The 144,179-nt window shown below is 32.8% G+C and overlaps 6 protein-coding genes across 22 annotated transcripts; 3 read left to right on the top strand and 3 right to left on the bottom strand.

The window, feature by feature from the left end:
• Positions 1-16,351: 16,351 nt before the first annotated feature.
• LOC139526584 (uncharacterized) lies at positions 16,352-24,858 on the bottom strand. Of its 3 annotated transcripts, none has more exons than XM_071321746.1 (3): positions 24,551-24,858; positions 23,802-24,127; positions 19,818-20,375 (listed from the first exon to the last, which is right to left on the bottom strand). In XM_071321746.1, the coding sequence occupies exons 2-3, from the start codon at positions 24,124-24,126 to the stop codon at positions 20,176-20,178; spliced, it is 525 nt and encodes a 174-aa protein (XP_071177847.1). In that variant the 5' UTR covers position 24,127; positions 24,551-24,858; the 3' UTR covers positions 19,818-20,175. The 3 variants fall into 3 exon arrangements, with proteins under 3 accessions (XP_071177857.1, XP_071177847.1, XP_071177852.1); XM_071321751.1 differs by having other exon boundaries at positions 24,594-24,858; XM_071321756.1 differs by lacking the exons at positions 19,818-20,375; positions 24,551-24,858 and adding an exon at positions 16,352-17,402 and having other exon boundaries at positions 23,802-24,490.
• A 2,886-nt stretch (positions 24,859-27,744) lies between these two features.
• On the top strand, positions 27,745-57,330 carry LOC139527097 (sulfoquinovosidase-like). Of its 4 annotated transcripts, none has more exons than XM_071322384.1 (11): positions 27,745-27,789; positions 33,837-33,949; positions 43,522-43,704; positions 44,257-44,503; positions 46,068-46,414; positions 46,924-47,065; positions 47,391-47,609; positions 48,062-48,280; positions 49,518-49,760; positions 52,741-53,217; positions 56,958-57,152. In XM_071322384.1, the coding sequence occupies exons 1-11, from the start codon at positions 27,783-27,785 to the stop codon at positions 57,023-57,025; spliced, it is 2,265 nt and encodes a 754-aa protein (XP_071178485.1). In that variant the 5' UTR covers positions 27,745-27,782; the 3' UTR covers positions 57,026-57,152. The 4 variants fall into 4 exon arrangements, with proteins under 4 accessions (XP_071178485.1, XP_071178472.1, XP_071178481.1 ...); XM_071322391.1 differs by lacking the exon at positions 27,745-27,789 and adding an exon at positions 32,997-33,148 and having other exon boundaries at positions 56,958-57,330; XM_071322371.1 differs by lacking the exon at positions 56,958-57,152 and having other exon boundaries at positions 52,741-53,662.
• Positions 57,331-58,162: 832 nt separating this feature from the next.
• On the bottom strand, positions 58,163-121,249 carry LOC139526951 (uncharacterized). Of its 12 annotated transcripts, XM_071322135.1 has the most exons (40): positions 121,034-121,249; positions 119,089-119,441; positions 118,181-118,267; positions 117,339-117,448; positions 116,388-116,507; positions 114,017-114,093; positions 113,282-113,422; positions 110,443-110,522; positions 109,530-109,728; positions 108,565-108,771; positions 107,833-108,000; positions 107,189-107,272; positions 106,599-106,779; positions 106,038-106,112; positions 104,992-105,144; positions 104,630-104,720; positions 103,451-103,556; positions 102,771-102,934; positions 102,062-102,109; positions 101,642-101,724; positions 100,783-100,860; positions 99,201-99,369; positions 98,508-98,588; positions 93,571-93,764; positions 92,125-92,197; positions 90,980-91,300; positions 89,232-89,506; positions 88,020-88,205; positions 86,688-87,029; positions 83,874-83,919; positions 83,472-83,693; positions 80,427-80,645; positions 74,032-74,084; positions 68,059-68,094; positions 64,496-64,548; positions 64,083-64,172; positions 63,316-63,443; positions 62,055-62,235; positions 61,160-61,306; positions 58,163-60,612 (listed from the first exon to the last, which is right to left on the bottom strand). In XM_071322135.1, coding segments are annotated over exons 1-40 (5,610 nt in total). In that variant the 5' UTR covers positions 121,036-121,249; the 3' UTR covers positions 58,163-60,425. The 12 variants fall into 12 exon arrangements, with proteins under 12 accessions (XP_071178236.1, XP_071178269.1, XP_071178244.1 ...); XM_071322168.1 differs by lacking the exon at positions 90,980-91,300; XM_071322143.1 differs by lacking the exon at positions 68,059-68,094 and having other exon boundaries at positions 121,034-121,172.
• A 2,700-nt stretch (positions 121,250-123,949) lies between these two features.
• Positions 123,950-129,325, top strand: LOC139527164 (fibrinogen C domain-containing protein 1-like). Its single transcript, XM_071322474.1, has 5 exons — positions 123,950-124,190; positions 124,835-124,968; positions 126,276-126,372; positions 127,158-127,322; positions 128,908-129,325. Exons 1-5 carry the CDS (start codon positions 124,016-124,018, stop codon positions 129,159-129,161), a joined length of 825 nt encoding a protein of 274 aa, XP_071178575.1. The 5' UTR covers positions 123,950-124,015; the 3' UTR covers positions 129,162-129,325.
• Positions 129,326-130,788: 1,463 nt separating this feature from the next.
• Positions 130,789-131,457, bottom strand: LOC139521154 (uncharacterized). Its single transcript, XM_071314839.1, has one exon. It carries the CDS (start codon positions 131,455-131,457, stop codon positions 130,789-130,791), a length of 669 nt encoding a protein of 222 aa, XP_071170940.1.
• A 1,011-nt stretch (positions 131,458-132,468) lies between these two features.
• On the top strand, positions 132,469-135,626 carry LOC139527172 (dynein light chain Tctex-type 5-like). Its single transcript, XM_071322486.1, has 2 exons — positions 132,469-132,583; positions 134,739-135,626. The coding sequence occupies exon 2, from the start codon at positions 134,741-134,743 to the stop codon at positions 135,539-135,541; it is 801 nt and encodes a 266-aa protein (XP_071178587.1). The 5' UTR covers positions 132,469-132,583; positions 134,739-134,740; the 3' UTR covers positions 135,542-135,626.
• The last annotated feature ends 8,553 nt before the right edge of the window (positions 135,627-144,179 follow it).

The following is a 144,179-nucleotide window of genomic DNA, read 5'->3' as shown; positions in this document are numbered from 1 at the left end:
GTGTAACGGTTATTCCATAATGGTCAACCAAGTCGTTATTGCGTTTGTAAAAATTACGAAGGGATGATTTCAACTTCACTGTTTGGAACTCTTGATTTAGTAGCTACCTTGTGAGCAGCAACCTTCTATCAAGGAAATCAGAATAGGAAATACAAGCCCGGGAATATTGTATCAACTGTGAGATATAAAAAAAGAAGATGTGGTAAGATTGCCAATGAGACAACTGTCCACAGGAGACCAAAATGACACAGACATTAACAAACTACTCCGTTTGCAGGTGCTGGGACACCCTTGCAAATGTATACCTTATATCTATAGCTGATCATTTTTCTCTATATATTATAGTTTTATAGGAATAATAAAATGCATATCATAAATGAATAACAATTTTCATCTATAGATTGTACAGTTTACTTCTATCTCTTATACTTTTTAAGTAAACGGTAAGACCCTCAAAACATTGGCAAAATTTGTAGTTCAAGACCGGGCAAAGACCTACTCCTTTAATGAATCAATTTATTAACAATTTCAGTCATTTGACTTATTTTGTTAGATCTAATCATACTTATAATTTTTAATGTTCACAGTTGTTTGTCTATCTATGATAGGTTTTTTTTAAATAATATTTGAATTACAAAAGGGCAAATATTGTAAGTTAAGGGTAATAACTGAGAAGTCCAATCGATTGACAATTTCGGTTGTGTTGACATATATGTAGATCATATCACGCTGATTGTTCGCTCTTTTAACAGATTTTATCTACAGTGATTGGTTTTTTTTTGGTAGATAATCGCCAAAAGATAAAGAAATGGGAAAAGCTCCCAGATTTGCTCAAGATCCTCAAATTCATAAAGGGTAATACTCTTGCTTTCGACTGTTGATTTTCAAAAATAAATAAATAATAATTTAAAAGTTTACAAATACCTCAAAGTTCCATACTATAATTTAAGTACATCTGTATAAATACTTCAATAAGATGGGGAAATTCATAAATTATGCAACAATATTAAACTTTTATCAGAAATGGATTCAAATAATTCAAATCTACTAACTTTACATGTTTACATTCTATAATAAAGAGATCCATTTCTTTTGTTTAATTTAAATTGAATGTTGAAGACGCCGACGACACGACGGGGACAGTGGAATGTAACTTGTCGCTATATGTCTCGTCTTTTACGGGACAAAAGTTACAGGCGAGAATAAAATGATAACATTGCTAAAATATTATTAAATTATTAATAAACCCAAAGTTGTATAACATCTGTCCTTTCGCTTTCTGTGTTATGATTAAGCATTGTCTTTTTGTTGTTGCTAATATACAGGTACCAAAAACTACTCCCGTGAGATTCTTCTTTGTATTCAGAAAAAAATAAGTGTAAATAAGTTTTATACCATAAAATATTTAACCTAAGCCTGTTTGTTATGTTGTTAGAAAAGTGCAAATGTTGAATTAAAAAAAGCAATACTTTGAAATTCAAAATATGCAAAATATGCAAAATTTTAAGGAAATAAACCTCGACTTAAGGTATTGGGACAACTGCATACATAGTACTAGTATCATTGACTTATCTAATTAAAAGTGTTTCCGCTTAAACTAGCATTCACCTTAAAAAAAGATCGATCGCGATTGATCTTAGCGTTTACACCAAAAAAAATCGATTTAAATAAGATCGATCTTTTTAAAACCACCTCTATAGAGGTAGACTTTTTAAGTCCGATTGAAAATCAATCTTACCCGTTTACACTGGACTAAAGATCGATCTTTTTTGTCAGTGTAAACGTTTACACTGGCAACGAATGTGAATCGATCTTAAAAAGACCAGTTCGCGTTTACATTGCACAAGCAAGATCGATCGAGATCGATCTTATTTAATCCAGTGCGTTTACACTACAACATAAAAAGAACCGGTCTGACCTTTATTTACCTATCTAAATATAACAAACACCTGAAAAAAGATCGATCGCGGTCGATCTAAGTGTTTACACCAAAAAAAAAAGATCGATTCAAATAAGATCGATCTTTTTAAAACCACCTCTAGAGGTAGACTTTAAGTCCGATTGAAGATCGATCTTACCCGTTTACACTGGACTACGGATCGATCTTTTTTGTCAGTGTAAACGGGGTCTAACTCAAAAAAGGATTTCTAGTATTAAAATATCATGAGTAGATCTTGTTCAGGTGTAATTTTTACAGATTATTCTTTTAATCTATATCTCATCACGACTGGTAATCTACACACGCAGAACATTTGGTTCTGCAATGAAAATCGTGAGAGGATTTTCCGGTTGTGCTTGAGTGGAGCAATTGTCACCGCTTCAAAATGTATGTACATTTCTAAATCGCAATTTTCTAATTCAACTGATCAAAATATTTAAAATCGGAGAATGCTATGCTGTGGTGAATACGTTAACAAAGAGATACACGTATCATTTACTGTTGTACATGGTGTTAAACTCCTACAAAATCAGTTGTCCCACGAGAAATTGCCTAAAAAAGTGACATTTGAATTTTGAAATGGTTCTATTAACAGACCTACACGTTTAAATTTACCCTTTTTTCGGTCAATGGGTATGAATGTCGTTTTGGGCGGCATGTACGCTGTCCGGTGTCAATGGACGTCTTAAGAAATCTAAAAACCTCATATTTTCATTATTTCATGCGTGAGGGGATCGGTTCTGATTGGGGACATCGTGAATGCGTGAGGGGACGTGAAATCATATCTGTATATTCAAGCTATGAGTCGTTGAAAGTTGGCTAAATTTGGCTAAATTGTTCTTTAAAAATTACATTTGTGTGTATAAAAATTGTGTGATAGAATTTTGAAACATCAATAAATTATCAAACGTTTGTTACATGAACAAACAATCTAACCAAATAAGTTCCAAATATGTCCCCGCGGATTTTAGCACATAATCGGCCTAGTTTGGAGACTTATTTGCAATTTATTGGTTAGACTGTTTATTCATATACAGAAAATTGGTGATATTTTTGTATAAATCAAACTGTTCCATATCAATAAAATTTTAGTTGGTCTCTATATGAATGGGATTTTGAATAAATAAGCATATTCACTTGCGGTAAAAGTATTTTCACGGCGCAAAACGTCGCGTGCTTTTAACGTGCATAATTTTGATAAAAAAATGTTTGATGTACAATTTGTTTTGGTAAATAATTGCCATTACATACATTTCTCTCTGAGTATGGAATAAAAGAACTACTGTCTTTTGTTTCGGTAAATCATGTGGTTTAATTGACTTTTGTAAAACTGATATTCACTTCGGCCGTTGGCCTCAGTGAAAATCAGTTATTCAAATGTCAATAAAACTATTTACCTAAAAAGAAACCAGCAATAGTAGAATATTTAAACAAATATCAAAACTTGTGTTTTAACAATAATTTGTTTGTCAAATAAGAAATTCAAGGGGAGAAAACTCTTTTCGTAAAAAATACATACTGAGATGATAGGGAAAAATTATTTGTGACAAGAAACAAAAACGTGAACACTATTTTTCTTTTTATTCTTCGTAAAACATATTATAAAACCTAGCTTCCCTCAATTTATTTCAAAGTTCTATTTCATAATTTGTTTGTATGAAATTGAGAATGGAAACGGGGAATGTGTCAAAGAGTGACATGTGTCAAAGAGTGACAACAACCCGATCATACGGCAGACAACAGCAACAGGTCTTCAATGTAGCGATAAATTCCCGCACCCGGAAGCGTCCTTCAGCTGGCCCCTAAACAAATATATATATTAGTTCAGTGATCATAAACGCCATACTAAACACGAGTATACCTACAATTTGTACACAAGAAACTAAAAGTTTAAATAATACAAGACTAACAAAGGCCAGAGGCTCCGGACTTGGGACAGGCGCAAAAATGCGACGGGGTTAAACATGTGTAACAGTATGAGATCTCAACCCTCCCCCTATACCTCTAGCCAATGCAGAAAAGTAAACGCACAACAATACGCACATTAAATTTCAGTTCAAGATAAGTCCAAGTCTGAAGTTATAATATATAGAAGATGCACACAAATGTGTTTTTTCATGAAGAATTAAACCAAATTTAGGCAACTTTCAACGACTCATAGCTTGAATATACAGATATGATTTCACGTACCCTCACGCATTCACGATGTCCTCAATCAGAACCGATCCCCTCACGCATGGAATAATGAAAAAATGAGGTTTCAAGATTTATTAAGACGTCTATCAACACCGGACAGCGTACACGTCGCCCAAAACGGCATTCATACCCATTGACAAAAAAAAAGTAAATTTAAACTTGTAGGTCAGTTAATAGAAACCATTTCAAAATTCAAATGTCACTTTTTTAGGCAATTTCTCGTGGGACAACTGATTTTGTAGGAGTTTAACACCATGTACAACAGTAAATGATACATGTATCTCTTCGTTAACGTATTCACCACAGCATAGCATTCTCCGATTTTAAATATTTTGATCAGTTGAATTAGAAAATTGCGATTTAGAAATGTACATACCTTTTGAAGCGGTGACAATTACTCCACTCAAGCACAACCGGAAAATCCTCTCACGGTTTTCATTGCAGAACCAAATGTTCTGCGTGTGTAGATTACCAGCCGTGTCATATTGTTTTCAAAATAACAGCAAATAAATCGAAATGTGTCACAGATTATGCCCCCGCTTGCATATAATGTTATATATGGACATAGTGTATTGTTGGTGTTGGGATATATGCAAGTACCCGGCCACGTCCACTCTGTTTTTGATAGCTGTATTTCTATTTGTATCCATTTGATGAGTTAAGACTGTTACACCACTGTCCCAGGTTAGTGGGAGTGTTGGGATCCGGCTAAGATGTTTAACCAAGCCATATTCTGTATGTATGTGTCTGTCCCAAGTCAGGAGCCTGTAATTCAGTGGTTGTAGTTTGTTGATGTGTTAAATATTTGTTTTTCGTTCATTTTTTATACATGAATTATGTTATCTTGTTTGGACTATTTGCATTTGTCTTCCCAGGGCCTTTTATAGCCGACTATGCGGTATTGGCTTTGCTCATTGTTGATGGCCGTATGGTGACCTATAGTTGTTAATTTTTGTGTCATTTGGTCTCTTGTGGAGAGTTGTCTCATTGGCAATCATACCAGATTTTCTTTTTTATATAACTCAAGAACCGTAGAAGTGACTCTACTTGAGCAGAGTTGTGTGGTAATAATCATTGTATATAAGCTTCTTAATGTTTGGTTGATGCAAACCCAAAGTAGAGAACGGAAACGAAAAATTCAGCATGTTTTTCATTTGTAAGGGGCATAACTCCAGAATAAGAAAGTGACGCCACCAAATTTAAACCTTGATTTTGGTTTTGTAATAAAAAGCATTGTGTAAGTTTCATAACATTTGGTTGAGGCAAACTTATGTTATATAACAAACATGAAAAAATCATCATATTTGTTTTCATTTTTTGTAAAGGACATAACTCTAACACAACTATTAGTGATGCCACCAAAATTCAAACTTGATCTGTGATCGATGTTTATAAGCATTGTGTATAAGTTTCATAACCTTTAGTTGAGGCACACTAACAGACACCAGTTTCGGAACGAACGGACGGACGTACAGACGGACAAGAATAAACTTGAACCCCTTCTGCCACGGAGGATGTATAAAAACTCGGGAAAAATTGGAAAATGTATGTAGAGGGGTAAAACCTCAAAAATGTAGACACGTTATTTTTTCTTTAGATATTTTCAGGGTAAATAAATCGCGTCTTGCTGATATCCTAGCTCTTGTATTTGTCATAACAGCCTAATACTGCAAAAAAAATGGGGAAAGTGTCCATGGGAGACAGATGATGCCCCAACTTACAAATCTTATAATGTTATAAAGGGACATAACTGAAGACGGTAGAAGTGACGCTACCCATACTTGTATTTGATCTGAGTTTTGTGGAAATAAGTATTGTGTAGTTGTCTCATTACATTTGGTAAAGACTAACTTTTAAAAGTTAGAGAACGGAAACGAAAAATTTGGTAGTTTAAATGTTTATAAAGGAGAATAACTCAAGAACAGTAATTGTGACGCCACCAAAATTCAAACTTGATCTGTATTATGCGGTAATAAGCATTGGAATAAGTTTCATAATATTTGGTGGAGGCAAATCGGGCCTTTTATATACTTTCATACTATACGGTATGGGCTTTGCTCATTGTTGAAAGCCGTACGGTGACCTGTAGTTGTTAATTTCTGTGTCATTTTGGTCTCATATGGAGAGTTGTCTCATTGGCAATCATACCACATCTTCTTTTTTTTTTATATGTAAACGAAAAATTCAGCATTTTTTTTTTGTTAATGTTAATACAGGGGCATATGATGCCGCATATCTCAAGAACGGTAAGAGTGACGCCAACAATTTTCGAATTTAATCTGTGTTATGTGGTGATAAGCATTGTGTATAAGTTTCATAACATTTGGTTGATGCAAACTAAAGTTTCTTTTTGACGTACGTACAGACGGACAAGGGTAAAACTTAACGTCCCTTTAAATATTCAAACAAAGTCAATGAAACATGACTGAAGATGCAGAACTAGATATTCTCCATTGAAATGATACGTGTCAATTCTAATACAGCTGCATACCAAACATCTTTGACCTACCACTAGCGGTTATCCATAAACTGGCCTTATCACAAACTAAAACAAACAATGATGACGCTGGTGCCGACATCGGAAATAGCATTTTTAGGTCTGGCTTTTTTACTTCGTCGGCACAAGACAAATATCGATAATTCAAGGGCAATTACTCCAAAAAAGAAGATGGATTATTCTTCAAATTTGAGGGTGGATACATCTTTTTATGCTTTTTTTTTTTTGCTAATAAAAATTTCGCCTTTATCCCAAAATTTTTGATTTTGGAAACAATGGCCGACACTGAAATGCCATTGGACAATAACTCCAAAGCATGCAGGTATACATAATTTTCCAAAATGTTCAGGGTATAGTTAGAACTTATTGTGCCAATCCTGGTGATTGTCCTCGTCAGTTTGTTCTCGTATTGTTTAAGTTTAAGAGAAATATCAGCCAAAACAGTAGTTTAACTGCTGTCCTATTTTTAGTATTTTTAGACACGGAGGCCATGTTGGTTGGACAACCTGGACGAAAATTACAATCTACAGTTTATATCCTACTTACGAAGCAGACTTTGAATTCTTTCGCAATTTCGGAGAATTTAGTTTCAAAGAAAAGTGTAGGGATGACAGAAATGTTATTGGTGGGTCATTTTACATATAAGGAGTTGACTGACGATTCAAAAAATATTGGTCATTCAGCTGATTTAATTTTGCTGGTCAGCTCTGACCATAAAATGTTTCCCGCTATCTTCTTGTTTACCTTTTAGTTCGCTACAAAAAGGCAAAAAACCGACGAAAATCACTCTTCTTGCTGGTCATTTTTGAAATATAAAATGTCTATCTATTGTAGTGTTCCACATATTAGAAAAAAGATATAAATTCCTATAAATACTTCAAGACAATAAATCTAATTACTAGAATTTGCGGCTGTACTTTTTTGTCGAAATAAACTTTGATTTTAGCATTGAAGGGTTTATTTTATGTATTTTACCGCTATATATATTTTAGCCACTGCAGTAGCGTTCGTTTCCAGGTGACTTTCTTTGGTTGACTTTTTGTGAATTTTGTTCTAATAGCCCAGTATTTTCAAAGAAGCTTATTTTTAAGGTTAACAAATAAAGGATGTAGACAATAGCTCATATTGGTCATTTAAACATGGTGAGTGTGAACATACAGAATATTTAGGATAAAAAAAATTAATCACAACAGTTGCGAAGTTAAATTGATAATAAGTGGTTCCACGGAACCCTGTGTCTTGCCTGAGATTGCTGCTGTCGGAGTTTTAAGTGTAATGTTGAGTTCATTTATCAGTAAAATACATAATTTTTCCATTTATCAGTAAAATACATAATTTTTCTATAGATTCTATTTCTTGGTCTTAGAGAATAACTTGTTCAAGCCAAGTTACATAACAATCCACAAAGGTTTACAAGTTTCATGTCAAAGACTGCACATGTATATAAAAGTTAACTGTAAAAAAAAGTCCATCCATAAGTAAAATACTGAAAAAGAAAAATAATATACATTTATTTAAAAAATTAGCTTCAAACATTTTCTCTTAATAACAAAAAAGCTTCTGCCACCGTTTCATAAACTTATATGTGAAGTAATTTATGTGTAACAAACTTTATCCATTGTACATGTAAACAGTTTAATAAAGGCCGCACCATAGTATATCGCTGTTCAAAAGTCATATATCAATTGAGAGAAAACAAATCCGGGTAACCAACTAAAACTGAGAGATACACACCAACTATAACAGGAAAACAACGGAACAACAGAAACATTGAAGTATAACAAAAACATACGCCAACATACATAGAAACGGTCTATTTGATAACATCTGCCATATTCCTGAATTGGTACAACAACTTTTAAGAACAAATGGTTTGCTGAACCTGGTTTATGGATAGCCAAACTTTGTGAAAGTATTATTGTTAAAAATATGCATGTTCTGTGATGAATTGACTCACCGTGTGGTCAACATATCTTTGGTTCCGCTGTAGAAATTTCTGATGATTTTTTTACCATATATTTAGTAATATGAAGACATGCTATCGTGTAAAACATATCTAAAATTACCTCAATAAATGGCAACTCAAAAATGTTGGTATATTACTAGGTATGCTGTAACATAGTTACTAGTCTTACTTAATTCAGACCTAAGTTGAGTGACATAACAGATTAGTATTAATTTGAAGTGTTTAAATCATCTGCAATGAACTGTAACTGCCTCTGACAATGGTCCTGAAGTCTTTGCTTTAACTTACCTGTACTTAAGTCCTGGCGTTTTTTGACGACATTTCCTCTCTCCCTAGATGGCGACCGGGAGAACACGGTTGATATTTCCCCTCTCCATAGATGGCGACCGGGAGAACACGGTTGGTATTATAATCCGTGAATTCTACCAGTGCCATTTACAGAAAAGGAATGAAATCCTCTCAATTACCTGCATCCATAACTGTTTCCAAGAAACAAGTCTTTATTTAGCGTTGCCAATTTCTGTGCTAGCATCCGTGACTCAATGTAGTCTAACTGTGCTTGTGGTATTCTCGGACGTAAATACTAAATCCTACATACAATTCTATCAAAAGATCGTAAAATTTCAACATGTTTAAATTTCATATCCAAACTTAATCTAAACTGCCTGAAGAACAGACGATTAGGAAGAACATGATAAAACAGTAATAACATTATGTCAAATGTTTTAAAATTCATTGTTAAAAAATATGCCTCTGGTGTCAATAATGTCAAATGTATCTTTAACAGCTAAATAAAATCATAAGATCAAAAAGATGTAAAAAAAACAAATTACCTAAGAACTACATAATGCATCACAAACTAAACAAATTTCCTAAAGAACATGTTTGCCTCAAGTGCCTCTGATTTCTCTGGTAAAAATATGATTAAAACATACGATGCAAATGGTGTCGTACACCTGTCATTTACCTGTGGTCAGCGTGTGACAATGTCTATTTCAGTGGTCAATCTGCAATTAGATATACTATATATATGTATCGGTGATCAATATCCTACGCCAATTAGTCAGCCATTTACGTACGATTTCATTTAAACTGGTTTGGACAAAACAAGTGTTAAAAATACAGTAGTTATTCTGTTAAATGAACAATAGGCAGGTTTTATCCCCTGGGTATTCCTGTAGATTGACCATTGTCCGAATCTTGTCCGGACAGGTAACCTTAATGTTATTTTGAGGTATTATTGGTCATTGTTGACATAATTTTACAAATACAATCTATTGATATTTTTCAACTGAAAACCAGTTTAATACAGGATTATGTTTATTTAAATGTTCTCTTTTGAATCCCACAAACCTTTTAGCCATTGTAAAGTTGTAAAATTCCATTGAATTTTAATCTGTAATTTTCTGGCCAATCAAAAAAGAATTCCAACGGAAGCGACGCTTTTCAATCCTAATGTACCACAGCTTATGCTTCACACAAACGTGTTAAAATAAGCAATTTAAACTATTCCTTAAATAAAATACAGCTCTTTTAAGACATTAAAGAACGAAAATTAAAAAAAAATGAAAATGTTTTTTTTAACCATCTTGCACTTTTTAAATTTAAATTAAAACTGTAAAAAGAAAAACAGCAGTAACGCATTTTAATACAATATACAAAAAGCCACGTGCATGAATCTTATTAATTCTAATCTTTATTTTTAAATTAATTTAAAATTGTAAATGAAAAATTACATATAAAACAAGATTTCCTTAGATACGATTGATTATCTCAACATTGCGTTCTCAATTTTATTTTATTTTGTTCATCTCAGCGATATGTATACCTGCATGAACAAATGAATACAAAATAAACATCTTAATACATTTTGTACCACTCACTGTCTAGATGAGGCCATCAACCGGGAGAATGAACAGTTATTAGCATAATTACCAACTAAGATGGTATTTGTGTAGGCTACAGTTTCATCATTTAAAATAAGCTGGGATTGGGTCGGATAACATGGGAGCGGAACTTACAAGTCAATGTAGGTCGAGGACAAGATTGCTTCTAGTCGAGTCATTAAAAATTATAGAACTTCACTATTCAAACATGTGCCTTGTCGGTTGATTAAGAACGAAAACTTCTGTCCAAATAATGCATATATTTCCCAATTTACATTTGCTATTTATTGATTTTGCTATTTCCTTTTTTTTTATTTTTTTTAAATCTATCCATTTTTATATCTACATAGCACAAAAAAATAATAGGAAAATTAATTAAAAACAAAATGGAACTTAAGCAATATATGCATTATAGGGACAGAAGAATTCGGTCTATGAACAACACTATTCAAACATGTGTCTTATAGGTTGATTGTATACTTATTTTATTACATAAGAAGACAATAAATAGTACGGGATTTCTATAAATTATAAAATTTAAAGTGTTATTATTTTTACCTTTTGACATTCTTCCATTTTGATGCTTAGAAACGAAATCTGCATCAGTTTAACTACGTGCACTCCTCGTTTGATATAAATAAATTATGAGTAACATTATCATAATTAACACAACATGGTGCTACTGAATAATACAACGAATTACGTCAAGATGGTCAGAGCGGACATTTTGTCCCGAGAGATGTGTTATAAATCATTTCCAATATTTGCAGCTTATTCTATTGCCAATATTTGTTTTTCTAAGAATAAGATACCTTTTTTTTTATCTTCGGTCTATATCTCACAACTGGAGAAAATTGCTAAGTAACAAGTGTTAAAAAGAAAATCTGATAAAATTTAAGAAAAAAATTATATCATGAAATGTACGCAGAAGAATGATCTTTTGAACTTATGCATACATGTACAATTAGAGAAATCGATTACACGTGAAGTACTATAAAATTGTGAAAATGGTTTTCAATTTACAGTCAGATTTAAAATAAATAATGGATTAAATACAATTACCTTAATATAAAATAGAGCAAGTTTTTATATAACTGTACTTACTGCAAAATACACGCGTTCAGTGGTCAAGTCTGAAAACCATTTACAACCATAATCCTCGAAACAACAGGATCTGGGAGATTATCCCACTCACGCGGATACTCTGATGTGACTAATGATAGAACATTCTACTGATAAAACTGATCAATTTTAATCATTTAAGAAACAACTATTACTTTGCTGTCTATTCAAAATATTTTCATGTACAAGACGAAAAAATACCAACAAATGCGTTTATCCTGTTATTGCGCAACACCATGTTTCGCGCTGTAATACGTAGTAAGTCAACATTTGATAACTAAACAAATAAATAAATACTTACATTAGAACTTTCATGTAAAATTGATGAGAATTGATATAGATAAAATGGCGTCCAGCATGTCCGCACGGCTAGTTCATGTAGAAAGTGGAGCGATTACGTAACTCTAGAATGCTAATGGCAATGTGGTCATTCAATAATTTCTATGGACTGTGCGCATTCACTGTTTAGTTGCCCTGAGGTCAATTGTGTACTGACCAATCGTATAATTTGTTTTCTTATTAGTATTTATATCGGGCCAAGGACAACGGCTACTATGATTGTTTGTCATTCAAGCGTAACAGATATAGATGTTGGGTAGATTACAAACTTTTATTTCGAAAAAATTTAATTTCGAAATGAAACATAACCTTTTAACAGGAAAGTGTAAAAATTAGTCTTCAGTGTTATAATTGATTTTTATTAATCATTGTGTTTTAAATGTTGGACAAGGTGAAATTCAGCAGCCCACTCATGTTATGTACATGTACACATATATATTTCTTAAATAAAACGATTTGTTTTGGGGGGAGTTTCGAAAATATACCAAAATATTGTTTTATACAGAAACACCTCATGTTTATATAAAAATAATGCGTAAAACAAATTTATACTGAATAAATACTTGCGAATTCAAAAATATCTATTGCCTAATCTCTGCAACACAAGCTATTTCAAATTCTTTAATAGAAAACAATTTAAAAAAACGACTCTATGAATGTATTAAAATTAACATACTAACATAGGGATTTTACTTAATTAAGTTGCATAACTGAGTTTGGAGATAATTTTTGTGATTAACACTGGGTTAAATTTTTCAGGCATACATATTTCTGCTCTGTCATGAAACTGTTTTTTTGTTTGTTTTTTTTTTTTTTTTTTTTTTTTTTTTTTTTATGAAAATGAAGTCAAATAACAAGAAATAAAATACAAAATAGAGATTTTTTTCAAACAAATATTTACAATTCAACTTAATTTTGTTTAAAACCAAAAGTACACCACTAAGGAAGCCATGAAACTGACTATTGTAAAGGTTAAGCTTACGTTCCGGGTAAAATCGAATATAACGACCATGGCCATGTGAACACACAAAACAAATTTATGCGTACATGAACTCTTTTTTAACTCATGTCATATAATCTTCTATGTATCTTTTAATTTTTTCCTCATTCTTTATAGTGTACAGCTTGATCGAGGTTTGTGTTAGCCCCTCGCACCCCCTGAGGTCGATGTACTTGGAACAGATTTGAAATAGTAGCATGACAAATGAGACCAAAAATAATAAATTCTCAGGTTGCAATTTGTGTGAACAATTTTTTATTTCTCTTAAACTGTGACGGTTATACAATAAAATTAAGAATAGAAATGGTGAATGTGTCAAAGAGACAACAACCTGAACAAAAAGGACAGAAATCGGCCGAAGCCAACCAATGTGTCTTCAACACAGAAGGAAAATCGCGCAACCGGAGGCGAGCTTCAGCTGGCCCCTAAACAAAATTTGTACTGGCTCAGTGGAAATGGATGTCACACTTAACTACAAAACATATAAATAAGGAACTTAAACTTAACAAAAAATCATATAAGACTAACAAACGACAGAGGCTCCTGACTTGGGACAGCATGGCGCTTAAATACAGAGGGTTAAACATGTTTTGTGAGACTCAACCATCCACCTAAACCTCTAGCCAATATGGGATAAACAAACACACAACAATACGCACAGTAAAACTCATTTTAAAAAAGGTCCGAGTCCGATGTTAGAATAGGTAACAAAAGAAACTAAGCAACATGACAATGATATATGAATTAGCAATGGAAAATTAGCAGTTGTTGACATGCCAGACCCAGACCTCACTGAATTAAACTGATTGAAAGATTATTTCTTAATCAAGCACAATCCCTCCCGTTAGGGGTCTATTATCATATCATTATAAAATGCATGGGAAAACATAACCCCGTATCATGCCAACAACTGGTTATAAAATAAATGTGTTTTATTAATACCAAAAAATGCATACTTTGTTTACCTAACAACAATATCGTAACTACTTAGTATATCCCTTTTGAATAAGTCTGTTTAAAGGTTTAATTAGCTTTTTAGGTGTATGCCGACATTTTTGTGCTTTGTATAGAATATTCTATATAAAAGATTGGATGTGAAATATATGTATACGTATATAAGATGCCTGCATGCTGATTACATTTACGAATGATGTCCTTGTACCGATGGTAAAATTTAGTAAACGTTTTGACTAGTTTCGAAAACCCTGGTGTTATGATTTTTAAGTAATACAGAGATTTTTTTGCATTTAAATCAAATACAAGTTGAGATATATCAACAATATAAGATGGTGACAAGGGAATATCTGAATAGTTCATAAAAGGATGTGAAAAATCATCTCTTTTATTATAGATTTTGGCAATAAGCTTCTCGTTAAAGATATAGATTTGATCCTGATGAACCGACTTTAAATTAAATTAAAATACTAACAATATATCATCTAAATATCTAAAAGTGTATTGTAATTTTTAAAAAGGTAGGACAAGGATTGTTTGCGGATTGATGATATTCATTTAAATCTGTTGTTTGTCGCATTCAAATGTATTTATTGCCGCAGAAATGATTTTGTACCCAACTGTTACCTGCATTTTTTTGTGCTGCAATTATCATAGGCGGATCCAAGGGGGGGGGGGGGGGGGGCGGCGGGGGGCGCCCCCCCCCCCCACTTTTGTTGGAAAAATTTGGTTGATTATATAGGGAATCATTGAAGCATGACTGGAGCGCCCCCCCCCTTAGGTCAGTCAGCGGGCCCCACTTAGGAAAAGTTCTGGGTCCGCCACTGATATTCTTTTCCATTATATGTCTCATGCAAAGTTATTAATCTTCGCTCCGCTGAGGCCAGAATAATCATTTTTCAAATACTACTGCCTCTGCAACAATTTTTAGAAAGTCAAATGGTCGTCATATTCACCCCTCCCCCTTTTATTCCGTACCGAGAAACAAAACAGTTAATGTTTGAATTGGTGACAGATGCTGAATGTACATGTGTACCAGTAACTACAAACAATGGTTAGGAAATTAACACCTCTGAGGATTGTACAAGTTGTGTAGATTTTACCTTGTATATAATTCGATAAAGCTGATTGCCACCTATTAATTATCGACACGATATACTCTGGAAATAAGAAAATAAATATCCCCATAGATTTATCAATTACATGTATTTGTATTTATTTAAAATTATCTATACAATTTTATAATCGTCTATTGTCCAGCTGAGATTACGTCATAAGAAGTTAATGTGATTTCTATAATGGTAATTTAAAAATCATCTCAATTCATGTTATTTTTCATCGATCAGATTGTCGCTCACTTACGTCAAAAGTTCAAATTACAGAACACAATCAACTCTTATACATTATTTAGCAAAAGGTTTTATTTCAGGAAAATAAATAAATTAAAATGCTGGCTCAGCGAATCTATCAGAGACCTATACATGATACTATAAATGTCTCTGTCCAATAAAAAAGTAGGATTCATATATTTATATTTATAGTTTCCATGTATGTTCTTATCCTTTTTCATCTGTAATAGTTGCAACTGGACATTTTCCAAATAGGCACCAATCTATCCTGCATCTTTCGTAGACGTGTATCAAATACGGGGGATGTACATAATTTTTAGTTTGGTTTACATCGAATAATATGAAGAGCTTAACTATTTATTTTATATTTACTAACATAAGCATCAAATTAAATACATCTCTTGTAAACGAGAACAAATTGATTATGTACAAAGGTGATGTGTAATAAGACACAGTCACCAAACAACACAAAGACTATAAGTCATCTGAGCAGAAGGTCATACAGTCCTAAACATTAAACAAGTGGCTTTACAAATATGTCAAGCATTTACCCGAGACTATCTAAGATAAGCCATTAACACATAATAATGGGACCTACAGATATAGTAAAGTCTGCATCTTGTAAGGGATGATTTCAATTTTCCAATGGTGAGCTTCCCGGAAGTGCCTGGAAATGAAGTATATTTTTCACCTCTCCCAATAAAGTGATACGATATAACAGGACTTATGTTTCCTAAAATGATTTCCACGATCGAGGGTTGCTGCCTTCAATGAAATTATTGAACCAAGGGGTTCCGAATGGTCATATTGATGAAATCGAAAGTTTTGTGAACACGATCATGTTTTGGTTAACTGCTATGGAATAACAGCGTACAAAAAGACCACGAATTTGTTACTCTTGTTATGGCAGATCCTACTGTTCTATTTTCCTCTATTTTGGCAACACCGAAAGCGACCATTACCCGAATTTACGAGTGACACGATTGGTTCGGCGTTTTGCATTTGCGCCGATTTTTTTACAGGTAAATTACAGGTGAATAGATGAAAGAAGATGTGGTATGAGTGCCAATGAGGGAATTCTCCATCCAAGTCATGTTATTTTTCATTTATCATTATAGACCTCTTCCGTTAGCTACTTGTACAAATTTAATGAATTAGCAATCATAACATGTATATAACTGTTGTCCACTGCTCACCACGGGGAGGTGGAAGAAGGCCTACAAGATACATCTCCAGACTTTTTCCTTGACCGTACCCGTAGTTCTTTAGCCTGTGTCTTTCAGACAACTGCCACATGGTTATGCTCGTTCTGTGTTTTGACAATAGAATCCGTGGTGACTCTGGCTTTACACGATTTTATGGTACATTAGTAAGATACGTTGTCATGTTTAAGGACACTGACCTTCCGATATGTATGACCGTCGATGATTAAAGAATTGACTCCTCGGCTCGTTTCAGTGTGCAATATGTCCATCATGTTACAACAAAGTTCCAGAACAATATGAATCAAAATTAACATGAATAAACAACATTTATAACCAGATTTTACCACTGGTATAGTACAGTACATGTACAAGTATTAACTTACCTGTAAATCTAATTTGGAGCAAATATAAAATCGGCGCAAATGAAAAAAATGAATTCGTCGCAAATGAAAGAATGAATATTTTCAAAATCGGCGCAATTATCATACGCCCGATTGGTGCAAAACGTCTAGCGGGAACTGCCTACCCCACCAGAGTAACAAGTCATCCTCTTTTTTTTTTTTTTTTTTGTGGTACTCGTGACGCTCAAACTTCTAATTTCTTTGCAGTATTCCGTGCACTGTTGTTTGTCTTTTTGTTTCGTTGTTTTTTTTTCAATTATTTCATGGGGTTTTCTGTTTCTATTCGATTTTTGGTTTTTATTTCACATTCTGTGTCCTCTATACCTCTTTTTGGAAAGAAAAAAGTGCAAATTTTAGGTCGCAATTATTTTGCATATTTCGAGATCATTGAAATGCACGAAAATGTAGTTCTTGCAAAAAGTTAGAAATGAACTGTATTGATATATCTCTAATCTATCAATCCCAATACGTAACTAATTCAAGGGGTCCTCCATAGGGGTCCTCCATATACAGGCAACAGAAGAAATTAGTGTCTTTTAAGAACGACTCTGAAAAATTTAAATTCTATATATATATATAGCATGCAAATATTTTTTTGTTGGTTTTGGATGTATTTTCTCATTCAAAGGCTCAAATACTGTTTTAATTGCATTAAATAATATTCTCTAATAGGACATAAAAATTACTTGCTGCTTTACTAAGGCTTCTGACTATATATTATATATCGTACAATTTTTGCCTGTTGTTCTATCATGTAATGAGTAAATATAATTACTTTTTCGCTTTATTTTAATTTAGGTGCATGTTTTAAATCAACAAATTTAGATCCTGACATGAATGCTTTCTCGAAAGCGTAGTTTATCAGAATTCTCTGTCGTAGTATTGTTAAACGGTTCGTGTAACACTTATCAATTCAAATTCCTTTTAAATATCAAAATTCCAAAAATTTGCAACTTTTTAAAATTTTAAAATTTTCATCAAATAATTACAATTCAGAAAATCATAATCTCGTTTTTATTTTGGATAGTTTAGATATTTGATTAAACTTTAAAAGTACTAAACTTAACGTGCAACTTCAATTATTTCGCTTTTTGAAAGTTTGATTTTTTAATTTTTGACTAAAATTTCAAAACAAAAAAGGGGAGAAAAGAGGGGTACCTGAATTATTAGCAAAAAATAAATTGAAATTTGGAAATATTGAAAACCAATCATAGTGGAATTTCATCCTGTAATCAATCATGTATATGTTGAAATTTTTCTCCCCGAGTATCTTAGAATATTAAGTTGTGACAAGAAAGACAACTGTATTAAACATTTTTTTTCAAAACATAACGCGAATAATGCCGCAATTGTTTTGTAGTGATCGTTGGATTCGCAAAATCAACAGCCATGCGAAAGGTTAATGCATTGAAATAGAAAAATGACAACCTGCGCAATTGATTTCTGGAGAGTTCCTTAATAAACCCTTGCATAGGATTCATTTGACCAAAATCTAGTACCAATTTTTTAACAACTCATTTTTAGGACAGTTCGGATAAACTATTTTCATAATTACTCATCTTCGCTAGCCAAGGGTTACGATCCAATCCAGAACGGGAGTGGATTGTGACCCTTGGCTAGCGAAGATGATTATTACTATACATTTTGTTTATATGTTACATATTTGTTTTTCGTTCATTTTTTTACATAAATAAGGCCGTTAGTTTTCTCGTTTGAATTGTTTTACATTGTCTTATCGGGGCCTATTATAGCTGACTATGCGGTATGGGCTTTGCTCATTGTTGAAGGCCGTACGGTTACCTATAGTTGTTAATGTCTGTGTCATTTTGGTCTTTTGTGGATAGTTGTCTCATTGGCAATCATACCACATCTTCTTTTTTTATATAAACTATTAATTTTAGTGAACCACTGAATTCTCAAAATCCCTCCACGCTGTCCAAGAATAAGGAGAAATGAACAGATAATGTGAATACACAGAACCCATATCCAATCCTTTTAATGCTTAAAGATTTCATTATTACCTATATCTACTAAAAGCATGCTATTTTACTAAAATTTCATTTTTTGTCTGCAAAAATCTGCATCAAAAATAGATATAAAATTCCGTTGTTTGTGTTGAAATTTACTTTTCGGAACTGACGCATTTTTCATACTGGAACTCTAACTTCTCGTATATACATGTACCTGAAAATAAAAAGAACAAAAGAGCAGTACCCAAACAAAACTACATGGTTTAACTATATATAGTGGAGGGAGGGTGGGTATTTTCAAAATACTTCTCTCTGTAATTATACACGTCTGTTCACTTGCAGCTCAAAGTTAAAAAGACCGCTAACGTCAAATTGACGTCACCACTATACATCTTATCGCCTACATATGAATTTATAAAGGAAAGCACTGCAACGGCCGAGATTAAAACTTTCCACTAGAATAACCGAATTTATGTATATTACGTAAATTCTATTATTCGAGATGGCTTGTAAAACTAAGATTTATTGGCAGTATTGACCACAGCTTTTTATTATTAACCACAAATTTAAATATGTACACATATAGATTCAACGATATATATTGTTCAACTAGATAGATTCATAGATAACTAGATTCATAGATGTATAGATCATTTTTATGTTCTAGTTACCTCTGACAACCTACAGATAACTAGATAGATATATAGATATAGATAGATAGATGTATGATCCTGGGATACAACGATCCACAGAATGTACTTTTAATATCACTAAAATATAGACAACTGTAACTGTAGTTTATCACACACAGCGAAGTTGCCAAATTGATTAGGTACGGTATATGTCAAACTCAACCGTACCGGATCAACCGCCACTAAAGTGGGGATGAAGCTGCGATAGGACTGTGGCCAATACTGTTTTAAAATTACACATACTAGTACCAAATGTATCTGGATATGTATAGGAACCAGAACAAATAACCATTTCAAGCGCACCTTGCAAATTATTCAGAAATATCTCATTACCGAGGTCTGTCAAATGAACACCATCTTCCTTTAAAAAAGTACTATTAGGAAGAATATCTGGATACTTTATATAATGTCCCCCATTCTTTAACACGAATGATGCAATGGCACTATTTATCCTAATTCTGCATGCCATCATGCTATCCTGACTTATTGAATGACGCCAATTTGTTCTCGATAAAATTTGAGACCAGACAATCGAACTATTGGGTAGATAACTTTGTACCTTCTCCAAGGTGGTCTTGATTTCATTCCGTAAAAACCCTAGTTTTGTCTTCCCCAAATCATTTCCAGCAATATGAAGGACAAGATATTTCGGCGCTTTTTCATATTTCATCAGTCTTTTTATTGTTGATTCCAAATCTTTTAATAATGAGTTTTATACCCATGCCACCATACCCTTGCCACCAAATTTTAACTCCTATTCTATGGAGACCTAAATTAACACCACCTGTTCTACTTCTTGCATGTACAAATGCATTTCTTATCAAAGATGAGCATACTATCCATACTGACACTTCTTGGCCTACAATTTAATACATGTATGTATTGACATGAAATATTCTAAATTGACCATCAAATTCAACGAAATTTATTCAAAATTGTGGTATTCGTATATAACTTTTGAAAGTATCAGAACTCCAACGACCAATTACTTTAATTTGCTCGTCAGAAAAGCCAAGCATAGTTGCTGAAGTAGCACTACCGATTCTAAATGAGTGCGTCCCATACTTTGATCGATCAAAACCAATATACCCCAGGGCTTGTTTTAGAATTCCTGAAAACTGATATGAGTCATCGGAGAGCCATCAAAGTGGCAATATAATTGACCACTATTTCGAGGTCGAATCTTTAAATATTCTTGCAGTAATTTTACCGGACAAATTCCAACATCTGATTGTCGGGCCACAAAAATTGAAATCCCTCGACCTAGCTGGTCTGTTTTTGAAGACGCCAAGTATATTTTTATATTATGATTAGTAACCTTCACATTTTCAATTTTAATGGCATGATTAGACCCTTCCCTGCCACATGCAGTTGTCCTTTCACCAACTCGCAGAAATGCAAAAAATCCCATTGAAAAAGCACTAGAAAATAAGACAGCTTCATATCTGGAGCTACAAAATGCGGGCAAAATCTTTATAATATTTTTTAACAGATCTAAAGTAATAGGTAATCTACTGTCAGGTCTCTTTAACTTTGACCTTGCCATTCCATCAATCATTTTCCTTACAACAAATAATTGAGACATATCTTCGTAATTATTAATCTTATTATAAAAACTGATAGCTGAGATATAACATTTCACCGTAGATGGAGCCATGTCCAAGCAAGACATGTATGCAATGAACTGAGTAATGTGGTTCAATGGTATTGGAAAACTATCATCTAAATCAAAACTATCCCTAAATTTAGCCAAAGCATTTAAGGCTCGTTGATAAGCTTGAATTGTATTAGGAGCAAGCGAACAATTAATTAATCTGTTTGTTTCAGACTCAATATCAAATCTCTGAACTCTTCTGGGTTGTTTTCTGGAACCGACTCGGCCCCGGATGCTAGTTCCCGGAATCTCTTCAACTGAAAACGAGAAATCGAGTCTGCAATTTCATTTTAACAACCATCAATATGTTGTGCTTTAAACTAAATATTGTGCTGCATTGTAAAAAGCACAAGGGGACGAATAAATGCCATCACACGCTTCGACTTGGCAGTTCTTTTATTGATAATGCTAACTAATGCCATATTGTCAATTCGAAATAAAATCTTTCGATTTTGGAAATTTGATGCCCATATAAACATAGCTAAAACAATTGGAACTAACTCTAAAAAAGTATGTCCCTCATGATTGGCATATTTGACCATGCTTCCGGCCATTTATATTGTGCCCATTTACCATCAAAATATGCACCACAACCTAAATCAGAGTTACCACAGCTGTCAGTGTACAAATGCAACGTTTCATTTGTTATCCACGTGTTTTCTGATAGATAACAATCTCCGTTAAAATGTTCCAGAAAAATCAGCCAAATTTTTGCATCTTCTCTGATATCATTATTTATTCTAATTGAATAAAAAGGCTTTTTATTTTTTATAGACCCTATGACATCATAAAACCTGCGAAGGAAAGCCCTAGACGAAGTAATCGCCCTTGAACAGAAAGCCATCAAACCACTACTGATTCTAAGTCCTTGTGTGTAATCTTTTTATTCAACAAAATCGGTTCAAGTAAGGACTTTAGCTTTAACAATTTGTCTTGTGGTATTCTGACAACCATTTCAACAGTGTCAATGACCAATCCTAAAAATTTCAAAGATGTTACAGGTCCAACTGATTTTTCCGAAGCAATCGGAACACCTAGTTCCTCACAAATATCTGAAAAAGTGTCTAGCATCATTTGACATACAGGTGTATCCTCAGGGCCTCCAAATAAAAAATCATCCAAATAATGCACAAGTGATTTCACTCCACTCCGTTCAACTACTAACCAGTGTAAAAAGGTTGAAAACTTATTGAATAAATTACATGAAATTGAACATCCCATAGCCATACTTTTATTTACAAAGAACTTTTCATCAAAATAAATCCCTAATAATTCAAAATCTGATGGATGCACTGGCAGCAAACGAAAAGCGGACTTTATGTCCCGTACCCCAATCAATGCAGACTTTCCGAGTGAGCTGACCATTTGTATAACTTCATCAAAAGATGCATATTGAACGGAACATTCATCGCGATCAATAAAATCGTTGACCCCCGAACCTTCCGGATATAATAAATGAGATATTAACCTCCAACCTTTCTCTTTTGGTACTAGACTGATAGGAGAAGTCCTAAGAGTAGAAATCGGCTTTTCTAAAAAGGGACCAGCCAACCTACCCGCTTTTACCTCCTGATCTAACTTATCCAACGTTTCAACTTTATGACAATTTGCCGACTGTAAATTTTTGGAAATAAAAGAAATTCTCGGACCTGAATATTTCAAACGAAAACCACATAAAAATCCTTCATATAATTCTTTTGCTACACCTGCATGCGGATATGCCCTCAGCATATCTTTCAAAACACCAATCTTAATAGGGGTTCTACCACGTCGCCATAGTTCTGATATTTGGTCTAGATCTTGCTTGTGTGAACTGTGTGGCATTTCTTGGGGAAAATCTGACTCTTGACTCGGCGCTCCTTGGGCGAAATTGAAACTGGGGCCCTGCTCTATACTGAGCCCCGGGTGCCCGAAACTGAAACTGAGAGCCCGTGTTATATTGTGTATTACCAACATGTGGTCTCACATTTCCCAGTTGTCTTTGACAGTTTATAATTGAATGTGAACCATTACACCTTAAACACAAATGGCTATAAAAGCAAGGTCTTTTCCAACAACTTCCCTCATAGTTATAACTATAGCATTTGTTCCCATGACAACTACTGTCTTAATTATTACTATTAGATACATTTAAGGACACATTTGAGATAGTATTCACTGGTTGAATATAATATATTATAACAACCAAAGCTCATTGTCTATATTACTCCATAAACTGGATGGTTCATGAGCTTTTCTTAGTCTATATTGCTCATCATAATTTTTCCAACCCATACCTTGGTTTCTTTGAGCCCCAAGGCGTATTGTGTGCATGTATTTTAACAGTTCCTTAAATCGGTTTACGTGCACAGCACAATAAATATAAATAAAAAGGATGAAAGCATCTGTCCACTTTTATATTTGTAATTTTTGATTGTTGAGAAATGGGTTGTAAAATGAATTCCCCTTGAGCCCATGTCAACTTTTGTTTGTCAGAACCCGTGTTGACTGAATTATTTAATAGACAAGCTAAATCTATGAATTCCCCTTTCAATATTTTTCTTTAATTGACTGTTACATTTATGCCTAGATTCTCATGAACACTTTCAATTCTATTGGGAATTTGTACATAATCATTATTGGTCACATTACCTGTTTGTGACACAAACTGTGTGTTATCAACAGTTGACTGGAGGTCTATTGCTCGTCTTGGTTGCCATGGTATCATGTCCGGAATGTGGACGGAGTTGTCCTGATTGCTAGAAAATGTTGGCATCAACATTCTTGTCGTTGATACTGTTGCAGTTGTTGGTATGGCAGCGCCGTCATGTCCAGATGTATAGATAGCCTCAGGCCTTGTAACCGTCATAGATGATTGTACTGACGCCCGTGACGAAACTCCCTTCGACACCACCGGGGTCCTTCTTACTCCAGCTCTCGCTGATGCTGTACGCTTCCTGGTACCTCTTCTCAACATACTGAAACTCACAAATAGATTTATTTATTCATTTATTTTTATTATATTTATTTATTTACTTATTTCAAATTTATTCGTTTTGTTTGTGTGTGTAACCAAAAGTCTTTAATCAATGACAATATATCTTAAAGCTGTAGCCGTTCAAACGATGTATGTATCGTTTTTGTTGAATTGATAGTATGTCGTATTCTACGAAGTAATTACTTCCGCACTGGGTGAATTATTCACCAAATATAAAGTCACAACAAAAATATCATTTCTTTAACTTAAGTCGTATTGTGATTAAATAATTTTTCTTTTATTTCATATTCGGCATCACGTGGCGGCCACGCCGTTTCGAAATTCAACAATTCTAACTATTTTACAATTATTTATTTTTTATCCATATATCTCTTTGCATATTATACATATATAAAATACCAACTTTAATATCCACTATAGTAATCTACTTGATATTTTCAAAATACTTCTCTCTGTAATTATACACGTCTGTTCACTTGCAGCTCAAAGTTAAAAAGAACGCTAACGTCAAATTGACGTCACCACTATACATCTTATCGACTACATATGAATTTATAAAGGAAAGCACTGCAACGGCCGAGATTAAAACTTTCCACTAGAATAACCGAATTTATGTATATTACATAAATTTTATTATGCTAGAATAAAAAATCCGTTGATTGGATGGTCAAAATTAAAATATCACTAATTGGTAAAAAAAATAACCCTTCGAAACACATTGCGGTCTTTGGAATAAGGAAACGACCATACTCAAAAAGGGGGGGGGGGGTATTTTTTTGCAAACAAATATTTTCTGATCAACCTAATTGATGAGAAAAAAATTCTGGTCAAGCAGATACCGGTCAAGCAGATGACGACAAAAAAAATATTCTGAATCCAGATTTCTTCCTTACCTTGATACAGTGTCATATTTCGGAGAGAGAAAAATATGAATTGATAGATGTCGCGATCAGACAAAAAAAACATAACCCCCTTGAATTTAAATGGTTGCTACCTAACCTCAACTGAAGAAAAAAAACATCTCTAGAGAGAAATATGTCGGCCGTCGCTTCAAAAGTAAACCAACTTTAAAAACACTTTCGCATTGGTTAAAATCAAAATAAAAGTATTGCCTTTGTGCAAATTAAATGATTTAAAGATATATGCATGCCATAGTTGTTTTAAATTTCTGTGTCATTTGATCTATTGTGAAGAGTTGTCTTATTGGTAATCATACCACATCTTCTCATTTTTATATTCTCCGGTTAAACAAGGAAAATGACGAGACTGGATATACTTACAAAGATAACTTGTTAAAAAATAAGAGTGTTTGTTTAACAACTACTTTTTCTTTTAGGTAATCTCGATCACTGGGATAAAGGCGAGACGAAACCAACGACAAGTAACCTATATAATCAAAAGGGTCAAAACGAACACAAAAGATATGTTGGATAAACGTCATATATGGCAACCATGGGAACTATAGGACAATGTACAGCTTTCAGCAGAAGACAGGAGCCTAGACAATACATCAAACTCTAAATCTGGACTCGAAACAAATTACCCATTGTCTATGAAAATAAAAAAATATATGCATGGTGTTATGAAAATCTTTCGTCAATACTAAAGGGTCGATATGACAAAAATAAATTACATAAAACCACCATTGACGAGATTTCACAATTGCGGTGGGCACATAACTATGGTCTAACAATCCTTTTTTCAGACATCTATCCTCCTCCTCTCTATTTCAATGAAGATGTGGACTAATAAAAGACACATAATAAACATGCAATAAAAATAAGTACAGGAAAAGCACGTCACATTAAATAATAGTGTAAACGATAAAAAAAAAAACCAAAAAAACAGTACAACCATAAGACCATATCTCGCTTTTACTGAAATGAAGCTCAAAATAACATTACATGTTGATATGTAATCACGCCTTCCTACACTCTTACGTTGATTGATATCTTCTACAAAAGATTTCATATACAATAACAAAGTAAACTGTCCAGTTGGTACCGTTTATATTATTTTTCCACTGGGTCGGTGCCTCTGCTGGTAGACTGATCTAACAATCCTTTTTTCAGACATCTATCCTCCTCCTCTCTATTTCAATGAAGATGTGGACTAATAAGTACAGGAAAAGCACGTCACATTAAATAATAGTGTAAACGATAAAAAAAAAAACACCAAAAAAACAGTACAACCATAAGACCATATCTCGCTTTTACTGAAATGAAGCTCAAAATAACATTACATGTTGATATAGAATGAAATTCAAAACAGTGTAGCTGTGGCCATTGATTGACACATTAAATTCATCCATTGACTGGGGCAATTTACGTCAACGTTTGTCTGTAACGACCACTGTTCACGACGTACCTACAATAGACATTTAAACTGTGGGGTCACCAAAGGTTTCTTAACGCCTTTAATTATAAAATAATTCTAAAATGTAATCAATAATAACCTTTGTGTTTTGATTTATATAATTAATATAAATCAAAATATCTTGTTATTTCTGATTAATTTTTCAAATTACTTTATTTAGGTGTTGAGAACCTTTGGTGACCCCATAGTTTAAGTGTCTTTAAAAAGTACATAGTGAGCATTGGTCGTTACATACAAACGTTCACCTAAATTGTCCTAGTCAATGGATGATTTAAATGTGTCAATCAATGGCCACAGCTACACTGTTTTGAATTTCATTCTATAATCACGCCTTCCTACACTCTTACGTTGATTGATCAATGTCTTCTACAAAAGATTTCATATACAATAACAAAGTAAACTGTCCAGTTGGTACCGTTTATATTATTTTTCCACTGGGTCGGTGCCTCTGCTGGTAGACTGATCTAACAATCCTTTTTTCAGACATCTATCCTCCTCCTCTCTATTTCAATGAAGATGTGGACTAATAAAAGACACATGATAAACATGCAATAAAAATAAGTACAGGAAAAGCACGTCACATTAAATAATAGTGTAAACGATAAAAAAAAAACCAAAAAAACAGTACAACCATAAGACCATATCTCGCTTTTACTGAAATGAAGCTCAAAATAACATTACATGTTGATATGTAATCACGCCTTCCTACACTCTTACGTTGATTGATGTCTTCTACAAAAGATTTCATATACAATAACAAAGTAAACTGTCCAGTTGGTACCGTTTATATTATTTTTCCACTGGGTCGGTGCCTCTGCTGGTAGACTGATAGTCCCCGAGGGTATCACCAGCAGGGGCGGATCCAGCCATTTGGGGGTTCCAATTAATGTCTCCATTCAAATGCATTGATCGTCCAAAAAAAGGGGGGTTCCAACCCCCGGACCCCCCCCCCCCCCTGGATCCGCGCCTGACCAGCCAAGTATCCAGTACTTTAGGTACTGGCATGGAAAGTTTGTGGATACAATTAATTAATATACTTATTCATAACAAAATCAGGAAAGACTTTGCGTCTATCTCCATTTTAAGAAAACTCATATATTTGTAAAACCGCGTCAGTTAAGATTAATCAATTTTTATGGGGTCAAGGAATAATTTATAACACAAATATTTTGTGACTGAATGTTGTCTAATCAGATACAGAAAGAAAGATAAAGCGAACAAACACGCCGTCCTTCTAAATTATCGGAGCTCCACCTATAATGAACGGTATGTTAAGCAGTGTGTTTACTAGTTTTATAAGCTGCATGTATAAAATATCTTTGATGATTTTTTTTCTTCATGTTTTTCTCTCCCCCCCCCCCTTTGAATTCCATTAAATAATTCCACAATAGGTGTTGTAGAACTGTGTATACTTATTTGTTTTAATTTAAACCAGTAATGGTCCCATCTTAATTTAAGTGGCCATATTTTGAAATCCTTATATTTTCTTTGTGCGCTTCAATTATTCAATATATGTACAAGAAAAATTTCAAGTTAACACGAAATCATCCAATAGGCCACGCTGTGTGACATTTTGCACTTTATGGCTTGGAAAACTGATAAGTGATGGATATATAATGTATCCCAAATCCAGTAGTCAATCTAATCAAGATATAGATCTCTGATTTCGTTTTTTACTTACTTACTCTTCACTCTCGATTGATGTTTTAGCGGAAACATTGGATATATTTGGATAAAACAAACCCCCTCAAATTCTTCATTCTCGTTTGTCGTGTGATTTCAGAAGGGAGAGTTTCGTGACAAGACGTCAGGACGGTCAGGATGATTGTAGTGGATTAATGTGCTAAAATTATTGAAAACTAACTATTCTTGGCATTGCACATTGTTATGTTTTTCTCCAAATGTTTATGATGTCTTTACACTAAATCCAAATGGATGTTAGAAGTGTACTGATTGATAATTTAGTTTTAGATACATGATTAACTTATTTATATTAGTTGTTAGTTGCTTTGAACTAGCTGTCAGTAACTGAGAGTATTCTCAGATCAGTACTTAGTGTCTTTTTGTTGTTGGGATGTACAAGTACCCTGCCACGTCCACTCTGTGTTTTGTTAGATATATGTCTATGTGTATCCATCTGACGAGTTAAGTCTTTCTCAACTGATTTTTATAGTTCGTTCTTATGTTGTACTGTTTCACCACTGTCCCAGGTAAGGGAAGGGTTGGGACCCGCTAACATGTTTAACCCCGTCACATTATGTGTATACGTGCTTGTCTCAAGTGAGGAGCCTGCAATTCAGTAGTTTGTTGATGTGTTAAATATTTGTTTTTCGTTCATTTTTATTAAAATTAATTAGGCCGTTAATTTTCTCGTTTGAATTGTTTCACATTTATCATTTAATCGCCTTTTATAAGTGACTATGTGGTATGGGCTTTGCTCATTGTTAAAGGCCATACGGTGACCTATAGTTGTTAATTTCTGTTTCATTTGGTCTCTTGTGAAGAGTTGTCTCATTGTAAATCATACCATATCTTATTTTTTTTATATTTTAGTACTTCTCGTCGTTAAAGTTATATTTGATTTAGAAATGAAATATAGATATTTGATCAACTGTGGTGTAACGGTCTGTGTATTATATAACAATAATTTACGAATAACTTATCCTTGCTTCAAAAGACGAGTCTTTCTACCTGGTGCAGGTTTACTATATAATTATGGAAAGCCAACGAGGTCAAAATTCTTACTTCGTAACTTGTCATTTTGTTACTTGTAACTGTGTGATTTGTCAGTTTGTATATTGATCTTTTGTAACTTGTTGATTCGTAAATTGTCAATTTGTATATTGATGTTTTGATATTGTCGATTCGTTAAATGCCGATTTGTAAATTGTCAATTTGTATATTGATGTTTTGTAACTTGCCAATTTGTAAATTGTCAATTTGTATATTATAATTGATGTTTTGTAACTTAATTGTCGATTCGTAAATTGTCAATTTGTATATTGATGATTTGTAACTTGTCATTCGTTCAATGTCAATGTATAAAATGTCGAGGTGTGAAATGTCATCGTTGTATTATGCTAACAATCATTATGACGACAGATGGCGTTCGGTTTCTTCTTCGGTGTATAAGCCTCCTGTAAGTACATGTTAGAGCACCTCCATATGGAATATACACCTAAGTAATTTCAATCAATTACAGCAAATGCGTCTAAAAGAAAGCAAAATTGCATGTTTACAGGATCCCAGTTTTATTTTTTCGAGAACGAAAACTATATAAAAATGCATCCTGACTAGTTCAGTCCCTCGACGTAATCGATCTATCCTACATTTAATTGCGAGGTTTATGAAATAGTCGTTGGTCAGGTAAATACAAGTAGTAATAAACCGTATGATTGCCAATGAGACAACTATCCACCAAAGCGAAGTTCAAATAAAGTCGATGTTAGCAAGTATAGGCAATCTACGGCCTTCAACAATGAGAAAACCTAATACCATATAGTCGGCTATAAAAGGCTACATCATTACTGGAAAACCCAGGTACTAGTAATAAACGATTTCTATTAATCCTAAAATGCTATTATCGGACCATTTTATTCTGATAGGAGGGGAAAGGGCTGACATATATATATATATATATACATGCCTACTGAATTTTTCTGATCAAGAAGCATAAAAATTGCCGCTACCAGATTTCCATTCTATAAAAATTTACAACCAAAAAGACAAAAATATCCACGAGTCCCTCGATCTCAACAGCTGCTTAAAGCCAAGTCCTCCCGATATGAACCCCACCCGGCCCACACCTCCTTATAGCCCGGCAACCTTACCAAATCTAATATTTTGTCGATCGGATCGTTTTTAAACTCACCGAAATGATTCACGATGTTAATCAATAAAGCTATTTTTTTTTAAAATTTGCATGTCATATAAAATTAAAAAAACCATTTGCAATGAATTCGTAACAATATAATCCTAATATTCAATTCACAAACCATGTTGTATTCCGCCTTTCTCTTCTGTCGACCACCAGTCAGGATCCCAGGCTACCATTTTACTCTAAAAATGAACCAATACATACCCCTGGACCAAACCCCAAATCATGTGCAAATATTTTCATGGAGAAATAAATTAGTGTAAGCATATTGGAGATGATTGCCTCTCTCTGTCATGCAAATGGCGAGATGGCAAGATCTTTTCTCTGACAAGTCAAAGGGATAGGGCGTCACTTTTGTTAAAAGTGGGTGGATTAAGGGGGGAGGGGGGTGAGATCTCAAATTTTTTGTTTAACCCCGCCGCATTTTTGCGCATGTCCCAAGTCAGGAGCCACTGGCCTTTGTTAGTATTGTATGATTTTTATGCCCCACCTACGACAGTAGAAGGGCATTATGTTTTTTGGTCTGTGGCTCCGTCCGTCTGTTCGTTCGTTCGTCCTTCCGTTCGTCTGTTCGTCCTTCCGTTCGTCTGTTCGTCCGTTCGTCCCGCTTCAGGTTAAAGTTTTTGGTCAAGGTAGTTTTTGATGATGTTGAAGTCCAATCAACTTGAAACTTAATACGCATGTTCCCCATGATATGATCTTTCTAATTTATAGCCAAATTAAAGTTTTGATCCCAATTTCACGGTCCACTGAACATAGAAAATGATAGTGGGAGTGGGCATCCGTGTACTATGGACACATTCTTGTTAATTCTAGTTTCTTGTGTATACATGTACTAGAAATTCGGAGTTAGTATGACGTTCATTATCACTGAACTAGTATACATATTTGTTTAGGGGCCAGTTGAAGGACTCTTCCGGGTGAGTTAGTTTCTCACTGCATTGAAGACCTATTAGTAGCCTTTAGCTGTTGTCTGCTCTATGGTCAGGTTGTTGTCTCTTTGACACATTCTCCATTTCCATTCTCAATTTTATGTAGGTGACGCGTGTAGTTTTACGATCATGGTCATTAATAAAATATCCAGAGACCTCCTAGTATATTTCGATTTAGTACCATTATCATTCTAGATCTGTATCTGTAGGAAAACGTTGTGGATATAAATACTGGCTTTAATACAACGGTAGAGAGAGCGCCGTCGATGTATTGACGATACACGAGAGCAGTTTCTGAACGGCTGTCAACGCTCGGTATGCGCACTATTGTTTCTTCGAGGTGGTTCCATTCGAATACTGTTTTTACCGTCGGAAAAATGAATTAGAAAATTGTGGTATTTTGCTCGTTGAGATCTCAAAACACTTTGTGTAGTTTTTGATCTGCATGTTTTTCACAACATTTCTTGACTGATAATTGTTAAATCGGGCCCTTGGCAGCAATTCAGTGTTCTTTTTGGACGAGCTTTTTTTTTTAAATTGTCTGGTTCTATAGCACTGAGAAACCAGCCCCTCGACCACCGCGTACAGAAATGATAGCTTCTGGCTTGAGCGTCTGGTCTGTATGTCTTATAGTTTCATTTTGATGAGCGTGTTTGACATGTCACCTACAACACAAAAGACACGGAAACGGTCATCAAAAGCTAGATCTGACAGGAACAAACGCCGTCTAGAAGCTTACATAGCCAAGAAGTCCGCACAATCGACGTCCACACCAACGACAAGTGAGAATGGAGAACCCGCTCAAAATAAATGTCTAGAAAATGACCCCGATGTAGAGCTTACCAACAATACCGAAGAGAACGGAGAAAATACCGCTCAACATACAGAGGTAATGATTACACAGGAAGAACCGTTAATCACAGTACCCAATGTTGACAGAACACTATCCTGTAAACCACACGAGGATCCCGCCTGCACGACAGGTGCCGAGGGTCAACTTTCAGCAAGTTATGCAGGAATGGAAAAAACTAAAACTAAAACTGAACGAACTTCAAGATACAGGATAGGAAAGATCACTCTCGACCTCAGACAAACTGTACCCTTATAAACTAATTGAAAAAGAAAAAGATCCGACTTTCTATAGCGCCATCAAAAGAAGTCATGACCACTGGTTAGACGTACGAGACAAGAAGAATTTCTTGTACTCAGAAGAACATAAATTGAACATCGAAGAAGTGGCTAAGAAGAACAATTTGAAATTGAGAAAAATAGATAAAATAAAGGCTATATGAGCCCAAACCCGTTAAATACCCTTAACTGTTATATCTTTGTTGCCCTAAAAAAAAAACAAAAAAAAACACAAAAAAACAAAAAACAAAAAACAAAAAACAAAAAAACAAATCGACAAGTTACAAATCATCAATATACAAATTGACGATTTACGAATGACAAGTTACAAATCATCAATATACAAATTGACAATTTACGAATCGACAAGTTACAAAACATCAATATACAAATTGACAAATCACACAGTTACAAGTTACAAATTGACAAGTTACGAATTAAGAATTTTGACCCCGTTGGCTTTCCATATAATATACATAATGTTCTGTGTGAATAGTTATTCGAAATAATAAGTTTATTGATACGTTCAGTGTAATATACATAATGTTCTGTGTGAATAGTTATTCGAAATAATAAGTTTATTGATACGTTCAGTGTAATGCTAGGACTGCAATAATTTTTAAAGTGATTCTGAAGCAGTTTTAATTTACCTTTCTAATTTGGACATATTCGGAAACACATTGCATTGGTATGTTGATGAATTATACTTGATTACCCCTTTGGTACCTTAATTGAAATAATGAAATCTTTGAATGGATTTATATTATGTTTACTTACTCTTTATTGGTGTTTTATTTTTTATGGTTTGAATATGTTTTTTTTACATGGCATTAGGTGAAGCGTTTCGTCTGATGCATAAATTTCTCAGCTTCAGAACTGTATGCCATTTACAAATATGAATTATTCCCCTTGGTGTGTCACAAATTTACAACTGGTACAAAGTAATAGCATCCGCCTTCTTTGTGCATAAACAAAAAAATGGAATGTGTCTAAAAAATAAATTGTATGTTTTATACCGTTCAGTGTCCACACTAAAGACAACGAAAATCAAAGGACGATAACTGTGTCTCTGGACCATCTGTCTTCCGACTACAACCTAACCTCATGAACAGAGAGTAAAAATCAGAAATTTCACACACAATGACAATCTTACATTACAATATTGTGATTCTGTCTTTACATATAGAAAACAAAATATTCCAGGATATAATAATAACTGAACAACTGAGCAGCAAAGTATACTAATCCATTTACTAGCAATTGAAATTTATTTTCTTCTGAAAGGCCTCGGTGAATGCATAGTGTGCCCTTACAAAAAAAATACAATCAGAACTCAAATTCCAAAGAATTCATCTGAATTGTTTTTGTTCTTTCAGGGATGGAAGTGGTTGTGTATTTGATGTTATTAACTGGGTGTTTAGCTGCATCAAAGCTGCATCAAGTGATAGATAATGGTCACAGCTTCAATGTTACAGTTAATGATATTTTGGTATATATTATTTCAATATTCTTTTGTTTTTCATTGTGATGAATATTATATGAAGATTTTGCCACGTTTTGCCTTGTATGAAATAGATCGGTTTATAAAGCTATTTGGATACTATAGTCGATAGTAATCGAGACATATAAAATGCCATAACTTTAAAGAGCAGCACAATTAAAGTCTTTTTTTTTTAAATGTAGAATTCTCCAAAAACAAAATAAGTTTTTTTTTTGAGTTTGTTTATTGATGAAGTAATGTTTCGTTTATAAGATTTAGCTTGTTAAATGCATCTTTCTAAAATAAACCAATGCTCTGTCAATACTCCACTAAGCTGAAATAAGCTAATGTGCTGTCAGTATTCCACCAGGCTAATTAAAACCAATGTGCCGTCAGTATTCCACTAAGCTAAAATAAACCTATGTGCTGTCAGTATTCCACTAAGCTAAAATAAACAAATGTGCTGTCAGTATTCCACTAAGCTCAAATAAATGAATGTGCCGTCGGTATTCCACTATGCTAAAATAAACCTATGTGCTGTCAGTATTGCACTTAGCTCTAATAAACCAATGTGCTGTCAGTATTCCACTATGCTAAAATAAACCGATGTGCCGTCAGTATTCCACTATACTAAAATAAACCTATGTGCTGTCAGTATTCAACTAAGCTAAAGTGAACCACTAAGCTGTCAGTATTCCACTTAGCTCAAATAAACCTATGTGCTGTCAGTATTCCACTATGCTAAAATAAACAAATGTGCTGTCAGTATTCCACTAAGCTAAAATAAACCACTGACCTTTCAGTATTCCATTAAGCTCCAATAAACCAAGGTGCTGTCAGAATTCCACTATGTTAAAATAAACGAATGTGCCGTTAGTATTCCACTATGCTAAAATAAACCTATGTGCTGTCAGTATTGCACTTAGCTAAAATAAACCAATGTGCTGTCAGTATTCCACTATGTTAAAATAAACCAGTGTGCTGTCAGTATTCCACTAAGCTCCAATAAACCAAGGTGCTGTCAGAATTCCACTATGTTAAAATAAACGAATGTGCCGTCAGTATTCCACTATGCTAAATTAAACCTATGTGCTGTCAGTATTGCACTTAGCTCAAATAAACCAATGTGCTGTCAGTATTCCACTAAGCTCAAATAAACGAATGTGCCGTAAGTATTCCACTATGCTAAATTAAACCTATGTGCTGTCAGTATTGCACTAAGCTCAAATAAACCAATGTGCCGTCAGTATTCCACTAAGCTCAAATAAACCAATGTGGCGTCGGTATTCCACTATGCTAAAATAAAAGAATGTGCCGTCAGTATTTCACTATGCTATAATAAACAAATGTGCTGTCAGTATTCCACTAAGCTAAAATATACCACTGAGCTGTCAGTATTCCACTAAGCTCAAATAAACCAATGTGCTGTCAGAATTCCACTATGTTAAAATAAGCGAATGTGCCGTCAGTATTCCACTATGCTAAAATAAACAAATGTGCTGTCAGTATTCCACTCAGCTAAAATAAACCACTGAGCTGTCAGTATTCCACTAAGCTCAAATAAACCAAGGTGCTGTCAGAATTCCACTAAGTTAAAATAAACGAATGTGCCGCCAGTATTCCACTATGTTAAAATAAACGAATGTGCCGTCAGTATTCCATTATGCTAAAATAAACGAATGTGCCGTCAGTATTCCACTAAGCTCAAATAAACAAATGTGCTGGCATTATTCCACTAAACTAAAATAAACCTATGTGCTATGAGTATTCCACTATGTTAAAATAATCGAATGTGCAGTTAGTATTCCACTATGCAAAAATAAACCTATGTGCTGTCAGTATTCCACTATGTTTAAATAAACAAATGTGCTGTCAGTATTCCACTATGCTTAAATAAACCTATGTGCTGTCAGTATTCCACTAAGCTCAAATAAACCAATGAGCTGTCAGTATTCCACTAAGCTCAAATAAACAAATGTGCTGTCAGTATTCCACTAAGCGAAAATAAGCCTATGTGCTGTCAGTATTCCACTATGTTAAAATAAACCAATGTGCCGTCAGTATTCCACTATGCTAAAATAAACCTATGTGCTGTCAGTATTGCACTTAGCTAAAATAAACGAATGTGCCGTCAGTATTCCACTATGCTGAAATAAACCTATGTGCTGCCAGTATTCCACTATGCTAAAATAATCCAATGTGCTGTCAGAATTCCACTAAGCTAAAATAAACCATTGTGCCATCAGTATTCCACTATGCTAAAATAATCAAATGTGCTGTCAGAGCTCAACTTAGCTAAAATAAACCAATGTGCTATCATTATTCCACTATGCTTAAATAAACCTATGTGCTGTCAGTATTCCACTGTGCTAAAATAAACATATGTGCTGTCAGAATTAAAAACTGAACTGTCAGTATTCCACTAAGCTAAAATAATCCAATGTGCTGTCAGAATTGAACTAAGCTAAAATAAACCACTGAGCTGTCAGTATTCCACTAAGCTCAAATAAACCAATGTGCTGTCAGTATTCCACTATGCTAAGATAAACATATGTGCTGTCAGAATTAAAAACTGAACTGTCAGTATTCCACTAAGCTCAAATAATCCAATGTGCTGTCAGAATTGCACTAAGCTAAAATAAACCACTGAGCTGTCAGTATTCCACTAAGCTCAAATAAACCAATGTGCTGTCAGTATTCCACTAAGCTAAAATAAACTAATTTTCTGTCAATATTCCACTATGCTAAAATAAACCAATGTGCTGTCAGTATTCCACTAAGCTAAAATAAACCTATGTGCTGTCAGTATTCCACTATGCTAAAAAAAAATTATGTGCTGTCAGAATTAAAAACTGAACTGTCAGTATTCCACTAAGCTCAAATAATCCAATGTGCTGTCAGAATTGAACTAAGCTAAAATAAACCATTGAGCTGCCAGTATTCCACTAAGCTAAAATAAACCTATGTGCTGTCAGTATTCCACTAAGCAAAAATAAATCTATGTGCTGTCAGTATTCCACTATGCTAAGACAAACCTATGTGCTGTCAGAATTCAACTAAGCTAAAATAAACCAATGTGCTGTCAGTATTCCACTTAGCTAAAATAAACCAATGTTCTGTTAGTTTTCCACTATGCTCAAATAAACCTATGTGCTGTCAGTATTCCAATATGCTAAAATAAGCTTATGTGCTGTCAGTATTCCACTATGCTTAAATAAACCTATGTGCTGCCAGTATTCCACTAAGCTAAAATAAAGCTATATGCTGTCAGTATTCCACTATGCTAAGATTAACCTATGTGCTGTCAGAATTCAACTAAGCTAAAATAAAGTAATATGCTGTCAGAATTCCACTAAGCTAAAATAAACCACTGTGCTGTCAGTATTCCCCTTAGCTAAAATAAACCAATGAGCTGTCAGTATTCCACTACGCTCAAATAAACAAATGTGCTGTCAGTATTCCACTAAGCTCAAATAATCCAATGTGCTGTCAGAATTGCACTAAGCTAAAATAAACCACTGAGCTGTCAGTATTCCACTAAGCTCAAATAAACCACTGAGCTGTCAGTATTCCACTACGCTCAAATAAACAAATGTGCTGTCAGTATTCCACTAAGCGAAAATAAGCATATGTGCTGTCAGTATTCCACTATGCTAAAATAAACCTATGTGCTGCCAGTATTCCACTATGCTAAAATAATCCAATGTGCTGTCAGAATTCCACTATGTGCTGTCAGTCTTCCACTGTGCTAAAATAAACATATGTGCTGTCAGAATTAAAAACTGAACTGTCAGTATTACACTAAGCTAAAATAATCCAATGTGCTGTCAGAATTGAACTAAGCTAAAATAAACCACTGAGCTGTCAGTATTCCACTAAGCTCAAATAAACCAATGTGCTGTCAGTATTCCACTAAGCTAAAATAAACTAATTTTCTGTCAATATTCCACTATGCTAAAATAAACCTATGTGCTGTCAGTATTCCACTAAGCTAAAATAAACCTATGTGCTGTCAGTATTCCACTAAGCTCAAATAAACCTATGTGCTGTCAGTATTCCACTATGCTAAATTAAACTAATTTTCTGTCAGTATTCCACTAAGCTAAAATAAACCTATGTGCTGTCAGTATTCCACTAAGCTCAAATAAACCAATGAGCTGTCAGTATTCCACTATGCTCAAATAAACCTATGTGCTGTCAGTATTCCACTATGCTAAAATAAGCCTATGTGCTGTCAGTATTCCACTATGCTAAAATAAACCTATGTGCTGCCAGTATTATACTAAGCTAAAATAAACCTATGTGCTGTCAGTATTCCACTTAGCTAAAATAAACTAATTTTCTGTCAATATTCCACTATGCTAAAATAAACCTATGTGCTGTCAGTATTCCACTAAGCTAAAATAAACCTATGTGCTGTCAGTATTCCACTATGTTAAGACAAACCTATGTGCTGTCAGAATTCAACTAAGCTAAAATAAACCAATGTGCTGTCAGTATTCCACTTAGCTAAAATAAACCAATGTTCTGTTAGTTTTCCACTATGCTCAAATAAACCTATGTGCTGTCAGTATTCCACTATGCTAAAATAAGCCTATGTGCTGTCAGTATTCCACTATGCTTAAATAAACCTATGTGCTGCCAGTATTCCGCTAAGCTAAAATAAACCTATGTGCTGTCAGTATTCCACTATGCTAAGATTAACCTATGTGCTGTCAGAATTCAACTAAGCTAAAATAAAGTAATATGCTGTCAGAATTCCACTAAGCTAAAATAAACCAATGTGCTGTCAGTATTCCCCTTAGCTCAAATAAACCAATGAGCTGTCAGTATTCCACTACGCTCAAATAAACAAATGTGCTGTCAGTATTCCACTAAGCGAAAATAAGCCTATGTGCTGTTCGTATTCCACTAAGCTAAAATAAACCTATGTGCTGTCAGTATTCCGCTATGCTCAAATAAACTAATTTTCTGTCAATATTCCACTATGCTAAAATAAACCAATGTGCTGTCAGTATTCCACTAAGCTAAAATAAACCACTGAGCTGTCAGTATTCCACTAAGCTCAAATAAACCAATGTGCTGTCAGTATTCCACTAAGCTAAAATAAACTAATTTTCTGTCAATATTCCACTATGCTAAAATAAACCAATGTGCTGTCAGTATTCCACTAAGCTAAAATAAACCTATGTGCTGTCAGTATTCCACTATGCTAAAAAAAAAATATGTGCTGTCAGAATTAAAAACTGAACTGTCAGTATTCCACTAAGCTCAAATAATCCAATGTGCTGTCAGAATTGAACTAAGCTAAAATAAACCATTGAGCTGTCAGTATTCCACTAAGCTCAAATAAACCTATGTGCTGTCAGTATTCCACTATGCTAAAATAAACTAATTTTCTGTCAGTATTCCACTAAGCTAAAATAAACCTATGTGCTGTCAGTATTCCACTAAGCTCAAATAAACCAATGAGCTGTCAGTATTCCACTATGCTCAAATAAACCTATGTGCTGTCAGTATTCCACTATGCTAAAATAAGCCTATGTGCTGTCAGTATTCCACTATGCTAAAATAAACCTATGTGCTGCCAGTATTATACTAAGCTAAAATAAACCTATGTGCTGTCAGTATTCCACTTAGCTAAAATAAACTAATTTTCTGTCAATATTCCACTATGCTAAAATAAACCTATGTGCTGTCAGTATTCCACTAAGCTAAAATAAACCTATGTGCTGTCAGTATTCCACTATGTTAAGACAAACCTATGTGCTGTCAGAATTCAACTAAGCTAAAATAAACCAATGTGCTGTCAGTATTCCACTTAGCTAAAATAAACCAATGTTCTGTTAGTTTTCCACTATGCTCAAATAAACCTATGTGCTGTCAGTATTCCACTATGCTAAAATAAGCCTATGTGCTGTCAGTATTCCACTATGCTTAAATAAACCTATGTGCTGCCAGTATTCCACTAAGCTAAAATAAACCTATGTGCTGTCAGTATTCCACTAAGCTAAAATAAACTAATTTTCTGTCAATATTCCACTATGCTAAAATAAACCAATGTGCTGTCAGTATTCCACTAAGCTAAAATAAACCTATGTGCTGTCAGTATTCCACTATGCTAAAAAAAAAATTATGTGCTGTCAGAATTAAAAACTGAACTGTCAGTATTCCACTAAGCTCAAATAATCCAATGTGCTGTCAGAATTGAACTAAGCTAAAATAAACCATTGAGCTGTCAGTATTCCACTAAGCTCAAATAAACCTATGTGCTGTCAGTATTCCACTATGCTAAAATAAACTAATTTTCTGTCAGTATTCCACTAAGCTAAAATAAACCTATGTGCTGTCAGTATTCCACTAAGCTCAAATAAACCAATGAGCTGTCAGTATTCCACTATGCTCAAATAAACCTATGTGCTGTCAGTATTCCACTATGCTAAAATAAGCCTATGTGCTGTCAGTATTCCACTATGCTAAAATAAACCTATGTGCTGCCAGTATTCCACTAAGCTAAAATAAACCTATGTGCTGTCAGTATTCCACTTAGCTAAAATAAACTAATTTTCTGTCAATATTCCACTATGCTAAAATAAACCTATGTGCTGTCAGTATTCCACTAAGCTAAAATAAACCTATGTGCTGTCAGTATTCCACTATGTTAAGACAAACCTATGTGCTGTCAGAATTCAACTAAGCTAAAATAAACCAATGTGCTGTCAGTATTCCACTAAGCTAAAATAAACCAATGTTCTGTTAGTTTTCCACTATGCTCAAATAAACCTATGTGCTGTCAGTATTCCACTATGCTAAAATAAGCCTATGTGCTGTCAGTATTCCACTATGCTTAAATAAACCTATGTGCTGCCAGTATTCCACTAAGCTAAAATAAACCTATGTGCTGTCAGTATTCCACTATGCTAAGATTAACCTATGTGCTGTCAGAATTCAACTAAGCTAAAATAAAGTAATATGCTGTCAGAATTCCACTCAGCTAAAATAAACCAATGTGCTGTCAGTATTCCCCTTAGCTCAAATAAACCAATGAGCTGTCAGTATTCCACTACGCTCAAATAAACAAATGTGCTGTCATAATTCCACTAAGCGAAAATAAGCCTATGTGCTGTTCGTATTCCACTAAGCTAAAATAAACCTATGTGCTGTCAGTATTCCACTAAGCTCAAATAAACCAATGAGCTGTCAGTATTCCACTACGCTCAAATAAACAAATGTGCTGTCAGTATTCCACTAAGCGAAAATAAGCCTATGTGCTGTCAGTATTCCACTATGTTAAAATAAACCTATGTGCTGTCAGTATTGCACTTAGCTAAAATAAACGAATGTGCCGTCACTATTCCACTATGCTAAAATAAACCTATGTGCTGCCAGTATTCCACTATGCTAAAATAATCCAATGTGCTGTCAGAATTCCACTAAGCTAAAATAAACCATTGTGCCGTCAGTATTCCACTAAGCTAAAATAAACCTATGTGCTGCCAGTATTCCACTATGCTAAAATAATCAAATGTGCTGTCAGAGCTCAACTAAGCTAAAATAAACCAATGTGCTATCATTATTCCACTATGCTAAAATAAATCTATGTGCTGTCAGTATTCCACTGTGCTAAAATAAACATATGTGCTGTCAGAACTAAAAACTGAACTGTCAGTATTCCACTAAGCTAAAATAATCCAATATGCTGTCAGAATTGAACTAAGCTAAAATAAACCACTGAGCTGTCAGTATTCCACTAAGCTCAAATAAACCAATGTGCTGTCAGTATTCCACTAAGCTAAAATAAACTAATTTTCTGTCAATATTCCACTATGCTAAAATAAACCTATGTGCTGTCAGTATTCCACTAAGCTAAAATAAACCTATGTGCTGTCAGTATTCCACTATGCTAAGATAAACCTATGTGCTGTCAGAATTAAAAACTGAACTGTCAGTATTCCACTAAGCTCAAATAATCCAATGTGCTGTCAGAATTGCACTAAGCTAAAATAAACCACTGAGCTGTCAGTATTCCACTAAGCTCAAATAAACCAATGTGCTGTCAGTATTCCACTAAGCTAAAATAAACTAATTTTCTGTCAATATTCCACTATGCTAAAATAAACCAATGTGCTGTCAGTATTCCACTAAGCTAAAATAAACCTATGTGCTGTCAGTATTCCACTATGCTAAAAAAAATTATGTGCTGTCAGAATTAAAAACTGAACTGTCAGTATTCCACTAAGCTCAAATAATCCAATGTGCTGTCAGAATTGAACTAAGCTAAAATAAACCATTGAGCTGTCAGTATTCCACTAAGCTCAAATAAACCTATGTGTTGTCAGTATTCCACTAAGCTAAAATAAACCTATGTGCTGTCAGTATTCCACTATGCTAAGACAAACCTATGTGCTGTCAGAATTCAACTAAGGTAAAATAAACCAATGTGCTGGCAGTATTCCACTTAGCTAAAATAAACCAATGTTCAGTTAGTTTTCCACTATGCTCAAATAAACCACTGAACTGTCAGTATTCCACTAAGCTCAAATAAACCAATGTGCTGTCAGTATTCCACTAAGCTAAAATAAACTAATTTTCTGTCAATATTCCACTATGCTAAAATAAACCTATGTGCTGTCAGTATTCCACTAAGCTAAAATAAACCTATGTGCTGGCAGTATTCCACTATGCTAAGACAAACCTATGTGCTGTCAGAATTCAACTAAGCTAAAATAAACCTATGTGCTGTCAGTATTCCACTTAGCTAAAATAAACCAATGTTCTGTTAGTTTTCCACTATGCTCAAATAAACCTATGTGCTGTCAGTATTCCACTATGCTAAAATAAGCCTATGTGCTGTCAGTATTCCACTAAGCTGAAATAAACCTATGTTCTGCCAGTATTCCACTAAGCTAAAATAAACCTATGTGCTGTCAGTATTCCACTATGCTAAGATTAACCTATGTGCTGTCAGAATTCAACTAAGCTAAAATAAAGTAATATGCTGTCAGAATTCCACTAAGCTAAAATAAACCACTGTGCTGTCAGTATTCCCCTTAGCTAAAATAAACCTATATGCTGTTCGTATTCCACTAAGCTAAAATAAACCTATGTGCTGTCAGTATTCCACTTAGCTAAAATAAAGTAATATGCTGTTTGTATTCCACTAAGCTTTAAAAAAAAACAATGCGCTGTCGGTATTCCACTAAGCTAAAATAAACTAATATGCTGTTCGTATTCCACTAAGCTTAAATAAACTAATATCCTGTCTGTATAACACCAAGCTAAAATAAACCACTGTGCTATCAGTATTTCACTAAGCTAAAATAAACTAATGTGCTGTCAGTATTCCAATATATATGTAGAACTCGATGCTTGAACACTTTATTCTGATTACCTGTCAACGAGTTAGAATTCCTACTGCAAAATTAAAGAGGTAGTCGTTATACAAAAATAAGTTTTGGAATATTCAATGTGTATTGTTGAAATATTAATGAAAACATTTACGTTAAAAAATGTTTTTTGCATTTTTCAAATAATATTTATTCCAACCCACAAGCCTAAATATTGTACGTATTTTTATGTAGATATTTCAACATACCTATGACAACCCTATGCTATACATTGGAATGGGAAGAACACACTTCCTAGAATTCCGTGGGAATTTCCGTATTGACAACGACATCGACAGAAGAGTAGGACTGCGAAATTACACATATCAGAATTTTAATTGGACAGATGAGATTGACTTTTTAATGGACGATCATCAGGTATAATACATTTGTTCTATTTTGACAATTTGAAATGGATTGTATTTTCCTCATACACATTTAATGCAGCTGTATTCATTATATATCTTAAAATAATAATCATATATAATAAACCCAACTAGGTGCTATCAAACTTCTCTAGCGCCATTTTTAATGGGTGGTAGGAGTTATACAGGATTTTTTTCACCCCAACCTATAGGAACATAACTAGAATAATTTTCATAACAGCTTAAACAAGACCAATTCTTTGCGCGTTTAGATTATCAATTGACTGGGTCAGATTATGTGAACTTTCGTCTGCAACGCCCACTTGTCATATCATACGTGTAATAGACATTTAAACTGTGGGGTCGTCGAAGCTTCTAAAGTTTCTTTAAGTCGCTTTTTATATTTATTTCAATTAACTTATCCAGATTCACTTAGATTTTTGACTTTGGAGACAATTAACCTCGAATTAATGATGAAATGATATGAGATATCATATTTGATATTGGTAATTTTTTAGGGGATTGTAATGCGATATTAAATACAGTTTCTTTTTGTCTTAAATAGCTGAGATTTCGGATCACAACATACAATGAGAAATCAGTAGGGATTAATATAATTAACGATGGTATAGAATACGATTATCTTTGGTTCCGAGTGGTCGCTGAAGCCTCAGAACAAGTGTATGGTCTTGGAGAACAATTCAGTCACCTGAATCTGCGAGAATTTTCGTACACACCCGGAAAGGACCCAGAATTATTCTCGGTCAGTAGGTCACGTGACAGAATTTATCCCATTTGGACAAGAGAACAAGGTAAAGTATATACAAAATAAATGTAAAACTTTTTAGTCATAGCTACATATAATGTGATAAATGTTATGATTTAATAGAATAATATCGATAAGAAGAAATAAAAATATCTGTTTTGAGCATGTCAATGCGAATTTAGTCAGTGTTAAACATATCACTGAGAGAAAAAAAACCAATAGCTTATAAACAAGCACAAACATCATCAAGAAGCGGTAGATTTATAATGAATGGACCTTTGGCTTTCACAATTTTGCCTACAACATTTTTTTCTGCAAGATGCAATAGTACGAAAAAACAACCGATCACAACTCTTTTAATTAAGTCATTGCAAAACTAGATACCTCATTAATAGGATTAATAGCTCACATATTAGGTTGTAAGATTTTTGTTCCTATTAAAGTAAAAAAAATTAAAAAAAAAACCCATTGTGTTTCGCCTTTTACTGTACTACCTTCCGATTAGTATGTGATCACATGTAGAAGAAATCAAAGATCTGTTGTCTTTAAAATATGAAATTGTTATACTCAACTATTTTTTTTAAAGTTCGACTCAGCTCCTGAGTTTAGCTAGCAGGAACAAGCTACCCTTCAGTGCAATTAAGTACCGTACTTAGCGCTGAGTTTTGCGAGCAGGAACAAGTTACCCTTCAGTGCAATACAGTACCGTACTTAGCTCTGAGTTTTGCGAGAAGTAACAACTTAATTATCCCTCAGTGCAATAAAGTACCGTACTTAGCTCTGAGTTTTGCGACAAGTAACAACTTACTATTCAGTGTAACAAAGTACCGTAATTGGCTCTGAGTTTTGCGAGCAGGAACAAGTTACTCTTCAGTGCAATAACGTTCCGTAATTAGCGCTAAGTTTTGCAAGACGTAACAATTTACTCGTAATCTTCAGTGCAATAAAGTACCGTACTTAGCTCTGTGTTTTGCGAGAAGTAACAATTTACCATTCAGTGCAATAAAGTACCGTACTTAGCACTTGAGTTTTGCTAGAAGTAACAACTTATCCTTCAGTGCATTTAAGTACCGTACTTAGCTCTTTAGTTTTGCGAGCAGGCACAACTTACTATTATGTTAAATAAAGTACCGTACTCAGCTCTGCTAAGGGTCTTGTTGCTCAATCGTTAGTTTTCTATGAAATGTTCTTGACTGTGTTTGTCTCTTTCTCCGATGTTTTGATATTGATTATGGTATTGTTTCTTCGACGCGTTTTTTTATTGCACCTTGTCATCTTTTATCACTTTTAAGGAATGATTGCATTCAAGATCATTCAACAATAGGTTGGGTTTGTGTTATTTTTTTTCATTTTCATTTTTCTATAAAGTGATATGAGTAATACTATTGGCATCTACTGCATGATGTGTTTGTCATAAATTACATGCTAGATCTCAACAAGACTAATGTCTTTATTGCAGCATCTAATCTACCTCTTGTATCTGATATCTAATAACTTACATTTTGTTTTAACTCTATGTTGCTCTATTTTTAGTACTCCGGCTGATTCTTGAGAATACTCAATGTAAGTTTCGGAGATAAATATTTTCAGAAGATGTACTTTTATTTCAGGTGTTGGACGGGACAAACATGACCAAGTAACATTTTTCGCCGATAAAATGAGTGGCGCTGGCGGTGATTATCATACGACATACTTTCCACAAGCAACCTTTATCAGTTCTAGAAAGTACTTATTTCATTACGATGGCTATAACTATGCTGAGTTCGATTTCAGTCACAACCAATATCATGAAGTTTTCATAAAAGGAGACTTTTCAAATCTTGCAATCATCCCCCGAAATAACATGGTGGATCTCGTGAAAAGTTTTGTTACAGACACGCCTTTGGGGAAAATGGCACCTCTACCTAGCTGGTTACGAGATGGCATTATACTTGGCGTTCAAGGAGGAACAGATATTGTAAATATATTTTTCAAATATTTGTCCAAAATCATTTCTACAATGTCTATGTACAGAACACATAGACAGAATCAATCCCTAATGGCGTAGACTTAAACTATTACTTTTGATGGTCTTATTTTCTTGAAACCGTTTCTTTTACATTTCAAACAATTTGTAGGAAATCAAAATATTGGGAAAACAAATACTGATTTATCACATAACTGTTTTAATCCTCGCGTACGTTTAAATGCCTAGAGTGGTGTTATGCATCTCTATGGTCTGTTTCCGATCTGTACCAGTTTAAAGTGTTTGGTTATGGTAGTTTACCATCAATTGTTAGGATTTCTTCATTTTCAACCTTAATCCGCATGTTCCTTGTGGGCTGAACTTTTGAAGTTCCTAACTATTGTATTGAAAATTAAAAAAAAAAAAAATAACTGAACAAAATGTTCTGGTAAAGAAATATTGTAGCCTACATTTTGATTTTTATAAATTTTTAATAAGATTGATTGATGCATTTTGTACAGATGTTAAAAAGGCTAAAGACTGCCCAAGACCAAGGAGTTGCTGTAAATGGGTTGTGGATACAGGATTGGGCGGGAATTAAGAACACGACGTTTGGTCAGAGACTGTTTTGGAATTGGAAATGGAACCCAAAAAGATATCCGGGTAATTTTGTTGTATATTAATTCAATGAAGTATTGATAAAAATATTTCAAAGATCATAACTCAAAAATTCTCCATATATAGAGATCTATAGAGTATTTACACATCCGGTACAGCAAAACGGACGATCCTCTTTCGCAGGCGTTTTATTGTCAATCTAGAGATGACCAAGGAATTATCTAATCTATTAAGATGTTACTAGATTAAAAAAAGTTAGTAATTTTTTAAATCAAGGTAAATAAAAAGATTTTCGAACTCAAGGTGATTAAAGTTAACCTTTCAACTATACTTTTCGTAAATTTTATCAATTCGAAATAATGCATTGCAGGTTTGGACCAGAAAATCAAAGATCTGAAAGCTCAAGGAGTGAAGGTGCTTGCATATATAAACCCAAATTTGAATATCGAAGGTGATTTGTATAAGACGGCATCAAGCCAAGGTTTTGTGGTGAAAAACAGAACTGGAAACCCGTATCTTTTAGATTTTGGCGAATTTTTGTGTGGTATAGTTGATTTGACCAACCCAGCTGCATTTAATTGGTATAAAGGTAAGTAGGAAAGTATGTTTACAAATGCTAGGACGGAACGTGTGAAATCACAATATATCAGGTTCAGAAAATCTCTATATTTAGGGGAAACAGTAACATATATAAGCAGTGATCAACAGTGTCCATTAAATTGGTTAAAGCCACCGATGAATTTTTTTCAGAAGGATAAGCCTTAATAACATTCATTGAGTAGTATAATGATTTACATTGAAAAGGAATTTTTTTATAGCACACACTGTTTAAATGTAATCAATTATCAGAAAATAAGACACTTGTAATATACATTGGTATAGAACTCTAAGAAAAAAAAGGCATTTCAAAGGTATATCATTCTTAAAACTTCTAGTACAAAACTGCAAATGCATGACAACTTTAAAACGGCTGTTCATTTTACATTTAAACAAAATTGTAATTGGACAATACCCTTAGTTCATATTGTGTCATTGTTGTAGGTCAAATTAAAACTAACATGATAGATCTAGGTCTTAGTGGCTGGATGGCTGATTTCGGAGAGTATCTACCCGTAGATGCTGTAGTGTTTGACAAAACTTTGTCTATTGAGATGGTTCACAATCAGTGGCCAGTATTATGGGCAAGTTGTAATAGGCAAGCAGTAGAGGAGTCGGGGAAACTAGGAGAGATAGTATTCTGGATGAGAGCTGGTGCCGCACGTGAGTAATATCACAATTAGCCAAGTGATTTTATGACCTCAAAACTCACAATTCCAAAAAAGTATGTAAATAAACCTGGTGTCGGTACTATGTCACACAGGAGGGTTTGAACAGTTTTGGTGGAAGAACAATTCAAGGGATAAATGGGAATTAAATACAATATTTCAAGGTATTTTCTAAAGTATCGATGTCCATTTTATTGTAATATACTGATTAGTTTTGAGAAAATCTCTTCAAACGATCCTCATGGAAACAGTCATGGAATCATGGATTGGAACAGACATTTTTAAGATCAAATTTTTGGGCAGAACCAAGTTTAACAGCCCGAAGAACTTTCAAGGAATATATTTAACATTTTAGTAATAAAACAATTCTTTTAAAACATTTTAATCAAAGAAATCAAGTCATACATTTTTGCAAGACGTACCGGCAATAGCATATCCATAAAATTGAAACCACAAAGAATTAGAAAAATAGACTAAAAGGTGACATGCCCAGAGAAACACATCGCAATTAAAAAATAAGCACATAAAACACGTATATATGACAAGCCGTTTTGCTATTTATTCTTACTTCAAGATATCTCATAAACTTTATAAGATATCTTATATAGTTTATAAGATATCTCATATAATTTATCAGATATCTTATATATAAATCTTTATAAGATATCTCATAAACTATATAAGATATCTTATAAACTATATAAGATATCTTATAAACTATATGAGATATCTTATAAATCATATGAGATATCTTATAAATTATATAAGAAATTGTTTATAAGATATCTCATATACTTTATAAGAAATCTTATAAACTTTAGAAGATATCTTATAAATTTTAGGAGATATCTTATATAACATTAAAGATATCTTGTATAATATATAAGATATCTCATAAAAATGAAATTATATTAGATATCTTATATATTATAAGAGATATATTATATATTATAAGAGATATCTTATATATTATAGGAGATATCTTATTAAGTTTATTAGATATCTCCTAAAGTTTATAAGATATATGTAGATGCAGCAAACTAATAGCAAACTAAATTGTGTAGTGTTATTGGCTTTGACGTAGACTTATTATTTCTTGACCGTTAAAGCTTTACCCAAATGTTAAACGTGTACATATACCACTTTTTTTAAGAATGAAGAATATCTTTATCTTGCAGAGTATTAACTAGACTGTAGACACGTTATTAAACCTGTTTTTATTCTTTATATAGGTACTTCAAACTATACCACACTCATGTGGGCTGGAGACCAGAATGTGGACTTCAGTTATGGTGATGGTCTACCGTCTACCATTATAGCTGCTACGTCTATGGGTCTGTCAGGTACAGGTCTGACACATTTCGATATTGGTGGCTACACTACTTTTGGATCTTTGGGACTTAGAAGAACAGCTGAGTTGTTACTGAGATCTGCAGAAATGGCGGTATTTACACCTGTCATGAGAACTCACGAGGGTTAGTTTATCCATTTTTTTTTTAATTTTAAAAGTTTTTAATTTTGATGGCCGGATACGGCCAATCTATACTATTAAACGAGAAGACCTCATTTTGTGTGTCGCTTCTCTTCCTTCCACAATAAATTAATCATCATGCCTCTGTGTCCTATAGGGACCATGTATTGTCGTATTTGTCATCCATTCTTTTGATTATTCAGTTTGGGTTATTTTTGGGAGAAAAACGAAAAAACTGCGTCCGGATATTTTTCCGTCGTTGGACGAAATTTTAAGTCAGACTAGACATCCGGTTTGCATTTTTTCTGTACGAATAACGTATATTTGCTATCTGCTATCATTTTCAAGTTTACTATCCACGGTGGTCACTGAGTTTATGAAATAGAGAAGATCAATATGATATGTCAATGACCGCCGAGGATCGATAACTAAATTGAAAGTTGATAGTAAAAAGCAAATACACTTAATTTATAATAATGTATGTTCATTATACACGACAGATAAACGCTTACATTATTGAAATCAATAGAAAAAAAAATATAGGAATTTTGGAGGAAAAAAATTAGGAGCCGGGCTAGAAAAACAATTGTCATGTCCCAAAGTACCTATAACTTTTGATACCTTTTCTGAAATTCTTAAGTCATAAAATTTTTACAAAAATTCATCGGGTCACTAAGTATAATAAATAGAGAGGGTCTATGTAATTCATCGGGTCACAGGGTATATATAATATATCAATGACTGCCGTGGATTGATTAGTTAACTTGAGAAAAAGGAGAAGGGGTTGAGAAACAATGGCCCTGTCCCCAAGTGCCTTTAACTTTTATTACCTTTCCTGAAATTCTCCAGTCATTAATTGTTTTATAAAATTCATCCTACAACACTTTACAAACTTTCAATTACGCTCTGGATGCCCGCAATTTCGCGGGTATGTTCTGGCATTTATCATCCTTGCTTAAAGTATTTCAGTTTGGGTTATTTTGGGAGGAAAACGCAAATATAGGCGTCCATATATCCGTCTATTGTTCCCGTCATCGAGAAATAAAAAAGACTTCCGCTGCCCTTTAGGCCTGTTTTGAAATTAAACATAATTTGCACAAGTACTTGGGACAGAACAATTTTTTTTTTTTTTTTAGTTTTTCTGTATACTATGATCATACATATAGTATAGATAAAGTGAACTTTCTATTTATATATATTATCAATTCCAATAGTTTTCTATCCACGGCGGTCACTGAAATATTTTTGTATACTACATACATATACTGTTACGGTTTAGGGTATAAGCTGTAGGTTTGTACATACGACTGTTTCAGGCTACTCAGTAAACACTCTATTCTATTTTCGCGTTCGTCGTTTACTGGTAGCCAACGCGTATACAAAGACATTTGATGAACATTGTGTATACTTATATATTGTTATTGTATGTAAATATTGTTAGTAAGGTCTCTGGGAATAATAATAATAGAGTTCGTTTTCATTGTTTGACCACGGGGGTCCCCTGACTGAATGACTGTTCCCACCTTCTGTTTACCCTTATTTCACACGTTCCCGCTTTTTTACCTTGTTATTTTATTAGCGTTAGGCATATATATTGTAACCGGGGCCCATACATGCTAAGAGTATGCTTAGATAAGTCCCGTTTGTCCATTTCCCGACTCGACAGAATGTCAATATTCCGATCGCCGTCATTTGCATCACTATGTTTATTGACGTCAGTGACCTAATGACCTGAGATCAGCATCCAATCAGCATAACGTAATTTGCCCACCATCTCCATAGGGGCACGAGACGTTGGTGGGGCAGAGATATATAAGCGAGTGCACAACAGTCTTCAGACAGACTGCGGCCCGCTACCAGGGCAGTCACTGCTGATACCAAGGAAACTTACCAAAGGCAAGGTAAACCAAAAGTGCCGCAGTCGATGCAATACATGTACCTTTGCATCCCCGTTGGATAAATGGACCAAACCATAATTGACCTAGATGTTTTACTACGTTTACTACGATGTTGACAAACGATTAACGTACCGAAAAGGGGGGTCTCTGTATATTTTATTAAGTGTTCTGTTGGGTTTTCATGCAATTTATACTTGGAATAGTATTGAATGTTTTGTATATACATGTAATAAATTGTGAAGCTTTATTAATCTTGTTATCTGTTGTACATGTAGTTAGTAAGTCAATGTAAATGAGTTTCTGTGCTACCATATTTAGACCAGTGCCTTAACTGTTTTGCCTGCTACGCTACCATAGCCTTGACCATTTTGTCAGCTACGCTACCAGTATAACTTAGTCTGTAACTCGACACCAGAGTTGACAGTTCTATATCAGAATTTACCAGAAATATAGTAACCAGTGTGTTAACCTCGTAATAATACCTTTTACTTATTGGACACCCCCGTCACGTAACAATACTATGAATAAATTGTATAAATTTGCTATAAATTTCCAATAGTTTACTGAGGTTACTTTTAATATATCAGTGACCGTTTTAAATAGTAATTATAGTATTTATATATGTATGTTTATAGTATACAGAAAAACAGAAAGAATAAAAATCGGTATTTGGAAAAAAGGGGCAGGGCCAAAAAAAATGTGCCCAGTCCCCAAGTACCTTTGACTTCTGATACCTCTCCTGGAATCTCCAGTTATAATTCTTTTACAGTTTACATACGCTCTATTTCCCCGCGATTTCGCGGGTGTGTTCATGTATATATAAAAGATGTGGTAGGAATGTCAAGACAACTCTCCATTCAGGTCACAATGTGTAAAATATTAACAACTATAGTACATTTTTCAACACGTTTTCGCGACTGAGTGATTTTTGTTTTTCAAAAATGAAAAACGCGTTAATAAAAAATGTTAATACAAGACAAATGCATGCGACTCATATTCGAAGATGATCCAATCTATTTCTTTCAAAAATATATGAAAGTTGAATGAAACTTTTTAGCAGTTTTAATCTCTTTTGTTTTCCTTTAGGCAATCAACCAGACTTCAATGTACAGGCTTATTCCAATCAATATATCCTTCTACAGTTTGCCAGGCTAGTCAAGATTTATAGAATGTTAGGGAATTACACTAACTCTGTCATACAGACATGTGTTAGGGATGGAATTCCCGCACAAAGACCTCTAGTTCTTCACTATCAAAATGATCCAGTGGCCGTAAATGCTAAATATCAGTACATGTATGGATCCGATTTATTAATAGCACCAGTTATACAGGCTAATGTTACATCACAGAAGGTGTATCTTCCTCAGGGTGAATGGGTATTTTTATGGAATACTTCCACGCAAACTGCAGGAAATAAATATATAACGGTACCTGCTCCTATAGGACAACCACCGGTGTTTTACCAGAAAACATCACCATATTCAGCAACATTCAATGCTGTTTCTAAAATACCACTGGTACCGCCACCACCAACAACTAACCAACCATCTACAAAGGCCCCAGGTAGTAGTAACTCTGGTGTTCTGACTGCAACTAATAGCGTTCTTCTGTTACTAACACTTTATACACAGCTTATGTATAATTTTTCTATTTAATTTTTTTTTCTATTTTTTCATCTATGTTCATTAATTTTTTGTTTGTTTGAGGGTGTGGGGCATGTATATTTCCATTTTTCAGTTATTGATTTTATCAAAATAAATTTAAAAAAAATAGACGTTGGACAGACTGCATGTAATAAACACGTTGTAAGAGATTGTATTGAGAATAACATTCAAAATAAGTTGACAAACACACATTATATTTTTTTTGTAAATGGAGAACTTAAAAGTTGAAACATAGTACAATTAATGCAAGTTCTATTATAACTTTGAAAAATCTACCAAATGTGTCTGTATTGAATATATATGTTCATTAAAAAAAAATTGAGGAGCATTATGCTTCTTACATGTATATTTTCAATCAATATTCATGTATGCATACAAACTAATCATGGTATCATATTACTACAGCTCTATGAGGAATCTCTGAGACTGGTATTTTGGTTTTATTTTTTTAAAGGTTGTGATCCATTAGATATAAACAAAATAATTAGCATTCATTTGAAATTTTAATCAGCAAGCATCATACACGTTTAAATATTACACATCTTTAGAAAAGAGTTCTTATTTTTCAGAACAGAATTTTCATATGAGATATTTTATGATATCTGAGGATAGGAACCGGTAAATGTTAATAAAATTTTGTCACAGTAAAAAAACAAAACAAGGGTGTTAATTTACTCTATCACATGGCTGAGAGGGTGACCATTTTTTTTTAATGTCACCCTCTCGACTAGATCAATCAAAAATCCATAATTTAAAGAACAACGAATTGAATTTACATCAAGTTATTAAAGACAATGCTTAAGTTATACATTTTAGCTCAGATTCTAATATTTGACTGTCAAAATATAAAAACTATACATCTTGCTTCACTTCTGTTGATTTTTCTAATTCCCGTACTTGACGTCCCTAGAAAATACGTTTAAATAAAATTTATCTGTAAAAGACAATAAAGATAAGACATTCAGTATAATAAATTAAATAACACACAGCTGAAAGGGTGATAGAGTAGATTGGTACCTCTGGAAAAAGTATTGTCAACCGTGGCTGTCTCTTGTCTAATAAACGTTTAGAACATGTAAATTCTGTAACTTTATTCATGACCAACGTTTGGTTATCAGTCTAAAGTGCAAGGGAAGTGTGCAGAAACTTCTGCGAAAACTTAACATCGATATGAACTCTCAAGGTCGCATCCAATGTAAAAATTACTGGATTTTCCATCGATTTCTATCAAGGATTTGTATAGTCTTGATTTGTATAGTAAGACTATACAAATCCTTGTTTCTATCTATGTTTTTTATCTGTTATTATGAATATATATGCCTTCTTTACATAAAATTTACTAACTTACTAAGGCCACACCAATTTAATTTCTTGTTCTACGGATTTTTGGACTCCAAAAATTGGGGCGAGCGAGCGATTTGAAAATTTTAATAAAAAAATATTTAATTTGCAAATTTTTGAGGCGAAGCTTGAAAAGTAAAGGCGAGCGATTATAATTTTTTTTGTAAACATAAAATAGTAGGATTTGACAATATTAAAACTTGATTTATCACTTGTACTTTGACATTTCTTTAATTTATGAAGTATTTTTTTCCCTGTTTACCAAGAAATAATTGAATAATTAAATCTGGTCTTTGTATGTGTGACTGACAATGAGACAATTCTCCATCCAAGTCATAATCAGGTTGGGAACAACCCCTTAATGTTATAAATATCCCTTTTAATGAGGGGTCAATATAACTTTACAATATATTTTTTTGTAAAAAACACTTTTTAGTACAAAAGGGTTCATATTTTCCCAAAGAACTATATATCTATCTGGTATTAAATGGTCCAAGAATTTTGTAATATTTCTGGACTTTAACCATTTTGTTAACCATGTTAACACATTTACTTTAACAGTTTAATATTATTCATAATAAGTGGACCCCTCTTTTAGAAAAGTTATGAAAAATATGTTGTATTTAACCTCTTTTTGAGTAAAAAATTCTAAGTTATCAAAGGCTTTGTATAGTAGCACTTTACAAATCCTTTGTATTTCTATTTTCTTTTCTACAACAGTAAAATGACCCCTTGTCTGAAAAAAAAGGGGGGGGGGGGTATTGTTCCAAACACAGGTCAAAGTACGGCCTTTTACAAAGGGCTTTGATCAATACCAAACAGCAAGCTATAAGGGACCCTAAAATCATTAGTGTACACAATTCGAACAGGAAAACCAACGACCTAATTTATATATCCAAACGCCGAAACGGGAAAATACCAATGCACCACATCAACAAACGACAACTGCTGAACGACAGGTCCCTGAATCAATCAGGACAGGTGCATAAACATACAGCGGCTATGGATAGTTTTGTTTCGCCAGCATACAATATAATTGCAGTTGAAAGCAACTCTTTCAGAAGTTCCTTGAATTTTATTCTATAAACAACGATCATTTTGTGATAGGGAATATAAGTAAGGGGGAAAGAACCTACGTTTTGTTCTCACGGTATAGGTATTTCGGAGCACTCCACCTTGGGATTAATTGGTTTCACAGATATGTACAGTGTGGTGGGGTGCTAATAGGTTTAAAAAACTTTGATCTAAAGACAAATGTTTATGATCTTTTTTATAATATTAACAAAAAAACGGTGCGGAAAATGGACATGATTACATTTACGGATGCGGGAAGCGAGAATATAAAAAAAATAAAAAAAATATGTTTTGAAAAAAAAAGGTGCGGGCGGGTCCGTCGAACAAGGAATTAAATTGGTGTGGCCTTATGAATTTGTAATAAAATAAAATTTCACATTTTTGTTGCTAAACTTTTTTGGCTCAGTATATTTATGTATATGGTAAAGCTTAACAAAGTCAGTAAAATAGCCATTGATATATTATAGTTCGTTTCTGTGTGTGTAACATTTAATGTTGTGTCGTTGTTACCCTCAGTTTTAGTTTGTAACCCGGATTTGTTTTTTCTTTATCGATTTATGAGTTTCCAACAGCATTTATTTAACAGCTTGTCGGGAATTTTACTTTCATGGATTGTGGTTCAAAGGGACTAAATATTATTGCAAGTGCCTGAATTATGAAGTTATATACAAATTTTTACATATACTCTAATTCTCCTTTCCTCAAAATGTTTTTAATTGGTTTCCACGTTGGATTTCAATATCTTTTGGGAGTCGAAATATAGGAATTGTACTTACACAGTCAGGTAAGATTTTATCCTTCCAATCCCAAAGACAATTTCTTTATCCTTAGTCTCTCATATGGGTCACACCCATGGTATTTCACCATTTTTTTTCATTCTGTGTACTTTCATATTATTTATCGATCCATTTAATTATTCAAACTGTCGTTTCAGTATGGGGATTTTATAGTGTTTTTTTTAGAAAGATTCTGTTTAATATTAAACTACACATTTTGTTATATTTCTTACCATTAATCTTAGAGCTTTTTGATCTTTCCTTATTTTTGTATGTAATAAAAGTACATGTAATTAATTATTTAGAGATTTGACCAGCTTTACTCAAATTATAAAAATCCATGAAATAATATATAAACTTTTACTGTTCAATGTCTTTTTTCAACCTTAAAACACATCAGTACATTTTGCTTACTGTTAACATTCTTAAGGCTATTAACTTTTTGTAGGATTGTTTGATTTTATGACTGCCATGGAGTATCAAGCAGATAAGAAAACTTGTGATGCTTCACCATGAACAGTTAGTGTGGATATCATATAAATAGTTGTACATATACTAGACTATAATTTGTCACCATGAATATGTTTAGATGGCATTTAAAAGTCATTTTTGTTAAAAAAAAAATATACGATTAAATAATTTATTTCAACGAGTCTAATACAAGTAAAATAATTGGAAAAGGACATTTTATTTTACACATGAGGTAGTACTATTTGTTTGTTTTAGTAGAGATGTTTTCCCTTTCACTGGGGAAAGTGGCAACAAGGAACATTGTGTCTTTGTTCTCGTCTATAACAAATAAACGTATAATATTTGTATAATATTTGTATGGTGTGTATTATTATGCCAGTAACAAAGGATGATGCCTACAGTATATAATTTAGTTTGCTTATCCTTCATTACATACTCCAAGATGATTAATCATAGGTTTTTTATGTATTGAGGGGCCTCCGTGGCCGAGCGGTCTAGGTAATCAAACCACTGTATCCCTAGCCATGTATTGAGGGGCATCCGTGGCGTGCGGCCTAGGTAGTCAAACTACTGTATCACTAGCCAGTCAACACTGAGGTTGTCAGTTATAAATTTGCATGGGACAGGTGCACTTGACTCCAATCTAAATTGACTAGGATTGTCAGTTGTTCTTCTGAAAGTCAGTGTTTCTTTGGCACTCCGGCTTTTTTCCACAAATACAAACTGACCTCCACGAAATACATGTAAGATATAGCATTGAAAGTGAGATTAAAAACCAATCAATCTATGTATGGTTTTCTGGACTGAAGCTTGTCTTTTCATCTATTTTCTTTTCATCTGATATTGTCTGTCTTTCAAACTAAAGTAAATATTCAGAAACATTTTGCACAACAAGCCATTATAGTACAAACAATATAGTTTCAGTCGGATTAAAATGATATTGGTTTGAGCAAGTTCGTTTTTCGTTCGAATGCTATTGGGACGAAATTTGAGATGGACAGACGTTCAAGGCAGCAGCAATTTAATTTCTCCCATTTTTTCATGTCTCCTTGTTCAAGATTAATTTGTTTTTCAATCAATCAGTTATGAAAAAACAGAGAAGAATATAGTAAAAGTATATCTACCAAGCCAGATAGATCTCTGCTTGGTAGAGTAGATATCTGTAGCAAAAATAAACAAATATAAGCTTTACTTTTTTATAATTTCAACAACATATACAATAACAAAATTTAGCAAGATTCATACACTTAAAGTCGTACTGACCAATTTTTGTAGTTTTTAGGACATCTATCACAGTAATATAGCCAACAAAAAATGTATCAATTTAAAAGTTTAAAAGCTAATATAAAAGTTCATTTCTTTTTTCTTTGTCTCAAAATTTTCTGTGATCATCAAAAATGATTTCAAGCATATAAGGAATAGGAAATCCCATTATTCATCATCTTTGACCCATGCTCTACAGAGACAGCAATCTTGGATGATAAATAGGGTACTAGGATGGAATTAACATGTTCCAATGGTCAATAAATTTTAAAAGTAAACTATCTTAAGACCTACTCCTGCTAAAACTGGTATAATATTCATGTTTAGTTAGTTGAAATTCCAGTTTCTTTTCAAATTTTTATGGACGGTAGAAGTTCACATGGGTCTTTGAGTAAAACTGACAAAAATTGGTTCACAGACTTCAAAAGCATACTATCACTACCTAGATTTATGAAACACATAATAACAGAAACAAGCAACTTACTTTACTATACTATATAAATACTTGTTTTACAAATTCATCGATATATCCGACCACAAATATTACTAAGTAATTATTTTACCAAGATTCTTGATATCCTTGGCAACAACATACCATACCCATTGGCAACCAAACACCATAACCTTGGCAACAACACACCATGCAAAATGACTTTTAATTAATTTCAAATGGAACACATCAAGTACTTTGTCAAATCCTGCTGTTATGGTCTTTGATTGTAAAAATACTAAATATTCATCTCCAAAAATGTTTACAGCATAAGATGATGTGAGGTACTATTTGAAGAGAACTGGTTGAGCCATTATAATGACACGACTGTAGTTCTGTAGCTTGTATCTAACAGCAGAATATAACTATCCATCACATGTTGACCAAAATACTCAATAAATAAAATTTTCAGTCACTATCACAGTAAAAATAAAAATTGCATTTAACATACAAATTATTAAATAATTTGCTACAAGCAACACAATGTTCAGTAATCACAAAACTTACAAAAAGATGCTGACTAAGCTAAATATTGCTACAGTCATTTTGGCACTATAGTATATCACAGCAATCTACAGAGACATGAGTATGTATAAGAATACAAAGATCTGGTGTAGACTTATAATATCTAAATGTATCATTTTATCCCTACATCTATAATTTTTCTAATGGTCAGGCAATCTTATAAAAATATTTTCTTAAATAATATCTTCATTTCTAAGAGTTATCAACATCATAGAACTTTCAACCAATTGAATTTCAGTTAAAAAAAACACAGCACAGGTTGGAAGTGCAAAGACATGTTAGGCAAGAAACTAGAATGATTTCATTGCCTTAATCCCTAAATTTTCAAAAAGAATTATAGATGTCATAACAGAAAGCTACCATAAAGCAATCACTTCAAAATCACAGGACAAAAAGTCTTCACTGAATTTTAGCTGACATTTCATTATACAATGTGCTAGAAACTCTGTTGTCTTATATTTTTGGCAGTTTACAAATATATACAATATATCTTTTAATCTATCTTAAATTTCAAAATCATCCAGTCTAGAAAAAATATTATCCATCAAATGGATGCTGGAAAAAGACAACACTGATCATAGCAAACAATCAACACAAAATTGACCGTCATATAGATCTCTCTTTGGTTTGGCAAGCATGGACAAATTTTGAAAACTAAAATTAACAGAATGCAATGCATTACATGTACAGTGTAACCTGTCTTATCTGACACACTGGGGGACCAGAAAAAAATGTCGGATTAGGCAGGTTGTTGGAATACTCCGGTTTTTTTTGCAAGGATAGACATATTTTGGGACCATGAAAAATGAGTCAGTTAAAGCAGGGTGTTGGAATAATCAGGTATCGGATTAGACAGGTTACACTGTATTATCAAAAATTCAAAAAATCAAATACTCAATTTCAAGTTTTATGAAAATAAATTAAATTACGCTGTCAAAATAGATGTTAAAAACTTATAAAAATTTCACAGTAGCTGAGCTAGTCTTGTAATCTCATTCTAAAGGAAAGAACAGTTGTAACACACATCTTTTTCGTCTGCACGGTTCATCGTAATGTGGTTTTACTGTCATCCTAATCAATACATGATTACTACAATCTAATAGCAAATCTATTTCAACATAGTTCATAAGAGATCCATCAAAGTTTATACCAAGAGAGATAACTCTGCTAGTAACTAAAGGGAGTGTATTCCACACAATAAGATACTTTCTTAGCTTTGAGAGCTAGTTCAGTATGTTGTTGGTACACTTTCATCCCAATACCAGGGAATCGTTCTGCCAATAGTTGTTCCTCCAGTGGCGAGGGTAAAGGTAAGTGAGTTTTTTCCTTTGGACGAGACACCAGAATATATCGTCTGTAAATAAATACAATTCATTATACACAAGAAAAACATTTATTTGAACATTAGAGTGTTAACATGATTTAGTGGAGGCCAAGGTCTTATTGAATTTATCAGATGGTCTTATACATATAATAAAAATAGAGGCTTGTCTTTAGCTTACCTAAAACTGTTAATAAAGGCAGTGCTGTCAAAAAACTGACTGCCAAGATCACATCATAGGTACCCTAACAAACATTTGATAAAATATTGAAAAAGAGACCTAGAAAACAAAGTACAAGCTTTGTAATAAGGGGGAAAAAGGGACTAACAGCTAGAATAGGTATATAGTACATGTATATGATAAGTTTGAAAAATAGGATTATATTAGCAATTAAACCAACAGTCATAAATGCATCAGATATTTTACAAATACATTTTTACTCTCCATGCAGTAGCTTAATATTACTATAGGTCTAAATATGAGAAAAAGCATAGCTGAAGTAACTTATTTTTTTGTTGTTTTTTTTTATTTTTATCTGATAATATAAATACAAATAAATCTTCTGATTTGTGAACTTACTGGCATTTACTTGGTATAGATTTAACCGTTGTTGGACGAACTGCGTCTGGATTTCTGGGATCAAACATTCGTAGATCTGGTTGTGGTTCTGGACTTATTATTCTACTAGGCGGTCTCGATGCTTCTGGAGTTTTCTTTATTTTATATCTGGGTAAGAAATTGTTTGTAGTTTCATTCTCACAACTTATTTTATATATAGATTGCTTAATAAAAAAAATTACAAAAATCAGTAAAACAAGTATAGTGAACTCTATGAATATAAATCTGAAGATTTAAAATCTAAGGGAAATTTGTTTCTGCACTTTAAACAATGCAAATAAAAATTATGAAATTTTTCAAAAGCAAACAAGTTATTGAATGATGGAAGGATGTATAAAAGTTATTTTTATGAATTCGTGTCACAAAACCAGTGCAAATCAAAAATAATGACAGGTATTTTTTTTAAGAAAAACATCAACATCACAACAAAATAATAAATAAAATTTACAATATAAGGTCAATGTCAGAAAAATATAAACTTTTTTGTATGAGGCTGAGAAACTTGGGGAAGGCGAGGTTTTACTGAGCACTTCACAGTTTTGTGATGAATACAATTGATATTGACCTAATATTGTTTTTATACTCAACTTTTTCATTGGTAGATTTTTAAATTATAATACAAATGTTAAACTTATTTCACCCCTTAATGAACCCCTGATTGTGGAGAAAATATTTCATGATAAAATTGACATTGAACAAAATATAGCTGTGTTACTATATTTAGGAAATAAACACAACTAGTTGCAGTATAAAATCAATAACCTTATTCTACATAAACTTGGGTGAAATTTAGTTCTCAATAAAACGTTTCAAGGACTCGATAACAGTGAAACTAATAGTTTTTATATATACAAACCTAAATGGCTTCTCTGCTTTTAATTCTTTCTTATCAAATGGTTGTAAAGCTGCGTAGGCTGTTTGTGGTCTTTTTCTGACCGTTACTGTTGGTTGACCAGTGTTCAGTGACATATGTGAGGTATTGGCTCTCTGCATTTGACCCAGAATATAAGAATCTGACTTTGTACTTGTACCAGAAACTGAAAATAAAAGTTACTTATTTTATTCTAAATGCAGAAAGTAGGCTTCAAATAAACAAATAATTGCAAGGAATCTATATCTATATATTGCACAATTTTGTGAACAGATGGTGTATTTTAGTAGGTGTGTGTGTGCGCAACTCACACTATTATATTCGATGTTCAGTGGACTGTGAAATTGATGTCAAAACTCTAATTTGGCATAAAAAATATAGGTAACATGTGTTGTAAAAGAGGGATGAAACTAACAAATCAAAAATAAACTGACAACGCCATGGCTAAAAATAAAAAAGACAAACAGACAACAATAGTACACATGACAAAACATCGAAAACTAAAGAATAAGCAACACAAACCCCACCAAAAACTTTCAAGTTGATTGTTCTTCCAACTTCAGCAAAAACTACCTTAACCAAAAACTTTAATCTGAAGTGGGACATACGGACAAACTAACAGATGCACAGACTGAAAAACATAATGCCCTTAGGTTGGGCATAATAAATTCTAGAAAACCATCCATAACATGTTTTTTTTATACATGTACATAAAATTGAGAATGGAAAAAGCTGTTTGTCGTACATCCACTCTTTCCTTTTTTTTCAGGCTTTCATTACCCAAATAACTAATACATCCTTGAGAAAATAAAGTTGGCATACAATTTAATCCTGGTATCTATGTTGAGTTTATTTACAACCTCTGGTCAATGACACTGCTGATGGAGGTTTCCAGTAGTCATCAATTCTGTGCTGACATGAAATATCATTGATATGTTCCTTATTTATAAATGTATTGTTTACAAAACTTTTTTTTTTAAATACTAAGGATTTTCTACCCCAGGTATAGATTACCTTAGCTGTATTTTGCAAAACCTTTCAAAATGTACCTTGGCCTTTTGGTATCTATGATGAGTACCTATTCTATAAAAATATCTTTTTTTTCTCTCTTTATGTCCTATGTTTAACAGAATAAGGAATTATTTCTCATTGACTGAATTGTACTATAAATGATCAATCAACCATTGGCAGACATGAAATTTTTAGTAAAAAAATAACTAGATTTTTATAAAGAAATATGAAATACCTGAATAATTATCAACAGTTCTCTTTGTGAATAGTTTCCTTTTCTCATTCAGTTTATCTTCCCAGTCTTGTCTTTTCTTCAATGCACTTCTTGTTCGTAGTTCTTTCTGCATTCTTAGTAATAAATGCCTGTTTACAAAAGTCAGATATCATTTCAAAAACTTTCGAATGATTATCAGTTACATGACACATTCAAAATTCAACTATTGTCAAGCAGTATTGTGTTAAGTAATAGTCAGATAAATTTAATTTGTTTTTGATTTCTTTTTTTCATCAATTTTTACCCTTCAAGAATCTTTTGGAAATAGTAAGGGGTTATCTACTTAGTTCATTTGTGGCTGAAGTTGAGAGTTTGCTGCTCAACAGAAATCCACTTAAATTGTAGATGCAAAATATATTTGGTTTGAAAATTGATATATTAACAAAACTTTGAGATGTCAAATAAGTATTTGCAAAATAACAATGAATTGACAGAAAACATTTTACCCAGTGAAAAAAATACCATAATTAGTGATCATGCTTCCATATCATAGTGAAACAGAAGATTTATTCGGCTATCAGGGTTGTATGAGAATGGAAAGACTTCAGGATTAGACAGTACTTCTTCATTCATAAAACAGAAAGCAAGAGAAAAAAAATCTTACTGACTGAATATTCACATCATCATTTAATGACATATTCTCACTCAAACCCAATCTAATCACTACTGTAAACGCTAGCTCAATCTGATCGATTTACAAACTGTTAATTTAAAACAGCATAAATTACCTTTCAATTTCCCTGTCTGGCCAGTTCTCATCAAACATTAAACCATTGTTTCTGTGTAAAAGTTTGTCTTTAGTCGCAGTCTGTGGTGTCCTGCAATTATAACAGCAAATATGGTCATTAAATACTATAAATTAAACAATGAAAATGACTATACTGTATATGAATTTTGATCAAATTATGGTTAAAAACATACATACTGGTAGTTTTTACTTTAGGTAGTCTGACCTGAATAGCTTTTGTTAAAATCGTTATTTTTTTTACTTTGAATCACAGGTTACAAACAACTCAATACGCATGGTGGGTATGATGGCATACAATACAATACGCATGGTGGGTATGATGGAATACAATACATACAAAGTACAAATTGTTTTTTAATAAGTTTACACTAAATTCTGTACAATAAAGCATACCCAGGTATCTTCTGAAACTTGTCCATGGCTTTATCAAATGCTGTTTGTAGTTCCTGCAATTGAAGATATAATGTTCAATAAGACATGAATATGGTATTAAAAGGTTGAATTACTCTTGCAATGACCTTGAAGTATACCTAAAATGTTGAGAAAGACTTGTTTATGCTATCTTGCTTATAAGCAATTCTAAAAATACACAAAGACTCTTTGGAATCAATAGTAAATGATTTGTGTCTACAAGTTGGAAAATAAGATATCAATGATGATGTTAAAATATTTTTCAGTTTATATTCAGTTCCTAGACTTCTTGTAATGTAAATTTAAGAATTGATTTCTTGATTGAATTTGACATGCTATAGTTCTAACTGAGACATACATAAATTTACTTTCTAATATAAACTAGTGAATGAAGGCAGGCAAATCTTACAGTATATATATATATATATAGATTAAAAATTAAATACACAAAAAGAGTTTTAAAAGCAGCATTGTCTAGCGCTTTCATCCATCTTGGGACTTTTCAAGACTATGAACGTACATAGTCTTGAAAAGTCCCAAGATGGATGAAATGCGAAAGTGCTAGACAATGCTGCTTTTAAAACTCTTTTTGTGTATTTAATTTTTAATATATAATTCTGTACACTGCTTGAAAAGAAACTTTTTTTGTATATATATATATATATCAAGTAATAAATGGCATGCCATTTTTTTATTTTTCAGGAAAGCATTCATACTGTTATCATGAAGTTGAACAAACTTGAATCAATTTTCATTTTTGTTTATTACAACAATTTAATTCTAATTAACAACGCTGAACATAAGCATTTTGTCTTACCAAATTTTATAAACAATTATATGGAAAATGCCTAACTTCAGGGGAGGTAATTCAAATTAGTTTTCTATTACTCTTATTGTAGGTTACTTGGTTACATAAAAATCAATATCAAAAATTGATGCTGATTTAAAAGTTTAATAACTGGAAAGGAAATTGAATAACTTTAGAACTGTAAATATTTAAAGTTTCAAGTTTCAAGTGAAAACTCCATGTATAGCTGGTGTAAAATGAACTCTAATCAAGTAACTGTATGTTTAATATTGAATTAAAAAATCAATTAAAGTAAACTTTAAACAGTTGTGTGCTTTTAACAATTCTGACAACTAATAAGATTTGATAGAATTTCTTTAAATGTAAATATGGATATTTTCAAACTTTTGTTCTTCATAGAACTATAATTGCATATGATTTTTAAACATTGACAATTGCAATCTCATAAATGGCTACAACAGTATTATATTTTACTACATTTATATCAAATTTCAGATATTTTGGACCATCTTGTTAGACTTTTAGAAGATACAACGTGGGATTTAGCAAATAGAACTACATTATAATATTTCAAACCATCATAAAATACATCCAACTATTAATTTCTATGGATTCATTTTAACTCGTTTGGATGCCATTATTTTTTTATATCTTGGTTAAATCTGAACCACAAATTCAAGTACTTTGAAAAAAAACACGAAATCAAATGTTCTCGAAAATACACTTTTTCCTCAATCCTTGAATATTTGTACCCCCGAAATTAAATTATTCCCCGTTACAACAAGCCTGAAAATCATAAAACCAAATAATAGTAATGTGTTCTATATATTTATGGGCAGTAAGCATTTTCAATAATTATACAATTACCTTTGCCGTGCTGACTCTAATTTCCAAAGCCATGCATACTGTGCCTATCACCTGACCTGTTACCCATGTGTAAATATATACACACATATTGGCTTTCGTCAAGCATTTTACTGAGTATAGTCATACATCAGAGTAATCTCCCATTGTGTCCAAAACCAAAATACTCAAGCTAATGGCATCAATTTGTTTTGTTAAGAAAAAGGAAATGTGTAAATTGTGGGATAAATTCATAAAAAGAATCTTAACCCTTGTCATGCAGGGCCGTAATATTACGACTGTACCCAGACCACCATTATTTGGCATCAATGGCACTCCATACATTTGGAAGTCATCGTAATGCCATTTAATTCGTAGTGTGTGCATGTTTCCTCATACGATCAAGTTATTTCACTGTATGCTTTATCTTAAGATGACTTTTATCAAAGGCCAAAAGTGCTGGGAATTCCTATGTTTTAAAGCTCCTATATATTGATCAATTATGTAAGGGAGATAACTCTGAAAATTTGCTGTCTCAGTTTTTGTGATCTATAATTAGGTACAATCCACCCATAAACAACACTGCATGTTAAATATACATAGCTTATATCATTTTATATAATCAGCCTGATTCACATCCGTTAAATAATTAACCAACAAAAAGTCAAAATTTGGTAAATAAGATTTTCTTATGTGCTTAAATATAAGATCAGCCTTTTTATTAAAAATATAATTGGTCCATTGATGAAAATATAAATTCAAAACTTATATTTGACTAAAACAGGTATTAATGATTACAAATATTTCCTTTCCAATGAACATGTTTTTTTTTTTAATAGAACTCCTTTTATATTTCAGTTATTTTGAACTATTTTGCTCATGGATCAAATATCATATGGCTTTTTGAATACCATACAGTATCAACCCTTAACCAAAATAACCCCATGAGCAGAGTTTTGGAATTTCATTGGTGTCTTTGGAAAAGTTTGGATTGATACAGATGCAATATTGAAAAAGCCATATGGTATTCTCTATTTATATCCAGATTTATGGTATACATATAATATTATTTGATGATCTTTCATTTATTCACATGTTAACATATCATGACTTGTTTTGGTTAATTGAATGACAGATGTGTTATCATGCTTAGCAGACAATGATTTCACCAACATTCAATGACATATCACTCAGCAGTTTATGTATAGGCAGCCTCAAAAACCATTCAACAGCAATATAGGAACAAGTGTGTTCTTAGAACACATTACTCAATGTTCACAGATCATTACAGTGGTCATTATAGAAATAAAGTTTAGCCAATGGGAGATACTGTTGTAACATACAGACAGACCAAGACTATTACAATGTTCTGGGGCTGTGAATGGTGAGGGACAGACAAAGTAAATTGTAGGCCATTCAGGAGATACTGTTGTAACAGACAGACAGACCAAGACTATTACAATGGTCGCGGGCCGTGTATGGTGAGGAGACAATTAGAAGACAGGTGTTGGCCATTCAGGAGATACTGTTGTAACAGACAGACAGACCAAGACTATTACTATGTCCTTTAGCTGTGTATGAAGGGGGCAACAATGAGAAGTTACGAGTTGGCCATTGGGAGTTACTGTTGTAACAGACAGACCAAGACTATTACTTTGTCCCCTAGCTGTGTATGGCAGTAGAAAACAATTAGAGGTAGTGTGTAGGCCATTTCTAGGCCTGTTGTAACAGACAAACACATCATTAATATGAAAACCATTTTCAGAAACAACTTATTTATTTAACTCTTTAAGACCTTTATATTAAAAACAAAACCACAAAATTTAAATAGCAATGACCATATGACAATCAACCTAACTGTAATAATCTGAGAACATTGTACCCAATTACTTACCTCTAAGTTTTCTGGGATTTCTAATAAAATCTCCAACTGTAGCGAGAGATCACATTCAGACATTTTTAAATAGCAATTCTCTGCTTAAATAATCAATTTTTCTATAAAAAATTCTTTCAACTTCTGTTTTAAATGAACAATTCCAATATAATTTAATTTCAATGTAAAAAGTCACAATTATATACACATTTGTGCCATAGTTCTAGAAGATGTGAATTATTCCTTTTCAAACATTCCCAAACACTGGTTTCATGATGTTTTCATCAATAATCTATAAAGGAATAGTTTATGTGAACCAATAACATCAAAATTTAATTTAAATCGTCAATATCCATGTTGTAATTTTAATTTTTATCGGAGATGAAAAATCAACAGAGTCATTATAATCATACAATAAAAATTTATGATGATCAATATCAGATTCTAAGATGTATTGTCCGAACCCAGTGTTTGTCTCCTGCAAACATTCATAAACAATCAACTCAATTATATTTCCTTAACATTTTAAAATCACTTAGAAAGATCTTCACTTTCCTACGAAACAGTGAAATCAAATCTTGACCTCGAATTTGTAATTTTCATATTGGAGACATATCAAGTTATTACATTAAGTTAAAAAAAACCTATTAAGTATTTAAAAACTTTGTGCAATTTGAATACACCAAAACATAAATTAAACATAGAATAGGACATGGAAAATGTTTAAACATAGGTATAAAGTATTTTAGTAACTGTGAGAGAGAAGGGTATAGAATTTTTGTACAAACAAGTCTCATAAACTGACCTTTACAACTCTTTACAAAAATAACTGAAATGAAAGCTTAATTGGAGAATATATAAAGACATTTAAACACATTTAAGTGTTGACACTGTACATTTTGAATAATGCCCCACAGGCATTTAATGATATAAGAAAATAAATGAACCAAAAAGACATACAAATTTAACTTAATTTTAAATTTCTGTTTCAAATTTTCTCCCCTAGTTAATCTTCACAAATCTCATTTTTCCATCATATAGTTACACAGCTTTATTTTGTAATCTTGCCTTTATTTGTGACCATCTTAATTCTTCATTATATAAAATATTCTTAATAAAAGAAGCACCCTTTTCAAATGTATTCAAATCATTTATGAATGTATCCCATACAATTGGTTGTATGTGTTGTACTATATAAGTATAAAGAAAAGTGAAAGCAATGGTTATTCACTGAATAAAGCTATAGAATATGAATATATTAACTGAAGGATTTTTTAGTTAAGAATTTAAATAAGTTATGAAAAAAGTATATGAATAAAAATTAATTACAGAGACGAAAAATGTCAAACAAATAAATCTGGGACTAAACATTAGATGAAATTTTTAAGAAATCCTAAAGTACAACAAACGTAATTGAAACTCACTATTTAAAATGTATATATATATATAAACTGAAGGTTTCTAAAGTTAAGAATTTAAATAAGTTATAAGAAAGGTATATGAATAAAAATCAATCACAGAGAAGAAAAATGACAAACAAACAAATCTGGAACTAAACCAGATAAAGGAGATAAGATATTCTTTAGTACTACAAAATTAATTGAAACTTTGTTTATTTATCTGATGAAATTTTAAGAAATCCTAAAGTACGAAAAAATTAATTGAAACTCTGTTACTATTTAAAACTTCTGGTCAATATTTAATAGTTGAATGAAATGAAAGTCGTCTCCTGCAGAGCTTTATGGATTATCCCATATTAATTATAATGTAAAAATATGTGTTTTATCACTTAAAGGTCCTACTTTGTTTGTGCCCCAAGGGCTTCTATATAATAATTATAATACTTTAACAACATTTAAAAGGCACACAGTATTTTATTTGACAATTTTTTTTGTGATGTATGATAAAGTGTAAATCTTTATGTAATCTTAATAATCATTCCATGGTTGTTTTTTGTTGTTAGTATATTGATTTACAGCAATATAACATTTCCTTACTAAAAATACATTTGTATCTAAGTTCTAAGTATATTACATCATATATGACAAAAATGTGTATTTGGATTAAATTTACAACTTGGTAAATTTTGTATGTACATGTATCAAACTTCACCCCCCTTTTTTATTGGTTTTGTTTCTTTAAATTAATTCAGGAGCTTCAAAAGAAGACTGAAAGCAATGATACCATTTTCCAGGTATTGTATACCGTATTCAATTTACGGACAACTTCAGACTTATCATTAACAAACAAATGCTGAAAACTGAACATGATAGTCAAGTGAGATAGGACATACTTATTTTTGAATGTACCAACCTAGTATACAATCTTGTTATTTCTATCCTTTTATAAAAGTAGCTATTTACTATAATTCAATGGATATTCATGTTATGAAATTTCAATATTTATCTTATAGACTTATACATCAGTTGATTAAAATGAGATGTACCTGACACATAGGGTAGGTATACAGAAGTACCCCCTAACAATTTATATATGGCAAATGTTATAAAAATTCGCCGTTTCAAAGGCGAATGCATTCTGGGTAATATTTTCAAAAGGGTACATCAAAATCTTATGATTGGTTTAAAACATACTAAACAATGGAAATTCAACCAATTGAACATCTTTATTTTCATTTTGGTGTACGAACAATGAGATTTACCCAGAGTCCTTAAGATTCTGAAAAGGCAATTGTCAGTTTTGCATCCTATTAATCCTACTTGATATATTGGATATCATGTTTTAAAGAAAGAACAAATATGTCAATTTTGAATTAGAATTCTGAAGTTAACAAGAGATAAATTTGGAGACAAGATGACTAGAGGTATTAACAGAATCCTTAGTCAGATCTGTAGTTTGTAAGAAGAAGACCTTCACCATTGTCACCTGTTGTGTATTGTATAAGTCTAAATTATAAAAAATAAATAAAAATATTGAATATAAGCAATCTCATTTTTATATATAGTATCAATGCTAAAAAAGAATTACACCAATTTATTTGGGATTAATTTTTCTTTTACATTTATTAATTTGATGCATATTATATGTGGTTGTGATGAATTTGTGAACTTATATTTTGATAATTATAAAAACAAGAGTGCACACGCTGAAATGTCTCGCCTTCTATACTAATCATTGATATTATGTTGATAGTCCTAAGTATAAAGCTTAGTTTTATTACAACTGTCTCATAAACTTAACATTAACCAAGATAACTAAACAAACACCAATGAACCTTGAAAATGAGGTCAAGGTCAGATGAACCATGCCAGGCAGACATGTACAGCTAACAATGCTTCTATACAACATATATAGTTGACCCATTACTTATAGTTTAAGAAAAATAGACCAAAACACAAAAACTTAACACTGTGCAATGAACCGTGAAAATGAGGTCACCGTCAAATAAAACCTGCGCGACTGACATAAAGAATCATAAAATATTTCCATACACCAAACATAGTTGACCTATGGCATACAGTATTAGATAAAAAGACCAAAACTCAAAAACTTAACTTTGACCACTGAACCATGAAAATGAGGTCAAGGTCAGATGACATCTGCCCGCTAGACATGAACACCTTACCATCATTCCATACAACAAATATAGTAGACCTATTGCATATAGTATGAGAAAAACAGACCAAAACACAAAAATTTAACTATAACCACTGAACCATGAAAATGAGGTCAAGGTCAGATGACACCTGCCAGTTGGACATGTACACCTTACAGTCCTTCCATACACCGAATATACTAGCCCTATTGCTTATAGTATCTGAGATATGGACTTGACCACCAAAACTTAACCTTGATCACTGATCCATGAAATGAGGTCATGGTCAAGTGATAACTGTCTGACAGACATGAGGACCTTGCAAGGTACGCACATACCAAATATAGTTATCCTATTACTTAAAATAAGAGAGAATTCAACATTACAAAAAATTTGAACTTTTTTTTCAAGTGGTCACTGAACCATGAAAATGAGGTCAAGGACATTGGACATGTGACTGACGGAAACTTCATAACATGAAGCATCTATATACAAAGTATGAAGCATCCAGGTCTTCCACCTTCTGAAATATAAAGCTTTTAAGAAGTGAGCTAACACCGCCGCCGCCGCCGCCGGATCACTATCCCTATGTCGAGCTTTCTGCAACAAAAGTTGCAGGCTCGACAAAAACTATTATCTGTGTATTACATTTGTTAAGTCCTGCCTGTACCTCTGAAAAGAAACATGTTTTATTTGAATTGTTTTACACTAGTTGTTTTGGGACTCTTTTAAAGCTGGCTGTTTGATGAGACCCAAGGCTCCGTTTTGAAGGCCAGACTCCAACCTGTTAGAGTTTACTTTTTATAAATTGTGACTTGGATGAAGAGTTGTCTCATTGGCACTCATGCCACATCTTCTTATTTATATATAATCAAACAACTTTAATTGAGTTCAATTATTGAGGAAATTTAAATTCTTATTATCTCTCTGGCTTTGTGATAGGCAACAAGATATACCAACAGATAAACTGTGTGTTAATATCACAAGTACTTGACTATGAACAATCTTTAAGCTTTATAATAAGATTTCAAAAATACTCCACTGTTGACATGGAGATTAAACATACTAATTTTGAATAGATTATTAATTAGCTAAATATTCAATATAAAATACATATTTCATAAAGCATCTGCTGTAGAGAAAAAAAAATCCTGAGCCTTATCTTTAATCAGAAGCTTGTTTTATATGCACAAATATTTCTCCTTGGCTATTGAAAAGAGGGAGAAACAAAGCATAATAAACAAAAAGACAAATAAAGGGCATTGACCCCTTTCAAACCCCAAAGAATTCCATAAATACATATCTTATCATGTCAAATATAATTTGGGTCAATTTCAGCATCTTCAATTGGACAGCTTTCAAATGTTTTAATCATTGAATTGTTAGCTTAATTCTACCAAATTTGTCTCAAAATTTTAATCATTTAACACATTTCTGTATTTCTGTTTTATTTTTGACAAAAAGTATAAGTAAAGATGTTACGGTCTGCAAAAAAAAAAATTCACAGCTGTTATGAAAAATTAAGATTTTTAACATTTAGAACTAACACTTAAAATATTATCTGAAAATGAATCAAAGACTCAAATGGCCAGTTATGGCATCAACATACTATAACCCAATTTTGAACTTAATAGAGCAACCATTTAACATCAAGGAGGAGTTATGGTTTTCTTCATCCGATTCAAAGCGAAAAATATTTTTTTAGTTTTGCAATACTATCAATCAAATTATGCTTTTTTTTTCATAATTTAACACCAGGAAATCTGGATTCAGAATAAAAAAAAATTGTCATCTGATTGACCACAAAAAAAAATTTCATCAAATTGGGGATCAGAATAATTTTTATGAAAAAAACCCTAAACCCCCTTTTGAAGTTAAAAGGTACTTCCCTAATGGAAAACTTGTCCCCAAAAAAATTGAAAACTGATGTCATTTGCCTATGACAATATTGAAATTATGAGAAGAAGACAATATATTTTAAATGGCATATATTTAACTAAAAGGACTTTAGGATTGACAAAAACTGGCACTGTTTGAAAGCAGATGCAGAACTGTCAACATCTAAACATGGAGATTTGTTATACATGTACAACTTATTCTGATGGTCTGTCAAACTGGTAATCTTAACAATAACAATAACATGCTAGAAATTCTGCTCTAATCCCTTAAGCGGGACATAATAATGAAATTAACCATATGCAAGATAGCAAGTTAACATTTATGATTTCATTTTTCTTGATCATATTTGTATAAAGGGAAGTGAACATTGCTGGTGAACTGCTAATACTTATTGGGTGTTTAATGACCTTTCCTAACCATGGAGTCTCATGCAGTAGGAAAATGACCAAGTGTAACATTTCTTAGAAAGAAATTATATTTTTTTTAATTTTTTTTCAAGCTCTATGTTTAAAAATATTGAACATTATTACAAACATTACCTCAGCTTTAAATCTGGCAAAAGCTGTTTGTGGTCTTCTTTCTTCACCAGACACTGTAATTAAAAAATTTAGTAGGATTTAAATGAATCTATACAAATATAGTGCTTTTAAAACAAGAATGTGTCCCCAGTACAAGGATGCCCCATCCACACTATAATTTTCTATGTTCAGTTGACTGTGAAAATGGTGGAAAATCTTTAAGTTGGCATTAAAAATTATAAAAGATCATATCGTATGGAACATGTGTACTAAGTTTCAAGTTGATTGGACTTCAACTTCATCAAAAACTACCTCGACCAAAAACATTAACCTGAAGCGGGACAGACAGATAGACGAAGGGACGAACAATGAACCAACGGACGCACAGACCATAAAACATTATTCCAATAAATGGGGCATAAAAACTGTTATGGATAGAACTACATATATAGTGTATAGAAAAAACTTAAACCACCTATATATTTGATAACAAGAGTGCACATGCTGAAATGTCTTGCCTTCTTTACTATCCATTGATTTTATGTTGAAAGTCCTAAATATAAAGCTTTACTATAACTATTAAATAAACTTCACCAGATCCAAGAAAATGAGGTCAAGATCAGATAAACTATACTGAAAAACATGTACGCATTTACAATCATACCATACACCAAATATGCTTTAAATATAGTCAACCTTATGCACATAGTATCTAAGAAACAAACTTAAGGTAGCACTACAGTCAGAATTTTCTGACTCCAATCAACAGTCTTTAAAGATTAATTTCTCCAAAACTACTTGATGGATTTTTAAAATCTTTAACTCATTTTAAAGCTGAAACATAACTCTTTCTTAATTTATATATAAATTTATTTTTGGTTTGATTTATCTCAAAATATAGCTCATTAATTGCCAAAAAAGTGGTCTTCCAACTTGGATGAAAATGGCACATTCATGTAAAATGGTAGTAAAAATTTGTTTTCATCCCTGTAATCAACCATATACAATCTCCAAAACCGTGTCTTAGATTTTTGATATATGCCTCCAGTAAGAAGATATATTGATTTAACTGCTGGGTGCCAAACCTCATTTCACCTTTCATCTTTGGAGACCTATAAATTCATTTAGAAACAAAGTATCCAAAAACTGGGACACGGTATTGTAGAAAATACACCCTTTAATCATGTATATTAAAGTCAAGCCAAAGGGGGTACCCATAAAGTTTCTAATTTCATTTTTTCCTTACAATTCTCATGAAAAATTGTTCTGAGAAATGACCTAAAAACTGAGTTTCCCCCTTAGAACCCCTATAAAGTCAATATAAATACAAACGTTCCACTGGGAACACCCCAGGAGTGTTCTGATACCATTACTATATCAATAGAACCACACACTTTGTGTCTTTGATGCTTTAATGCTGTAAATTTTGCATTATATGTGAACTGTCCAACACTAACTTGGCATTTGGCTGGAGTTTGACGTCACAGATATGACCAACATCTGTGATGAAGTAATTAAATATAGACAAAGCTCCGCCTCTTTCCAGACAGTCTAAGATAAGAGAATAACATGATTGACCATCTGCATTTAATCCATGTTTAACATCATTATTCTCTATATATAAAGAATAATTTTCATTTGAATTTTAAAAAAGAAATAAACTATGTCTGAAATTAGCTAGAACATTAAAAGTGTGCATCAAAAAACATGTTCATAAAAAGATCAAGACCACCCTTTTCTTGAAAATACATTTAATTAAATGGGACTGAAAAAATACACATAAACTGAAAATTAGTTAAAATTCATAAAACTGTATTTAAATGAAGAAGACCAAAGAGAAGAAATTTATACAGGCAGTCAGAGGCTTTCAAAAATACTTCCCCACTCTTTTCCATAGTACTTTTTTTCCTTTTTGGTAGATTTTTTCCCTTTAGTGTTTTTTTTTCTTTTTCTTTGTTCACTTCCATGTTATATAAATAAAGAGAAAGTCAAGATCAGGTAAGATGCAACAGAGGGAAAAGCTTGATTGACTTATGTATCCAAAGTAGACTAAGAATCCTTAACGGAAGGACATTAGGTGACTTTTCTGGGAAATTTACAGCCCACTGTTCCTTGGGTAGTAGTGTAATTGATTATATAATTGGAAGTGAAAGTATTTCACATAGATTTTTATGTATGAAAGTCCATGATTTTCAAAGATCTATTTCAAATCATTGTTTGTTGTCATGTATTCTATCTGTAGATTTTGACGAACAAGTAAATTCTGAGACAACAAAACTATTTCCACTTCCCCTAAGATATAAATGGACTGATGGGTCTATTAGCAAATTCCAGGAAGCGTTGGCTTGTCCCTCTGTTGCATCTAAACTTGAAGAATTTAATAATTGTAATATAAGTTTAGATAAAAATGGTATTGAGAAAGGTGTTGTTGATATGAACAATTGTATTTTAGAAGCTGCAAATATTTCTCTAAAGGCAAGGAAAGGGGTCATGAGAAAAAATAATAAGAAAAAGAAAAAACCATGGTTTACCCCTGATCTACATGAAATGAAAACTTCGTTCGATTATCTAAGTAAACAACTTGCCTTTAGACCTTTTGATAACCAACTTAGACATAAATGTTTTTGTCTAAGTAAGCAGTATAATAAACTAAGGAAGGAAAGGCGACGGAACCATTTTAAAGATATAGTTAATAAAATGAAAAACCTCTCTACAAAAAACCCCAAACAGTTCTGGGAAATTGTTAATACACTCAAATTTTGTGACAGTGAAAAAGAGGAAATACCAATTACCCCCAGTGTATTACTGGATCACTTTAAGGAGTTAAATAAGGTCTCAGGTGAAAAATCTTTAATTAATGACTATTTTAAGAACTGTTTAAATACAACTATAATTCCTAATGGAACAGATATATTAGACAACCCAATCACTATAAAAGAAATTAGTAAAGCTTGCCTAAAGCTTAAAAATAATAAAAGCAGTGGTCATGATGGTATTTTAAATGAAATGATTAAGTATGGCCAGTTCGCACTGATGCCATCTTTGATTAAATTATTTAATAGTATTTTGTCATCTGGTATTTATCCAGAAAGTTGGTCAAATGGTATAATAATCCCTATTTTTAAACAGGGTGATAATCATGATCCTGGCAACTATAGAGGAATAACTATAACTAGTTGTATGGGCAAAGTTTTCAACTCCATTTTAAATACACGACTCGAAGAATTTCTTAAAGTTAATAACATAATCGCTGATGAGCAAATTGGGTTTAAGAGGGGATGTAGAACTTCAGACCACATCTTTAAGCTTAAAACTATTATAGATAAATATTTAAATAAGTCAAAAAAACTTTATACTTGCTTTATAGACCTTAAAAAGGCATTTGACTCTGTGATCCACCCTGCCCTTTTATTAAAGCTTGCAAAAGCTGGTATTGGTGGGAAATATCTATCTATTCTACAATCCATGTATACAAATATTGGATTAAGGGTAAAACTTAACAATGAAAGTATAACCGAAGCCTTTCCTTCAAATATTGGTGTTTTTCAGGGAGACAACCTTAGTCCTAACCTGTTCAATGTATTTATCAATGATATCACCAAGATATTTGATTGCTCCTGTTCACCAGTTTCTATGGGAACTAAATCTATTAACTGTTTGCTATATGCCGATGATTTATTGTTGATGTCAGAAACTAAAGAGGGTCTTCAAAATAGCATGAATAAAGTGTTTGAATATTGTAATGAGTGGGGACTTGGCATCAACTATCGGAAATCAAAAGTACTTATATTCAATAAGGGAAGTAGAATTCCTAAAGTTAATTTCTACATTGGTGAATCAGAAATAGAAATTGTAAAACAATACAAGTATCTTGGTGTTATATTTACTGCAAATGGTAGTTTTAATAATGCGCTAAAGGACCTATACACCCGAGGCCAAAAAGCTTTTTTCAAAATAACTAATGTATTTAAAAATATGTCTTGTGATGCAGAAATTTTTTTGTATGTATTTGACCATACTGTCAAACCTGTACTTTTATATGCATCCGAGATAGTGGGGATGTTTAAACCCTCTTTAGATGATAACTTATTTGAAAAAGTTTATAAATATCTCCCATTGGAGAAACTTAATTTGTCTTTATGTAGATATATTTTATCAGTTAATAAAAAGACAAGCAAACTGGCCTTGTATGGTGAATTAGGTCGATATCCAATTTATATTGATATTGTTTCGTCTATGTTAAAATATTGGACTAGACTTGAAAATGATAAAACAGGTGATAAACTTTTATCTCATGCACTTGCAGAGAATCTACTCATGATTGAAAATAATCAAAATTGCTGGTTAAGCTCAATAAAAAATATTCTCAAGAAATTTAATATGTTCAACTCTAATGAGTCAGAATTAACTCAATTACATGTTTCTATGAAAAATGGTGATATCCAAAGGATAATAAAATCTACTAAAAGTAAGTTTGAATCTAGATGGTTTCAACAACTTCAAACCAGTGAGAAACTGAGAACATATAGAACTTTCAAAAACATTTTCAAATTTGAAAATTATCTTGTTAATATTTGTAACGAAAATGATAAATATAACATGAGTAGATATAGAACCAGCAATCATAGACTGCAAATTGAATTGGGTAGATATACAATACCAAAAACACCTGTTAATGACAGAACATGTAAGAACTGTTCCTCTTGTGAAGTAGAAGATGAAAAACACATTTTATTAGATTGCCAAAAATATTTTACTATTAGGCAAACCTATATAGACATTTGCTATAATAAGAATAGTTCAAAACTGAACACAGATAACAAATTTATTTGGCTTATGAGTAATGAACATGCCAATGTATGTAGAAATATATCTAGATTTCTAAGTTTGAGTATATTTTACAAAACTGATAGCAAAGCAACAGAAAAATTATCATCTTAGTGTTCTGTCATATATATATATATTTATTTGTTGTATGGATATGGTAACTTAATAGAGTATTTACATAAGAACAGGGTTGTCTCCCTTGATATTTATCATACCATATAATATAATATTTCCTTTTTTTATGTGTGTATTAGATCTCTTTGTCAGCTATAACTCTTTCTCAATATTTATGTCGGCACGGGACGTTTGCGCTTTTTCATAGGACATTTGCGCTTTTTTTTGTGGACACTTGCGCTTCAAAACATAGGACATTTGCGCTTTTTAAAAATGGACATTTGCGCTTTTAACATAGGACATTTGCGCTTTTCTTTTTATATATATCTATGACTTCCATCCTCTTTTATCCGGGCTTTAAAAGTTTAAAATCCATTGCATAACACATTGTTGCTATGTGTTTAAAAGTTTATGTACAGCTAAAAGTAAACATTCTTAAGAAATAAAATCAAGTACTTTCATCACAATTACAGGTCAGTTTTAGCTTAATATTTGAAGCCCAATGAGTGAACAAATTTTGCTCTTGTTATCTGTCCTGATTGGTACTTAGCCCACATCTAAAAATAAATGACCGAGTTTCTCATTCCCAATTCAGTTGTACATTCTTTTTATTCTTTAGAGAGTCCTATTGCTTGATTTTTTCTCCACCAGACTTGGGACAGATCGAAACGGCATCACTTCAAGAGAGCTGATGGAAATAAATTTCTAACAACAACTATAACCCGGTCTAGTCTCTATAAATTTAAAATCCATGATCAAGACTGTGTAAATGTGAACTAACTAATGACAAATATAAGTTAAATTTATTTACGTAAGCGGTAAGGATAACTTCTCATTAAGATTAGTCGACTATAGGTAAAAAGCGCAAATGTCCGATCAATTTAATACAGGTGAATCAAAATTAAAAGCGCAAATGTCCATAGTATTTGAAGCGCAAATGTCCTATCGTTTTACAGGTAAAAAAGCGCAAACGTCCTGTGCCCATTTATGTACATATGCATTTATATTGTTCATTTTATGCTCTTTGTGAGTTTTCTTGAATAAATAATTTGAATTTGAATTTTAAATAATTTGTGTTGCAAAACAATGAGATAAGACTACAATATTTATCTTGTGGTCAGGGATTAACAGCTGGACACTGGTATCAACAGATGATTGACATATAAGCCCCTCCCAAATGCCTATATATTTAGATTAATTACCATGTGCTTTTATTTACATAAGTTCATTATCAATTTACTCCCTGTTGTGATATGATAATGACTTTGGGATTTTTACAAACTGTGCAGAATAATACTTACTACAAAATTATGTGATAAAAAAAATATGATCAAAAAATCATTGTTAGACTGTAGTGCTACCTTAACCAGGAAAAAATTTAACATTGACCAATGAACCATGAAAATGAGGTCACGCGTAGATGCACTCTGCCATACACCTAACAATAATTACATGATTTAAGAAATAAAAGGTACCTGGTAACATTTTCTTTCTATGGAATGAAGAATAAGGTCTTTGATGAGCCAATCCTTTTTCCTCCTCTGTTAACAATGTTTCATCTTGCTCTTCCGCCCTCTCCCCTCTCTTAAGAAGTCTCTGTTTGAATTCTTCATTGTCTGTAAATTCATCGTCTGCATCATGTATTGACTGGTGTGCATGGCCTTCCTCTACTTCAGATATAGGAGATGTACGTGCTGAAAGTATACGATAACTGAATCAGAGACCTTCCTAAGAAACTTCAAATATTGAAAAAACACATGAACTCTTTATTGTAATTTTAAGACTCTGCAATTTTTCATGTGTGTTTCCAATTAACTAGCATTAATGATTAATCCTGTTTGATCTTCATACTTTATTTATCCTGAATATCAACACAAAAAACAAAATGTATGAAAATATTTACCTCATTTTTTTTAATATCAAGAGAACTTTTAAATGCATTCAAGTTAATAGGAAAGTTTAAAATAGTGAAAAAGTCATTGGTCCATTTTCATGAAACATAATGACAAACAACTGTATTTTATGTAAGTGTTTGTAAAATTTCATAAATAACAGCAACATAAATGGAAATAAATAATACATTCATCTGGTTTGACTTTTTGACTGGATTATTTCATTTACAGAATGCACAATTTGTTGCACTTCAGACAATTCAGTTTCTTTTATACAAGACATAAATATATATATAGGTACCATCTGTTTCCACTGACAAAATACTTATCAACTATTATGGCTTGTAACACTTTATTTAAATGTCAAACAATTCCTCCTAGAAAATATGTTTCATCTGAGACCAGAAGTTGCCTAGCTTTTAACGTAAAACAATACTGGAGTAATTCATGCTTTGATGTAAATCATGGAAAACCAACTTATTTTGGATCTTCATTTCTATCTAGAACATATAACAAAACAAGACATGACTAATGGAGTTGACAAGATCATAACTTTACTCCATATAAGTTAACCATCAGTTCTAAGTTAAACAAAAGAAATTTTAATTGAAGATTAATTTTAGCTGAAAGTTCTTTCTACTTTTGCTTGTTTTTGTGTTTAAAAAAAAGCTATGAAAAAAAAACCCAATGAAATACAAACAAATATCCTTCTTAAATGTTCTGTTCAAGGGTATAAAAATTAAAGGAATAAAAAAATAATTTCTTGTTTACAGGGTGCATACAATAATTGTACTTTCCTTTGAAAATACATAGTTTATCTCCCTCTGTATGCAATAGTATTTTATATTGTGGTGCTTTTAGAGCAGAATTGCATAACAGACAGGTAACCAGCGTGCAGGGGTAAAAATAACAGTGCATTTTATTATAACTAGATTAAGATATACACTAATGTTTGTTCCACTCTCTCAGTCTAACTTCTATAGGAAATCATATACCAGTAAGTTAAAAAAAACAGGTCTGAATATGGCCCTATTTCTATCTAAAATTTTAAATTAGAATCTCAGATGGCCATTACTGAAATGTAAAACCAATGAATACATATATTGATAAGAAGAAGGTCTTTTGTTTATAAATAAAGGATTCTTTTTATGTCTTCAAAATTATCGTAAAGAATTTCCACAATTTTTTTTTTAAATAGTGCCTATTTCTTTCAGTTTTTGAACCAGAAACATTTATAGCATACATCAACAAAAATATTCTTTTAAGGATGTACTTATGTGAGGTCTTTTGACAATTTGTGTCAAATGTTCAGACTCCTTGTGTTTTTCGCTTTGTTACAAGGTAAAATATTTTGAACAGATATATCATGTTATGGAGGGGTATTTGCGAAAAATACCAGTCAAGGGACTGTGAAAGACAAGGGAAATTCTATCCCAAGACTTGTATTTTTTGCAAATACCCCTCCATAACAAATGTAACATGATATATCTGTTTAATTACACCGAATAGATTTGGATTGAAGCTCTCTGTACAGGTGAAGATAAACCTCCTTTTTCTTACTTGTAAGGTGTATTTCTCAAACATGTTTATGCATAATTTTGAGGATAAGTGGATATTATCATAAAACCGTGGAAATTATATATGTACTAATACGCGTTAGCTCGCTTTCTTTATGTAACGTCATATCGAAAAATGTGGCAGGAAGATGCTCGCGAGGGTAAAAAAGTAATATCCAAAATGGCAAATACCATGGTATTTGAGGCAAATCCACCGGCAGTGGTGAAAAACAAGCAAATTCGTTTGAAATGAGATTTTTTTTAGAATAAGCGAAAAATACACTGGCTACCAACCAATCAAAATCTTGCATTCTTATATAAGGTGTAATTATTCCCCATATCCCCTATTTATCTTTTGATATAAGACTTAATAGCTCATAAAAGGTCATTTACCAGAATTTAAGCAGATTCTAGATTTATTTTCTCACGATTTGAGACCCAAAAATACAAATGCAAATATAAGGTAGAAGTCCAAGTCAGCCTTTTCTCACCATTTTTTGAAAATAAAATATCTTGAAAAGGAGCTCCATAAATTCTTGATTTTTTTTCTAATATCAACTAAGTACATCCTTAAAGAAACTAGTTTTATAATCATCTGTCTTGAATATTTTGTTTGACCAGCCATTAGCTAATGCAAGGTTTGTTTCTTAGGTCTAAATGTGGTTAAAATCCCAAAAATTTCACATTTCTGATGCAAGTGGGACAAACAGTAGTTAGTAGAAGGTTAATGAAATACCAAAAAAACATGCATAGATTAATTATTATCTGGTTATTAAGAAAGTAAACAATTGGTTAACTATATGTTAGTCATTTATAACATTAACAGCTAAGGAATAACTCAAAAATAAAACAAATTGGTTAATAAGTTAAACGAAAATCTTGCATAGCTGTAAAAAAAAATAATAAGTAGATTACTGGTTAACAAAAGAATAAATAAAACATAAACTACAAAACAAATAAATATGTGTTAATAAAAAAATAATTAATAAATTGTTAACAAATGTAATTAGCTGAATGATTAAATACAAAGAAAAGTTAGGTTAGAAGCTAAGAACAAGAGTTGCTGGATTACATGCTTCAAGTTGCTGGTCTGACTCTCGAGGTAAAATAACTTTGATGGGCTGTGAGTTAGCCTTTTGTTCTTTAAGTCTCCTTAGTGCAGCTGTAGGGGTCTCGGCTCCAGACCTATCAATCCTTGACCTTGGTCTATCCAACCATCGTGGGTCCAATTCATCTCCTACTTCTGGGAGGTCTCCTTCTTCTCCATCAGCTACTCTCCTAGTTGATTCATTCACTTTGTGCAAAAAACATTTAGATAACTCAAAAATATAATCATGCATACATTTGATAAATAAAATACTAAAATGTAATTGGGGTTCTTTTATTGCTTCAGTTCTTACTTTTAAGTTTGAATATTTGTTTTGCTTATAACAGAAAATAGTAACAGTAATAGAAATAATTATATGGTACTAACTTGCTTTATTTGATGTATCCAAATTGTCATCTTGTTCACCAGGTTTCTGTATTAAAAATATAATAATTTTGAATTTTAAGTATTTATCAACCATTCTTTCAATGCTTTACTTATGTTTTTAGATACAAATCTACATAGAAATGATTAAACATAGATTATCTACAATTGCATATATGAATAAAATTTCGCCACATTCTCTGCAACTGCCATTTAAATGTCCTTATTTTAATAAGAAAGCAGCATTTGATTCACTTCAAAAATGCTTAAAGAATACATGGTCACAATGAAAATTATTTGATTGTATTGATGCTGGCATCAACCACTTAACCAATCAAAGTACACCATTAAATTGTTGCAGGTTGAACTCTATTGGAAAAATAAACTTAGTTGCAATTTCTAACCAAAGTCAGGGAACATAACACACAATCTAATTGAGACATCTGTCTTAAACACTTTTCTAGATGCACCTATCTATATAAGTATCTGTAGGAAACTGATGTGGAATGAAAACAGGTATATGATGAAGACATAATCTTTCAATCAGTTTAATTGAGGTCTGGAGCTGGCATGTCAGTAACTGCTAGAAGTCTGTTGTTATTTATGTATTATTGTCATTTTGTTTATCTTCTTTTGTTTCCTATCCTGACATCGGATTTGGAATTCTATTAAACTGAGTTTTATTGTGCGTACTGTTGTGCATTTGTTTTTTCTACATTGGCTAGAGGTATAGGGGAAAGGTTGAGATCTCAAAAAATATGTTTAACCCTGCTGCATTTTTGCTCCTCTCCCAAGTCAGGAGCCTCAGGCCTTTGTTAGTCTTGTATCGTTTTTTAATTTTAGTTTTTTGTGTATAATTTGGATTTTTGGTATGATGTCCATTACCACTGAACTAGTATACATATTTGTGTAGGGCCAGCTGAAATACACCTCCAGGTGCGGGAATTTCTAGCTGCATTGAAGACCCATTGGTGGCCTTCGTCTGTTGGCTGCTCTATGGTCAGGTTGTTGTCTCTTTGACACATTCCCCATTTCCATTCTCAATTTTAATTATATTATGGCCAAAAAAATTTGGGTTTGTAACATCTTAAGTCACTGCTTTGTCAGGAACTGTTAAAACGAACATTGTGACTTGGAGAGAGAGTTTTCATTGGCACTCATACAACATTTTCTTATTTATATTTAGGCAGACCTTGGTAATTATAATCCCCCAACAACACATTTACTTCTACTCAGTGTACTCCTGTAACTACAATGTAATAATTGAATGACAAAGAAACACAGTCTGGTCAATGTTCACCTCGAAAGATCATATTAAAATCGGAAATAGACTGAAAATGACCATGTTTTTCAACTGGGGTAGGTTAAATACCACCAGAAAATATTTTTACAAATTAGTATTCTATTTATGTACAAATCATTTTCAAGACATCAAAGTATTCATTGATGTTCACAATTCTCAAAATTAACCAATGGTTGGCTGAAACACATTTATAAATGCCACAACACTGCATCAAGCAATCATACATAACATCAACAATATCAAAAGCACAACAAAAAATATAACTGGCAAAAATAAAAGATTTAATACTCATGATGTGTGTCTGTTCTTATATATACCACTATAGTAAAAGATTTTAAAATATGCAGGATGTGTGTCTGTTGTGATATATACAACTATAAGAAAAATAATTAATATTAATAAAGTGCTTCTATCTAAAGTAAGTATAGTCATTGATATTATTAGTACTGCTGATTTTAAATATTGCTATATAATTATGTATATTGCTTACTGTGTAGACCATTATTGCTATATAATTATGTATATTATGTATACTGCTTACTGTGTAGATCATTATTGCTATATAATTATGTATATTGCTTACTGTGTAGACCATTATTGCTATATAATTATGTATATTGCTTACTGTGTAGACAATTATACCAAAATGTAAACCTGATATTCAAATATCAAAAGATCTAAATTACTTGAAAATGGAACTCTTTTCAATTACAGTTATCTTAAGCTTACACATCTCCAACATTTTTTTCTCTAATTTTTAAGTGGTTGATTTTGGAATGAGAATACTTACCAACAGTTGAAAACAGGTTCTTTATTGTGGTATGACCTAGTATACTTATCAACTGATACCATGTTCTTGATTGTGGTGTAACTTTACTGAAACACTGTTTAGACGTGGTTCTTGATTGTTAATTGACTCAGTATACTCACCAACTGTTGAAAACAGGTTCTTCATTGTGGTATAAGTGTACTCAACAACTGTTGAGATGTGGTTCTTGATTTTTAATTGACTTAGTATACTCACCAAATGTTGAAAACAGCTTCTTGATTGGGGAATTACCTAGTATGGCGATTTAAAAAGAGGTTCTTAATTATAGCATAACGTATTAACCTATTATACTTATTTGAAAAGAGGTTCTTGATTTTTGTATGATCTAGTACACATGTATCACAAATTTGGCTGCTAGATCCAAATTACTTTCACATTTACCACTTATGTTTGATTCGTTTGCTCATCCAATTGTGTCAATTTAACAGAACAATTGTCATACAAGTGGGAGGTTAATTAAGCTATAAAACCAGTTTTCAACCGAAACTTTTCTTTTGAATGCCTGTACCAAGTCAGATATATGACAGTTTTTCCTCAATCTTTCCTTTGATTGATTTTGTCAGTTTATATGGACTTCCTCTATTTAGATTTACCATGGTCGGAGTTCAATATTTTTATTACACTCTTTTATAACAACAACTGTTGAGATCTGGTTCCTGATTGTGGTATAACCATATATACTCACCAACTGTTGACCTGGTTCTGGGGTGTCCAATCTGTCTAATTCTCTTGTTGGTGTAGGGGCCATGCTTGGGGTTTTACTTCTATCCCCTATCATGGTCCTTGGTCTGTCTGGATTATATTTTGCTTTAATCCCTAGAGCACCTGTTCCTTTTCTCAGGGGAGGTAATTCAAGTTTAGTTCCCATTAAACCTTGTTGTTTGGGTTCTACACCGGCTTCCATAGCCCAAAGCTGTTCCTCCATGCTCTCCATCATAGATTGATCATCTACCTTTATCATAGGATCTTCTTTGAATTTCTCTGATGATTGATTGTCCAATGGTTTCATATTAGGAGCTGGTTTTGGCTAAAATAAGGATGCAGCTAAAGCATGCTCACAACAGTGCACAAGCAAAGCAAAATAATAAACATCTTCATCTTTTTATGTGATACTTGTTATAGAGGTATATTTCATATATTTCCTACGTGATTATTTGATCAAGACATATTATGAGTAATGCATTATTATTTTGTCCTTATACCTCCTCGATTTAACATGGTTATGAGCTCATTTAAAAAAAAATCTTATAATTTATTAACCATCCAAAGAAAGACAACTCTTTCATTTAAACAAATTTGTCTCAGATCCCACTGTGTGTCCGATCCAATCTCAAATAAGAAGAGACTGACAGAAAAGAAGGATATACATTGATTTAGTATATTTATGTTCATTGGATTTTACGTATGAGGGATTGTGGGATAGTATCATTCAATATTTTAACAGATTCGTATATTTAACAAAGCTAGTTTGGCCAACAGTCTAAAATTATTTTTTTTTCAAATTAATTAGATTAATTTAAACAACTTTTCTAAATTATATCAAATCAAAGGGCACAACTAGTGAAAGTAATGGCTGACCTGTATGTAATTTGTAGAATTTTAATATCTGTAATATTTGTTCTGTATGTTTTTTGTAAGGGCCTCAATGTAGATTAGTGAATGCTAATTGAGTCACCCTCTTTAAATAAATTCATTATTATTATTATTGTCATTAAGTGTTAGAACAAAATATAAAGACTTTTTTATTTAAAGCAACATATGATTGACAGACAATCAATTAAATGTTCCATAAAATTTATCTAGGTACCTGGTTACAAAAAATATTCAAACTTACCCCTAAAGGGAACAGATTAAGATTGGACAGGTCTATTATAGTTAATTTCAGACAAGTGTAAAACACATTTAATTTTAATCCAATATTCTTTTTAAATGAATAGTACTAATTTTCATTCTTGCAAAATATGACAACAATCAGTACTCTAGCTACAACATAAACGTATGCATGTGAATGGCTTACCCTTAGATGAGGAGCTATGTCCATTCTCTCACTTTGCTGTTTAAGTAATTCTTGTCGCTTCTGTTCTAATAATTCTTCAGGAGTTGGCCCTTTCTTCTTCTGTTGCATTCTACGTTCTAACATTTGTTTTCTTCTCAGCTCTTTTTGTTCTTTAAGTTTATGTTCTTTCAGTTTCTTTTGTACCTCCTGAAAAAATGTTTATCTGTATTTTGAAAACAGTGAAATTTCTAATCAAATCTTTGAAGGTAAAACATTCCTTTAGATATGGACAGAGGAGTATCATAACAAAATTGTTTTTTTGTCACTTTGGGGGCTTTGGTGTTGATGGTATTTGTGTTATAGTCTCTACTGATTTGAAGCTTAACTTAGATATTGTATAGACACCTGTCTATATTGATTGTTTGTTTTTGTTGGATTACTGTCTCATTGATGATTAACCTATATCTCTTTTCAAAATTTATTAATTCTCCAAAAAATTTATACAACATTAAGATTTATTTGTTCATTTTATTTAACTTATTACTGAATTATAAAATTACAAATGCATATTTAAAAGAAATGCTGATTAAAACAAGAATGTGTCCACAGTACACGGATGCCCCACTTGCACTATCATTTTCTATGTTTAGTGGACCGTGAAATTGGAATAAATTCTCTAATTTGGCATTAAAATTAGAATGATCTTATCAAAGGGAACATGTATACTAAGTTTCAAGTTGATTGGACTTCTACTTTATCAAAAACTACCTTGACCAAAAACTTTAACCTGAAATTTGCACTATCATTTTCTATGTTCAGTGAACCGTAAAATTGGGGTCAAAACTCTAGTTTGGCATTTAAATTAGAAAGATCATATCATAGGGCACATGTATACTAAGTTTCAAGTTGATTGGACTTCAACTTCATCAAAAACTACCTTGACCAAAAACTTTAACCTGAAGCGGGACAGATTGACGAACGAACGGACGGACAGACGGATGAACAAACAGACGGACGGACGAACTGAAGCACAGACCAGAAAACATAATGCCCCTCTACTATCGTAGGTGGGGCATAAAAAAAGACCTACTGAGAGTTGCTACAAGGTCTATTTACATGCAAAGAGAGGGACTCTTTCTTAAGTCTTTTTATCTGGCTACTGTTAGAATTATTTTATTTCCTTAATCATTTTTACGATTATATTAATTTTTTATTCCTTAATTATAGTCTTACCGTTAGTTCTTCCTCTTCATCACTACTTCCTTCCTTCTTATGATCATGATCAGCTTCTTTGTTCCGTGTTGAGTCAGGACGTTTCTTCTTCCGTACAACTTTGTCTCCTTTCGATAAATCTTTTAGACTTACGTCCTTCAGATTGTATTTACTGGTTCTGTCTTCTGGTTCTTCTACTGCCTTCTTACTTTCGTCCTGCTTTTCTGTTGTACTGGTTTCCTGTTCTAGAGTTTCCTGCTGTTGCTGCTGTGCAGAGCTGCCTTCTGACATTCCAGCTGTATAGAAAAGGGAATATTATTGTAAATGAATAGACATTTGTACTTTTAGTCTTCAGGGGATGTTTTTTTTTTTTAAATTATTATAATTTAGCAATTTGATATACATGTAAAATAAATAAATAAAATATATCATTATTTTGGGGAAATGAAATTTATTTTCAAAATTTCAAAGGATGTTGTTTTAGTTTGTCTATATTTTTTAAAACAGCATTTGATAATTTGACATATTTTTAGTTACATTTAAAAATGTTTGCTCTACAAGAAAAAAAAATAATAACAGGAATAATAACAAATACAAAAAAAAAACACAAAATCTTCCAATAAGAATTTATTAGGCAGGAGATCTCTTCTTTTATCCAAGAGTCAAACAGAAATAGGTATTTATCAAAAACAAAACAAAAACATTGTGCATGTGCAACAAAACCAAACGAGTGTCAACAGCTTTACTAGTATATTGATAAAATTCATCTTGTGATTACACTGGGAAATAGTGGGCATGGAATACAAGTTAATAGGTTGCAAGTTGTTAAGTTAAACTTGTAATGTGGTGATGATATCAATCAACTCAGTGTCAGAGATCACCTTCACGTGAATGTTTTACACTTTTTCTCTTGTTTCTCATAGTAGGTTTGTGACTGCCATGTTTTAATTCATCATCAAAACCAGAAATATTATCCATTGCCTGATTGCCTACTGTTTGTCCAGACGCTGTATGGGAGTGTACAGAAAATGACCCAGGGTCAGTTCCTTGCATTTTGCCATGTTTAGACGATTTTGCTGTCTTGGCTAATTTCTTAGCCTTTTCTAGCTCTTCTTTCTCTATATTTTGAGCTATAATTGTATCAATTAATCCTGAAACACAATAAACCTTTTAAACACAGCAAATTTTTCAAATGACTGAAATTATTTTTGCACTGGGATAGGTGATTTTTTTTACATACATCAGTTTAACCTTGAACTCATTGTGATTTGGTTTGACCTTCTCCACTCCCCAGTGTAACCTTGAACTCATAGTGATTTGGTCTGACCTGCACCAGTTTATCTTGAACTCGTAGTGATATGGTTTGACCTTCACCAATTTAACCATGAAATTATAGTGATTTGTTTTGAAATACATCATTTTTACCATGAACTCATAGTGATTTGATTTGACCTTTACCAATTACCCCTTGAACTCAGAGTGATTTGTTTTGATTTACACCAGTTTTACCTTGAACTCATAATGATTTGGTTTGACCAACACCAATTTTACCTTGAACTCAAAGTGATTTGATTTAACCTTCACAAGTTTAAGCTTGAACTCATAGTGATTTGGTTTGACCTTCACCAGTTTTACCTTGAACTCATAGTGATTTGATTTTACCTGCACCAGTCTAACCTTGAACACATAGTACATTTGAAATTTCATTCGACCATAAGCAGTTTAACCTTGAACTCATAGTGATTTGGTTTGACCTTCACCTGTTTTACCTTGTAACTGTTTTCCTTCCCACTGGATCTCCTCAACAAACTTGTCTAGTTTGATCGGACTTGGCAAGTTTATACTTATGTCTGGGATGGAGGGGTCTTTTGGGGACTTAGCTAGGGTCTCTCTCATTTCCTCAAAAGCTTTTTCAAACTGAATATCCATTGTAAGATCACTGGGAGTGGTTTTAATACTTTTATCATAGACAGGATGAGCAGTTTTAGGCATTCTTATGAGTTCATACTCTGCCCTTGGTATTGTTTTGGGTTCTATTATAGTTCTTAATGGTACTAAGTGATCAAACATAGAATAAGTTCGTTGAGGAACTGATGAAAAAATAATAAACAAAGGTTAAATATAATTTTGTATATTCAATATTATTCTTTGGATACCAATTTTCGTGGGTTTCATACACCTTATCGCTTATCCCGGCAGACCAAGGCGCCTGAACTTTTGACGCATACAACAATCACTTTTCCATTGTGGTGTCTGATATTTTGTTTTGTGACGTCAAAATTTTATGAAAACCTGTGTGATATCCAGTAATGGCGGACAAATAGCGATAAGATGTATAGGTACAAGTGAAGCAGGAATTCAAATGTTCAATAAAATACAAATTTTCTATAGTCTTGGTATGCAGTAGTTGGAAAAACCATGAAATCAAATATCCATGAAAGTGAAATCGATACCAACGAAAATAATTGAATCCACAGTACATAAATGTTCCCTTTGATAGCGTTTATAATTTAACTATGAGGGAGTTGTGTTTATATAAAAAATTGTTTTCTTTATGTAGTTTATATGTTATAACTAAGGATTTCTATTTGTATTCGTATAGATAAATATGAATTGATCATTCTAATAAGAAAGAAATTAGATATGAACTATGGCATAAATCCCATTAAAAGACTATGAGACTGAATAAGTAAACAGAAATATATTTTGTTAATCATCCTATAACTGAAATGGCTCAAAAGTTTATTCAAGAAATTACAGTTTATGTTTGCAGTTGATGAACCATGAACATAAGTTCGAACGGACACATGCCAAATATGGAACTTCAAAAAAATAATCAAGTTCGTCATATTTTTTTTTAAATGTCCTTTAGTATAATTCATATAAATAAGACAATAATTAATACTGTAGTTACCAGGAGATGCAGCTTTTATTTCTTCTAGAGTTCTAAGTTCATCTTTATGTTTCTCTACACCTTGCTCTGTTTTCTATAAATATAAATGCACTGTCAACAACTGCTCCTAACTGAAGACAAGTATTTATATGGTCTAATTCTCAACAAAATTTGTAGATTTTTTTATAAGATTTCCATTTAGAAACTTAATATTTTCAATTAAGAATTGAATGCTGCTTTTTGTAAATTTATTGGGGTGTAAAAGCGTTGACCGAAGTACATTTTGTATGAAGCGCAGAAGCGCTTCATACTAAAAATGTGCGCACGGTCAACGCTTTCACAACCCTATAAAGTTACAAAAAGAAGCATTCAATACTTATAATTACATTTTTTTTAGCTAGAATCATGAAAACACGATTTTTATCAAGTTTTCATTTAATTTACCTGTGCACTTTATTGTGGGACCTCGTGTCATCATGAATGATAAATGTTATTGTCTAATACAATTGTTTCAGGAATAGCACGTGTTGTGCAGTTAGCCAATCAGAATAACGTATTATAATGAAACATACATCAAATGTAATTATTGATAAATGAAACTATACAGCTTATCTAAGCAGTTGATGAACCATGGAAAATAAGGTCATGAGGAATGGAAAAATACAAAAATACAAATATTCAGTAGGCACTGAGTTCTAAGACAAATCAGCAATTACCTATAACGTGACGGTACCCAAATTGCACCTATTTTGACAGTTTTTTCACCTACGTTTTTTTATGATCAAGAAAAAAATGTCCATACTGTGTTTATTTTGTAGCCCTATCCTTCTTTATTGTATAGGTACACCAATTTAAATTTGAATCCATATTGAGTCATAAAAAAATGGGTTTGAATCAACCTCCAAACTATCCATGATTCTGTAATGAGGAGTACCCAAATTGCATCCATGCTTAAATTCACATTGTCAAAAGTCTAATAACCGAATTTTTGTTTAATTTCTTCAAATATTTTGAACAAGCGGATATTAGTCCATGCTTACTCTTCATATTTTACGAAATGGATACTTATAATATATTGTATTTGCTAATTTTAAGAAGATGACGCTTTGATGACGTCGCATGATGACGTTTTCGTACATTTTGCTTTTTCAGTAAACAGTCCATCTGTTGATAAACACTGTGAACGTTTTGTGTATATCTAAATATGTTTACCTATGTTAAAAGACGTGCATAGTATCAAATTATAAAAATACAAAGTGATTAGTCTCTAGGAAATCTTGTAGGATTTCTGTTGCTATTTTTTCTAAATAGGTGCAATTTGGGTACTCGGTGCAATTTGGGTACCCTTACGTTACAGATATATAAGCTTGCCAAAAAAGGTGACAAAAAAGACAGTTTTAAATTTCAATGGTCTATAATTGAGTCATTTTGATATGATATTGTATATTTATAGCAAGGTGAAAATACCTCTTGTTCTGTAGTATCATCAGGTGTTGTTGGTCTACTACCCGAGGGAGTCTGTACAGGGGTGGGACCAGGAGAGTTTCCAAACTGTGGCATTTCAAACTTCAATTTCTCTTCATCTTCATCATTATCATTGAAATCTGGAACTTCTCCATTCTGTTGGGCTAACATCATCTGCTTTCGTCTCTTCTTTCTTTCTGTAAACATATAGCACATTTTTTCTATCTAAGAAACAAAACAATCATATTTTAATTTCACATAATTAGAAGGAGGTTGTATATTTCATGTAGTATCAAGCTATCAATGTACATTAATATAGCTGACTATGAAGTATGGGCTTTGCTCATTGTTGAAGGCCGTACGGTGACCTATAGTTGTTAATGTCTGTGTTATTTTGGTCTTTTGTGGATAGTTGTCTCATTGGCAATCATACCAAATCTTCTTTTTTATGAATAATACCTGTACTATAGATCAATCTGATTAGAATGATTATTAAAATGCTCTTCAAACATTCACATTTATTTGTAACAAAACTTATTTTAATGGATATTTTAATTTACAATTAGTCCTTCCTGGCTGACTTCGTCACAACTAATTTTTGTGATTATCTCATTTTCTTGTTGTGTTTATATAATGGTAGACCCAACATTTACATTTTCACATTGATTTATATTTTTCTTTTCCAGAAAGTTGTGAAAAATAAGATGATTAACAGTAATTCTCAAACAAGTCAAGTATATTTATTTAAGAAGATTTTTGGAATACTTATTTATTAGCTACATCTGATGAGGTTTGCCATCAAGTACATATGAAATCAATTTCAAAGTTTTAAAATTACAATCTTATATTTGTTTGTATTGACATAATTTCTAGAAACATTTATATTTTCATATAACACAACCTAGTTTTCAGACTAAGTGAAGTTTCGATAGGCTTGTGGTAAAAGAAGTGATTTAAATACCAAACAGTGAACCTGGAGCAAAGTGATTTAAAAACAGTTATCAAAATACATTTTTAAGAGTCTCCAAGTATCCTGTATGGCTCACATGGCATTGTTGCATTTAATTATACTATTAGTTACATAGTGTGCTAGTGACCTAATACAGTATATATGGGGTGAGACCGAAGCTTGAATCCCCATATGGAATTTACTGACCCCATATATACAGTATTACGTCACAAGCACACTATGTAACGAATTTCTCTTACAGACTATCTTAACGTGTAAAATTTAGACTAGTGACCTATCAAAATGAGCAAGTCTTCAATACAGTTAGCATTAACATGATTAAGAAACTACTTCCTTTGATCCTACAAAAACAGATGCCAACAATGACAACTTGTTAGATTTAAATGTGTTTTATGAATTTATTTCACTTTATCATCACTTTCTTCGTCTGTTGAAATCTTTAAGATTTTTTCTCAGTAGTGTTTTGTTTTTCTAAAGCGACGTAACACCACTTCTAACCGTGTATGAAATAAGCCCCGTCTCCTTATCACCTTATATGGAATATAAAGGGACGTAACTCCACTACTAACCCTGTATGAAATAAGCCCCGCCTCCCAACTAACCTAGTAATAAATATACACGGTTTCCACGAGGACGCTTTTAACCAATCATATTCCTAGAAATGTATAGGAGGTAAGATAAAATGCAATTCATGTTGAATGTAAACCGTATGGGCTAAAATATTGTCTTGATTATTGTTTTTGCTAGAGTTATATTGTGTCAGTTATCGGAATTCGGGAAAAAAAGTTGTGATTTCATGCCATACTTATATTGCTGGGTCTTCCAAGTGCTCCACAAAACCTCTTTCTAAATTATTAACATCCATTTTATCAGCAATCAAAGACGGGCTTCAAAGTTATTGTGAAACTGCCTATTCTAGAGGTGGCGTGAATCAGATGTGGATACTTAAAAATTCCAAAGATCTTTTAGAGTACATACAATCTAACTCTCTTTCATCTTGTAACAGTATTAAAACATTTGACTTCTCTACTCTTTACACAAGTATTCCACATTCCAAACTTAAAGACAAATTAAAAGAGTTGGTATTACTTTGCTTCATAAAAAAGAATGGCCAACGTAGATACAAGTATCTTGTCTTAGGGAGGGATAAATCCTACTTTGTAAAGAATCACTCTGATTCAAACAAAAAATTCTCTGAAACCGATATTATCAAGATGCTTGATTTCTTGATTGACAACATATTTGTTACGTTCGGAGGACGTGTTTTTCAACAGACTGTCGGCATACCAATGGGAACAAACTGTGCCCCTCTACTTGCTGACTTGTTTCTTTATTATTATGAGGCTGACTTCATGCAGGAACTTCTTAGGAAGAAAGATAAGAAGTTAGCAATATCCTTTAACTCTACTTTCCGCTATATAGATGACGTTCTTTCACTAAACAATTCAAAATTTGGTGACTATGTGGAACGCATCTATCCCATCGAATTGGAGATAAAGGATACTACAGATACAGTTAAGTCAGCTTCATATCTTGACTTACATCTAGAAATTGACAATGAGGGTCGGTTGAAGACAAAACTTTACGACAAAAGAGATGATTTCAGCTTTCCAATTGTGAACTTTCCATTTCTAAGTAGCAACATTCCAGCAGCACCTGCATACGGGGTATATATCTCTCAATTGATACGATATTCCCGTGCTTGCATTTCCTATCATGATTTTCTTGATAGAGGGTTACTGCTCACAAGGAAGCTATTAAATCAAGAGTTCCAAATGGTGAAGTTGAAATCATCCCTTCGTAAATTTTACGGACGCCATCACGAGTTGGTTGACCGTTATGGAATAACCATTTCACAAATGATATCGGATATGTTCCTCACGTCGTAACTACAATCCCCTTCCCTTTCATGAATTTGACCTACCGAATTAGACTATTTACCGGATTTGTAATCACATAAGCAACACGACGGGTGCCGCATGTGGAGCAGGATCTGCTTACCCTTCCGGAGCACCTGAGATCACCCCTAGTTTTTGGTGGGGTTCGTGTTGTTTATTCTTTAGTTTTCTATGTTGTGTCATGTGTACTATTGTTTTTCTGTTTGTCTTTTTCATTTTTAGCCATGGCGTTGTCAGTTTGTTTTAGATTTATGAGTTTGACTGTCCCTTTGGTATCTTTCGTCCCTCTTTTATATTCTGTTGATGCTGCCACCACTGCTGCTTTAAACAGCAAACGTAAGGCCATGTTCACACCAAACGCCGTGTACAGTAAACATGTTTACATTTGGTTTAATGTAATGTACACTAGTTTCACATTAAATTTGTTCACATCTATACACCTTGTTTAGTTACCTGAACATAAGATTTGTTCACACTTGTAAACTATATGTCATTTATAAATGTTCATTACGTAGAACCAAATTCAAATTTTCGATCAACTTTTCTAGCAGTTAGGGAACGACCATTTGACTTTCAAAAAAGAGGGGATGGATTTTTCCACAATTTGATTAAAAAAAAATGTGGTCATACAGAGGATTAGAATGAACAAATATTCTGAATCCAAAGTTTCCCCATACATTAAAGTGTTAAATATTGAATTAGTACCATCGAAAATAAAAACTAAATATAAACCCCTTTTTTTAAGTAAAGTGGTTGCTCCTTTAAGAAAGTCATTTTTGATGATTTGCAGTAGTTTAAAGATGTCTCGATTACGCATAAAAAACGTAGGATGCATCAGCATGCTAACAGACGAAGAAAAAGAATTGTGATATTAAGGATCACTACATTTCTATCTTTTTCATGTTTGTTTCAAATGGTATTTTTTCTCCAAGGAGTATTTGGCAAAGGGAGGAGGGGTAATGTTTTTTTTTTTTATTTCTAATTGTAATTTAACGGATCTGAGATACTACAAAAACAAACAATAAACCTCACCCTTTTTTAGTAATGCATTTATGAGTTAATCGTCGTTTGAGTAAAGATCAGTGGCAAATATTTCTTTCATTTTTTGTTAATTGTGTTTGGCAATGATGATGGATGAGTCTTGATAAGGGGTTTATAAGGCTACGTAAACTGTTTTTATAACAGATAAATATATCAAGTTTAGACAAATATTTCTGTAAATTTTTTTATTAATAAGTGTTATACGTATCAATTTTATATAAAAATCGTTTCTTTTTCAAATGTACATGGGAAAATTAAGGTTCTGAATGTCTGGTTTTGTGTACAGTGTACACTTAACCTAAACAAGGCCTTCATCGACTATCGACTGTATGTAGACAAAACATGATTTAAACTACATGTAAACATTGAGTTTTATCAATGGGAACGTAATAATGTTTAGTTTATGTGTGAGTTACACTTACACAACACCGAGTTTAGGTCAATGTGAACACGGCCTAAGTCAAGCATTTTTTACAGGCTGATGAAAAAATTATTAATTAATAATTTTGTTTATCTGAAAATATTTTGAATATCCCAGGAGCTATTTAAATCTAGTAAATAATATCTATGTTTCAATGCTTCTATTTCTTAAACGAGGGACAAATCTGTGAAAACATTAATTATGTAATAATATAAGTATATGTGCATTGGGGCTGGTAAAACCATAACCAAGTAAAAGTGCAAGTAATGTGTGCATCCATACATTGTGAAACACAAAACTAAAAACAAAAACAAAGTGAAGGTATAACAATATTGAGATAAACTATCTATAACGCAGAATAAAAAGATAAAGCATTCATCAGTTCAGTGGAGGAGAAACTATCTATAGTGCAGGATAAAAAGATAAAACATTCATCAGAAAATTGGAGGAAATAAAATATCTAAAGTGCAGGATAGAAAGATAAAGACTTCAAGTGCTCATAAGAAGTGTGAAGAAGAAAACTGTCAAATGTGCAGGATAGAAAGACAAAGCCCTCATTAAAAGTGTGTAGAAAATTTTCTGCAGTGTACTCTAGGTTTTGAAGTTTTACCTTTTTTACTCATGGTCAATAATCTTATCTTATGTTTATTTCGTTGTTGTAAAGCTAATTGGTTATTTTGTTCATCTTCGGCTGAAAACAAATTGTTAGATAGAACATCGCTACACATGCAAGAGTAATAACAAGACTATATATACATGCAGATGCCATGCATTTGATCTACATAATGTTTTCCATATATAAATATATACTACATAACATAGGTAATCTACTAATATAGGGATCAGTCCAATAAATTAATATAAATATAGCTATCATTTTAACAAATTAATGTTAATATAGATAAGTAATTACTTTTAAAATACTAAATTATTGTAAAACATTTAGGGAATGAAAGTATAATTCAAAATCAATTTCAAAATCAATGAATTATCAACAAATGGGTTAATGTGACCTACATTTTTTTATAAATACAAGGATCAGTCCAATAGATTAATATAAATCGAGCTAAGTAATGTTCTTTATACTGAAACATTGTAAAACAATTAGTGAATGAAAGTTAACCTCAAATATGAATTTCAAAATCAATCAAGTCATAAATAAATGGGTATTGTCATCTATACTCATGCATAACTGAGATGAACATAACATCCATTAATTACAACATAATGTTATTTCTATTGCAGTGAATAATGTACAAATATGGAAAACAATGCCTTTAAAATAAGGGGAGATTACTCCTACCTTTTTGTTTTAGATGTTTAATAGTTCTCTTCATGTGTTCTAGAAGGTCAAACTTGCTGACTTCAGAATCCATGGTTAAATCCCACATAGACAGACTATCAGGGGTCAGAATAGGTGAGTCATATATATCTGATGGAGCAAATGACAGGGTGGAATCTGTATCAGAATCCTAGAAAACATAATTATTAAAAATGTTCAGAAATTATTGTGAGTTTGTCATTTTAGACTATTATGCTATTTTAATTTTTGCATTACTGAAAAAACTGCTGTTTAGTACATATTAAAAATTTCAAAATGCAAGTTTAAATTATTGCGATTATAACCCTGTTGCATTTTTTGCAATAATAAGACAAGAGTGCACACACTGAAATGTCTCGCCTTCTTTACTATAATCATTGATATTATGTTGATACTCCTAAATATAAAGCTTTATTGACTGTCACATAAACTTAACATTAACCAAGAAAACTAAACATTAATCAATGAACCATGAAAATGAGGTCAAGGTCAGATAAACCATATGCCAGGCAGACATGTACAGCTAACAATGCTTTCATACAACAAATATAGTTGGCCTATTGCTTATAGTTTAAGAAAATAGACCAAACACAAAAACCTAACACTGAGCAATGAACCGTAAAAACCAGGTCAAGGTCAAATAAAACCTGCATGACTGACATATAGATCATAAAATATTTCCATACACCAAATATAGTTGACCTATGACATATAGTTTTAGATAAAAAGACCAAAACTCAAAAACTTAACTTTGACCACTGAACCATGAAAATGAGGTCAAGGTCAGATGACATCTGCCCGCTAGACATGTACACCTTACAATCATTCCATACAACAAATATAGTAAACCTATTGCATAAAGGTATGAGAAAAACAGACCAAAACACAAAAACTTAACTATATCCACTGAACCATGAAAATGAGGTCAAGGTCAGATGACACCTGCCAGTTGGACATGTTCACCTTACAGTCTTTCCATACACCAAATATACTAGACCTATTGCTTATAGTATCTGAGATATGGACTTGACCACCAAAACTTAACCTTGTTCACTGATCCATGAAATGAGGTCGAGGTCAAGTGAAAACTGTCTGACAGGCATGAGGACCTAGCAAGGTACGCACATACTAAATATAGTTATCCTATTACTTATAGTAAGAGAGAATTTAACAAAATTCTGAAATATATAGGTTTTAAGAAGTGAGCTAACACCGCTGCCGCCGCCGTAGTCGCCCCCCCGCCGGATCACTATCCCTATGTCGAGCTTTCTGCAACAAAAGTTGCAGGCTCGACAAAAATCGCAATAATTTCTGAATTTACAGTAGTACTTCTAAATTGAAAAACTAAAATAAATGACAAGATGGCAGACTAAATCATTTTATTTGTCCTAACAGGAATGTTTTATTATGTTTCATACTGAACTGTTTTAATTTAGTTATAGAAATGGACTATCTAAATTCTAATTACTTTTAGATGACCTCTGGCAGTAACAGTTGAATACTTTATATAATGTACAAAGAAATCAAAAGTTGTTTTAAAAAATATTTCAATCATAAAACTTACCCCTTCAGAATCACCTGAATCAGAGTCTAATTTTCCTTCAAGAAAATCCTGGGTAAATTTTTTATCTGGAAATGGCACCTTAAAAACAAATATATATGCATTAACCACGATTTCAAAGCTTCATATCATTTTAAATATTTGTTTTATTAAAAAAAAAAATCATAATAGACTAAACAATTTAAATGATGATTTAGAAACTTTTTATTCCTGAATGAATTTATAGTATTCAGTGAAGCATGAAGAGCAGTTGAAACAAACTAATTTTATTTTAATAACTAACAGATAAGAAAGGTTCAACTAAATAGAACTCAAAAGTGCTATAGTATTATAATTCACAAAAGTCAACTTTAACCAGTCAGTGAAACCAAAGACAAAGCAATTCACATCTGAATTCGACTTTCAGCGTAAAAATGTTGTCTTCGAACACATATATATACACTTTATACACAAGACATTTTAAATAATAGACAATTATCTAGTGTAACTGGCTCTGGTTGGAAAGTACCACTTTCACACAGCTAATATAAAGAATGCTTTACTTACTAGATAATTTTCTAGTGTAACTGGCTCTGGGTGGAAAGTACCACTTTCACACAGCTAATATAAAGAATGCTTTACTTACTAGATAATTTTCTAGTGTAACTGGCTCTGGGTGGAAAGTACCACTTTCACACAGCTAATATAAAGAATGCTTTACTTACTAAATAATTTTCTAGTGTAACTGGCTCTGGGTGGAAAGTACCACTTTCACACAGCTAATATAAAGAATGCTTTACTTATTAGATAATTCTCTAGTGTAAATGGTTCTGGTTGGAAAGTACCATTTTTACACAGCTAATATAAAGAATGCTTTACTTACAAGATAATTCTCTAGTGTAACTGGCTCTGGGTGGAAAATGCTGCCTTCATATAATACATATTGTTCTTCTGAGATATGAGATTCTGAAAAAATAATACAGCAGTTTGAACTATATCTAATTCATGTTCTCCTCTTTCACCATACAATTATTTAATGTTATTCAATCACACTTCACCATTGGCCAGATTCAAAGGTCCAGTAAAAGTCATATTTCCTGATCATGATCAATTATTTAAGGTCTTGACTGAAATGTATCATTGGCTTGAGTCAAGAATTTTTTTAAATAAAAATTTACAAAGATCAGACATAGTTATCAGCTTCCTTTTGTCAAATGTTGCATTTTTATTTGAAAGTTGCAAATAAATGTTTATAATAAAACTGCAACTCAGTATTGTATTATAATTCACATAGAAAAAGTACCTTTATCAAATGTATCCTCATCTTCTATTCCTTTAATTTGGGGACAAACTGAAAAACAATATCAAATTTAATCTAAAGTACAACCTGTAAAAATATATCAAATCTATGTAGTTAAATGTTTGGAATATTCTGTAATAGTTTATTTCAAAATGAGGAAGCATTTCAGGAAGTGTTGTGAATACAAGATGTCCTCTTGAACCCTCTTTTATAATATATAACGTAAAATCTGGTTTGATATAGTTAACCAAAAATTCATTTGGATTCAAACATACTTTAGGAAGTGCATAATTTCATAGGTATTGAAAATTTTCCAAAGTATGTTTATTCATGGATTCAATTTCAATTTCAATTTCTTGTGCTACATAAAACTTCATTATATCAGGCCTTGCACAAAACAGTTTTGACATCAACTGAAAAATAGTAATTTTATTGAGTATTCTGAAAAAATTGACGAATGGATTAATCGTGATATCCATAGAAATCTGTACCCCATTTAAAAAAAGACTTCCACATTAACCATGATAACTTTAAGGAATAAATGAAGGGGATCCCAAGATATTAGCTATTGCTTAGAAATGTTAGGCTGATGTGAAACACTCCTTGTTAATTAAAAAAACTACTTTCATAGTATACATCTACATAATATATAAATATGTTTGTAACATAAATATTCCTGTAATCTCATCTCATTCTATTTATGTAAACTAACCTTTACTGCGATCTATTATATACAGATGATTTTTGAAAGCCACCAGCATATTGGCGAGGTTGTCAAGGAAACATGCTGATGACAAGGTGGCTCCCTCATCATCTAAACAAATCTCTCGGAGTAAAACTTTAAACTCATCCCAGATTCTAATCATTCCATTATCACTGAAATAAATGGCGAATATGGTATCAATTCCATGTAAAGATTGTATAAGAGCCACTAAATTTATTACAAAAACATTAAAATTCAAAATATGTTGCATGATGCAGACTATGTTTAAACAATTCAGTGTCATTCAGTAAAAATTACAAACAGTGGATTTATTTCAAATAGTCAAAATTCTCTCTCAATTTTCTCTGGATGCCTCACTGTTGACAAGCAAGTTATCATTTAATTTCAATGAACTACTCAGAACACTTCACCACCAAGGCTCCTCCCTTTCCTTTGATTGATTTGATAGATTAACTGGTGTTAAACACCACTTTCAACGCTATTGTGTGATTTCTTCTGACCTTTGTTAGGAAAACTGACAATCCTAGTTCATTAAAATTGGAGTCAAGGGCACCTGCAACGAGCAGGATTTGACTCAAGTGTTGTAAGGCTAGTGATCAACATAGGTGAATTACATCAACCACTTGTCCATTCCTTTTGAAGTGTGATACCTGTTTATAATTACTTACCTACATGAGCAGAATATTTTCATGTTTAATGATCCATCCACTGATACAATCTTACTTCTGTGTTCTACTTGTTTCTTAGGAATGATATCTTCTCTTTTAGGTTCCTCTGTTAAAATCAATGAACAATTTTCTAATATATTGTTTATTTAGCACATTTTCAAATCTTACATAATTTTATGTTTGTTGTGTGTAAAAATATCACTGAATGAATGGTGAAGCTACATAATATATTGCCAAAAAGTTTAACCAAATGCACATGATGACAATCAATTCTGCCTCATAAGAGTTGTTTAAAAATATGATTAAAGATGTATGAGTATGGTGCAAAATGATGATGATAGTCAAAGTCCCATAACTAGCAGAACCTATCAAATGAAATTGAGTATATAGTATTGTCAAAAACACATGATGACTACGAATCCTATTAAGTATTCAGGCTTTCAAGGAAACTCAGGGGTTGCATTTGAATTTGTCATTACCAAAAAATAGCGAGTCCCACAACTGTGCAGTAGAGTATTATATACTACACATGATGACAAACAATCGTACCACGAATGACCACATTTTCAGCAAATTGGCTGAGAGGAGTTGCACTCGAACAAACAAAAAGCTGATAACAAGTTTACAAGATGAAAACAAATGGATAAATAAATGCATGGACTATTTTACATTGGACACATTCCTGCTTGAAAAGTTGTGTTTGCATAATAAAGAACTGCAAAAATTACTCTAAATGAAAATGTATGAAATCATTTCAACAAAATTTGTCTTGAAGGGGCATAAGGATTTTCTTCTATTTTTTCACAGTAAAACAAATGTTGAAGAATGTACTTAGTATGGCGTTCATTATCACTGAACTAGTATATATTTGTTTAGGGGCCAGCTGAAGGATGCCTCGGGGTGCGGGAATTTCTCGCTACATTGAAGACCTGTTGGTGACCTTCTGCTGTTGTTTTTTTCTATGGTCGGGTTGTTGTCTCTTTGGCACATTCCCCATTTCCATTCTCAATTTTATTTGACCTATAACGGTTTACTTTTACAAATTGTGACTTGGATAGGGAGTTGTCTCATTGGCACTTATACCACATCTTCTTATATATTTGTACTATTTATACCTTTTTCTCTTGTTGACATTAATCATATGGAAGTTCCCATGAACATTTTTGTAATCATACTTACGTTTGGCTTTGAAAAGGCCAGCATCTTCAGCTGGTTCTAATAAATAATAATTCAAATGTCCACTTTCATGACCACTCAAAAATGATGAATTCTGAAAACAAATATTATTTAGATACATGAATTGAAAGAAAGGGTCTCAAAAATTATCAACTGTTTTGTTGCACTGTTATAGGACTATATAATTTTCATATGATTAAGACAAAAACTTATCTTTGCAAATAAACTATTTTTTTCTAACACAGTCACACTTTTTCAGTAAGAAAAAGGACAAAAATTAAAATACCAAAAATAATAAACTCCCAGGAAAATAGAAACAGAAAGTCTGTAATCAAATAAAAAAATCAAAGACAAAAGATACTAACAATTCTTGCATAGCTTGTAATATCTACATCACAGTACAATTCATGGCTAAGTTCTAATTGAGGCAGTGTCCAGATCTGTACCATCATCAACTCTTTAGACCGGGATAAAGTTATCAAGGAATTATGGTTTTCATCATGTGTCATGTCTGATATCTGTAATGAAATGTGACAAAGTTACAATCACAATAATTCAAATTTGCATTTTGAAATTTTTTATAAAAACAGGATTTTTCTCAATATCACAAAAATTAAAATCACATTTTAGTCTAAAATGAAAATAACTCAATAATAAATGCACACAGTTATTTCTGAATTTACAGAACTTTGATTAAATTATAATAAATCCTCTTTCATATTTGTTTTTTCCAATTATCTCCCTTTATAGTTTACTCAAATATGATTCAAAGTCAAATCTGCCGTACATTCTAGAAAATAATCAAGCATATATTTTCATACTAAAAGAATGGTTTGTTCAAGTTTTTTCTAAGTTGTTACCAATGAAAAATATAAGGTTATGATAAAGCTGTCCATACATAAAATATGAAAATAAAACGTATATGTTTTGTTACTTTGTCTTTTTAAAGGCAATGGTTGACATATTTCTTTTAAATTGAAAAAAAAAATATATTTTAAAATATATTCCAATCTTTTATGAAACCAAGTTTTATGGTTTCCTTATACAGTGTTAATAAAGGAAAGCCTATAGTTTTTATTTTAGATGTCACTCCGCTTCTAGACTTCAGAGATTAACTATTAGAATTGATCAGCCACAGCATTAAAAATCAGCACTTAAACACATGTTCATTATCCACGACTGTTAATTGACCTTTAGTAGTCATTTGTGTTTTTTGTCATTAGGTTGCTGTCTGATTGACGTATATCACACATTTCTTTTTATTCATCATTGTACATAAATAAGAAGTGTTTCCCCCTAATACATGTATAACTCAAACATCGTGGTTATTTTAATAAGCACTTGTGTTTTTAAAGTAAAAAATAATCATAAATTTAAAAAAACAAACTTTAATCAACAGTAAAATTCTTACAGCATCTTTAGAAGCTTTAAATTCCATGTATTTCTGACCAATGATAACAGGATCTGTGAAAAGGACTCTTCCATCCTGAAATAAAAATCATAATTCTATATAGAAATATAAATTAAATTCTACTATTTCTACAATCTGTCACATCAACAAAATATTACCAGCATTTAAAATATGACAAAATGTAAGAACACTCCAAAATTACATAAAATGTTACAATAATGTTACATTTAATAGAATTTAACCATCCTGAATAATTAAACTCCATCTGGTTAACCAACGCCTGTGTGAATCCTTTCAGTAGAGTTCATTATTATCCAAAGTCATTACTTTCCTGTAAATTTAACTACATTCTCTTATGAAACCCACAACTCAATCACCAAGCAATATTAAAATGAACTTTATAACATTAAAACTGTATAACAGGCTATTATGTCAACTTGGAATTATTTTAAATTATGGAATTTGCATACCGGTAATTTCTAGTGCTTGAAATTTTTAATAAATTTATAGTTGGATTATTTAAGTAACCATTACAGCCGCTTGTTATATATCTAGACAAACCTCAAGTCCCATCAGTAAATAGCTATGTCTAATAGGACTACAAAATCCTTCATCAGTCCACATCATGGCTGGACTATTTAGGTTACTGAGACTGGAACAACTTGAAGCTATTTCATTTCCCATACCATTTTCTGTGGCTCTATGGGCTGGACCTTTTCCTACAGCTGCTACTTTGGGAGACCTAAACATAATTAAATGTCAGATTTATTCATAGTTCATTATTATATTTATTCAAATACCCCCCACAAATACTGTTTTAAAACAGTTTTTTTTTTTTTGTATTTGAATGTATATGAAAAATAAATATTCAATGAAAATGGTATATGCATTCAGTATGTCATCAATAGGTCATGTAAAAGTTAGCTTTGTCAAGGAAAAAGTGAAAAAGTGACAATAAAAACAGTCTTTTGTTTAGAAATTCTTATAGGGACACATTTTACATTATTGTAGTAATTAAACCATAACTTTATTATGTTTTGGCCACTGGTCTTCTTCAGTTTCTTTATTTTCCTTCTTAGCTATGTGGTAGACATGTAACTTTTAGACACATTAAAAAAATGATTTAAAACTAATAAACATTTTAGACTGACCTGATAGTTTGTCCATTTCCTTTCATGTCAGCATGCTGCATTCTTAGAACATTTATCTCCCCTATCTTACAACATGGATCAGTCCTGAAAAAAATAAATGCATTATATTGAATTTTCTCCCTTTAAAAGAATAAATGTCTTGTCTCCCCTGAAAACAGTTTGTACATTATATTGCATTGTCTCCCTTGAAAACAGTTTAATACATTATAATGCATAATAGTCCAATGTAAGAAATATTTTTCCATTTTTACAGATTTTGAATTTTGACTATTCGTGTTGATTTTTCTTCACTTTTTCTAATATAAAATACTCATTCCATCAAACATTTCATTGTTTCAAAATAAGCTGGATCTGCAATCATTTTGAGCCTAAAAATTTCTCTCTATAAAAAGAAACATTGAAATCTAGTTTTGAGTTAATTGAATCAGGATCTGAAGGCAATAGATCACTATGGACAAACAAATGGATTTAAATAAATCCCCTGAAAACTCCTTCCTAGGGATAGTAATTTATGGCGGTCATGTTTGGGTTTCTTAACGTTATTATATATGTATGCTTATTTGCTAGTGTAGCAATTACCAACATACTTCTATTGTAATAATACAAACTATAAAAAATTAAATTATATTCTTTGTTAAACATACCTTGCAGTATACACCCAAATTTTTGTGGGATTAATGAGAATGTAAATGGCTGTGAACTCTCGGCTATAACAGACACTAAGAACTTTCTGTAGTGGGAGTAAATCTGGAGGAGGCACTGGTAACATTGTCGTCAAATTCTTCCTGTTTGTTCGGGAAAATAACTTCACACTGAAAAATACAAAGTGGCTATTAACCAAAATGCATGATCTATACTGTTTTTGTATAGCTGTATAGTGTATACCTTATTTAAATTTCAATTACTCTGGATAAAAATATGATATTGAACTTTCTAGTTTCATAAATTTATTCTCCATACATTTTTTGCTGTTTTGACATAAAACAGAAATTTTTACAAACTTTTTTTTATAATAAGCTTTCTTCATATGTTAAAATACCTTTTATTTTCACAAACTGTTTTCATAGAAACTGTTTAAAACATCCCCTGTTTTCAAAAACACTTTCCATAGTTCATTTATATATTTTGAAGTTTAGTGTGACGTTCATTTTCACTGAACTAGTACACATTTTGTTCAGTGGCCAGCTGAAGACCTACTCCAGGTACGGGTTTGTTTTCACTGTGTTGAAGACAGATTTGTGGCCTCCAGCTATTTTCTGAACTTTGGTCAGGTTATTGTCTCTTTGACACATTCTCCATTTTCATTCTCAATTTTAATAATATGTAAAATACCTGGTATCTTTATAGACTGTTTCCATAGTAAATAAGTAAAATACCTGCTATCATCACAAACAGCCACCACTCTAGTTGTTTTATCCTCAGCGCCAGACAAGTATAGTTTATTAACATTGTTTCTAGCCAAGGCCCAGAACTTAAGAAACTGGTTTGTATGCCATAGAGTAATGCTACGACATGTACTTATATACAGCAGATTATCATCAGTCAGTCCCATCCATAGAAGTCCATCAGAGGAAATGGTAGTGCTAAAAGCCAAAATTAAATTAACTAAATATCACAGCATGCAAAGCCTATAAACCAAACTAAGTACATGAGTCCAAATTGGATAAAAGCTGCTGAATTCAAAGATTAAATGTAAAGGTATGGGCCTAAAAAGTTCAGTAAAACTTGACCCCAATAAATCTCAATCTAAACTGATAGCATGCTACATAGGGTTATGTTTAATATTAAAGGATAAAAATACATCAAATATGGGATTCTAAATAAATTCACATTTCAGTGCTGTTGTTCTATGGTCGCTTTGCATGAAAACAGAATACCCTTCTAAAATTTCAGATTCTAAAATGGGGACTCAAATGTAAAACTACCTGTAACCATTATTGCTCTATATTGTTTCCATTGTGCTATTCTCAGAACAATAGAGTAAGGTATGCGTCTACGTAAATTTATGGGAAACAGATTTATTAAAGTATAGAAAACTTAGTTCTTTTAAATCCCTTATTGACTACTAGAGAGTTCATTGGTTTTTTTCCACTGGAATTATCAAATGTCATCTTGATGTTTTCTCTCTCCATTTAAAAAACAAAATTCAAACTAACAGGTGCTACAGGCCATCTTGACATTAGTTGGTTGGGTGTTATTGCTCCATACTGAAAACAGCACTGTTACTACGAGATGTAAAACAGGATAAAATAATGTCCACTGTTTTTTCTTTGTGTGTTGTGTTATTGTGTCATGAATTGGTACACCAGGTCCATTCTGTTACATTAAGATGACTGATTACCTGTATAACTGTTCCATTGTATCTAAAGACCAGATCCTGACTGTTCCATCCAAAGATGATGTAATAAACATGGTTTGTGTCTCTGGGTGGAGAACCATTCCAGACACAGCTCTAGAGTGACCAGAAAATGTATGCAGTAGACGTTTGACACTGGAGGCTTTGTTGTCATTTGGATTATCTATCAGACTCCATGCTTTAACTGAAATAGGAAGTAACAATTAAATCTGTAAGCAGGGGTAAGATGATAGATACGAGTCAGATTCAGATGGTGACCTCAGAAGTAGGGAGCATCTTTATGTTAAATCTTGTGAAATCAAAAACAAATCATTTCACAGAACCCATCAAATCATGGAAGCTGCATGAAAATGGATTCACATATTGTCCTGTAAAAGCATTAATATAAGCTGTTCAACATTAAGCATCCATTCAAGCAATATTACAAAGATATATTAAAGGCCACCAAACATTATAATCTTATGAAAGGACTTGCATTGTAAGGGTTCACATAATACCTGTTACTGCAGCTGAAGTGGATTTTGCTTTGTCCACCTGAGCATCTGGTGAGCAAAATGCCTAGCTTGTTTACTCTGTCCACCCAAAGGAGTGGGCATGCAATTTCTTGCAAGTACAATTAATTGAAAAAAGCAGATAAGTAAAAGTAATCAATATTTTTACCCCCAAAAAATATAGCTAGAATTGGAACTCTTGGACTACACTGGGCAGATGGAAAAAGCAAAATCCACAAGGGCTGTTGTGTCTATATCATGAAACAGCATGTAGTATTAGCGGCTTGACTAGTTGACATTCATGGGTTATTTATAAAAAAAATTACAAGCATATATTCAAACTGAAGTCACGACACCTTATAATCTTATATTAAAATATATGTAGACTATGAGACAGAGCTACTTACTTGTTGTATCAACAGAACAAGTCAACAAAGCCCTGTAGTATGGTGCATAACAACATCCAGTAATTGACATGTTATGGGTTCTGAAATAAATTATTCACATTCAAGTAAATCACATTGTCATATTCCATTTTGAAATCAACAGCAATTTTATATTTTTTTTGGCATAGGTAGACATGTCGTTAGCAGGACTAACTGTTTTCCTCGCCAATAAAAACCTTGTGAAAGAAGTGTTACTTATTTTGTAATCACAATTTCCCCATAATGTGTAATGCACTTACAAATTGTTACTGTCAGGTCCCTTCCAATAAACCTATGCATGGTCCACAAATTGTCAAAAAATATTGTAAGAGCTGCATTTCCACAGCTAGATGAAAAGCATTGGAGATTTTCAAATTTTGCCAACTAAAGCTAAGGTTATATATTCATGAGGTAGAAAATCCCTAGAATGTCGCATAAAATTTATCTTTTTTATTTTGAACATATCTGGACATCATTTTCTAGAATAGAATTTTTAATATTAATCAGAATCAAGAAACTCATATTGTGGTCATAGTTCTTACGCCCAACCTGATTTATTGCATCAAATATGTTTTTGACTCGTTGACCTGTACGTCTGTCTACCCGTCAATCCAGATCTTGTAATCACAACTCCTCTGATACCACACAACAGAATTTAATGAAACTTTGTAGATAATAAGGTTATACTGTACAGATGAGTATATTGACAGGAAATTATGATTTAATTTTGTTCCAGGAGTTATGCCTCTTTGAACTTAGAAATTTGTCCTAATATCAGGGTTTACCCTGGGTCAATTATTTTTTTCGCCACCTCTTTCGCCAAAACAATATATTTTTCGCCACTTTATTATTTTTTTCGCCAAGTAACATAAATATATTTTTCCTGTTGTGCCCTTTTGTACTACGAAGTAATTTTTACAACAAAACAAAAGCTTTTAACACATGAAATTGATCCCTCATTTCATGTGTAGGCATTACATTGAAGGGTTACTCTCATTCCAGGGGTTGTTCCCAGCCTTTTGGATAGATTTTTTCATAACGACAGTTTTCTTTTCTTGACCATCGTAAATGAAAAAGTTGAGACGTACAACTATGCTTGAAACACGTGCATGTGTCACTCAAACGACTTTATTAAAGTCAAAGGATAAAAGAATTAAAGTTTTAAATCGGAGATTTTTCTTGCTTTTGAACAATTTTCGTCACAACAACAGCTTTCTTTTCAAAACTATCTTTAAACGGAGAGATGTCAAAAGTTTGCTTCAAACACGTGCGTCGCAAAGATGTAAATAAATTCTGTAAGTGACATTTATAGTGGAAGCCATTTGACCATATCATTTTGTGAAACAATTCAATCAACACCTTTATTAATTAGTCCTTTGTTGTCGATAGCTATAAAATGCAATCAGCTGATTATTGATTTTCTGTCTAAATCTTAATGAGGTCAATGTGAATTCCGAGTATTGTCTGATCGGGTAAAGTCCGAGAAACTCGAAAAAAGTGAATAAACAAGATGGAGGAAAATAAATCGGTTTATATATTTCTTTCGCCAAATTCTTTCGCAAATGACGAATTTTTATCGCCACAATTATTATTTTTTCGCAAATTGCGAAAATGGCGACCGCCAGCGGAAACCCTGCCTAATATACTACTTTAGTTATGCGCCTTTGAACTTATTGGTGTCAATATACTACAGTCCATCAGTCCTGTTCTTGTCATCAAAACCCACAAAAGAGAATTTCATGAAACTTTGAAGATAATAAAGACATACATTGTACTATGAAGATGTGCATATCAACAGGAAATTATGATTCAATTTTTGTTCTAAGAGTTATGCCCCTTTGAACTTAGAATTTTGGCCAAAACATACTAATGCAACAGTTTGTAATTGCAACTCCTCTGAAACCACACACAACAGAATTTCTTAATATTAATCAGAATCAAGAAATTCATATTGTGGCCATAGTTCTTACACCCAACCTGATTTATTGCGTCGGATATAATGTTTTTGACTCGTTGACCTGTACGTCTGTCTACCCGTCAATCCAGATCTTGTAATCACAACTCCTCTGATACCACACAACAGAATTTAATGAAACTTTGTAGATAATAAGGTTATACTGTACAGATGAGTATATTGACAGGAAATTGTGATTTAATTTTGTTCCAGGAGTTATGCCTCTTTGAACATAGAAATTTGCCCTAATATACTATTTTAGTTATGCGCCTTTGAACTTATTGGTGTCAATATACTACAGTCCATCAGTCCTGTTCTTGTCATCAAAACCCACAAAAGAGAATTTCATGAAACTTTGAAGATAATAAAGACATACATTGTACTATGAAGATGTGCATATCAACAGGAAATTATGATTCATTTTTTGTTCTAAGAGTTATGCCCCTTTGAACTTAGAATTTTGGCCAAAACATACTACTGCAACAGTTTGTAATTGCAACTCCTCTGAAACCACACCCAACAGAATTTCAAGAAACTTTACAGTTAATGAGGACAAAATATGTTTAATGTGCATACCCACAAGGAAATTTTTATCAGTTGACTTTTGTAGAGTTGTGAGTCCTTGAATTTAGGAATCTGGTGATATTGTGTTTGTCTAGTGACAATGTAGGGGTGTGGGGTATGTGAGCATGCTCACAAAGGGTATTTTGTTCTCCACATATTCCTATATTATTCATTACAAAATGGCTGAAGATTAATCAAGAAAAAATTACTACCAATATCAATTTTCAAAAATGACTAAACAACATTTCCAACTTTTGTGTTATGAACAATAAATAAATGTATGTAATTATATACCATACAAACCTTTCAATTTTAAAGAGTGTTTGTCCATCTGTTAATCTATAGACATGTAAATCTGTGTCTGAACAGCAATATAGATGTTTTAGAGTTTGGTCTAAATCAACTCTCTTCACCCAGCTTCCACCAACATTGTCCCATTCACATCTAATAATATATCAATATAGTATTCCTTTAAATACTGTCCAAAAAATTGAGAAAATATTTGTGCATACTTATCTTTTCAAAAATACAAGATTATACAGTACAAGGGTCAAATATTTTTCTTTAAATTTTTTCCTTCAAAATTTTTAAAACAATTACTGTGGATTCATTTATGATTTATTTCTAGGGTGACAATTTTTGTGTATTGAGATAAGATTACACTTTTGTGGTAATTTTGTGGATTTTGCAACGTCTGCATATATTCCTTTAGCAAATTTGTAACTCATTGAACATTTTAATTCGTGGTTCTACTGTATACATGAAATCCATGAAAATTGGAATCCAACGAATAATAATGTAAATAGTTAAACATCATACCTCACACACTTAATAAGATTTTGATCATGTTTGATCCACATTCATATAGAGAATAGTTTTAATATATATGGTCAATTTATCTAAGGACAGTTACCCCTTTAAGGAGTTAATTGACAATTTCCATAACTTTATTTCCTTGTAGATCCTCTCTTACAGATTATTTTGCTGTTTAGATGCATCAATAATTCTTCCTTACTGAGGCAATCTAAAAATACTTACTTCAGTCTAAGAGTGTAATTTGCAAGTTCTTTCATTTTATATAATTGTCTTGAGTTATCTTTCTCAAACTTCCAAACCTGTCAAGCATAAAAAAATCAAATTCATAATTTGAAAAAAGGGTAACAGATCTATGGTATAACTTTGGACACAAATATGCAACATTTGAATATGTTTCTTATTTGTATAATTCACACTGACAATATTAATAATGGAAGATTGATTGATTGATCGATTGGTGTTAAACGCCATTTTCAACACTTTTGTGCTATATTGTAACCTTCAGTTTTATTGCAGGAGGAAGCCTGAGTGCCAGGAGAGAATTACAATCTTCAAAGGAAAACTGACAATTCTAGTCAATTAAGATTGCAGTCGAGTGCACCTGCCCCATGTGGGATTTGAACTTACAACCTCAGTGTAAGAAATATCAAATATACATCAATTTGAGCCAAAGCCAGCATTACAAAAAAGAGATATCTAGATTTCAACATACTGTCTTCTCAAACATTAAAAGGGTCCATATAGTACAAAAGCTTTTAAAAATCTCATCTTTCGTGTTTATATCAGCATTCATGTATGTTTGACTTAGGTAAAGTTTTAAATCCAACTGTTGATTTGAGTTTCCCCATGTTGAAGACCATATGGTTGCAAATAATTGCCAACATCCACTTCATTTGAACTCTGGTTGATAATTGTGTAATTGCCAATCATACTAGTCTATTTAGTGCCACCCACTCCACCAGTAATGAGTTACCCTGATAAATACCTTAGTGCCACCCACTCCACCAGTAAAGAGTTACCCTGAAAAATACCTTAGTGCCACCCACTCTATCAGTTAAGAGTTACCCTGAAAAATACCTTAGTGCCACCCACTCCACCAGTAAAGAGTTACCCTGAAAAATACCTTAGTGCCACCCACTCCATCAGTAAAGAGTTACCCTGAAAAATACCTTAGTGCCACCCACTCCATCAGTAAAGAGTTACCCTGAAAATTACCTTAGTGCCACCCACTCTATCAGTAAGGAGTTACCCTGAAAAATACCTTAGTGCCACTCACTCCACCAGTAAAGAGTCACCCTGAAAATACCTTAGTGCCACCCACTCCACCCGTAATGAGTTACCCTGATAAATACCTTAGTGCCACCCACTCCATCAGTAAGGAGTTACCCTGAAAATACCTTAGTGCCACCCACTCCACCAGCAATGAGTTACCCTGATCAATACCTTAGTGCCACCCACTCCACCAGTTAAGAGTTACCCTGATAAAAACCTTAGTGCCACCCACTCCACCAGTAATGAGCTATCCTGATAAATACCTTAGTGCCTCCCACTCCCTCAGTAATGAGCTACCCTGAGAAACACCTTGTTGCCACCCACTCCACCAGTTAAGGGTTACCCTGATAAATACCTTAGTGCCACCCACTCCACCAGTAATGAGTTACCCTGAGAAATACCTTAGTCCCACCCACTCCCTCAGTAATGAGCTACCCTGATAAATACCTTAGTGCCACCCACTCCATCAGGAAGGAATTATCCTGATAAATACCTTAGTGCCACCCAATCTACCAGTAATGAGTTACCTCGTTAAATACCTTAGTGCCACCCACTCCACCAGTTATTAGTTACCCTGATAAATACCTTATTGCCACCAACTCCTTCAGCAATGAGTTAACCTGATAAATACCTTAGTGCCACCCACTCTACCAGTTAAGAGTTACCCTGATAAATACGTTAGTGCCACCCACTCCACCAGTAATGAGTTACCCTGAGAAATACCTTAGTTTCACCCACTCCCTCAGTAATGAGCTATCCTGATAAATACCTTAGTGCCACCCACTCTATCAGTAAGTAGTTATTCTGATAAATACCTTAGTGCCACCCACTCCACCAGTAATGAGTTACCCTGATAAATACCTTATTGCCACCAACTCCTTCAGCAATGAGTTACCCTGATAAATACCTTATTGCCACCAACTCCTTCAGCAATGAGTTACCCTGGTAAATACCTTAGTGCCACCCACTCTACCAGTTAAGGGTTACCCTGATAAATACCTTAGTGCCACCAACTCCACCAGTAATGAGTTACCCTGGGAAATACCTTAGTTTCACCCACTCCCTCAGTAATGAGCTACCCTGATAAATACCTTAGTGCCACCCACTCTATCTGTAAGGAGTTACCCTGATAAATACCTTAGTGCCACCCACTCCACCAGTAATGAGTTACCCTGATACATACCTTAGTGCCACCCACTCCACCAGTAATGAGTTACCCTGATAAATACCTTAGTGCCACCCACTCCACCAGTAATGAGTTACCCTGATACATACCTTAGTGCCACCCACTCCATCAGTAATAAGTTACCCTGATAAATACCTTAGTGCCACCCACTCCACCAGTAATGAGTTCATCTTCTACAGGATTAAATAACATGAACAAAACAGATCTCAGATCACCACTAACACTACATGTCTCATCAAAGTATTGGTTTAGCACCTGTTCAATTAGAAATTAAATAACATGAACAAAACAGATCTCAGATCACCACTAACACTACAGGTCTCATCAAAGTATTGGTTTAGCACCTGTTCAATTACAAAACAGATCTCAGATCACCACTAACACTACGTGTCTCATCAAAGTATTGGTTTAGCACCTGTTCAATTAGAAATTAAGATAACATTTGTCAGGTTCACTAACTCTTAATTTTTGTGCTAAAAAACCTTAAATTTTTAACTGCGTTGATGTTGCGATAATTGTATGAACACATATGTTAAAATGTCCCAATTGTTTCAGTTATAAAAGATTTTTCACCAATTATGTCAATGTTGATGTTTTTTGTGATGTCTGATATGATGCTGAATTTTATGTCAGTTTTCTGAAAAATTAACAGTGTCTCATAACATAAGAAGCAGATATAATTTTTTCTTATAATACTGTCAAAAATGATACATTTAGCAATACAAACACAGCTAATTTACTTGAACAAGTAAAGTTTTAAAAATACAACTTTACATTATGGTTACTGTCTCTATTCCTTTGTTCTCAATTAATAAACTGCCATAACAAGATCTTTTCATTCATATCATAGATCAAAGAAGGTGGATTTTTTCTTAAACCATTTTGGTCATCATTTTAAGCACAGTTATGACAGTGGATTTTGTTTTATATTGATAATTGTTAAATATTGTTTAAGATTTTAAAAATACCATTTATATCATATATATATGAATAGAAAGGTTTTGGGTACATAAGAGAATAATCTTACAATGAAAGTTACCGTAATCATAGACATTTCTGTATTCAAGTTTTTATTTTTTCACATACCCTTAATGAAAAATCTTTCCCAAGAGCAAAATAGCAGTTGTATTTCTTTGCATAGATCAGGTATGTTATCAACTTATATTCATATTTAGGATACAGCAATGCTCTTTGTACTGAAAATCAAACAAAAAGTTAGAGAGAAACAAAATCACTTCATGTATTTCATACAAGATTCAAATTCCTGTAATTTAATTCTAACATTCTGATGTGCATTTAAAAGCAAACACATGTACATGTAACTAGCTTTAAGGACAAACACTTGCCCTTTTTTTAAGTTAACAATTTAGTTCTCCACAAAACTTTAAAGGTCATGTATAATTTGCTTTATACGATTAAAAAATTGGTACAATGTGAGGTCTAAAATTTGGTTTCATCATGATTTTCTGAAATCTAAATAAACTGAACAATTTGCATTTAAACTTCATAATAATCTTGCTCATGTGCATTAGCCACGAGGAGGAATATATACTAATTCTTTTTTTATTATTGATTTAAAATTGTGTTGTAAAGTGTTTAATTATTCATATTTGTGTGTATTGGCTTTAGTGTCTTTTAAGCATCTGACCTTTGTTACTCCTGCATATGGACAACAATACTATTTGTTCATATGCATCAGCCACCAGAAAGGACTTAATTCATAAAAGTTTTTTTTATAATGGATGTGACGCTGTTTCTAGTGCATTGTCAATAAACACTAAACTTAAATTAAAGGTTTATATGACTATATGTAATAAATAATTTTGTTAAATATAAAAATCTCTGCACTGATTATACCCATAATGGGTCCTCTATTGGAAATAAAATTTGTCTTATCTAATCGTATCTGTTATCTAAAATGCACCTACTTCTAACATCTACCATGTCTCGTTTCCATGTTGTGATACCCTTAGTGTCCAGTATAACAAACTGTCTCATTCTACTGTTGTATACCACTAAAAAGAAATACATCTAAAATGATTATATGAACATTATGTCATGATGATTTTTGTCAAATTATATAACTATTAGCAATCAATCTTACATGTTATGATGTAGGTTGCAGTCAGAGTCAAAGACATTTAAAACAAGTATGTGTCCTGAGTACACAGATGCCCCGCTCGCAATATCATTTTCTATGTTCAATGGACCGTGAAATTTGGGTAAAAACTCTAATTTGGCATTAAAATTAAAAAGATCATATCATAGGGAACATGTGTACTAAGTTTCAAATTGATTGGACTTGAACTTCATCAAAAACTACCTCAACCAAAAACTTTTATTTGGAGCAGGAAAGACGGACATACAAACAAAGGTACAGACCAGAAAACATAATGCCCCTCGTAGGTGGGGCATAAAAATGAAACTTGTCAAAACATCCTATTTTAACTTTTGTTCCTAATGATCATGATGGTAATCAAATTTTTTCCTCATTTTTGCTATCTTGGCCCAATTTTTACCAGCATAGAGATATTGACAAAAGGTGCAGATTGCGAGATTTTTTTACAGACTTTTTCATTTGATATGAAATCAAGTTTCTCAACATGTATAAGGCATAGTTATTACATATTATTAATTAAATGAAACAACAGACTAACAGAAATTATTACTTAATAGTTGGATATAACTTACATAGTATTACTTTTAAAATAATAAAAGCAACACATTTTTTAAATCTTAAATTTATTAAAAATGTCAGAAGGGACTTCAAATAATATACATGTACCATAAATACAATCAACAGTGCTAGAGCTTTAAAATTAATGAGTTAACATACTTCCCATAATATCTGTGTTCTTTTTCCCATGTTCATAAGTTGACCTCGGATGAAGGCCATATGTTACAGTGGTAAAATTTTCTGATAAAACTGGATTACTTTCTTCCTCACTTTCTTCTGACACAATGGATGACACAGACTCAGCTTTTTCTAAACTCTCAGAAATTTGAACTTTGATTTTATTAAGTTCGGGATCATCTGCTGCCTTAAGATCTTCATCTTCGTCTAAGGCAAATCTATTTGTAGGATCTATGCCGAAGTCTTCACCGATCTCAACATCATCCGATGGAACTTCTGTCATGCAGATGGAGGATTTTACTTCCTCTTCATCTGCTTTGTGTACCATTTTACTCCTAAAATATAAGTAAACTTATTTGGAGCATGGAATTATTTTTTCAGTAAATGTAAAACTGCTCATTTTTAAATAACCTCACTTGACTTGCTTTATTGACACGGTTCAAACTTCAAAGACATACAGCAGCCAATTAAGTTGCTTCAACTTGCCAACAAATATCACCCATACCTAGGGGAGTTCCAAAGTTATGGGTTAAAAAAAGGCACTGGCTACGGTTACATGGAAATGTAACAATAATAAAAATATTATTGTTACATTGGAGACTAATTGCCGGAATGCAAAGTTGGGTAAGGAACCGATTAATTACAAATATAACAATAATTACTCAGGCTACAGTTACATTACGTTATTGTTACATGAAAAACAGCAATGTAGGCTAGATTGATTAAATTTAAATCTTCTATAGTTGTATTGCTTCATTATTTCATATGTGCTAAACAATACTTGTAGTTTAATACTGATAAATAATAAAATATTATTATTCAACAAAATGGTGTACAACTTGAATAGTTTTACTACGTATTAATGGTTTTGATGTTCTTAAAGATACTACTCAAGATTGATTAGGAGTGTGACTGTCAAAGGCGAAAAATATAGTTCAATGGTTTCACTTTTTTAAAGTATTTAACTGCACACCTACTCTTATTACTGTCATTATACTTTGGACCAATTTTGTTTATGGTGAAAAAAATAAAACTTGGGATGCGTTTTAAACGAAACTGAAACAATATCAAGACATACATTTCACACAGCTTTATAACTTGACGCAAATTGATAATCGAAAGCAAAGTTTGCTAACTGTAACTTAAATACTAAGAAATTCTGTATGTACACGTATGCGTGGAGGACGTATAATTTCGTTCATCAAAAATGTGTCGGACTTTAAAAACAACTTACTGGATTTGTAGAAATTGTCATTGTAAATAAAAAATTACAGTAAATAAATTGTATGTTATAAATGTATGTAATAAATGTCCTCAACTTTTATTATTTAGTACATATTACTAGTCCCATCGTACATTGCTTTTTTCATGTAACAATAACGCAATGTAACCGTAGCCTCAATAATTATTGTTACATTCGTAATTAAGCCGGTCCTTACCCAACCATGCATTCCGGCATTTACTCTCCAATGTAACAATAATATTTTTATTATTGTTACATTTCCATGTAACCGTAGCCAGTGCCTAAAAAAAAGGCAGATCAGACAGAAAACCTGAGGAGTTCAAGACATGAATACTCGCCTTTATCAGAGGCAGAACCCAGAAAGTAATAGCTGTTTTTGTCAGTAGTTTTTTTGTGGTTGTCAGCAATTATTGCATAAAATAACAGGTGACAGTAACTGGTTCTCGAGGTATAAAATCGTCTTCAACCAGTAGACGTACATGCATAATGTAAACACTGGTGGCTGTTAGTAAAAGAGTACAGACCTTGACCTGTTGAACTAGAAACAATGACAGGTGTCAGATTGAAAGGATTTATTTCTTGCCAAGTCAATAAATGTTAGGTATTTTACGACTTTTCTATCTCTTTATTAAATAAAACCTTATTTTGAAGTAAATTGTGTACAGCAGATTAAAAAACAATTACATTTATTTCAAGGTAAAGACCGTAATCTTCATTAGTTTCACATTTGTTTATTTCATTTCTTTTTTTTATAGGGCCACTAACACAATGTGACGGCTTTAAATTAGTTGAACAATCTTGTTTGGTGAAATCTGTATTAAAAATATTTGTTTTACAGCCCGGTCATGGCCCGGTGCTCGAAATCGTCCATTATTGTTTACATGTAGCAACCAAATGACCTCTGGCGGGAATCTCCAAAAAGGGAGGTAAAAAGTATTCCCGCCATTAAATCGTGCTCTCGAATATAAGGGCATTATATAGATCGTAGGCCGTTGCTATTTTATAGACATCTTAAAATGTTAGGCCCCATTCTTGTTACTGGTAATTGAAATTGTTGGCTCATATATAGTCCATTGTGGACACGGTCACCAAATTATAATAAGAAAAAAAAATATTCATATATATTTCTTTTAATATCTATATGATCTATGGCAGAGACCACAGCCCAGGGGGTACTTCCTATATATTAAGTGGTATGAGTGTGTCGCAAAACAGAGTCCATTTTTCATGCCTGCTGGTAAGAACAGGGTCCCTTTTTCATATCCTTCTGGTTAGAAAAGGGTACATTTTTTCATGCCCTGCTGGTTAGTACAGGGTCGCTTTTTCATGCCCTGCTGGTGAAAACGGGGTCTTTTTTTAAACAAAGTATTTGTCTAGAACCACAGGATCACTTATTTAACTGTGTATAGGAGCAAAAAGAGTTTTTCAGAAATCTTTTGTTTTGCTTTATTCTTTATTCTTGGTCAATTGTAGTTAAAAAAAAAGTATACAGGGCATACATTTACTCAGCGGGTCTAGAATAGGGTGTGTTTTTTCAACCATTCTGTTTAGAACAGGGTATGTTTTTCAATGTTTACTGGTTAGAACAGGGTATGATTTGGCAAGTGCTGTCTCTGCACAGAGTTATACCCGAAAGGATAGTCAGTAGCCCGCCCCGGGTAACATAGGCACTGGTCTTAGAACTTATTTTCCTATATACCTTAATATCTGTGTTATATTAAGGTATATAGGATTTTTTTCTGAGACAAGTGCCTGTGTTTGCCGGCTCTGATTAAAATTTCTTATAAGAAACTTCACAAATAATCGACAAAATAACAAATTGACTATATTGCTCGTGCCGAGCAAAATTACAAATTATCTATATTTTTAAATTCACTCAGGGACTTTCTATTCACTATTATGCTGGAGCCGACAAAATAGGTATTTCTATCGAAATGAGCGATTTTGCCGTCTTGAATAAAGATATTTTCACCGGCGCCGGCAAAATAGCCACTGCCTTTTATTTACGTAAGGGGGTAAATGTAACATGGGATGCTCCTTCCTCTTTAAGTTAATATTTTGCCCCAGATCCCACCATTTTTGTCCCCTATAGTTCATATCTCCACTTTTTATAATCCTATATCCCACATCCCTACTTTTGTAACCTTCTCCCCTATATCCCACTTCCACAAAGCCGCGTCATTCCATCCACTGAGTTTGCAAGATTCATATTCGGAACATAATTAAATGTCATTAAGTTCGACATGCCTTTTAGACGCCTTTCTCAATTACCCTTGCTTTGATAATCTTTTACACAATTTATACAATTTTAGGATTTTCCGTTTTGAATTTTCCTCGGAGTTCGGTACTTTTGTGATCTTACTTTTTAATTGTAATTCCCCTTTTCCTTATGATTTTAATTATTTTTGAGTCCTTTTTATAAAATTATGCATGTAATTGTTTGAAGTTCATACTATCGTATAGTCTCTTGTCAAATTCTGAAAATTGAAGAAAAATAATTATCTCAAATGTTTTGCCTTTGGTATAATGCATCGTGCACGAAGTCTTTGATAATACAAGATAACGGGCGCACATAATGACCAATCAGGATTATAGCCATACTCTTAATTCTGAATACCATGTTATCTTGTACTTTTTTTACCGACAGTAAAAAGGGGAGATGTGGGTTGGTCACTACCGAAACATGAAACACGACCGCGGCGGGGCGATGAGGTTGTGGTTGAGGGTCTTTAATTTCTGTACTCTTTAAATTTTAGGCAATGTTTCTCTATTCTTTATATTTCTAACACCTCATATTATTCTCTATTCTTTTATACGAAGGTTTGTCATGTACTATTATATTATTTATTGATGTATTTCTTTGTGCTGAGCTTTCTTGCGTTTGGTCGTACTGTATACCTGTCACGTAGTGTTGTCATTTTACCTGTCATGTATTGTCGTCATTAGGGATATTTTTGTTAACATTGCCATATCAGCGGAAGGTTTGGCTAGTCATAAAACCAGGCTCAACCAACCATTTTCTTAAAAAAGTTCTGTACCAATTCAGTACTGATATGACATTTGTTATGAAATAGTCCGTTTCTATGTATGTTGGCGTTTGCATTTGTTGCAGTTCAATGTTTCTGTTGTTCCGTAGGTTTCCTTTGGTTTTTTTTTTTTTAATTTTCAAGTAACCTAGTTACGAGTTAACAGACTAGTGATTACTTAGATAACCTAATTATACCACTCGATCGCCGAGGCCCTAGGTCTCAGAAGTAGAGAGTCGATGACATTGGTCAAATAACAAATACAGGGTCAACAAAATAATCTCAGATTTTATAGTACCTATGAAACAAAAATGAAATTCCCGATACAATTCCTGTGATGGTGACAACAGTGTCATTCATTTTCGATGCCTCGTTAATTCTTTGTTTAACTTAGCATACTTCAGTTTAAATACGATTCCTCTAGTTTTTCAAACTAAGCAAACACATGAGATATTTCTAACACATAGATATATGTCATCTTTGTTCATCTTTAATATTGTATAAAACATATGTATTAGGATCAAAAGAAATATTGTTAAAGTATTTTTTTGTTTGGCCTATATCATTTAGAAACAGTATAGATGAGGTCAATAGTGTAAACGCATAGTTATTTTGAAAGTCAGCTTGCTATGAAATAGAAATGGACGTAAAATGGCACTTCTTTTGGGTCCTGGCGATTGGAATCTGTAATGGTCAAGGAGACAATATGGCTGCCTTGACAGCTTTGGTAAAAGAAATGAAAGAAGAGATATCTGCCATGAAATCTGCTATGGTTTCAGGATTTACTAGCGTATGTCCACTGATAGCGGCACAAAGTAAGTATATAGAGTCTAGGTTTTTAGCGGCACATAGAAAGTATATCTAGATCTAGTTTTTTGGGGGGTCTTTTCAAGTGATGAAAACTGCTGGATGCGAGTAAGGTATAATTTGGCATGGTTACAGCGTGTTGTATAAACTGTTCTTATGCAGTAAAAAGTCGCTCAATTCATAAGCCTTAAAGAGATGGTTCATTGTGTAAGGTTTTCGGTCGACAAATAAGAGCTTAGCATGGCTTAATCATCATGGTTTAGTACCTAAGTTGAACTGTTAAATGCAAAAAAGATCTATACAACTTAGTTTAGTATCCAGTTATCATGAGGAATAGTTCTACATTAACTTTTTCTACGGAATCGTTATTTTGGGACTTTTACTCTATGGTAAGAAAATTGACTTCCATTTTCACGGCCAAAAAAGGTTAAACCATACTCATCCTGCTACTCAAATACTAAAGCGTTTATATACTATAACGTATATAAAACGCTTTATAAAAAGTAAAGTAAATATATGAATCCATAGTACTGTGAATTTTCTACAATGAGCAAACGATCCTTGCATGGAATAAATTAAGGAGAAATTCGTATTATAAATATTTGTATTTACAAACAGTTTGATTGAACTAATTTGTGTTTTATCCACAAAGCAAAACCAAAGGACTGCAGAGATCACCAGTTACTTGGGAGGAATGTATCTGGCGTCTATAATATATACCTACCAGAGTCGAAAGAGAAGACGCAAGTTTATTGCGACATGGAGACAGAGGGTGGCGGATGGACGGTTAGTACCACTATAAATATGCATGATGGTTTATGTCTATGTTTTAGGGGCTGTTCATTGAAATTTCACTGTTAAGCTTGTACTGTCATGTTTGAAAAGATGAGTTTGGTATAAAACACATTTCATACAAACTATTAAATTTGTAAACATGACAAACAAAATCCCTCTCAACTTTACATTAATTTAAGTTCAGTATGCATGGATGTAACATTCGTTTCCTTTCCCTGTTCTGGTATTTCAAGATATAATTAGGTTGAAATGCACTAGAAAATCACAATTAATGGAAGATAACTCTGTAATTTTCTATCATTCTGACCAAAATGTATCTTAATATTTCTCGAAATACCAGACACGCAGAAGCGAAAGACCTTCTATTTCTAACTCTGGATGAAAGTACCTACAAAATATGGTTGTGAGGTCGGTCGGGTTTTTTTCGGCCATGTTTTCATTTTTTTTTTACAGAGATTCTTACATAGAATGGAACTTAAAACAATGGCATATTGAGAAATATTTAGGAGGCTATAAAAAAGGAGGCGAAAGACACCAGAGGGACAATCAAACTCATAGATCGAAAATAAACTGACAAAGGCATGGCTAAATTAGATGCTCATGGGTTATGCTTATGAAATGTCTCTTTGCTAGGCATTGAAGTTATTTCGCTTTATTGCTTTTAAAATTTAAAATTAAATGTTGAGTTTCCAGTATCTATAGTTTGGAGCACTTCTGGTGAAAAATATACCGAAATGAGAAATCGGAGCATCAAATTATTTTTTTGTGTGATGTTTCTGGTGTGAAGTGTATTTTCATGAAGGTATCCATATTCACTGATAGCTGCAATATGCATGTCTTTGAAGTTTCATATGAGGGTGTATATATGCATTAACAAGTCTAAATTGAAACATCGTTCAAACCTGTGACTGCGTTAGATAATAACCGCAATTTTTATACGTGTGCATGTAAAACATTACGTTGTAGAGGGGTCTAAATACAGCACAAATAACATTTTCCAAAAGACCAAAACAGTGAAAAAAAAATTTTGAACATAAACTATATACGAAAATGAGTTCTACCAACAAAGTTATTTATATGAAATTCCTGGCAACGCATAGATGTAAAGCGTCCCCCCCCCCCCGCACAAAATAAATCGATCGATGAACTTAAGACACAATTATTTCTTAACTTTGTCTTTAAAAATATGAAATGGTCATTCCACACAAAACCAAAACAAAATATTAGGGGCAAAATGCGGTCTTTACGCGTAATTCGGTAAGTTCAATTAATATTTATATATGATTTTACTACAATAGGTTATACAGAAACGAAGAGATGGTACACAAAACTTTTATACGAGCTATAATGATTATGAAGTAGGGTTTGGGAATGTAACATCAGAGCACTGGCTGGGTAAGTTATATACCACCGGGGCACTGGTTAGGTCAATTATATGAGGGTGTGGATGTGGGTCCTTCATTTCCGTATTCTTTATAAATGTTGCCTGTTATTCTCTATTCTTTGTATTTTAGCACCCCATTATACGCTATTCTTTTTATCTTAGCATCCCATTATTCTCTTTTCTTTATTGTTTGTTCGGCCTACTTTATTTTTCAGCCCTTTATTCCGCACATTTTGTCATTACTCATTATTCTGTAAACCTATTTCAGACCCTCCAATATGTCACAATGGAAGACATTCTTTTAAGTAAAACAAAAACAATCAACATATTTAGAACAGTTCGATGCACTGAATATGCACGGGATGTGTCGTCAAAAAGAGATGGGGACCATGTCTCCTGTAATTTTTTTTATCGACATGATCAAAATCTCAGTGAGGTGTCAAATCCTTCTGAAATTTGAGAATTAGAATTTCTAATCCCAACAGAAGTTTTGTGAAGAATGTCATTTTAATTACTAGTAGAAACTCAATTAATTTCCAAAAATTCGGTCAAACTAGCGGTTTTGTGTTATCTCCGGGGATTTAGAAATTAAAAATTTGTATGGAACAAACCATAATATTACAGGACGGCGAGGAACACAATTGAATCTCTGATACCTGTGAAGTTAAGTGAAGATTGAAAGACTTAACGAATATAGTCCTATTGTTTTATAGATATATAAAGGGGGAATTTGCCTCTTTTTTCAAAGTACACAATTATTATTTTTTTTGCTTACTTACTTATTTAACATTTTTAGGGAACAAAAACATCTATACAATCACAAGCAACGGCGAATATGAATTACTAGTTGTGCTGACCGATTTCCAAAATACTACCAAAAAGGCCAAATACAGTTCTTTTAGTTTGAAAGGTCCAACAACCAGCTATGAGCTTGAAGTTTCTGGATATTCTGGTGATGCAGGTAAGGTTCCGCTGGACTGAGTGTCTAGATTTTCGGGTGATTGGGGTAAGATTCGTAAGATGTAAGTGTCTGGTCATGCAGGTGATTGGGGTATAAGATTTCGCTTGTCTAAGTGTCTGTGTATTCATGTGATTGAGGTCAAAAATTTAATGCGTCACTGTAAGTGTCTGGTCATTCGGGTGATGCAGGAGAGATTTAGCAGGAAATGTCGAGCCATTCAGTTGACACAGGTAAGATTCAGGAGGATATGTCGAGCCATTCAGGTGACACAGGTAAGATTCAGGAGGATATGTCGGGTCATTCAGGTGACACAAGTAAGATTCAGGAGGATATGTCGGGCCATTCAGGTGACACAGGTAAGATTCAGGAGGATATGTCGTGTCATTCAGGTGGCACAGGTAAGATTCAACAGGAAATGTTGGGCCTTTCAAGTGACGCAGGTAAGATTCAACAGGGAACGCCTAGCCATTCTGGTGATATGTAGGTAAGATTCAGCAGGAAATGTTGGGCCTTTCAGGTGATTCAGGTAAGATTCAGCAGGACATTTCTAGTCTTTCAGGTGATGTAGGTTAGATTCACAGGAAATGTTGGGCCATTCAGGGGACACAGGTAAGATTCAACAAGGAATGCCTAGCCATTCTGATGTTGCATGTGAGATTCGACAGGAAATGTCTAGTCATGCTGGTGGTACTGGTAAGATTCAGCAGGATATATTGGGTCATTCAGGTGATGCAGGTAAGAATCAACAGGAAATATCTGGTTGTTCTGCTGATGCATGTAAGATTCAATAGGTAATATCTGGTCATTCTGCTAATGCTGGTAAGATTCAACAGGAAATGGCTGGTCATTCTACTAGTGCTGGTAAGATTCAACAGGAAATGTCTGGTCATTCTGCTAATGCTGGTAAGATTCAACAGGAAATGTCTGATCATTCTGCTAATGCTGGCAAGATTCAACAGAAAATGGCTGGTCGTTCTGCTTATACAGGTAAATTTCATAATAGGAACTGTTGGGTTATTCTGTTAATGCAAGTTATATTTAGAAGGACATGTCGGTTCATTCTGCTGATGCAGGTAAGATTCAGCATGAAATACGGGCCATTCCGCAGATACTGGTGAGATTCGGCAGGAAAAGAGAGGCGAAAGATACCAGAGGGAGACTAAAACTCACATGTCGAAAACAAACAGACAACGTCATGGCAAAAAAAAAAACCAATAAGACATATCTTGCTCTTCTTCTGCTGCAGGTAAGATTCATTAGGAAATGTTGGGTTATTCTGCTGATACGAGTTTCAATGTAGGCAATACATGTAAATGGTTTCAGACTCTGATGTGAAGGTCACTAATTTGAAATGCAGATTTAGATTCCATAGCAGCCAGTCTATTAGATAAAACTGAACAACATACATTTGCATATGTGTAAATGTTCAAAAACTTTGAACAATTTAACTGAAAGATGGCATGGCCACACTATCTGGATGATCTCTGATTGTGAAAAAAAATCTCTCACTGCATTTTCATGTATAATTATAGAAAGAAGCTGGGATGCACAAAGTTATTTAACTGTTAACTGTTGAAAATTTTAGGTGATTCCCTTGCATTTGACCATAACGGACATGCCTTTTCTACTGCCGATCATGACAAAGATGGATCCAAGGACATCAATTGTGCTCAGAAACATCACGGTGGTTACTGGTATAGTGGATGTTTCAAGTCCAATATAAATGGATTGTGGGGCAAACCTGGGGAACAGGGAATAATTTGGGGCAGCTATCATAGCTGGCAAATGTATGTTCTAAAGGAAACCACCATGATGATACGACCAACAGCTTTAAATTGATTCATCCTACAGTCTACAGTGGAATTCTATAAACCTTGATAATTAATACCACTAACCAACAGATAACTACAAGCTAATTACAATACCTGTAGCAATCTATCGGTTCTATTGCTAATAAATATAATTAAACTCTTCAAATAATAAAATTATAAAAAAAATGATAATTTTATTTCTTCTATGCTTAGTTCATAAGTTTTTGCGAATGTGAATGTAATTGTTTTGGATTTAATGATTGGTCGAGGACGCAGAGATTATGCATAGAAATAAAGGGGCACATACATTGAAACTTTTGATAAGCCAATTTTTAATCAAATCTCATACAAACACTAAACACTAAAAAAAAAAGAATCATTCATGAACCAGATCAACTAACAACAACCACTGAATATCATGTTCCTGACTTTGGATAGGAGCAAATAATGCAGCGGGTTTAAACGTTTTAACAGATACCAACCTTCACACTTACCTGAACCAATAATGTAATATCACAACATGGAAAGAAACACTTTAAAATATCAATTGAAATGGCTTAACTCAGTCAAAAGATGTATTAATAGAAAACAAGTTAACATACACTGAACGAATAAATTTGATCTATGAAACAATGTAAATACAAAATCAATAAAATAAGGGGTAAGACCATAAACAGAAAGTCAACCATAACCTTGAACAGTCAACCATAACCTTGAACAAAATGCAGCCAAATAGAATAATGTACACAGGTAAATGAAAATAATTTTGTACAGTAATGGATAACGGAAATACATTTTTTTACAAAATAAATAATAAGTTCCTGTACCAAACAATTATCAAAGCTGGTATATGTCAAAAATAGAGAGACCGGATATAATAAATGAGTAAATATTAAATGACGAAAAAGCATTTCAAATTGTATCATCATGTCAAATTAACAAGAAAGTACGATTTGAGAGTGATCGCAGTTACCGAAAACTAATTAATAGCCAAAAACAATTAAAAATGACCACCAAAAAAAACAACCAGGCAGGTGTTTTTTTTTATCTTGTTTGAATTGTTTTGCATTTTGTTGTGGTGAAGCCTTTTATAGATTACTTGGTTGTACTAGTTTTGGTCATTGTTGATGGTCGTACGGTGACCAATAGTTGCTAACGTCTAGGCCATTTAGTCTCTGATGGATAAAGTTGTCTTATTGGAAATCATACCACATCTCCTTAATCTACAAAGGCGACGGACAACGATTGGGGGATTTTTTATAATTTTCATTACCTTAATACATCCTGTTGGAAAGATGCGTGGTTCCGTCTTCAGGTGAATCCTCCTTCCTAGGCTGTTTCGGCGCTGTCCACTACAACCTCCAGAGGTGCGCCGACTGGGGTGATCAAGTCCCAGCCCGAAACCACATGGCTATCCATCCCTGCCTCTACACTTTCTGCTTCCACTGTTCTGACCTTTTTCTCCATAATCACATCGATACTGTTTCTGCCTCTTTACACAAGTTACCAATTAGTTTGCTTCTTTCCCCTCCAACAATACCAAGTGCTCTCAATGCTCGCCACATAGACTGTCCTACAAACCCTCTGCTTCCCACTTCCACTGGAAATAACCATACCCTCCATCCATTGTCTCTACATTCTGCAAGTAGGTCTTGCTACTTCATCCTCTTTCTTTCGTTGGCATCTTCTATTCTTTCTTCCCATGGCACGGTTAGTTCCAGCAGGATTGCCTGTTTTGTTGAGGCAGACCAAATGACGATGTCAGGTATCTGGTTTGTTACTGCAATCTGTGGCGGGAATTGTAACTTCTGCTTCAGATCCACCAACATTTGCCAATCAGTTGCTGTTACCAGTAAACCGCTTCCTTCCACCTTCTTCTGTCCTTTCTCTCCTTCCTTTACAAAATTGACAAAAGTAAGGCCTTCCTTGTTTTTCCTTGGCTTCTTGATGTTTCTCTCTAGGGTGTCTGCTAGTGTCCCTAATACCTTGTCGTGTCGCCACGTATACCTCCCGTCTTTCAAAGCACTAGAGCATGAAGATAATATATGCTCCAAGTTTGCTGGCTTACCACAAAGAACACACTTTGGGTCATCTATCAATCCCCATGTTGCTAGATTTGTTGGGCTTGGCAATACATCATATACTGACTTCAGCTTGAATTGCAACCTATGTGGCTCCATCTTCCAGATCTCATTCCATCCTAACTTCTGCTGTCTTGCTCCTTCCCAGTTTAACCAGCTTCCTTGTTTCTTCATACTTCTTCCATTGATCTTACTTCTTTCTGTACCAGTTGTCTTTTTTCTTCCATTGTTGCTGTTCTCCATTTTGCTGTAGGTGTAACATCCAGCCCCTGTCTTCCAACTGCAACTGTGCCAACTATCTCACTGTGCTTTAATCGTGATTCAGCATCTTCTATTGTCTTCTTTGTCGACCACTTCCTTCCTGTTCTTATTTCTACTTTTGCTGACCGTACTTTCTCATCCCTGCTGTTTTTTTAGCGTCAGATGTTGTCTAACCTTAACCGTGATTTGATCAAGTTTATTTCGAATAAAATTTGTAGGCTATATGTAGTTAGTTTTCTGTTTTGAATTATTCACAGCTTGTTATCTGTAGGCTTTTAATGGTGGGGTTTTGCTCTTATTTGGCTGTGGTACAGTTAATTACCTGTTTTTGTTTATAAGCGTACCTCATCTCTTTACTTTCATATTTAATTGATTTTCTAGATTCAAGATTCAATATTTTATTAAAGTCTCACCACTTGTATAACATTATACATTCTATATACATCCTTTTAAACATATTACCATGAACGCTCTGAAATCAGGGGATTCATGCATATAGATACATTGTACATACTTTTGAAAAGAAGTTTTTTGCTTTCAAAGTTGATCTATTATCCAGATTGGGTTTATTGCCTTACATAATATTATTGAAAGTAACAATATTTATTGAAAGTAAAACATATTTGTTTTGTAATTTGAAAGTTATCTGCCTTTATACATACCAATGTCTTTAAAACAACCTAGGTACAGAATTGATTTTCTTGTTTTTTGATAAAATATTTAAACAAGCATGCACCTTTTCTATAAATTGTCAGTATAAGGTGTAATCTTAAGTTTAAGTAACCCTTGACCACACGAAATCAATTATTGAACAAACTGATACCAGTTTAAGTATACTGAATTGTATCACGCTAAGCTAACGTTGTATTTAATCAAACTATACCGTTTTTGACTTCAGAACGCCAATATCAACCACAAATCAATAGGTTTCATAAAGAAATTTTCTTTAGTTACAAGATAAAAGGAACTTTGGGAAAGTCATAGATCTTGTATTAATCAGTGTCTAAAACTATTTGAGTTTCTATTACATGTAGTGGTATCTACAAACATAAAGATTTGTAATTTGTTACATGAAGTACTTTATGAGTTAAGGAATCCATAATTGAAGGTAAGCTTATATTTGGGAAAACAAGAGAAAAAACATCAATTTTGTTGGAAATGGAGTCCAAATGCTTTCATCTTATCATTTACTGCTGCTCGAAATTACATTTTATTGTAATAAGGGGTTTAACTAACAAACGTTAAATCTAAAAGGGAGAGGGATGTATGTTTTTTTTCCTTTCGGTTGTATAATGTTTTCAACTTCATTCGAAAATTTTTAAATGCATAAAATAGAATTTTTGATATTAGTAGTCATATTAATATATACGTAGGATATTCCGTTTATGTATCTCCCAATGTATCATATTTATAAGTTCTCCAAAGGCGATAGATTTATCATACTATCTCAGAATATAGTTTATTCATAGAGTAACCAAAACTAATCTTAAGATGATTTTTTTCCACATTGACGAAAATTTATTACAGTACATTCTCGCGTAAACTTTAAAAAACAAATATTTATGAGTATCGGCATATTTGCTGAAAGTATAAATCATAGTTGTAAGGCACCGTAGATAAAACAGATAGATCATGAGATATATTTATAACTTATAAAGGCTTTGGGTGTACTGTAAAATATCTGATATACTTCAAAATGTATCAATATAACAACGTAGAATTGTTGATAACATTCGATTACAGCTTATATCTAAGACGTAAGCCATATTCAAACAAATTTGTTTATGAATGTATGACTTGCAATTGACAATATAGATTTTTGAATCTCTTTAATAGTCAATGTTGAAATAAACTCGTACTAGTGACAAAGTTTTGTAAAGGCGGCACGAACTGTAGCCTAAATTTCAAATAAATTGGCATGTACGGATAAGTGATATTGCGTTTAGATGAATAAGACAGCAACCGGCCAAAGACACAATTAACTAAAAGACACTGTATATGCAAAGTATTCGTATATTTGCTTTTCTAGCACTATATAGCATCTGCACCATATTTACCAGCTTGAATAAAAATATATAATAATTAACATGCATACATACAAACATTTGCTTTTTCGCACAACAGCATATGCAACATTTGCTAGCTTGAAATGTGAATATATAATATATATGCATATATACATTTGCTTTGTTAGCACTATAGCATACGTATATGCAACATTTACAAGCTTGAAATAAAAATACATAATGAGCCTTTTCATCCCAATTTTACAACGTCAGGCTCTATTTTTTTTTATTTTTTTTTATGCTTAATCGATATTGTTGTCATCAACACGCATCTTCTGGTTTTTGAACATTTGATTTATTGGTAAATCATAGTTTAAGTGCATCTTATCAGAAAGGAGAAAAAGGTACTATTGAGTGAATGATCGGGGAACAGTATATCTAACAATATATATGTCCGCTGAGTGATTTACAAAATATTTTTAAAGATGGGAGATGTCAAAAGAAGAATCAAAATTCATAAAATGGAAAATTTATGGCAGAAAAATAAAATAAAAAGAAGACAATTATCAAACAGTCTACATAACGCTAATTACAAACAATTCAAAGATTGAGCGACACAAACCTTACCAAAAAAACTGAATTTATAGGTTTAACAGCTTGTATATAAAAGGAAGACATAACAGCTAAATATCATAACAACAAAAAATCAGTAAAGAAATATATGAAAATGGCCTGGATATTTAGTTCAGCAGAATTAGCTCGAAACCAAAAGTTTGAATGGCAAAAATTGAAGTTATGATTTGGTTTGCACCTGAGTTGATCCAATTTATTCTGTGCTCAATATTTAGTTTTCTGTATAGTATTTTGTTGATCTAATGTTTTGCTTCATGTTTAGGTTTCTGTTTAGTATTTTAGTTTTCTATGTAATGTTTTGTTGACAATTTTTTGCTCAATGTTTAGTTTTCTGTGCAGTGTTTTGTTGACTTATTGTTTGTTATTTTTCTTTAACCATTGTGTTGTCTGTATTTCTTCAGTTGGTCATGCTTTCGATTACTTTTAAGTATCTGCGCCTTTTTAATTCCTAAATGTGTGGCAGATCGACTTTCAGGAACAAAATTCCCTTCCCCATATATGCAATGCAATTCTATAAAGGCGAAAGCTGAATTTACACTACTTTTATTATTTTACGAATGCAAGTTAAAAAAGACTCAGAAAAAAGTATTTGCAAGCATACCTTATAATTGTTTTCATTTTCAGGCATGAAAGACAAGCACGATCAGAAAGACCCAACAGGGCATAAAAGCGGCCATGGAGGTTCAGACAAAACAGAAAAGAGCAGTCATCATCATGAAAAGCACCATACCAGTTCAGACAAACAACATGCCCATTCAGATAAGCAGCATGCCCATTCAGACAAGACGCATGCCCATTCCGATAAACACCATGCTCATTCGGATAAGCATCATGCGCATTCAGATAAACATCATGACAAGCACCATTCCCACCATGACAAGCACCATGCCCTAAAAGGGGCGACAATAAATGCTACTTCTGCCAACTCTTCACATCCAATGCGCCACAGATCAAAGAGTTTTACTAGGAAGGATACTGCACATTCTATAGGACATGGGTCAGTCAAAGGTCATGGTCATAAGGACCACGATAGAGGCAGTGTAGCATCTACAGGTGACCTCCAACCTGAAGTCAAATATGAAAATACATATAAAATGTTACCGGACTATAGATTCTTGGCTTCCCAGGTCAAGCAAATAATGCTGGACGTGTTTGAAGAAAATGTTAAAGACAACTTTTACGATAACTCTTCAATGGGACAGAAATGTAAACTTGCAAGTGAAATAATTAAAGAAAAGGTGAAATCTTTAAATATGCAAAGATTCAAATTCATATGCCATGTTTTAGCAGTACAAAGGGCAGATCAGAGTATGGTGATCACTTCTCGATGTTTATGGGATCAAAGATTTGACAATTCTTCCACAGTAACTGTAAAACGTGGTGATTATAGTGTTATCGGTATGGTTTTCGCTGTATATGCAGAATGATGTACAATGTATACCACTTTCATATTTATATTTGTTTTTGCTTATTTGGTGTTCAGTGTTTAATAAATGAAGTACTGTATAAAAAGGGTTCTGTTACATTACTTGTCTATACAAGTTCATACTTTGACTTCCTAAAGACAATTATGCAGACAATAAGTCATGATTACTTTAAAAGTATATCTTATTGCTTGATTATTTTTATTCTTCTTATATCTTTTTAATGGAAAGCTAATGTGATTAGTTAATGATAATATAGATCTTATTTGGATGAGCGGGATGCATAAATACACCGTGAGCCACGTCCGGTCATTAAACGCTCAAATACGATGATCTTTGTTTTTGTCTTTGGTTTATATTTGACTTATTGAGAAAGCTTATAAGCATTTATTTAAACGTTCTATTGTTTTTAATGTTTTTTTTAAACGTTTTTTTTGTGGAAAGGGGGGGGGGGGCGGGGGAATCAGTGCCCTTTTTATTGCAAATTTATTCCTTTACTGTATTTAAAAATAAACGAAGCACTATTTGATAAGCAAAACGAAATGCCTACAGTTATTTTGACGATATAGAATCTGTAAACAATCTAAACATTTCTAAATAAAAAAAGAAAATTGAACTACTAGTATATTCAACTCCTTCGTACTTAATCCAATTTCAACAGTGACGTGACCTTTTTAAACGCTAATGTTACAATTTCTCATGTTACACAGTGACACTCAACTCTGATCATAATCATAAGCTGTTCTTTGCCTATTGGTTACTTTGTTCGTTTCATGATGGCCAATGGCTCTGTTTACTTTAATAGAAAAAAGAAAGAATATAGCGTATATATCCATGACACAAATCAGTACATTCACAGGAAAACTAGAATACGTATATATCCATGACACAAATCAGTACATTCACAGGAAAACTAGAATACGTATATATCCATGACACAAATCAGTACATTCACAGCAAAACTAGAATACGTATATATCCATGACACAAATCAGTACATTCACAGCAAAACTAGAATACGCATATATCCATGACACAAATCAGTACATTCACAGCAAAACTAGAATACGTATATATCCATGACACAAATCAGTACATTCACAGCAAAACTAGAATACGTATATATCCATGACACAAATCAGTACATTCACAGCAAAACTAGAATACGCAAAAGGCAAAGGAACACCGCTTTAATGACTGTTATGAAAGTGACTTTGTATGAAACTGATTCGATATATGCGCGTTTGTAGAATTATTTTTTTTTAAAGTGATATTTCGCACCAATACTTTTGTATAGTGGTAGAATGTATATACCAATAAGGTTTTTGAAATCACAATCTAGTCAAAACATTTACATTATGTAAACATCGACACAAGAACAACATTCGTAAATATAAATCAACTTGCAGTCATCTTATATATACTTTCAGGTTTTTCACAGCCTATCTTTTATGATAATATTCTATACACAGCACAACAATGTCGTCACTGACCTCAAAAGCTAACCAAACCTTTAAACAGACTTATTCAGAAGGGAACTTTACGATACTGTTGTCAGTTCATTAAAGGTGGCCTATTTTGGTATTAATATTGATTCACTCATGTATAGGTAGGGTCTTTGCATCGGACTAATACACACATTCATTTTAAAACCAGTTGTTGGCATGATACGGGTTATGTTATTATATATTTTATGATGGTATGTGATGGATTGTGATTTTCATATGATGAAGATATCATCTTTCAATCCTTTTATTCAGCTGGAATGCTAGTAACTGCTAGTAGTCCTTTGTTAATCTATGTATCAGTAGACCATTGGTGTCTTTCGGCTGGTGTCTGCTCTTTGTTTTGGTTTTTGTCTCTTTGACATATTCCCCATTTCAATTCTCAATTGTATTGACACACAATCAACGATTAACAACAACGAATATCGCATGGTGCAGATATGGCTTGGTATAGCATCAAAATGTGTTAGATTTAAATCCGATTTACGTGGCAAAACATTGCCTTTTACCAATTAGACCTTACTTAGTAAATAAAAAAAACCTTTTGAACTTACACGCACTATGCAGCTACCAAAAAAAGGCATCTAACTGTACAAGAAAGTACTGTTTGACGAAAAACGTTTATTTTGGTTGGTTTATATGCATTGAAAATTATGTACAGGTATGTTTGAGTACTACGAATGCAATTGTTTAATGAAACCGTCCATGAAGTAAAATCGCCGATTTTAAGCTGTAAGACAGGCTTAATTTTATGTCGATATGTTAAGTAAGATCTTTTAACTTGGATCTCAAGAAGGACATGTGGGATGAGCGTCTCCGGTTGTGCATTAATCTTCCACCATTCCAATACAAACTGAAGAAAACCTGTTGCTTTAGTGGGTGGTCCGTCCGTTTGCCTTTATGGAATATATTGATTCGTTCAGTCAAAATAGCTGCGCTCTCTGTTTGTTTAAAACCGTGCCTTGAAACAACTCCGTGAGGGATTCATGAGTGGCATGTTGCAATGTGGTCTAAGTTCTGTCCTTTCCCCCTTTTACACAACGCCATGAAGGTTTTATATTCAAGTAAGTGTATTACAGTAGCTGTATAAAGGTCAGGCACACTTTAGATAGGACCAGCGAAAATCAAATTATTAGACAGGTGGACTTTGAATTGACGGTTTCAAAATACAAATGCATTACTACAAAGGGACAAGATGATGGTGACCCGCTAGCAAAACAGATTTTCAAACTTTCTAGCGTGAAACTGAAATCTCTGGGGGTGATTCAGATTTTAAAACAGAATTCCACTTTGAACCTTGCTTTCTGAATATTGGAATTGATGCGGTCATGGAGGACACATAAGCACAATGGGACTGAATTATCTAAAGTTTCACAACGAAACAGGGAGACGTACATAATATACTATGCATGCCATGATGGAATGAGAGATTGATTTATCACGGCCGACACTCGGCTAACCGAGAGATTGGTCGGTTAATCTATATTGAGTATGCGGCTATATGGGAGATTGGTCTGTTAATCGGGTTGGTTATACGTCTGTTAAGAGTAAAACGCACAATTTAATGTTAAACTGTATCAAATATACAGATTTTTGGCATATTATAAGAACCAAATCAAAAAAAGAAAAGTGTCTGACAAAATGATATCTATCATAGAACATTTTCCACTTGTAAAAACATTTCATAGTCTACGCAGTTTTCAGTAAAATTAAAAGGCGTCGCGCAAGTATGTAGTATTTATGCTTATACGCATAGGAATTTTTTTAATAAAAGTCGAAACAAACAATTTTAGATATCATTTAAAGGACACAAAATAGTACTTTGGGTCTAAAAGATAAATTTGCATTGGTGAATATTTCATAATTGTAATATAACGTGAATATTACCACGTTTTAGTGAAAATTATGGGAATAAAGTCTGTTAATGGGTTGGACAATTGAAATTGTGTCAGTTAAGAGTTATTTAGCCACAGTTATTTTTGCTACCTTTATATTTTTCCATAGAAAAAGTTAAGAATGAGATGTTCCTAAGTAATAAAAAAAAAATGATAATACGGTGCAACAGTATCCTACGGAAGCGAATTAGCGCCACACATTTTTTTTTAAATTTTTCTTCCTATATTTGCGTTATAACGCAAACCTCAAATATCTTGATTGCAATTGTGTAAGTTTTGTAAAAAAATGTCCGTCTGTCATTCATTTCGGTTGTGATTTACTAGTAAGAGCATTTTTATTTTGACTTTCTTTGCATTTTATTGAAGGGTGTCACTTCAATATAGCGTGATATAAATTGGCCGCTGGAATATGCATGAATTTATTATTAATGTTTTCAATCAGCCTCAACTTTTGTGTCTGTTCAAAGTAGCACGTTCTCAAATCCGACTGAAAGTGTCTTTCTAATACAACACAGAGTACCGGTAAAATAAATATAAACTGTACATCTGTCCAGTGCATATAACGTGTTGTCATTCTCATATGCACATGATATTTGTCACTGGAAGAAAAACCCTAATTGGTTTGATTGATTGATTGATTGATGGTTGCTTTACGCCGCATTAGCACAAAAAGGCTATATCGCGGCGAGAAGCAACCAACAAAACAATCAATCAATCAAACGAATTAGGGTTTTTCTTCCAGTGACAAATATCATGTGATTCGTAAGCATCCTCCAATATTGGTTCTTTATTTCTATAACTTAATCATATGTTGTTTACAAAAAAAAGTAAAATCACAAAAATACTGAACTTAGAGGAAAATCAATTCGGAAAGTCCATAATTACATGGCAAAATCAAATAACAAAACGTAATAAAAACGAATGGACAAGAACTGTCATATTCCTGACTTGGTACAGGCATTTTCAAATGTAGCCCTCTCACTTTAATGACAGTCTCATAAAATTCCGTTATATTTACATTGATGGCGTTAAATAAACAGACACAATAAATAAAATAGTCAAAATATGGGTACATCAGTCATCATCGTATAACAATTTTAAAAGGAACAATTTAACAGAACACAAAAACATCTACTATCTACGAACACATTCATTGATTTGAGTGTCTGACATCAGAAAATTTTATACGTCACATAAATTTGTCGTTCAATGTGCATACAAACGATTTTAAAATTTTACATAGGCAATGTAAGTCATTCTCAAGAAGTAAACGGAAAGGAGTGAATGCAGCTACATTTGGTCATCTTAAGTTTTAATACATTTTATTCCGTTTAGTTCCTTTCTTCATAAGTGTAGAGGAGAACGGCAGTTGTCCGCATGTAAACTTCTAGCATTTATCACCAATATGAGTACATCACAATCCGTTACTGTTTCAACACCCAGGGGTGTTTCATGTGTGTATTCTTAAACAATTATTATTTTTTTCTCTCTTTTTTAGCAATGCATCACTCTCTACTGTCCTTATCTGATTATTCTATATTCTGCTACTCCATCCAGATTATCGTGTATACCATGAGGATTCGGATTGGGGGTGTTGTTTATTTCTGTATTTTTTACCATGAGGATTCGGATTGGGGGTGTTGTTTATTTCTGTATTTTTTAAATTGTTATGTCACGTTTCTTCCGTGACGTTTTTTCCTTTTACCTTTTATTTATCTTACTCATTATTCTTTCTCTATTTTTTATATTTTAGCATCCCGATATATTTTACCTTACTGATGTTTAGTTACATTACGACGTTTATCTCTGATTTATATACTGGTTACCAATGTAGATGACAAGTTGGTGTCATGCATGACAATTAAACAGAATCCACATGACATATGCGACCATTCTTGGATGAAATTAACATTACTTTAATATAACCCTTTTTGAAACCGTTTTTATCAATTTTCTATTTCCATTGTTTAAATTGTTCATTGTTCACAGTGGCGGATCCAGCCATTTAAAAAAGGGGGGGGGGGGGTCCCAACCCAGAGTAAAAGGGAGGTGGGGGGGGGGGGGGGGGGGGGGTTCCAACTATATGCTCCCATTCAAACGCATTGATCGGCAAAAAAAGGGGGGTTCCAACCTCCGGAACCCCCCCTGGATCCGCCACTGGTTCACGTGTTGTTTCCGTATATTTTATGTTTCATTGCTCATGTGTTGTTTCCGTATATTTTAGCCGCTCGTCTTGAGCCTACCCATTTGATCCGATAACACCCCATATAGCAATAAAATTATACTTTTATTGCAATTCATAACTCTTAACAGACCAATTAACAGACCGGGTTTTATACATCCGACCCATTAACAGACCAGGTTTTAATTAAACATAGATTTATGTCACCAAAATACAGATTTTCGTGAAGATTTTTCACACAATGATTTCAGTCTGGTTAACAAACATAATGCCTGTCTTTTTTCGATGTTTAAAATATTGCATGCACGTAGATTCAACCAACGTGTCATTTTGTGTACAGTTTGTGTGTGTAAAATGTGTATAAATTTATTGATGAGTAACCCGCCTTTTCATTTTATAGATCGTACATTGAAGCTAGAAAAATAATAATTACACCACTGGATTCAGTACATTGAATTGTTTTGTTAGACATGAATATTTTTTATGATAAACATATATTTAAAAAGTTATTCAGTGAAACATGCTGAACTTTCAATCATTTTCTCGATAACACCTGATTAACAGACTTTAGCCAACCCGATTAACAGACCAACCGCCGATATAGCCGCATACTCAATACAGATTAACCGACCAAACTCTCGGTTAGCCGAGTGTCGGCCGTGTTTATAATTTGATGAACTGGACTGACTGATGATTATATATATATCCTTTCCGCCATCAAAAATACTAGTAAGCAAATGATGATAATAGACAGCAAAACTTTATATAAGAAACAAATTTTCTATTTCAGTTGCACTGAAATTAATTGAGTTTCGGCATCCGGTATAAGTCTTTCAAAGTGTCCTAACTTGGAAAACTGTTTTATTATTCTGGTAAATTGTGAAAAATGCATTATTACATTGGTTGCAATGAATTACATTGATTTCCCAGTTAGATAAAAACCGATAATTTCACATGTGAAATAAACGGGGTTATTTCACTCTCTGACGTCATACAACAATAGGCGTTGTCAAGACGTCGATAACGTCGGATCAAAACAAATTGTCAATGCGTAGGAAAAAGATATAGTTCCTTACATTTTCCACATTAATTTCATAAAAAAAAGCCATTTGCCAATGTAATAAAAAGAATAACTAATCGCCGTATTTGAATATCAAAAATAAGACAACTTGTGACCGAACGCCGCTATGGATTAAACTCGTGCTGCGCACTCGTTTAATCCATGCGTCGTTCGGTCACGCGTTGTCTTATTTTTGATATTCAAATACGGCGATTAGTTATACTATAACTATTTGTCTGATTATTTTATTATCACTTAATACGGATGATCTGACAACTGTCCAAACGAGAGTGAAAATTTACCGTGCACTGGAAATATTATTATGTTGGATTGAAAATTTTCTTGATTCCGAATTCCTATAAATGTATTTCTGTACAATTGACATCATTGTGCACTTTTGGAAATTTAAAATAAGGCATGCCTTAAAATAGTTGTTGAGGTCAATGCATTTTTGTTATATAAAAAAAAACAGGGTCCGTCCGTCCGTCCGTCTGTCCGTCCGTCCGTCCGTCTGTCCGTCCGTCGTCCACACTTCGGACAATAACTCAAAAACACTTTCACCAATTTCCATGAAACTTAAGTGAATTGTTTATATCTATTGACGTAAGCTCCCTTTCGGTTTTTTTTAATTTCAGACTTTAAGTTTTGGATTTATGGGGCTTTATTCATAAAAAAGGGGGATTTTCAACACTTCGAACAATAACTCAAAAAGGCTTTCACCAATGTCCATGAAACTTTGGTGAATTGTTTGTATCTATTGATGTAAGCTCCCTTTCAATTTTTATAAATTTCAGATTTTAAGTTTTGGATTAATGGGGCTTTATTCATAAAAAAGGGGGATTTTGAACACTTCGGACAATAACTCAAAAAAGCTTTCACCAATGTCCATGAAACTTTGGTGAATTGTTTATATCTATTGATGTAAGCTCCCTTTCAATATTTATAAATTTCAGGTTTTAAGTTTTGGATTTATGGGGCTTTATTCATAAAAAAAGGGGGGATTTTGAACACTTCGGACAATAACTCAAAAAGGCTTTCACCAATGTCCATGAAACTTTGGTGAATTGTTTATATCTATTGATGTAACAAATAATACTTAATAAAATCTGATGAAAACATAAAATTTGTAAAATCTTTAGTTCAATTTAAAACATTAAATTTCTTGTAAAAAATAGGTTCCATGAATTTCATACGTTTGTACTATTATTGAATGGTTGCAAGGATGAAAGCACATTAGCAGTCCCTGAGATACTAACTGTTCACTGAGGCATATATCATTTTATGATAACATTTTTACTATCTAAGCTAGTGATAAAAATCAAATACTGTTTTTGCATATAGGATGTTTTACTCTTGTTAAAATTGGTTGCAATTGAAATCACAAATGATACCTTAGCATTGCAGCTTTTTTTTTATAGAGTTCGGTTTTGGTGGAAGGGTTGAGCGCAATAAAAAATGTTATAAAATATAACTAGTCCACAATAGCACATAATAAGTGAACAAGTGACAACATGAAAATCCTAACATGTGACTAAATATTCCTTAAATGGTAAAGGGTGTCATTTTATGAAAAAAATAAGGAAATCAAGTCTCCTAAACATTTATCAATATGATCATCTTGTGAATATTCTAATCAATAAAAAGGTAATAATCATTATCCACCAAATAAAGCACCATTTGAACAACTTTTGCATACATCTTTGTATAATTTAGTATGGATTCCTTACTGTGTTCAACAGAATCTTACTATGAGCAATATACCCCAAGAAAATTACCTTCTTTCAAATTACTATAAAATTTGGAAATCAGCCATAGAATTACTAAAACCCATAATCATATATCACTTTCCTTATATTGCATTGAAGACTTCTATGTTATATGCCAATGTTAATGATATTTGTTTTTTATGCTAAATATTGAAAAGCTGAACTAGGTTTAATCCTCAGTGTCTTCTTCACTGTAATCACTGTCCTCATCATCAGAAAAATCCTCATTTTCA

This window comes from Mytilus edulis, chromosome 1 (genome assembly GCF_963676685.1).
Source record: "Mytilus edulis chromosome 1, xbMytEdul2.2, whole genome shotgun sequence".
Lineage (NCBI taxonomy): Eukaryota > Metazoa > Mollusca > Bivalvia > Mytilida > Mytilidae > Mytilus > Mytilus edulis.
The sequence above is the reverse complement of the archived record's forward strand: the minus strand, read 5'-3'. Positions and strand labels throughout refer to the sequence as shown.

What these genes read in the sequence shown, in the direction of transcription:
- LOC139521154 (XM_071314839.1), bottom strand. Translation starts at nt 131,457, where the DNA reads ATGGAGAACAGCAACAATGGAAGAAAAAAGACAACTGGTACAGAAAGA.
- LOC139527164 (XM_071322474.1), top strand. Translation starts at nt 124,016, where the DNA reads ATGGACGTAAAATGGCACTTCTTTTGGGTCCTGGCGATTGGAATCTGT. An exon ending in CAGAGGGTGGCGGATGGACG is followed by an intron (nt 124,969 to 126,275) that starts GTTAGTACCACT and finishes TTACTACAATAG; the next exon opens with GTTATACAGAAACGAAGAGA. An exon ending in AACATCAGAGCACTGGCTGG is followed by an intron (nt 126,373 to 127,157) that starts GTAAGTTATATA and finishes TAACATTTTTAG; the next exon opens with GGAACAAAAACATCTATACA.
- LOC139527097 (XM_071322371.1), top strand. An exon ending in CATTTGGACAAGAGAACAAG is followed by an intron (nt 44,504 to 46,067) that starts GTAAAGTATATA and finishes CTTTTATTTCAG; the next exon opens with GTGTTGGACGGGACAAACAT. An exon ending in TGCATTTAATTGGTATAAAG is followed by an intron (nt 47,610 to 48,061) that starts GTAAGTAGGAAA and finishes TCATTGTTGTAG; the next exon opens with GTCAAATTAAAACTAACATG.
- LOC139526951 (XM_071322135.1), bottom strand. An exon ending in ATTTACTGATGGGACTTGAG is followed by an intron (nt 106,113 to 106,598) that starts GTTTGTCTAGAT and finishes TTTTTATTTCAG; the next exon opens with GATGGAAGAGTCCTTTTCAC. An exon ending in TGGCCTTTTCAAAGCCAAAC is followed by an intron (nt 103,557 to 104,629) that starts GTAAGTATGATT and finishes TGATTTTAACAG; the next exon opens with AGGAACCTAAAAGAGAAGAT.
- LOC139527172 (XM_071322486.1), top strand. Translation starts at nt 134,741, where the DNA reads ATGAAAGACAAGCACGATCAGAAAGACCCAACAGGGCATAAAAGCGGC.
- LOC139526584 (XM_071321746.1), bottom strand. Translation starts at nt 24,126, where the DNA reads ATGTTGAGAAGAGGTACCAGGAAGCGTACAGCATCAGCGAGAGCTGGA. An exon ending in ACAGTTTGTGTCACAAACAG is followed by an intron (nt 20,376 to 23,801) that starts GTAATGTGACCA and finishes ATTAAATTGTAG; the next exon opens with GCCAAGAAGTGTCAGTATGG.